The 144179-nt window shown below is 45.8% G+C and overlaps 3 protein-coding genes across 5 annotated transcripts; 2 read left to right on the top strand and 1 right to left on the bottom strand.

The window, feature by feature from the left end:
• Positions 1-36843: 36843 nt before the first annotated feature.
• GK5 (glycerol kinase 5) lies at positions 36844-74812 on the bottom strand. The gene is made up of 16 exons (XM_066598141.1): positions 74541-74812; positions 70659-70752; positions 69073-69148; positions 68040-68133; positions 61525-61656; positions 60454-60529; positions 57536-57597; positions 56181-56254; positions 56035-56095; positions 55831-55957; positions 55615-55719; positions 55356-55450; positions 49103-49206; positions 47371-47430; positions 47156-47289; positions 36844-39485 (listed from the first exon to the last, which is right to left on the bottom strand). Exons 1-16 carry the CDS (start codon positions 74661-74663, stop codon positions 39337-39339), a joined length of 1566 nt encoding a protein of 521 aa, XP_066454238.1. The 5' UTR covers positions 74664-74812; the 3' UTR covers positions 36844-39336.
• On the top strand, positions 74773-85099 carry RNF168 (ring finger protein 168). 3 transcript variants are annotated; one of them, XM_066598139.1, is made up of 7 exons: positions 74773-74795; positions 77325-77662; positions 77769-77845; positions 79594-79767; positions 80133-80257; positions 81324-81393; positions 83002-85099. In XM_066598139.1, the coding sequence occupies exons 2-7, from the start codon at positions 77350-77352 to the stop codon at positions 83869-83871; spliced, it is 1629 nt and encodes a 542-aa protein (XP_066454236.1). In that variant the 5' UTR covers positions 74773-74795; positions 77325-77349; the 3' UTR covers positions 83872-85099. The 3 variants fall into 3 exon arrangements, with proteins under 3 accessions (XP_066454236.1, XP_066454237.1, XP_066454235.1); XM_066598140.1 differs by lacking the exon at positions 74773-74795 and adding an exon at positions 74907-75043 and having other exon boundaries at positions 83005-85099; XM_066598138.1 differs by lacking the exon at positions 74773-74795 and adding an exon at positions 74908-75043.
• Positions 85100-112630: 27531 nt separating this feature from the next.
• Positions 112631-142678, top strand: UBXN7 (UBX domain protein 7). The gene is made up of 11 exons (XM_066598136.1): positions 112631-112869; positions 117911-118058; positions 121224-121288; positions 123490-123555; positions 125587-125699; positions 130005-130151; positions 132460-132550; positions 132658-132785; positions 133025-133454; positions 139444-139523; positions 141710-142678. The coding sequence occupies exons 1-11, from the start codon at positions 112812-112814 to the stop codon at positions 141869-141871; spliced, it is 1488 nt and encodes a 495-aa protein (XP_066454233.1). The 5' UTR covers positions 112631-112811; the 3' UTR covers positions 141872-142678.
• Positions 142679-144179: the final 1501 nt, after the last annotated feature.

The raw sequence follows: 144179 nt of genomic DNA, 5'->3' as shown, positions 1-144179 counted from the left end.
ACTGAGGGGTCACAATACACAGCACAGCCCTAGATGAATTCATTAAGGGGTCTGGTTTTCAAAATGGGATCAATTGTGGGGTACTCTATTTGCGCAATCGGGGCCTAAAAAACCTTCAAGCAAAATTTTAGTTTTCATTTTGGGACCCAGTGTGCATCCAGACATAAGATTAGGGCCACAATGGGTACGTTACTGAACACAGGACAAACGGGGTATCCATTTTAGGGTGTAAGTCTTGTGCACTATAGAAAAAAACGTGTTTAAAGTGACATATTTGCAAATATATGAAATTTTATTTTTTCTCCTCTAAATTGCATTAACTGCTGAAAAAACAAATTGTGTGGTCAAAATACTCCTGACCCCCCTTAGGGAATACACTAAGGGGTGTTTTTTTTAATGGGGTCATTTGTGGGGGTATCTATCATTCTCAGCCTTTGCAATCTTGGCTTGGTGTAGGAAAAGAAAATGTTCCTCAAGATTTTAACAACTAATGTTAAATTTGAACGTCTCCCAAATGGTTATAAAAAAAACCTAAAAAGTTTTCCAAATGTGCGTCCAGAATAAAGTAAACAGATGGAAATATTTATCTCATTAAAGATGTGTACAGTGTGTTTGCACATGTTTGACATATTGCAGTTGAAAATGTGAAAAAGACAATTTTTTCATAAATTTTCTCAATTTTGGCGCTTTTAATAAATATACACATTTTATCAGTCTATTTTTACCAAGTACAATATGTGGCAAAAAAATATCAGAAGTACTTGCATATGCAAAACCTTTACGGAGTTATCTTAAAATGACAGATGTTAAATTTCCAGAATTCGGCCTGGTCATTAAGGCACAAACAGGTCACTACGGGGTTAAGGAACACTTAAAGGCACCATAACAAGAAAAACATTTCAGCAATTAATAACTTCATAATTACAATGCCTGCAGCATGAACACCTTGGTTTTCTGCAAATGCTAAGCTTGCTACTATGCTTTTCAGCCTGTATACAGTGACCGACCATGGCATGTAGAATGTAGGGGATCCATCATGGTATTACCATGTCAAATACAATAACTTACACAGTCCTATGACCAGACTGGGAACACACTGCGTTATGACTGAGTAATGCAGCTGTTTTGTTTTTTACTACACCTACAAGACATTATCCTCCTAAAGGAAGATAAAACAGCCAATGCACGAAAACTAATACATCTCCCAGCAAATTCTTCCTACATTATTCCTTTTCTTTGATCATATTGTCTCATTTTACAATGAAAATGGAGAAAGTGAGTCCGCTTTCCTGCTCCATTTGGGGACAGTAAAGGGGAGCCCCTACGGCCGAATGGCTCTGTCTGTGGACGTAACCGAACAGCGCCAGGTGGACTCCATTGACTATATTTGGGTCTGCCTGCTTTCCGCCCAGTTTTGGGAAGCAAGAAAAAGCTCTACATGCAGCTCTTTTACTTCCAGTATTTTCAGCCACTTCTGTGATTGAACCTCCGGACGCAGATGTGAAACCACCCGAACATGCAGAAGATTGTGCAGATTGACAAACAGTTGTGGTAAAATTATATCCCGTTTCCATTTACCAGTCATTTCAAGATATATTTTTCCTTTAAGACCAAGATCTTGCCAATCACATCAACACGCATACATTACTATAATGGTAAAAGGTAAAGTCCCCTGGTGCAAGCACTGAGTCGTGACCGACGTTTTCTTGGCAGACTATTGTTGGGGGGTTGGGGGGTGGTCGCCATTGCCTTCCCCAGTCATCTCTTACCCCTCAGCAAGCTGTGTACTCATTTTACCTACCTCGGAGGAATGAAAGGCTGAGTCAGCCTTGAGCTGGCTACCTGAACCATGCGGTTACCTGAACCATTACTATAATAGCAGCATTGAAAGTTTATGAAAGGTGCGCTCTACCAATCCAGTTATAAATAATATTCTTACATATGGGCAAAACATACAAATGAGAAACAAGACTAAACATAGATAAGTTCACATTCTTTTCCTCATTCAGGTAGGCGAACCCACTGTGTCGGCCATATCCCTCGCAATACTGTAGTCTCCTTCTAGGGCCACTGCTAAAATCCCCCTACTTTCATAGTATTGTGCCATCGCTCTTATGTCCTCCAGCCATACAAGTTATGGCTGATTGCTTTGCTAAGAGTCATTGTACCAGTTGGAGCATCGCAGTAGTGCCAGTTCCCAACTAGACATGGAGGGTTCGTAATCTTTGAGCTTGCACTGCGGTTCATACAAGACTTCTGGATGTCTAAGCTTCTTCAGCTCCTCTTTGGTGGACCAGACACCTATATAGAAATGGAAGAATTACATCAAATAATGCAAATAACTTGATATGGATATTATCTTGACTAATATGGCTACATTTAGTGGTATATTTTGCAAGAATGATCAGTTTCTGCATTAACCCCTTCAGTGGCAGTCCCGTACATTTTCTGGGACGAGCTCCACTGCCCATAATGATATAGCCCGGAAGATTTCCCGGCTATGTTTCACTATGGGACCGTTCAGAACACAATACCATAAGCTGTGGCATTGTGTTCTGCACACAAACTGCATGCACAGTCCCACGGAGAACCAGTGCAGGACTTTAAAAAAAGTGGGAAGACATAACCGATCTGCCTGCAACTTCCGCCTTCTTTTTTTTAACTCCTTCACTGTTTACACATTGCCATGAAGACCATCGGCTTGTCAGAAGTCGGATGAAGGTCCCCGTGGCAGGGAGAGCTGGTGATCGGCTATCAGATGATAGCCGGGCACTAGCTCTTACAATGGACAACGGAGAAAATCTCAGATCTCCACTGTTTAACCCTTTACATGCCGCGGTCTGTGCGACAGCAGCATGTAAAGGGCTGACAGAGGGAGGGGGCTCCCTCTGTCATCATCGGACCCCACGCAATTAGATGAGGGGGTCCTGATGGGTCTCTGTGGCACCCAGAGGCTTGAATATAGCCTCAGGGTCTGCCAGCTAAATTAGGCTATGATGCTCAGACACTGTCTAATAGCCTGTCTATTACCCTGCAGCCATGAATCCTGTGACCAGGAAGTGTTGTTCTGTCAGCGGCCGAGGAGTGCCGGACGCACAGTAGAGCTACGGAACTTAGCAGACCAGCGGGAGGGACCCGGAACGCGGCTGCTAAAGGCCCTTCACAGAATAGACATAAAATAAAAGATACATTTTAATTTAATTTAATATTTAATAATTAAAAAATGAACTACAGACGTACAAAAACATTAAATGTCTGAGAGGACCCTAATAATGTATAATGAGTACCTCTCAGCTAGGAGGATCAAAAAAAAGAGAAGTGCAACAAGAACACTGTCCTCATATATAGCTGACAGCTAATGGTGATACACTCTTGAGTCTGATTGGTGACACACAAAAATTGATATCTTTATGACTTGTATGTGTATTGGGTTCACCAACAGACCACAATCCTCATAATAGATGTGTTAAATTGCTTCAATCAAAATCCAGCCACACAATCAAGGTGACTTAATATTGTCCCTTAGCATGTCAGACTATATATTCATAGGACGCTTTACAGCAGCACAGTACCAAGCTATGACTACTAAATAAACGACAACATCAAAGAGTAACCGAAATCATTTTATTTTCAGTTACAAATATATATTGTGACCAATATTGGAGGCATATATGTTCGAAATACATGAAACACATGAGCTCCTGATGAACTGTCCATAATAGGGCTGGGAAACGCGTTGAGCTACCATTCAGTTCTAAAGAGCTATTATCCAGTTCTGAAATTAATAGAAGAGTAATCTATAAATTCAGAAAAATCTATGAACAAACAAAATCCTTTATTTCACACTAAGAACATTTCTGTTGCTCTGATAATAACGAGTCTTGATATATAAAAAATAGAGATGAGCGAGCATACTCGCTAAGGACAATTACTTGAGCGAGTATTGTCCTTAGCGAGTACCTGCCCGCTCGGAAGAAAAGATTCGGGTGCCGGCGCGGGTGAGCAGTGAGTTGCGGCAGTGAGCAGGGGGTAGCGAGGGCAGGGGAGAGGGAGAGAGAGATCTCCCCTCCGTTCCTCCCTGCTCTCCCCGTCCGCTACCCGCCCCCCGCCGGCACCCAAAACTTTTCTTCCGAGCACGCAGGTACTCGCTAATGACAATGCTCGCTCGAGTAATTATCCTTAGCGAGTATGCTCGCTCATCTCTAATAAAAAACCTTCAGTGATCTCGTTATGTTAAATGAGAATTTCTTCGGAAATTTCTCTTAATCGGGGAAATAATTGCACTCTGAAATATTGGCATGCCGATGCAAGGGGGCATGAGAGTATTATAGAGACCTCACTTAATGGCCGTATGATTTCCATCTCGCTATAGATAAATATCTTTTAGACTACTATAAGGTGCGCATATATCTGATTTGATTACTATTTATCGAAGGCGTGATGTCATCTCATTGTATATACTTGGGATATGAGCAATTGATGGTCCCTCTTATCTTATAGACCGTGAGCTCAGCACTGTCTATTAATCTCTTCTTGTCGTCATTTATGTTTGTTGGTTTGTTACTCCAGGATTTTAATATATAATTAAGTATTTAGTTTTAGTCTATACCTGTGAAGGGCTAGTTTGTTAGTTGCATAGACTTCTCCTACCACTGTGAATTATATAGTCATGGGACGATTCCATACAAGAGGACATTGTCACACATACAAGGTGACTTAATTCTGTCCTTCAGGATATTAGACAAATGTTTACCATAAGGCAGCTCAATTCTGTCCTTGAAGGAATTGGAAAAGTTTACTATGTATCATAGAGCGGCTCGACGCGTTTCCCTGATCAGTATCGAGTAATTCATCAGAAACCAATGTTCTATATTAGTCAATGTAGGACAACATTCAGACAGCATTTGTTAAGATAGCTTCTGCATTCTTTGATGAATTATGTATTTTTATGAACGGTTAGAGACTGAAGATTTGTTGGATCTATGCCTATTTATCCAACCAACTCTGTAGTAAATAAGGCTCTAAATTGGAGCCTGGCAAAATAATAGAGACATTAAGGGCCTAATAGTGCAATGTACACTCTGCGAATTCCTCCTCGGAATTCCGCAGCATGAAATTACCTGCGGCATGTCCCATTTGCCGTGGGAATACATGCGGACAGGTTCCAATGTGACATGTGTCATGAGACAACGCCGGCGTGTCATGTGACACCGGCCTCCGTCATGCGCTGTACTGTGCATGCGCGCCGGCAGTGTCATGTGGGAGCTACGCAGCAGGTCTGGAGGTGATTATGGGGTCTTTGGGGGGACGCCGTGATGGACTCTGCTGCGGTATTCCGCTTGCGGAGCCCGCTACGGCCGTGGGCATGAGGCCTTATACTCTAGCTCCCAGTCTGATGCTTCAGACTCTCAATAGCATTTAGCTAAGGAGACTAAGGGCTAATACTCACGGCCAGAATTCAGCTGCAGTTCACATGGCGGAAATACGCAGCGGAATTCCGCATCTATTAGATTCAATACTTTTCTAGCTTCCAATGCCCACATGCGGTATTTCGTCGCGGGAAATAAACCACGGCATGTTCTGTTCTTTCGCGGATCCGCTGCGGGAGAGCACCATTGACTTCACTTGAAGCGTTTTTAAATGCTGTACAAACGCACTACGCAGCGTATGTAAAGGCGTTTGTAGGCGTGATATTGCTTGTGTTGCCAGGACAACCAGGAAGGGGGCGTGGAGGAAGAACTGGCGATCATCTAGTCGTTGTCGCAGACTCAAGAGATGTCTAAAGAAAGAAGAAATGGAAGATGTAGGTCAGCTGGTTGTCCTAATGGAGGACTACCCTGCAATCTGGGACACCAACACAGATGAATACAGCGACAAGACACTGAGGGAGCGGCAATGGGAGGAACTAGCCCTCCAAGTATATGGACCAGTGTGAACATCTGCTGAACCAACTGAGAAGCCTGGTCTAGGTGAGTATTGTGGTCCCAAGGCTGTAATACTGAAAAGTTTTTCTGAATATTCTTTTTTTTTTTAAATTCCAGTGGAGAATATTAAAACAAAGTGGCGCAGCGCAAGGGACCAGTTCCGCAAATAATTTCATGGGGTTCTACGGAGCGAAATTTCTGGGAAGAGAAAGCGAAGATACGTGCATTACGAAAAAATTTTATATCTAAGCCGCACAATGGGAACACGTGCGTAAGTATAATTATGTTGTAACAATTTACTTGTTTTTTTTTAGTTAGTCGTTGTAACGTACTTTTCAGAAGTGATTTGACTGTGTATTTTTTTGATCCGTTAGTACAGCTCTGCAATTCCAAAGTCATGGACGCAATAGTGTTGACTGCGTCATGTCTTGGGAATAGCAGAGCTGTATTCGCAAGCGATGTCCAGACAGAAAAAAGACTTGCTGATACACCTGTGCTATTCCTAGAGTCAGGGATGCTTATCAGTTATGTCCAAAGGCCCATTTAGACACAACGATAGTTGCTCAAAAGATGTCGCTCTAGCGACTTTGGAGTGATCATCGTTCTGTCATTTACAGAGCAAGATGATTGCTCAAGATGAGCGATCACCTTGCGCTGCCAGCAGAGGATGCAGAAGACAAGCCGGGTGTCCCTGCTTGTCTTCTGCATCCAGCTGTTTCCCCGCTCCGAGCGCCTGGCTGTTATACAGCCGAGCGCTAGGAGCGGAGCATGCAGAAGACAAGCGGGGTGTCTTGGGAATAGCAAAGCTCTATTCAAATGGGGGGTGTAGCTGGAAAAGCAGACTCGGCTGGCTTGCTGATAAACCTCTGCTATTCCTAAGTCATGGACGCAGCAGAGCTGACTGCGTCATGTCTTGGGAATAGGAGAGCCATATTCACAAGGGGCTACTACAATGAACATTTTTTTTCTTTCCCTGTTGTCTTTTGCCTTGTTTTTCCACCTCCCCCCCCCCCCCCCGAACATATGTTAAATGGTACTACTCAGCTTTTCTTATCTGACCCTCTCGTAGGTTTCAGAATCTTTAAAAATATGTCTTAGTTTTGGATTTTTTGCATAGTTTCTGTTATACTTACCTTTTTGAACAGTATCTGTACATTTACATCTTTATTTATGTTTTTCTTTTAAAAAAATGTTATTTTCCAATTGCGACAAAAGTTTGTAATATGTTTTATTATTGCAATAACATTTTCAATTTTTGGATCTAACTTTTGTCTTTTACTCACTGTCAGGAGATAACGCACACACGTATTATCCTCATTACTGTTTACGGCGAACACCCACTTGTGTTCTCCAACAGCCTCCTCCTGTATCCTGCCTGGATTCCCAGAAGAATATGGGAAGAGGATGTTGCAGAACACTTGCAGAAGACGGCGTGATCTTCCCATACGGTTAGCTCTTCCTATTCCCCTATCCCAGTTGGATTCCAAAAAGGATAGCTGGACAGGCAGTGGTAACCGCTGTGGCTGTTCACAACCGTGACCCCTAGTGTTCTCCAACAGACTCCTCCTGTATCTTGCCCGGATACCCAGAAGGATACGGGAAGAGAGTGTTGCAGAACACTTCCGGAAGACGGCCTGATCATCCCATACGGTTAGCTCTTCCTATTTCCTTATCCTACTTGAATTCCAAGAAGGATAACGGGACAGGCAGTGGTAACCGCTGTGGCTATTCACGACTGTAACCCCTAGTGTTCTTCAACAGCCTCCTCCCGTATCCCGCCTGGATCCCAAGAAGGATAACGGGACAGGCAGTGGTAACCGCTGTGGCTATTCACGACTGTAACCTCTAGTGTTCTTCAACAGCCTCCCCCCCCCCCCCCCGTATCCCGCCTGGATTCCAAGAAGGATAACGGGACAGGCAGTGGTAACCGCTGTGGTTGTTCACGACCAGCTTGCTCTTCCTATTCCCTTATCCCACTTTCCTAACTGATACAGAGAAGGTAGAGTCTCCCTGTTAGTAAATATGCAGATGCTGAAGTATCAAAATAAAATAACTACATAAACGCTGAGGTATTCCCTGAGGAAGCTAGGGGCGACACACGTGTGGGGGTGCAGGTGTTAAGGTGGGCTCTATACACTATGTAATAACTGTTCTATATATGATAAGATGCAGTCATTAGTATGCTTGATGTGTCATTTTATACAATAGCATTGTTGATATATATTGTTGCATATATACATATAGAGCATACGGATATTTCTATGGATTTGGTATGTTGAATGCCTTCCTTTCGCCTGTCTGCTGTACATTGGAGACTCATCTCTGTTGTATTGGAGTATCAGTTTAATTGTAATTAATAAATATAGTAAAGTTGGTTTATATAAGCTTTGCGTGCTGACCCATTTTTGTAATAGATTTTTTCGAGTCCACAGTATTGATCATATTTCTCCATTGCAGTTTCTGCAGTCGTGTCGCTCCGCTTGGGACATTGGGATGACGAATAATATGGCAACAATTACAGCTTCCAGGGAGATTGTCGACAAGCATTCCTGGACTCATCAGTGGCAAATCTGACTAGTTCTACAATGTGAGGGTGCTTTCACAGGAGACAAACAAACCTGCACCAAACTCCGCATGCCCATAGAATCACTGCGGATTGTGGCGTGAGCAAATGCACAGGAATTCTGTGGCAAAATCTGCTTGTAAAACATTACTGACATTTATGAAAACCGTCTGAAAGAACGAGCAGATTTCAGTTTTCAGTAGCAGAATATGCAGTGAAAGCTGCATTGTGATTGGTTGCTATGGGCAACAAAGACAAGTGTTCTTTTAAAACGTGTCATAAGTCTCCCCTTGTCACAATGGATAAGCCCCGCCTCCTGCGTGTTCTACTAGCCGTTAAGATTCCGTGACACATCATTTCCATCTGCCACCCGAGGAGAACAGATCGCCCGCCAGTCATCTGTTGCCGTAAAGTATGAAGATGAAGAACGAACTCCCGCCAAGATGAAGGTGCAGTGAAGGTCATACTTACATGTGGTTGTAGTCAGGACTCCTGTCACCAAGGGCAAAGATTTAATTCCCTGCCCCATCTCAGGTGTAAATACCCCGGCCGGGGTCTGTTGGTGCCCCTCCTGGCATCCAATACTGGGGGCACTCTGTACATCCATGGAAGCCCCCTGCTACACCCATTCTAAAGGGTACACAGAAATCTTTGTCGCCCCCTAGCAACCAATCATAGTGCAGCTTTCATTTAACCTCAGCAATATAAGGTATAAGAGCTGAGCTGTGATTGGTTAGTACGAGCAACAAGGGCAGATTTGATAAATTAGGACACTAAAGTAAATGGGCAGCCATACCCAACCCCAAAATGTTCTCTATCCAGAGGGACAGTTAGAGAGCCAGTATGGGCCTTGTTACCACGGTTGCCATGGTAGCAGCAGCCATTTTGGTATAGTCAGTTAGAGGCAGAGAGCATGGAGACCTGAATGTAAACAGAGAGCCAATAAGTCAGAAGGTGGAAAAAGACGGAACATAAAAAATAACATGATAACTGGAGGGTGAGGAGATTTATTATTATAAGCCCCGCCCCTGGGTGTTAGATTAACTGTTATATCCCATGATACATCATATTCAACTGCCAACCATGGAAAACAACAGATCAATCGCCATTTATCTGCCACGGTAAAATATTAAGAGACCCGTGACGGCCAGCAAATACAAAGTCTTCATTGCATGAATATATTGGTACCCAATATTAGGGACACATACTATGCAGGCCCACCTACTACACCCATTCCCTGGGGGACACAAAGTCACTGTCAGTCATACCACCAAATGTGTTACATCCATAGCGAAAGTCAGAGAGCAAGTATGGGAGTTGTTAGTGCTGTTGCCATGGTAGCAGCAGCCATGTTGGTAAACGGGCACGCAGCTACTGGGCCTAAATGTAGACAGAGAGCGGATAACAAAGTAACATGGAAAATGATAGAACATAAAGAGAAACAACAACCTGAGAGGACGGAGAGAAGTGTTTTATAAGTCGTCACATGATTAGTACAAATCCCATAAACCAGCGGGATCAGAAGAGACATATGAGGCGACAATATAATTACTGTTAGTCTGAAGTTATAAAGCGCCAACATACTACACAGTGCTGTACAAGAGGCCAATACAGGAGTACCAAGAGAACCCTGCCCAGAAGAGCTTACACTCTATGGCCTGCAGCGGCTATAAAGGGTCACCCCCATACAGGCGGCTCGTATGTCGTACTTCATAGATCAGGCATCTGAATTCTCTAACAGCATATTTGTATTAGGGTATTTTCTCATAACTTTTCTTCATTTCTTCTTAGGGGGTCTTCCATTTGCTACAGATACAACACCGGGAAGCAACAACGCATCAGACGACAAATGGAGCTCGATGCGAAGATGAAGATGTAATCCTGCCACTACTTCCTGCTGGATAAGGCATTAGTACTTAGGGTTACCAGCTTTGTCCCTAAAAGCAATAGTTCACCTCCAAAATAGCTCCAATAGCCATAGTGCGCCCCCTTAATGGCCCCAATAGCAATAGTGCGCCCATTTAATGGCCCCAATAGCAATAGTGCGCTCCCTTAATGGCCCCAATAGCAATAGTCCGCCCATTTAATGGCCCCAATAGCAATAGAGCAGCCCCCTTAATGGCCCCAAAAGCAATAGTGCACCTCCTAAATAGCCCCAATAGCAATAGTGCACCCCCTAAAAGGCCCCAATGGATAGTGTTCCTCCTAAATAATAATCTTTATTTGTATAGCGCCAACATATTCCGCAGTGCTAATAGCCCCAATAGCAATACTACACACCCTTAAAGGCCCCAATAGCAAAAGTGCACCTACTAAATAGCCCCAAAACCAATAACGCACCTTCTAAATAGCCCCAATAGCAGTAGTGCACCCCCTTAATGGCCCCAAAAGCAATAGTTCACCTCCTAAATAGCCCCAATAGCAATAGTGCGCCCACTTAATGGCCACACTAGCAATAGTGCACCCCCTTAATGGCCCCAAAGCAATAGTGCGCCCCCTTAATGGCCCCAATAGCAATAGTGCGCCCCCTTAATGGCCCCAATAGCAATAATGCGCCCATTTAATGGCCCCAATAGCAATAGAGCAGCCCCCTTAATGGCCCCAAAAGCAATAGTGCACCTTCTAAATAGCCCCAATAGCAGTAGTGCACCCCCTTAATGGCCCCAATAGCAATAGTGCACCCCCTTAATGGCCCCAAAGCAATAGTGCACCCCCTTAATGGCCCCAAAGCAATAGTGCACCCCCTTAATGGCCCCAAAGCAATAGTGCACCCCCTTAATGGCCCCAATAGCAATAATGCGCCCATTTAATGGCCCCAATAGCAATAGAGCAGCCCCCTTAATGGCCCCAAAAGCAATAGTGCACCACCTAAAAGGCCCCAATGGCAATAGTGCTCCTGCTAAATAATAATAATCTTTATTTGTATAGCGCCAACATATTCCGCAGTGCTAATAGCCTCAATAGCAATAGTACACACCCTTAATGGCCCCAATAGCAATAGTGCACTCCTTAATGGCCCCAATAGCAATAGAGCAGCCGCCCTAATGGCCCCAAAAACAATAGTACGCCCACTTAATAGCCCCAATAGCAATAGTGCACCCACGTAATGGTCCCAATAGCAATAGTGCACCTCCTAAATAGCCCCAATAGCAATAGTGCACCCCCTTAAAGGCCCCAATGGCAATAGTGCACCTCCTAAATAATATTAATCTTTATTTGTATAGCGCCAACATATTCCGCAGTGCTAATAGCCCCAATAGCAACACCCTTAAAGGCCCCAATAGCAAAAGTGCACCTACTAAATAGCCCCAAAACCAGTATCGCACCTTCTAAATGGCCCCAATAGCAATAGTGCACCCCCTTAATGGCCCCAATAGCAATAGTGCACCCCCTTAATGGCCCCAATAGCAATAGTGCACCCCCTTAATAGCCCCAATAGCAATAGTGCGCCCATTTAATGGCCCAAATAGCAATAGTGCGCCCATTTAATGGCCCCAATAGCGCGCCCATTTAATGGCCCCAATAGCAATAGAGCAGCCCCCTTAATGGCCCCAAAAGCAATAGTGCACCTCCTAAATAGCCCCAATAGCAATAGTGCACCCTCTAAAAGGCCCCAATGGATAGTGCTCCTCCTAAATAAAAAATCTTTATTTGTCTAGCGCCAACATATTCCGCAGTGCTAATAGCCCCAATAGCAATAGTACACACCCTTAAAGGCCCCAATAGCAAAAGTGCACCTACTAAATAGCCCCAAAACCAATAACGCACCTTCTAAATAGCCCCAATAGTAGTAGTGCACCCCCTTAATGGCCCCAAAAGCAATAGTTCACCTCCTAAATAGCCCCAATAGCAATAGTGCACCCACTTAATGGCCACACTAGCAATAGTGCACCCCCTTAATGGCCCCAAAGCAATAGTGCGCCCCCTTAATGGCCCCAATAGCAATAGTGCGCCCCCTTAATGGCCCCAATAGCAATAATGCGCCCATTTAATGGCCCCAATAGCAATAGAGCAGCCCCCTTAATGGCCCCAAAAGCAATAGTGCACCACCTAAAAGGCCCCAATGGCAATAGTGCTCCTGCTAAATAATAATAATCTTTATTTGTATAGCGCCAACATATTCCGCAGTGCTAATAGCCTCAATAGCAATAGTACACACCCTTAATGGCCCCAATAGCAATAGTGCACTCCTTAATGGCCCCAATAGCAATAGAGCAGCCGCCCTAATGGCCCCAAAAACAATAGTACGCCCACTTAATAGCCCCAATAGCAATAGTGCACCCACGTAATGGTCCCAATAGCAATAGTGCACCTCCTAAATAGCCCCAATAGCAATAGTGCACCCCCTTAAAGGCCCCAATGGCAATAGTGCACCTCCTAAATAATATTAATCTTTATTTGTATAGCGCCAACATATTCCGCAGTGCTAATAGCCCCAATAGCAACACCCTTAAAGGCCCCAATAGCAAAAGTGCACCTACTAAATAGCCCCAAAACCAGTATCGCACCTTCTAAATGGCCCCAATAGCAATAGTGCACCCCCTTAATGGCCCCAATAGCAATAGTGCACCCCCTTAATAGCCCCAATAGCAATAGTGCGCCCATTTAATGGCCCAAATAGCAATAGTGCGCCCATTTAATGGCCCCAATAGCGCGCCCATTTAATGGCCCCAATAGCAATAGAGCAGCCCCCTTAATGGCCCCAAAAGCAATAGTGCACCTCCTAAATAGCCCCAATAGCAATAGTGCACCCTCTAAAAGGCCCCAATGGATAGTGCTCCTCCTAAATAAAAAATCTTTATTTGTCTAGCGCCAACATATTCCGCAGTGCTAATAGCCCCAATAGCAATAGTACACACCCTTAAAGGCCCCAATAGCAAAAGTGCACCTACTAAATAGCCCCAAAACCAATAACGCACCTTCTAAATAGCCCCAATAGTAGTAGTGCACCCCCTTAATGGCCCCAAAAGCAATAGTTCACCTCCTAAATAGCCCCAATAGCAATAGTGCACCCACTTAATGGCCACACTAGCAATAGTGCACCCCCTTAATGGCCCCAAAGCAATAGTGCGCCCCCTTAATGGCCCCAATAGCAATAGTGCGCCCCCTTAATGGCCCCAATAGCAATAATGCGCCCATTTAATGGCCCCAATAGCAATAGAGAAGCCCCCTTAATGGCCCCAAAAGCAATAGTGCACCTTCTAAATAGCCCCAATAGCAGTTGTGCACCCCCTTAATGGCCCCAATAGCAATAGTGCACCCCCTTAATGGCCCCAAAGCAATAGTGCGCCCCCTTAATGGCCCCAATAGCAATAATGCGCCCATTTAATGGTCCCAATAGCAATAGAGCAGCCCCCTTAATGGCCCCAAAAGCAATAGTGCACCATCTAAAAGGCCCCAATGGCAATAGTGCTCCTGCTAAATAATAATAATCTTTATTTGTATAGCGCCAACATATTCCGCAGTGCTAATAGCCTCAATAGCTATAGTACACACCCTTAATGGCCCCAATAGCAATAGTGCACTCCTTAATGGCCCCAATAGCAATAGTGCACTCCTTAATGGCCCCAATAGCAATAGTGCGCCCATTTAATGGCCCCAATAGCAATAGTGCGCCCATTTAATGGCCCCAATAGCAATAGTGCGCTCCCTTAATGGCCCCAATAGCAATAGTGCGCCCATTTAATGGCCCCAATAGCAATAGTGCGCCCATTTAATGGCCCCAATAGCAATAGTGCGCCCATTTAATGGCCCCAATAGCAATAGTGCGCCCATTTAATGGCCCCAATAGCAATAGAGCAGCCCCCTTAATGGCCCCAAAAGCAATAGTGCACCTCCTAAATAGCCCCAATAGCAATAGTGCACCCCCTAAAAGGCCCCAATGGATAGTGCTCCTCCTAAATAATAATCTTTATTTGTATAGCGCCAACATATTCCGCAGTGCTAATAGCCCCAATAGCAATAGTACACACCCTTAAAGGCCCCAATAGCAAAAGTGCACCTACTAAATAGCCCCAAAACCAATAACGCACCTTCTAAATAGCCCCAATAGCAGTAGTGCACCCCCTTAATGGCCCCAAAAGCAATAGTTCACCTCCTAAATAGCCCCAATAGCAATAGTGCACCCACTTAATGGCCACACTAGCAATAGTGCGCCCCCTTAATGGCCCCAAAGCAATAGTGCGCCCCCTTAATGGCCCCAATAGCAATAGTGCGCCCCCTTAATGGCCCCAATAGCAATAATGCGCCCATTTAATGGCCCCAATAGCAATAGAGCAGCCCCCTTAATGGCCCCAAAAGCAATAGTGCACCTTCTAAATAGCCCCAATAGCAGTAGTGCACCCCCTTAATGGCCCCAATAGCAATAGTGCACCCCCTTAATGGCCCCAAAGCAATAGTGCACCCCCTTAATGGCCCCAAAGCAATAGTGCACCCCCTTAATGGCCCCAATAGCAATAATGCGCCCATTTAATGGCCCCAATAGCAATAGAGCAGCCCCCTTAATGGCCCCAAAAGCAATAGTGCACCACCTAAAAGGCCCCAATGGCAATAGTGCTCCTGCTAAATAATAATAATCTTTATTTGTATAGCGCCAACATATTCCGCAGTGCTAATAGCCTCAATAGCAATAGTACACACCCTTAATGGCCCCAATAGCAATAGTGCACTCCTTAATGGCCCCAATAGCAATAGAGCAGCCGCCCTAATGGCCCCAAAAACAATAGTACGCCCACTTAATAGCCCCAATAGCAATAGTGCACCCACTTAATGGTCCCAATAGCAATAGTGCACCTCCTAAATAGCCCCAATAGCAATAGTGCACCCCCTTAAAGGCCCCAATGGCAATAGTGCATCTCCTAAATAATATTAATCTTTATTTGTATAGCGCCAACATATTCCGCAGTGCTAATAGCCCCAATAGCAACACCCTTAAAGGCCCCAATAGCAAAAGTGCACCTACTAAATAGCCCCAAAACCAATATCGCACCTTCTAAATGGCCCCAATAGCAATAGTGCACCCCCTTAATGGCCCCAATAGCAATAGTGCACCCCCTTAATAGCCCCAATAGCAATAGTGTGCCCATTTAATGGCCCCAATAGCAATAGTGCGCCCATTTAATGGCCCCAATAGCAATAGTGCGCCCATTTAATGGCCCCAATAGCAATAGTGCGCCCATTTAATGGCCCCAATAGCAATAGAGCAGCCCCCTTAATGGCCCCAAAAGCAATAGTGCACCTCCTAAATAGCCCCAATAGCAATAGTGCACCCCCTAAAAGGCCCCAATGGATAGTGCTCCTCCTAAATAATAATCTTTATTTGTCTAGCGCCAACATATTCCGCAGTGCTAATAGCCCCAATAGCAATAGTACACACCCTTAAAGGCCCCAATAGCAAAAGTGCACCTACTAAATAGCCCCAAAACCAATAACGCACCTTCTAAATAGCCCCAATAGTAGTAGTGCACCCCCTTAATGGCCCCAAAAGCAATAGTTCACCTCCTAAATAGCCCCAATAGCAATAGTGCACCCACTTAATGGCCACACTAGCAATAGTGCACCCCCTTAATGGCCCCAAAGCAATAGTGCGCCCCCTTAATGGCCCCAATAGCAATAGTGCGCCCCCTTAATGGCTCCAATAGCAATAATGCGCCCATTTAATGGCCCCAATAGCAATAGAGCAGCCCCCTTAATGGCCCCAAAAGCAATAGTGCACCTTCTAAATAGCCCCAATAGCAGTTGTGCACCCCCTTAATGGCCCCAATAGCAATAGTGCACCCCCTTAATGGCCCCAAAGCAATAGTGCGCCCCCTTAATGGCCCCAATAGCAATAATGCGCCCATTTAATGGTCCCAATAGCAATAGAGCAGCCCCCTTAATGGCCCCAAAAGCAATAGTGCACCATCTAAAAGGCCCCAATGGCAATAGTGCTCCTGCTAAATAATAATAATCTTTATTTGTATAGCGCCAACATATTCCGCAGTGCTAATAGCCTCAATAGCTATAGTACACACCCTTAATGGCCCCAATAGCAATAGTGCACTCCTTAATGGCCCCAATAGCAATAGTGCACTCCTTAATGGCCCCAATAGCAATAGTGCGCTCATTTAATGGCCCCAATAGCAATAGAGCAGCCGCCCCAATGGCCCCAAAAACAATAGTACGCCCACTTAATAGCCCCAATAGCAATAGTGCACCCACTTAATGGTCCCAATAGCAATAGTGCGCCCATTTAATGGCCCCAATAGCAATAGTGCGCCCATTTAATGGCCCCAATAGCAATAGTGCGCCCATTTAATGGCCCCAATAGCAATAGAGCAGCCCCCTTAATGGCCCCAAAAGCAATAGTGCACCTACTAAATAGCCCCAAAACCAATATCGCACCTTCTAAAAAGCCCCAATAGCAATAGTGCACCCCCTTAATGGCCCCAATAGCAATAGTGCACCCCCTTAATAGCCCCAATAGCAATAGTGCGCCCATTTAATGGCCCCAATAGCAATAGTGCGCCCATTTAATGGCCCCAATAGCAATAGTGCGCCCATTTAATGGCCCCAATAGCAATAGTGCGCCCATTTAATGGCCCCAATAGCAATAGTGCGCCCATTTAATGGCCCCAATAGCGCGCCCATTTAATGGCCCCAATAGCGCGCCCATTTAATGGCCCCAATAGCAATAGAGCAGCCCCTTAATGGCCCCAAAAGCAATAGTGCACCTCCTAAGTAGCCCCAATAGCAATAGTGCACCCCCTAAAAGGCCCCAATGGATAGTGCTCCTCCTAAATAATAATCTTTATTTGTCTAGCGCCAACATATTCCGCAGTGCTAATAGCCCCAATAGCAATAGTACACACCCTTAAAGGCCCCAATAGCAAAAGTGCACCTACTAAATAGCCCCAAAACCAATAACGCACCTTCTAAATAGCCCCAATAGTAGTAGTGCACCCCCTTAATGGCCCCAAAAGCAATAGTTCACCTCCTAAATAGCTCCAATAGCAATAGTGCACCCCCTTAATGGCCCCAAAGCAATAGTGCGCCCCCTTAATGGCCCCAATAGCAATAGTGCGCCCCCTTAATGGCCCCAATAGCAATAATGCGCCCCCTTAATGGCCCCAATAGCAATAGAGCAGCCCCCTTAATGGCCCCAAAAGCAATAGTGCACCTTCTAAATAGCCCCAATAGCAGTTGTGCACCCCCTTAATGGCCCCAATAGCAATAGTGCACCCCCTTAATGGCCCCAAAGCAATAGTGCGCCCCCTTAATGGCCCCAATAGCAATAATGCGCCCCCTTAATGGCCCCAAAAGCAATAGTGCACCATCTAAAAGGCCCCAATGGCAATAGTGCTCCTGCTAAATAATAATAATCTTTATTTGTATAGCGCCAACATATTCCGCAGTGCTAATAGCCTCAATAGCTATAGTACACACCCTTAATGGCCCCAATAGCAATAGTGCACTCCTTAATGGCCCCAATAGCAATAGTGCACTCCTTAATGGCCCCAATAGCAATAGTGCGCTCATTTAATGGCCCCAATAGCAATAGAGCAGCCGCCCTAATGGCCCCAAAAACAATAGTACGCCCACTTAATAGCCCCAATAGCAATAGTGCACCCACTTAATGGTCCCAATAGCAATAGTGCGCCCATTTAATGGCCCCAATAGCAATAGTGCGCCCATTTAATGGCCCCAATAGCAATAGTGCGCTCCCTTAATGGCCCCAATAGCAATAGTGCGCCCATTTAATGGCCCCAATAGCAATAGTGCGCCCATTTAATGGCCCCAATTGCAATAGAGCAGCCCCCTTAATGGCCCCAAAAGCAATAGTGCACCTCCTAAATAGCCCCAATAGCAATAGTGCACCCCCTAAAAGGCCCCAATGGATAGTGCTCCTCCTAAATAATAATCTTTATTTGTATAGCGCCAACATATTCCGCAGTGCTAATAGCCCCAATAGCAATAGTACACACCCTTAAAGGCCCCAATAGCAAAAGTGCACCTACTAAATAGCCCCAAAACCAATAACGTACCTTCTAAATAGCCCCAATAGCAGTAGTGCACCCCCTTAATGGCCCCAAAAGCAATAGTTCACCTCCTAAATAGCCCCAATAGCAATAGTGCACCCACTTAATGGCCACACTAGCAATAGTGCGCCCCCTTAATGGCCCCAAAGCAATAGTGCGCCCCCTTAATGGCCCCAATAGCAATAGTGCGCCCCCTTAATGGCCCCAATAGCAATAATGCGCCCATTTAATGGCCCCAATAGCAATAGAGCAGCCCCCTTAATGGCCCCAAAAGCAATAGTGCACCTTCTAAATAGCCCCAATAGCAGTAGTGCACCCCCTTAATGGCCTCAATAGCAATAGTGCACCCCCTTAATGGCCCCAAAGCAATAGTGCACCCCCTTAATGGCCCCAAAGCAATAGTGCACCCCCTTAATGGCCCCAATAGCAATAATGCGCCCATTTAATGGCCCCAATAGCAATAGAGCAGCCCCCTTAATGGCCCCAAAAGCAATAGTGCACCACCTAAAAGGCCCCAATGGCAATAGTGCTCCTGCTAAATAATAATAATCTTTATTTGTATAGCGCCAACATATTCCGCAGTGCTAATAGCCTCAATAGCAATAGTACACACCCTTAATGGCCCCAATAGCAATAGTGCACTCCTTAATGGCCCCAATAGCAATAGAGCAGCCGCCCTAATGGCCCCAAAAACAATAGTACGCCCACTTAATAGCCCCAATAGCAATAGTGCACCCACTTAATGGTCCCAATAGCAATAGTGCACCTCCTAAATAGCCCCAATAGCAATAGTGCACCCCTTTAAAGGCCCCAATGGCAATAGTGCATCTCCTAAATAATATTAATCTTTATTTGTATAGCGCCAACATATTCCGCAGTGCTAATAGCCCCAATAGCAACACCCTTAAAGGCCCCAATAGCAAAAGTGCACCTACTAAATAGCCCCAAAACCAATATCGCACCTTCTAAATGGCCCCAATAGCAATAGTGCACCCCCTTAATGGCCCCAATAGCAATAGTGCACCCCCTTAATAGCCCCAATAGCAATAGTGCGCCCATTTAATGGCCCCAATAGCAATAGTGCGCCCATTTAATGGCCCCAATAGCAATAGTGCGCCCATTTAATGGCCCCAATAGCAATAGTGCGCCCATTTAATGGCCCCAATAGCAATAGAGCAGCCCCCTTAATGGCCCCAAAAGCAATAGTGCACCTCCTAAATAGCCCCAATAGCAATAGTGCACCCCCTAAAAGGCCCCAATGGATAGTGCTCCTCCTAAATAATAATCTTTATTTGTCTAGCGCCAACATATTCCGCAGTGCTAATAGCCCCAATAGCAATAGTACACACCCTTAAAGGCCCCAATAGCAAAAGTGCACCTACTAAATAGCCCCAAAACCAATAACGCACCTTCTAAATAGCCCCAATAGTAGTAGTGCACCCCCTTAATGGCCCCAAAAGCAATAGTTCACCTCCTAAATAGCCCCAATAGCAATAGTGCACCCACTTAATGGCCACACTAGCAATAGTGCACCCCCTTAATGGCCCCAAAGCAATAGTGCGCCCCCTTAATGGCCCCAATAGCAATAGTGCGCCCCCTTAATGGCTCCAATAGCAATAATGCGCCCATTTAATGGCCCCAATAGCAATAGAGCAGCCCCCTTAATGGCCCCAAAAGCAATAGTGCACCTTCTAAATAGCCCCAATAGCAGTTGTGCACCCCCTTAATGGCCCCAATAGCAATAGTGCACCCCCTTAATGGCCCCAAAGCAATAGTGCGCCCCCTTAATGGCCCCAATAGCAATAATGCGCCCATTTAATGGTCCCAATAGCAATAGAGCAGCCCCCTTAATGGCCCCAAAAGCAATAGTGCACCATCTAAAAGGCCCCAATGGCAATAGTGCTCCTGCTAAATAATAATAATCTTTATTTGTATAGCGCCAACATATTCCGCAGTGCTAATAGCCTCAATAGCTAAAGTACACACCCTTAATGGCCCCAATAGCAATAGTGCACTCCTTAATGGCCCCAATAGCAATAGTGCACTCCTTAATGGCCCCAATAGCAATAGTGCGCTCATTTAATGGCCCCAATAGCAATAGAGCAGCCGCCCCAATGGCCCCAAAAACAATAGTACGCCCACTTAATAGCCCCAATAGCAATAGTGCACCCACTTAATGGTCCCAATAGCAATAGTGCGCCCATTTAATGGCCCCAATAGCAATAGTGCGCCCATTTAATGGCCCCAATAGCAATAGTGCGCTCCCTTAATGGCCCCAATAGCAATAGTGCGCCCATTTAATGGCCCCAATAGCAATAGAGCGGCCATTTAATGGCCCCAATAGCAATAGAGCAGCCCCCTTAATGGCCCCAAAAGCAATAGTGCACCTCCTAAATAGCCCGAATAGCAATAGTGCACCCCCTAAAAGGCCCCAATGGATAGTGCTCCTCCTAAATAATAATCTTTATTTGTATAGCGCCAACATATTCCGCAGTGCTAATAGCCCCAATAGCAATAGTACACACCCTTAAATAGCAAAAGTGCACCTACTAAATAGCCCCAAAACCAATAACGCACCTTCTAAATAGCCCCAATAGCAGTAGTGCACCCCCTTAATGGCCCCAAAAGCAATAGTTCACCTCCTAAATAGCCCCAATAGCAATAGTGCGCCCCCTTAATGGCCCCAAAGCAATAGTGCGCCCCCTTAATGGCCCCAATAGCAATAGTGTGCCCCCTTAATGGCCCCAATAGCAATAATGCGCCCATTTAATGGCCCCAATAGCAATAGAGCAGCCCCCTTAATGGCCCCAAAAGCAATAGTGCACCTTCTAAATAGCCCCAATAGCAGTAGTGCACCCCCTTAATGGCCCCAATAGCAATAGTGCACCCCCTTAATGGCCCCAAAGCAATAGTGCACCCCCTTAATGGCCCCAAAGCAATAGTGCACCCCCTTAATGGCCCCAATAGCAATAATGCGCCCATTTAATGGCCCCAATAGCAATAGAGCAGCCCCCTTAATGGCCCCAAAAGCAATAGTGCACCACCTAAAAGGCCCCAATGGCAATAGTGCTCCTGCTAAATAATAATAATCTTTATTTGTATAGCGCCAACATATTCCGCAGTGCTAATAGCCTCAATAGCAATAGTACACACCCTTAATGGCCCCAATAGCAATAGTGCACTCCTTAATGGCCCCAATAGCAATAGAGCAGCCGCCCTAATGGCCCCAAAAACAATAGTACGCCCACTTAATAGCCCCAATAGCAATAGTGCACCCACTTAATGGTCCCAATAGCAATAGTGCACCTCCTAAAAAGCCCCAATAGCAATAGTGCACCCCCTTAAAGGCCCCAATGGCAATAGTGCACCTCCTACATAATATTAATCTTTATTTGTATAGCGCCAACATATTCCGCAGTGCTAATAGCCCCAATAGCAACACCCTTAAAGGCCCCAATAGCAAAAGTGCACCTACTAAATAGCCCCAAAACCAATATCGCACCTTCTAAATGGCCCCAATAGCAATAGTGCACCCCCTTAATGGCCCCAATAGCAATAGTGCACCCCATTAATAGCCCCAATAGCAATAGTGCGCCCATTTAATGGCCCCAATAGCAATAGTGCGCCCATTTAATGGCCCCAATAGCAATAGTGCGCCCATTTAATGGCCCAAATAGCAATAGTGCGCCCATTTAATGGCCCCAATAGCGCGCCCATTTAATGGCCCCAATAGCGCGCCCATTTAATGGCCCCAATAGCGCGCCCATTTAATGGCCCCAATAGCAATAGAGCAGCCCCCTTAATGGCCCCAAAAGCAATAGTGCACCTCCTAAGTAGCCCCAATAGCAATAGTGCACCCCCTAAAAGGCCCCAATGGATAGTGCTCCTCCTAAATAATAATCTTTATTTGTCTAGCGCCAACATATTCCGCAGTGCTAATAGCCCCAATAGCAATAGTACACACCCTTAAAGGCCCCAATAGCAAAAGTGCACCTACTAAATAGCCCCAAAACTAATAACGCACCTTCTAAATAGCCCCAATAGTAGTAGTGCACCCCCTTAATGGCCCCAAAAGCAATAGTTCACCTCCTAAATAGCCCCAATAGCAATAGTGCACCCACTTAATGGCCACACTAGCAATAGTGCGCCCCCTTAATGGCCCCAAAGCAATAGTGCGCCCCCTTAATGGCCCCAATAGCAATAGTGCGCCCCCTTAATGGCCCCAATAGCAATAATGCGCCCATTTAATGGCCCCAATAGCAATAGAGCAGCCCCCTTAATGGCCCCAAAAGCAATAGTGCACCTTCTAAATAGCCCCAATAGCAGTAGTGCACCCCCTTAATGGCCCCAATAGCAATAGTGCACCCCCTTAATGGCCCCAAAGCAATAGTGCCCCCCCTTAATGGCCCCAAAGCAATAGTGCGCCCCCTTAATGGCCCCAATAGCAATAATGCGCCCATTTAATGGTCCCAATAGCAATAGAGCAGCCCCCTTAATGGCCCCAAAAGCAATAGTGCACCATCTAAAAGGCCCCAATGGCAATAGTGCTCCTGCTAAATAATAATAATCTTTATTTGTATAGCGCCAACATATTCCGCAGTGCTAATAGCCTCAATAGCTATAGTACACACCCTTAATGGCCCCAATAGCAATAGTGCACTCCTTAATGGCCCCAATAGCAATAGTGCACTCCTTAATGGCCCCAATAGCAATAGTGCGCTCATTTAATGGCCCCAATAGCAATAGAGCAGCCGCCCTAATGGCCCCAAAAACAATAGTACGCCCACTTAATAGCCCCAATAGCAATAGTGCACCCACTTAATGGTCCCAATAGCAATAGTGCGCCCATTTAATGGCCCCAATAGCAATAGTGCGCCCATTTAATGGCCCCAATAGCAATAGAGCAGCCCCCTTAATGGCCCCAAAAGCAATAGTGCACCTCCTAAATAGCCCCAATAGCAATAGTGCACCCCCTAAAAGGCCCCAATGGATAGTGCTCCTCCTAAATAATAATCTTTATTTGTATAGCGCCAACATATTCCGCAGTGCTAATAGCCTCAATAGCTATAGTACACACCCTTAATGGCCCCAATAGCAATAGTGCACTCCTTAATGGCCCCAATAGCAATAGTGCGCTCATTTAATGGCCCCAATAGCAATAGAGCAGCCGCCCTAATGGCCCCAAAAACAATAGTACGCCCACTTAATAGCCCCAATAGCAATAGTGCACCCACTTAATGGTCCCAATAGCAATAGTGCGCCCATTTAATGGCCCCAATAGCAATAGTGCGCCCATTTAATGGCCCCAATAGCAATAGAGCAGCCCCCTTAATGGCCCCAAAAGCAATAGTGCACCTACTAAATAGCCCCAAAACCAATATCGCACCTTCTAAAAAGCCCCAATAGCAATAGTGCACCCCCTTAATGGCCCCAATAGCAATAGTGCACCCCCTTAATAGCCCCAATAGCAATAGTGCGCCCATTTAATGGCCCCAATAGCAATAGTGCGCCCATTTAATGGCCCCAATAGCAATAGTGCGCCCATTTAATGGCCCCAATAGCAATAGTGCGCCCATTTAATGGCCCCAATAGCAATAGTGCGCCCATTTAATGGCCCCAATAGCGCGCCCATTTAATGGCCCCAATAGCGCGCCCATTTAATGGCCCCAATAGCGCGCCCATTTAATGGCCCCAATAGCAATAGAGCAGCCCCCTTAATGGCCCCAAAAGCAATAGTGCACCTCCTAAGTAGCCCCAATAGCAATAGTGCACCCCCTAAAAGGCCCCAATGGATAGTGCTCCTCCTAAATAATAATCTTTATTTGTCTAGCGCCAACATATTCCGCAGTGCTAATAGCCCCAATAGCAATAGTACACACCCTTAAAGGCCCCAATAGCAAAAGTGCACCTACTAAATAGCCCCAAAACCAATAACGCACCTTCTAAATAGCCCCAATAGTAGTAGTGCACCCCCTTAATGGCCCCAAAAGCAATAGTTCACCTCCTAAATAGCTCCAATAGCAATAGTGCACCCCCTTAATGGCCCCAAAGCAATAGTGCGCCCCCTTAATGGCCCCAATAGCAATAGTGCACCCCCTTAATGGCCCCAATAGCAATAATGCGCCCCCTTAATGGCCCCAAAAGCAATAGTGCACCTTCTAAATAGCCCCAATAGCAGTTGTGCACCCCCTTAATGGCCCCAATAGCAATAGTGCACCCCCTTAATGGCCCCAAAGCAATAGTGCGCCCCCTTAATGGCCCCAATAGCAATAATGCGCCCATTTAATGGTCCCAATAGCAATAGAGCAGCCCCCTTAATGGCCCCAAAAGCAATAGTGCACCATCTAAAAGGCCCCAATGGCAATAGTGCTCCTGCTAAATAATAATAATCTTTATTTGTATAGCGCCAACATATTCCGCAGTGCTAATAGCCTCAATAGCTATAGTACACACCCTTAATGGCCCCAATAGCAATAGTGCACTCCTTAATGGCCCCAATAGCAATAGTGCACTCCTTAATGGCCCCAATAGCAATAGTGCGCTCATTTAATGGCCCCAATAGCAATAGAGCAGCCGCCCTAATGGCCCCAAAAACAATAGTACGCCCACTTAATAGCCCCAATAGCAATAGTGCACCCACTTAATGGTCCCAATAGCAATAGTGCGCCCATTTAATGGCCCCAATAGCAATAGTGCGCCCATTTAATGGCCCCAATAGCAATAGTGCGCTCCCTTAATGGCCCCAATAGCAATAGTGCGCCCATTTAATGGCCCCAATAGCAATAGTGCGCCCATTTAATGGCCCCAATTGCAATAGAGCAGCCCCCTTAATGGCCCCAAAAGCAATAGTGCACCTCCTAAATAGCCCCAATAGCAATAGTGCACCCCCTAAAAGGCCCCAATGGATAGTGCTCCTCCTAAATAATAATCTTTATTTGTATAGCGCCAACATATTCCGCAGTGCTAATAGCCCCAATAGCAATAGTACACACCCTTAAAGGCCCCAATAGCAAAAGTGCACCTACTAAATAGCCCCAAAACCAATAACGCACCTTCTAAATAGCCCCAATAGCAGTAGTGCACCCCCTTAATGGCCCCAAAAGCAATAGTTCACCTCCTAAATAGCCCCAATAGCAATAGTGCACCCACTTAATGGCCACACTAGCAATAGTGCGCCCCCTTAATGGCCCCAAAGCAATAGTGCGCCCCCTTAATGGCCCCAATAGCAATAGTGCGCCCCCTTAATGGCCCCAATAGCAATAATGCGCCCATTTAATGGCCCCAATAGCAATAGAGCAGCCCCCTTAATGGCCCCAAAAGCAATAGTGCACCTTCTAAATAGCCCCAATAGCAGTAGTGCACCCCCTTAATGGCCTCAATAGCAATAGTGCACCCCCTTAATGGCCCCAAAGCAATAGTGCACCCCCTTAATGGCCCCAAAGCAATAGTGCACCCCCTTAATGGCCCCAATAGCAATAATGCGCCCATTTAATGGCCCCAATAGCAATAGAGCAGCCCCCTTAATGGCCCCAAAAGCAATAGTGCACCACCTAAAAGGCCCCAATGGCAATAGTGCTCCTGCTAAATAATAATAATCTTTATTTGTATAGCGCCAACATATTCCGCAGTGCTAATAGCCTCAATAGCAATAGTACACACCCTTAATGGCCCCAATAGCAATAGTGCACTCCTTAATGGCCCCAATAGCAATAGAGCAGCCGCCCTAATGGCCCCAAAAACAATAGTACGCCCACTTAATAGCCCCAATAGCAATAGTGCACCCACTTAATGGTCCCAATAGCAATAGTGCACCTCCTAAATAGCCCCAATAGCAATAGTGCACCCCTTTAAAGGCCCCAATGGCAATAGTGCATCTCCTAAATAATATTAATCTTTATTTGTATAGCGCCAACATATTCCGCAGTGCTAATAGCCCCAATAGCAACACCCTTAAAGGCCCCAATAGCAAAAGTGCACCTACTAAATAGCCCCAAAACCAATATCGCACCTTCTAAATGGCCCCAATAGCAATAGTGCACCCCCTTAATGGCCCCAATAGCAATAGTGCACCCCCTTAATAGCCCCAATAGCAATAGTGCGCCCATTTAATGGCCCCAATAGCAATAGTGCGCCCATTTAATGGCCCCAATAGCAATAGTGCGCCCATTTAATGGCCCCAATAGCAATAGTGCGCCCATTTAATGGCCCCAATAGCAATAGTGCGCCCATTTAATGGCCCCAATAGCAATAGAGCAGCCCCCTTAATGGCCCCAAAAGCAATAGTGCACCTCCTAAATAGCCCCAATAGCAATAGTGCACCCCCTAAAAGGCCCCAATGGATAGTGCTCCTCCTAAATAATAATCTTTATTTGTCTAGCGCCAACATATTCCGCAGTGCTAATAGCCCCAATAGCAATAGTACACACCCTTAAAGGCCCCAATAGCAAAAGTGCACCTACTAAATAGCCCCAAAACCAATAACGCACCTTCTAAATAGCCCCAATAGTAGTAGTGCACCCCCTTAATGGCCCCAAAAGCAATAGTTCACCTCCTAAATAGCCCCAATAGCAATAGTGCACCCACTTAATGGCCACACTAGCAATAGTGCACCCCCTTAATGGCCCCAAAGCAATAGTGCGCCCCCTTAATGGCCCCAATAGCAATAGTGCGCCCCCTTAATGGCTCCAATAGCAATAATGCGCCCATTTAATGGCCCCAATAGCAATAGAGCAGCCCCCTTAATAGCCCCAAAAGCAATAGTGCACCTTCTAAATAGCCCCAATAGCAGTTGTGCACCCCCTTAATGGCCCCAATAGCAATAGTGCACCCCCTTAATGGCCCCAAAGCAATAGTGCGCCCCCTTAATGGCCCCAATAGCAATAATGCGCCCATTTAATGGTCCCAATAGCAATAGAGCAGCCCCCTTAATGGCCCCAAAAGCAATAGTGCACCATCTAAAAGGCCCCAATGGCAATAGTGCTCCTGCTAAATAATAATAATCTTTATTTGTATAGCGCCAACATATTCCGCAGTGCTAATAGCCTCAATAGCTATAGTACACACCCTTAATGGCCCCAATAGCAATAGTGCACTCCTTAATGGCCCCAATAGCAATAGTGCACTCCTTAATGGCCCCAATAGCAATAGTGCGCTCATTTAATGGCCCCAATAGCAATAGAGCAGCCGCCCTAATGGCCCCAAAAACAATAGTACGCCCACTTAATAGCCCCAATAGCAATAGTGCACCCACTTAATGGTCCCAATAGCAATAGTGCGCCCATTTAATGGCCCCAATAGCAATAGGGCACCCATTTAATGGCCCCAATAGCAATAGTGCGCTCCCTTAATGGCCCCAATAGCAATAGTGCGCCCATTTAATGGCCCCAATAGCAATAGTGCACCACCTAAAAGGCCCCAATGGCAATAGTGCTCCTGCTAAATAATAATAATCTTTATTTGTATAGCGCCAACATATTCCGCAGTGCGAATAGCCTCAATAGCAATAGTACACACCCTTAATGGCCCCAATAGCAATAGTGCACTCCTTAATGGCCCCAATAGCAATAGAGCAGCCGCCCTAATGGCCCCAAAAACAATAGTACGCCCACTTAATAGCCCCAATAGCAATAGTGCACCCACTTAATGGTCCCAATAGCAATAGTGCACCTCCTAAATAGCCCCAATAGCAATAGTGCACCCCCTTAAAGGCCCCAATGGCAATAGTGCACCTCCTAAATAATATTAATCTTTATTTGTATAGCGCCAACATATTCCGCAGTGCTAATAGCCCCAATAGCAACACCCTTAAAGGCCCCAATAGCAAAAGTGCACCTACTAAATAGCCCCAAAACCAATATCGCACCTTCTAAATGGCCCCAATAGCAATAGTGCACCCCCTTAATGGCCCCAATAGCAATAGTGCACCCCCTTAATAGCCCCAATAGCAATAGTGCGCCCATTTAATGGCCCCAATAGCAATAGTGCGCCCATTTAATGGCCCCAATAGCAATAGTGCGCCCATTTAATGGCCCCAATAGCAATAGTGCGCCCATTTAATGGCCCCAATAGCGCGCCCATTTAATGGCCCCAATAGCAATAGAGCAGCCCCCTTAATGGCCCCAAAAGCAATAGTGCACCTCCTAAATAGCCCCAATAGCAATAGTGCACCCTCTAAAAGGCCCCAATGGATAGTGCTCCTCCTAAATAATAATCTTTATTTGTCTAGCGCCAACATATTCCGCAGTGCTAATAGCCGCAATAGTACACACCCTTAAAGGCCCCAATAGCAAAAGTGCACCTACTAAATAGCCCCAAAACCAATAACGCACCTTCTAAATAGCCCCAATAGTAGTAGTGCACCCCCTTAATGGCCCCAAAAGCAATAGTTCACCTCCTAAATAGCCCCAATAGCAATAGTGCACCCACTTAATGGCCACACTAGCAATAGTGCACCCCCTTAATGGCCCCAAAGCGATAGTGCGCCCCCTTAATGGCCCCAATAGCAATAGTGCGCCCCCTTAATGGCCCCAATAGCAATAATGCGCCCATTTAATGGCCCCAATAGCAATAGAGCAGCCCCCTTAATGGCCCCAAAAGCAATAGTGCACCTTCTAAATAGCCCCAATAGCAGTTGTGCACCCCCTTAATGGCCCCAATAGCAATAGTGCACCCCCTTAATGGCCCCAAAGCAATAGTGTGCCCCCTTAATGGCCCCAATAGCAATAATGCGCCCATTTAATGGTCCCAATAGCAATAGAGCAGCCCCCTTAATGGCCCCAAAAGCAATAGTGCACCATCTAAAAGACCCCAATGGCAATAGTGCTCCTGCTAAATAATAATAATCTTTATTTGTATAGCGCCAACATATTCCGCAGTGCTAATAGCCTCAATAGCTATAGTACACACCCTTAATGGCCCCAATAGCAATAGTGCACTCCTTAATGGCCCCAATAGCAATAGTGCGCTCATTTAATGGCCCCAATAGCAATAGAGCAGCCGCCCTAATGGCCCCAAAAACAATAGTACGCCCACTTAATAGCCCCAATAGCAATAGTGCACCCACTTAATGGTCCCAATAGCAATAGTGCGCCCATTTACTGGCCCCAATAGCAATAGTGCGCCCATTTAATGGCCCCAATAGCAATAGTGCGCTCCCTTAATGGCCCCAATAGCAATAGTGCGCCCATTTAATGGCCCCAATAGCAATAGTGCGCCCATTTAATGGCCCCAATAGCAATAGAGCAGCCCCCTTAATGGCCCCAAAAGCAATAGTGCACCTCCTAAATAGCCCGAATAGCAATAGTGCACCCCCTAAAAGGCCCCAATGGATAGTGCTCCTCCTAAATAATAATCTTTATTTGTATAGCGCCAACATATTCCGCAGTGCTAATACCCCCAATAGCAATAGTACACACCCTTAAAGGCCCCAATAGCAAAAGTGCACCTACTAAACAGCCCCAAAACCAATAACGCACCTTCTAAATAGCCCCAATAGCAGTAGTGCACCCCCTTAATGGCCCCAAAAGCAATAGTTCACCTCCTAAATAGCCCCAATAGCAATAGTGCACCCACTTAATGGCCACACTAGCAATAGTGCGCCCCCTTAATGGCCCCAAAGCAATAGTGCGCCCCCTTAATGGCCCCAATAGCAATAGTGCGCCCCCTTAATGGCCCCAATAGCAATAATGCGCCCATTTAATGGCCCCAATAGCAATAGAGCAGCCCCCTTAATGGCCCCAAAAGCAATAGTGCACCTTCTAAATAGCACCAATAGCAGTAGTGCACCCCCTTAATGGCCCCAGTAGCAATAGTGCACCCCCTTAATGGCCCCAATAGCAATAATGCGCCCATTTAATGGTCCCAATAGCAATAGAGCAGCCCCCTTAATGGCCCCAAAAGCAATAGTGCACCATCTAAAAGGCCCCAATGGCAATAGTGCTCCTGCTAAATAATAATAATCTTTATTTGTATAGCGCCAACATATTCCGCAGTGCTAATAGCCTCAATAGCTATAGTACACACCCTTAATGGCCCCAATAGCAATAGTGCACTCCTTAATGGCCCCAATAGCAATAGCGCGCTCATTTAATGGCCCCAATAGCAATAGAGCAGCCGCCCTAATGGCCCCAAAAACAATAGTACGCCCACTTAATAGCCCCAATAGCAATAGTGCACCCACTTAATGGTTCCAATAGCAATAGTGCACCTCCTAAATAGCCCCAATGGCAATAGTGCACCTCCTAAATAATATTAATCTTTATTTGTATAGCGCCAACATATTCCGCAGTGCTAATAGCCCCAATAGCAACACCCTTAAAGGCCCCAATAGCAAAAGTGCACCTACTAAATAGCCCCAAAACGAATATCGCACCTTCTAAATGGCCCCAATAGCAATAGTGCACCACCTTAATGGCCCCAATAGCAATAGTGTACCCCCTTAATAGCCCCAATAGCAACAGTGCACCCACTTAATGGCCACACTAGCAATAGTGCACCTCATTTTTTCCATGGAAACACTATTGATGAGCTATCCTCAGGATAGGTCCTCAATAGCTGATCAGTTGGGGTCCATGCTTGGAACCCCGACCGATTAGTTGTGCGGGCTCAAGCTGTCAGCATCGCAATGAAAGAGGTCGGAGCCGAAGCCTCATTGAAATCAATGAGAGCCGTTCCTGCAGTTACAAGCACCCGCCAATACATGGGGCTCGGCGTGGAGACTTCTGCTCCAACCTCTGTTCTTGCGGCACTGACAACCTACACCCACGTACGTGATCGGTTGGGGTCCCAATAGCAATAGTGCGACCCCTTATTGGCCCCAAAAGCAATAGTGCGTTCCCTTATTGGCCCCAAAAGCAATAGTGCGTCCCCTTATTGGCCCCAAAAGCAATAGTGCGTCCCCTTATTGGCCCCAAAAGCAATAGTGCGTCCCCTTATTGCCCCCAATTGCAATAGTGCGCCCCCTTAATGGCCCCAATAGCAATAGTGCGCCCCCTTAATGCCCCCAATAGCAGTAGTTTCCCCCCTTAATGGCTCCAATTGCAATATTGCGCCCCCTTCATGGCCCCAATAGCAATAATGTGCCCCCTTCATGGCCCCAATAGCAATAATGTGCCCCCTTAATGGTCCCAATAGCAACAGTGCGCCCTCTTGTTGGCCCCAATAGCAATAGTGTGCCTCCTTAATGGCCCCAATAGCAACAGTGCACCCCCTTAATGGCCCCAAAAGCATTAGTGCAACCACCTTAAATGGTCCCAATAGCAATAGTTTGTCTCCTTAATGCCCCCAATAGCAATAGTTTTCCCCCTTAATGGCTCAAATTGCAAGTGCGCCCCCCTAATCACCCCAATAGCAAGTGTCCCCCAAATTGCTCTAATAGCAATAGTGCGCCCCCTTAATGGCCCTAACAGCAGTAGTGCCCCCAATATTGGCCCCAATGGTTATAATGTCTCCAAAAAACGCAGTGCACCAACAATAGTGGCCCCAATAATAATGGTACACTCCCTTAGTCACCTCAATAATAGTGTGTCCCCAATAGTAATAGTGCTCCCCCTTAGCGACCTTCAGCAACAATCATTGCAAGTAGTTTTACTCACGGAACCCGATTCTCTGTTAAATCTGATTTGGCCTGATGGTTATCTATACTGATTACCCAGTACTGACTCCACAGCTTGTTGTTTTCTTTTGTTGCCTGTTTGCGCCACCAGTCAGCGACTACTCTGGAGATGCAACCTAGGGATTCGTAGCAGCGAAGTCCAGATCCCTGTATAGGGGTTAAAGGGTGAAAACCTGCAGTCCCTAGCCTCTGCTACCCAGAGTAGCCAGCGCCAAGTCTGGCTGTGGTAGTGCAGTTGCTGAACAGGCAATTCAGAACACAACAATCTTACAGGAATTTAGCATTATAGGAAATGTGGTATTAAAGAATTAGAAGTTAAGTTTGAGAGGGTATATGGGGGGGAGGGGTGGGGATTGTAGGATATGGAGGGAGATGGTGGGTTGTGGGATATGAAGGGGGGTGGTGAAGGTTTGTAGGATAGGGAGGGAGGTGGTTGTGGTTTATGGCATAGGGAGGGGGACAACTTGTTGGATTCCTTTCATGTTTTTAGCTAGAATACCTATTAAAATCATTAAACATTTACTTGAATAAAAATCATTTTTTCTAAAACCAGCCATGTCTACAGCTTATTCTTATGAAACCGTTCAGTGTTCTCACCATTAATGGCTCTCTGCTTCCAAACTGTTCGTTCCTAAAACAGTTTAAAAAAACTTGCGCAGCCGGAGTCTGATTGGGACGTGTGTGGGGTTTATTTATACGCTTTTCTCCAATTCATGGAATATGGGCTGTTGTCACCCAAGTAGAACAAGAAGATGTTTCAAGACAAGACCAGTAGGCGGCCAGCCCAGTTCTTGATGGGATTGTCACCTACGAAAAGCAGCTAGTTTTCCTCTTTTAGTCCAGATGCACTTTGTGGATTTACTGTAAATTTCTACACCAGAATGTCTAATTTCCTGCAGTCTTCCTCCATATTTATTCTGCATGCATCACTCCAAATAGTGAAATGTTAGTCCGGTGAAGAAACCCTCTGGAAGCCCCGGCTGACAAACTAAATGTGGTTAGAATATTCTGGTGGAATGCTTCTCAAGGGACAATACAAAGCAAACCTGCAGAGATGTGAGGATGAAGAAAGGTGCAGATAGCAGCGAATTACGTATAGTTGGTTACTGATCTGGAAATTTCTTCACTGTAACCTGTAAATGGAGAGCAGAGCAGAACATGCAGCATGTGTAACTGCACAGGGGTCCAGTAGGTAAGGGGTTCCACTGCCACCTTAGGCCAAATGTCAACCGGTGGATTTAATTTGCGGACGCACTCCAGATTTGAAGGTTACAATCAATTAAGGAGTTGAGGTTTGCAGTGCATCTGCGTACATCCACACGGAAAAAAATACATTTGCGATCTCCTGCAAATGGCTTCTGCAAGTCTCCCGCTATGGAAATCCGCATGTGGAATCCGATCCGCCCATGGACGTGAGGCCTTAAAGTGGATTTCTTCTTCGGACAACCCTTGTTTAGAAGGATCCCTTGCTAATAAAACAACAGTGTTATTTCTGCTGGAATCCCCAGCCATCAGCTGTCATATGTGGCAGTAAGGGCTTGTTCGCAGGGGCTTTTTACAGTCAGATCAACCTAGGAAAAAAATGTTCTGACATAGAACTAACAATTTATTTCACGGCAAAACTTAGAGTCCAGCTGTGGATTTTCATGTGGATCCGCACGTGGCTTTAGCCCAAGGACATATCCTCATATGACCACCTGACATGGTTTCCGGTACAGAAACTGACGCGTCAACTATTTTTTTTTTCTACAATGTGGATTTCAAAATCCATATGCTGAAAATTACTCGCTGTGTGAACTCTACTGCGGATTTCCACAGCATGCTATAACGGTGCAGATTTTACAGAATATGTGTCATCAACATGGAGTCTTCTCCATAGATTCCACCTCTAAAACCAATGCAGAAATCTGTGGCTAAGCTTCATACGTCATGTTACTTCGTAACGGCGATCCTTGCAGAATTGCATCAGAAGTTCTGCATGCAGATTATGTCCATTGACCGGGCTAAAACAATGTGTGGATCTGTGGCAACGTCCGCAGCAGAACAGCCATGGATTTCTATGGACGTTTTAGAGGCGGAATTCCCAATCATTAACCCTTTCCAATCCACTGTCTGACCTCTGAAGACATGATTTAAGGCTGTACAGCTCCGATGTTGGAAGACATCCGTCGGAATTCTCTTACCGTATATTGCCAGCCTCTCTGCTGTCGGAGCCTATCCAACATGTCACCTCATGCAGGACTGGCTCTAGCCAGCATATAGCGCTGTTGTTTAAACAGCAGAAAAAGAGTAAGCCCCCTAGGAAAACCAGGATAGAAATTGGATTGGAAAGGGTTAAGACTTGTTATAAAGTCACTGCCATCCAATAGGTGCCGCTGCAGAGGTATTTTTCCATCTCAATTATTTATTACTTGTTAGTTGTTCCCACACCCCTTTTGGGTGCTCTCCTTGGGGAGAGACTAGACCATCCCCTGACTCACTCGCCCCCAAGGTGTCTCCACACATTTTTTTGGTGCTCTCCTGAGAGGCAGAATCTGCACAGAAAATTCAGTGTCGTATTCCATTGCGTGAACGAACCCTAGGTTTTTAAGTTCCTTACAGAATCATCATGGGAGAAATTAAACATTATGCAGTGAGTCACGCTCAACCATAGACTTGGAACAAAGCGGCACGGCTCATGCTTGACAGTGGGTCAATTTAAACTTTAGCTGGAGTCACATGGTTGGGGAAGGGGAACAAGGACTGGAGTTCTCTCTTCCCAATGGTTGGACCCTCACCTATCCAGCAGATAGGTGATAAATGCTTCAGACTGGAATACCCCTTGCATATAGCTTGCATCTTTAAGTCCCTCTGTTAGCCGGACACCAATCATCTATATCTGGGTAAAACCTAATGCACATAGGAGCCTTATAGCAATCCTCCCCTATGTAAGCCCTCAAATACCATATATTCATGTTAACTGCTCAACAGGTATTAGCGGAGCACAACGTCCTGCTGCACACTGAATTAACTGTTCTGGTAACCAGTAAAATAAAAACAATGCATCTCAGTAGCTTTCATTAACTAAGGGTCGGATGGTCTTGATATGCAATTTAAATTTCATTACATCAATCGAAAATGTTATTGCTGTTTCTTCCAAACAACAAATTCCTGGCTTAATGCTCATTTACACACAAAGACAATCTTTCAAACAATTGAAAGATTGACAGTTTTAGCGATCGCTTTGCATGAAGTGCTAATGGACGCTAATGTCTATTAGCACTTTATAATCTTCATTTGTGTGTAAATGAGCCTCCAGGAGCTGTTTGCAGAGCATGTGTTCTCACTGAATACAATGTAATTTCCAACTCCTGTGCAGAACACAGCATGTGTTCTGTGTTTGCTCTCTGCGGCTGAACTATGAATTTTAAGCACTTTTAGCTGAAAAGTAAACGATGTTAGCGTTTACACGCAACAATTATTCCTCATATGCAATCGTATGAATGAATTTTGAGCGATAATCATTGCACCACAGCAAGTTTCCGAAGCCTCACAGAGCACCACTTTTTACAACCCATCCCTGCCACTGAGGTCAAGAAATATCCTCCAAGAAATTGTCGGGTTTGCAGTAAGCATGGGAGGAGGAGGGATACCCTGTTTTATTGCCCCATGTGCCCATCCCAACCACACCTCTGTAATTACCCCAGTTTTGAGACATACCACACACAGTTTTACATTATTACTTTTATCTAAAATTTAGGGAATGACAAGAAGAGGGGTTGGGGTGTAAATTTTTCTCCTATACTAGTAATGGGGCCAGGAATTTATTCAGTTGTGCCCTGTAAGCCAAACGGTGTTCTCGCCACCACAGGCCTAGCCATGTGTCCAGTAAGTAGATTAGGGTTACAATGGGTATGCTTCTGAACACAGGACAAACAGGGAGATCCATTTTGGGGTGAAAGTCTTCATTCATTGTGTGCTGTACAAAAAAAACCTGTTTTTAAAATGACAATTGCCAAGGAAATAAAAATCGTATGTTTTTTCCTTCTGCTTTGCTTAGATTCATTCAAAAACTGAGGGGTCACAATACGCAGCACAGCCCTAGATGAATTCATTAAGGGGTCTGGTTTTCAAAATGGGATCAATTGTGGGGTACTCTATTTGCGCAATCGGGGCCTAAAAAACCTTCAAGCAAAATTTTAGTTTTCATTTTGGGCCCCAGTGTGCATCCAGACATAAGATTAGGGCCACAATGGGTATGTTACTGAACACAGGACAAACGGGGTATCCATTTTAGGGTGTAAGTCTTGTGACCTATAGAAAAAAACGTGTTTAAAATGACATATTTGCAAATATATGAAATTTTATTTTTTCTCCTCTATATTGCATTAAACTGCTGAAAAAACAAATTGTGTGGTCAAAATACTCCTGACCCCCCTTAGGGAATACACTAAGGGGTGTTTTTTTTAATGGGGTCATTTGTGGGGGTATCTATCATTCTCAGCCTTTGCAATCTTGGCTTGGTGTAGGAAAAGAAAATGTTCCTCAAGATTTTAACAACTAATGTTAAATTTGAACGTCTCCCAAATGGTTATAAAAAAAACCTAAAAAGTTTTCCAAATGTGCGTCCAGAATAAAGTAAACAGATGGAAATATTTATCTCATTAAAGATGTGTACAGTGTGTTTGCACGTTTGACATATTGCAGTTGAAAATGTGAAAAAGACAATTTTTTCATAAATTTTCTCAATTTTGGCGCTTTTAATAAATATACACATTTTATCAGTCTATTTTTACCAAGTACAATATGTGGCAAAAAAATATCAGAATTACTTGCATATGCAAAACCTTTACGGAGTTATCTTAAAATGACAGATGTTAAATTTTCAGAATTCGGCCTGGTCATTAAGGCGCAAATAGGTCACTACGGGGTTAAGGAACACTTAAAGGCACCATAACAAGAAAAACATTTCAGCAATTAATAACTTCATAATTACAATGTCTGCAGCATGAACACCTTGGTTTTCTGCAAATGCTAAGCTTGCTACTATGCTTTTCAGCCTGTATGCAGTGACCGACCATGGCATGTGGAATGTAGGGGATCCATCATGGTATTACCATGTCAAATACAATAACTTACACAGTCCTATGACCAGACTGGGAACACACTGCGTTATGACTGAGTAATGCAGCTATTTTGTTTTTTACTACACTTACAAGACATTATCCTCCTAAAGGAAGATGAAACAGCCAATGCACGAAAACTAATACATCTCCCAGCAACATCTTCCTACATTACTCCTTTTCTTTGATCATATTGTCTCATTTTACAATGAAAATGGAGAAATCTATAAAGCCATCTTATTGTGTTTTCCAGGAGCTCAGTCATTTCCATGCTCCTCCTCCTCCTCACTGTCAGCCAACTGGCTGCAGCAGGAGCCCCCCCCCCCCCTCTGCTCTGTCAGCAGTAGGACAAACATGACTAAACCTCGCCCCTTTACTAAGCCTCCCCCCTTAGTCTCCAGCCAAAGACAAACTGTGCATGATTTTGTAAGATTAACCAATCTAAATTGTTGTAAGCACATTATTCCTTATGATTATTACAATTTTGCCTAGACTTGTGAAATCAGACGAAAAGAGGAACAACCTCTAAACTGAACTGAATTTGACCGGTCTGAGCCTAGTTGCTGAACAAAAAGAAAAATCTAGGGGTTAAGGCATAACTATGTATGATTCTAGATATTTTCTCACTTGTAAGATTAATAAACTCATACATCATATATTAACCTCTAAAATGATTCGCTGACACAAAAATGTTCTACATGTTGTCCATCAGTGATAGGATAGTTATCAGGCGTTGTCAGAAGCTGATTGGTTATTGTTGTTTCTACATGTTGTCCATCAGTGATAGGATCGTTATCGGGCGTTGTCAGAAGCTGATTGGTTATTGTTGTTTCTACATGTTGTCCATCAGTGATAGGATAGTTATCGGGCGTTGTCAGAAGCTGATTGGTTATTGTTGTTTCTACATGTTGTCCATCAGTGATAGGAGAATTATCGGGCGTTGTCAGAAGCTGATTGGTTATTGTTGTTTTTACATGTTGTCCATCAGTGATAGGATAGTTATTGGGCGTTGCCAGAAGCTGATTGGTTATTGTTGTTTCTACATGTTGTCCATCAGTGATAGGAGAATTATCGGGCGTTGTCAGAAGCTGATTGGTTATTGTTGTTTTTACATGTTGTCCATCAGTGATAGGATAGTTATTGGGCGTTGCCAGAAGCTGATTGGTTATTGTTGTTTTTACATGTTGTCCATCAGTGGTAGGATAGTTATCGGGCGTTGTCAGAAGCTGATTGGTTATTGTTGTTTCTCATTTGTCCATAAGTAATAAAAAGGGAGGTTCTTTTTAGAAGAGCTTCGAGCTCCAACTCATCCACTTCTACGTTGTGTCCAAGTTCTTCACCAGTGCACTGTTCTGATAATTAGGCATATCTGATTGATAAGGCTACAATACCCTTTGAGTATTATCCAAATTGAACTGAATAAGCTAATAATTTCTACCAGACCGTTTCAGGAAGGCTTGGTCATATCTGCATTAGTGATTCCACTTTCCTGCTTCGTTCGGGAACAGTAAAGCGGAGTCCCCACTGGCGAAGGTCTGTCTGTGGATGGAACCGAACAGCGCCAGATGGACTCCATGGACTATATGGGATCCGCCCTCTTTCCGCCCAGCTGCCTAGTTTTGGGATGAAAGAGAGCTGCATGCAGCTCTTTTACTTCCACTATTTTCTGCCGCTTCTGTGATGGAACCTCCGGATGCAGATGTTAAATCACCCGAACATACAGAAGATTCTGCAAATTGACAAATAATTGTGGCAAAATTTTATCCTATTTCCATTTACCAGTCATTTCTAGGTTTATTTTCCCTTAAAGGCCAATCACATCAACACACATACATTATTATAATAGCAGCATTGAAAGTTTATAAAAGGTGCGTTCTACCAATCCAGTTATAAATAATATTCTTACATATGGGCAAAACATACAAATGAGAAACAAGACTAAACATAGATAAGTTCACATTCTTTTCCTTGTTCAGGCAGCCTAACCCACTGTGTCGGCCATATCCCTCACAATACTATAGTCTCCTTTGAAGGCCACTGCTAAAATCCCCCTGCTTTTATAGTATTGTGCCATCGCTCTAATGTCCTCCAGCCATACAAGTTATGGCTGATTGCTTTGCTAAGAGTCATTGTACCAGTTGGAGCATCGCAGTAGTGCCAGTTCCCAACTAGACATGGAGGGCTCGTAATCTTTGAGCTTGCACTGCGGTTCATACAAGACTTCTGGATGCCTAAGCTTCTTCAGCTCCTCTTTGGTGGACCAGACACCTATACAGAGATGAAAGAATTACATCAAATAATGCAAAAAGCTCGATATGGATATTACCTTCACTGATACGGCTACAACTAGTGCTGTATTTTACAAGAATGATCAGTTTCTGGATTAAATATGTGAAGGGAACAAGTCAGGTCCATAATGGTGCCCGGGCTGCGAGGTCTACAATATACTGATAGGCCCTTATTCACATGGGCGTATGCAAATCTGGTCTGTGAAAAACGCACCATTTTCACTGCTTGTATATTTTCGGTTTTCGGTGCGTATGTGTAATTTTTACGCTCTTGTTGCATCGGTGAGATATGTTTTTCCTTGATGCAAAAAAGAAAACGCAACTGATGTCACTTTTTCAGCTGTCACCACAAACGCCAGGCCCGCATCGGGGGTGCAGCGCTGGATCCTAGCAGCGGAGGGGTAAGTAATGATCGGTTAATTATTTTGCTACATCCAACCCTATTAAAGGGATGATGTCTGGTTACCAGGCAACCTATTTTAAAGGGGTTACCCCATAATCAGCCATTGTTACAAAAAGCCAGTATCACCCAACTCCTAAATCCATATTGTTCAATGCCCAAAGACTAGGGGTTTCTTTCTCACTGCTTTTGGGCTCTGGTGCCTTCTTTCCATTATTTGGGCTCGCTGTCTTCACTGGGCGGTCCTTTAGAGCGACACATGCGATTGCCATTTTAGTGTTAAAAACTTAAATTCCCATCACACTCAGGGCTCCATGCTCTCTCTTGTGTGTCTCTGCTGTGTGACTGAGCATACACGATTTCACTGCACAGGGCGAGCATGGGCAGTCACACGGCTCACAGAGGGAAGGTGCTCCGTAATAATGAACAGCCATCCTGTACTGTATATGACGTAACTAAGGGCAACCAGTGACTAACAACAGGTTGCAAGGGGCTCTTTCGAAGGAAGATTACTTTATAAACATTTACCAAAAATCTACTTTTCCAAAACTGCAAGTATTTCTTAGAGTGCTCTCAGATCTGCGATGCGCACTCCAAGTTCCTGCTCCGTTCGGGAAGCAGGAAAGAGGAATCTCCAGGGCTGAACGTTTCGTCTCTGGACTGAACCAAACAGCGCAGGACGGACCTGATTGACTATAATGGCGTTCGCCTGCTTTCTGTCCAGCTTTGGATGGAATAAAAAGCGCTGCATGCAGCACTTTTTCTAACAGTATGTTCAGCCGGTTTCTGTGACGGAGCCTTTTGGCTGGAGGTTCCGACACAGATGTGAACGAATCTTACTTTACAATTGCTGTACAGTGAACTAGGATTGTAGAAATACCCCTTTAAGCTATAGACATACGTCCAGATCATACTACGAGTTCAAATCCATAACACCAAGAAACTGTCAAAAAGTTTTAAATACAAGTGTAACCTCTCCAAAACAGATATTTTTGGTATAAAACTTACCGTAAAATCTCTTTCTCGTCACGTTCATTGGGGGCCACAGCCTAAACCATGGGATATAGCTACTGCCCTAGGAGGCGACACTAAGCAAAAAAGTGTTAGCTCCTCCCCCCTGGCTATATCCCCCCTGCAGGCATTCAGCTAATCAGTCTGTCTGCAAACTGTAGGAACGCCAGTGGGAGTACGATTATGCATATTATATTTTATACATACCAAATTACAATGTTTTGGCCTAATTTTCTGCCAAACAATGACCAAACAGAAAGTACCAGGAACCACCTTAATAAACAAGGGGTGGGTGCTGTGGCCACCAATGAACGTGACGAGAGAGATTTTACGGTAAGTTATACCAAAAATATCTGTTTCTCGTCCGTATCATTGGGGGCCATAGCCTAAACCATGGGACGTCCACAAGCAGTCCCGAACAAAATATACATTGGGTGGGCTATTTACAGGTTTGACGGTGAGGTCAATGGACCGCCGCCTGCAAACTCTTCCGGCCGAGAGCGGCGTCCACCGATATGTGGACCTTATAGAATTTTGACAGCGTGTGTAAGAAGATCCAGGTGGCAGCCTTACATACCTGACGCGCTGAAGCTCCGTGACGGACCGCCCAGGAGGCCCCTACTGCCCGTGCGGAGTGGGCCGTAACCCGAAATGGTGGCGCGCGTCCTGAGGTACGATACGCCTCTGTTATCAAGGACCTTATCCACTTAGATATGGTGACCTTCGTGTGTACTGGCGTTGGACAGAAGGAAGGCAGGACAATATCTTCATTGATGTGGAAATCCGAAACTACTTTCGGTAAAAATTCTGGTGATGGTCTCGGTACCACTTTATCTTGGTGGAAAGTCCTATAGGGGGTCTGTATAGACAAGGCCGCCAGTTCCGGGACCCTACGAATAGAGGTAATAGCGACCAGGCATACTACCTTCCAGGTCAGTAGCCGCATAGGAATCTCTTTCAGCGGTTCAAACGGTTGGTCTGTCATAGCCTCCGATACGCTATTAAGATCCCACGCTTGAACCGGTGGTTTCAACGGGGGTGTCGTATGGGCAACTCCCTGCAGGAATGTTCGCACAGCCATTCTGCTTGCGATTGGTCTCTGAAACAGCACCGTCAGTGCTGGTACCTGCCCCCTCAGAGAGCCTACCCTTAATCCTATTTCGAGACCCGATTGTAGGAATGCCAGTATTCTGGCCACTGAACGTTGCATCGGCTGCACTCGCCGCTTCTCGCACAAGGTGAAGAAATGCTTCCAGACTCTGTAATAAATAGCCGAGGACGCTGGTTTCCTGGCCCGTATCATTGTTTGAATCACCTTCTCCGAGTCACCTTTTCTTCTTAACACCTCGGTCTCAACGGCCAGGCCATCAAAATGTAGCGACCTGAAATCCGGGTGTAGCAAAGGCCCTTGGAATAGCAAAATCTCTTCGATCCGGTAGGTGCCATGGTGCTTCGGTCAACATTTCTATTATGCTCGCGTACCAGCTTCTTCTTGGCCAATCTGGCGCTATTAATATCGCTGGTCGCCCTTCCTGTTTGATTTTCCCTAAGATTCTTGGTATGAGAGAGATTGGTGGAAATACGTACAGGAGTTTGTATCCCCCCACGGGATGGTCAGTGCGTCTGTTGCCGCTGCTTGCAGATCCCATGCTCGGGCCACAAATGGAAGAATTTTGTAATTCAGTCTGGACGCCATGAGGTCCACGTCTGGCGTGCCCCCTTTCTGACATATCGTCCAGAATACCTCTGGGTGTAACCCCCATTCGCCAGGATCCACCGTTTCCCGACTTAGGTAATCTGCCACCCAGTTGTCTACTCCGGGAATGTAGACTGCTGAGATTGAGTCCAGATGACTCTCCGCCCACGTCAGTATGCGAGTTACCTGGCTCATTACCGACGTGTCCCGTGTGTCCCCTTGATGGTTGACATAGGCCACAGCTGTGGTGTTGTCAGTCTGGATGCGCACATCCTTCTTCTTGAGACTGGACCCGAAGAGTCAGGTAAATGGCCCGGAATTCTAGGATACTGATGTGTAACATTATTTCTCTCTGAGGCCAAACTCCCTGAACAGACTAGCCCTCCAGTGTTCCGCCCCAGCCTGAGCGGCTGTCGTCTGTCGTCAATATTATCCATTGTTCTGGGCCCAAAGACCGTCCTACCTGAAGCCTCCCAGATTTCAAACACCCCTTCAACGCATCCTGGACTTGAGGGGTTATCCGGATTCGTTGCTCCAGGGTCCACGTGGACCTGTTCCAGTGGGACAATATCAGATGTTGAAGCATCCTTGAGCAGAACTGGGCAAAGGGGACCGCCTCGAAGGCTGCTACCATCTGGCCCAGAATACTCATACAGTGCCTGATGGTCAACGTTCTCTTCTGCATTAGAGACCGAACACCGTGTAGACGTTTGTCTACTTTTGTTTGAGGTAGTAGAACGCGGAGCTGGCTGGTGTCGAATATCATGCCTAAGAACTCCAGACGTTGTGCTGGTATTGGGCACGATTTGTCACGGTTTATTATCCAGCCAAATTCTTCAAAAGTTTCCCTCGTGACGCGTAGACTCCCGATGTTGCCGTCCCGTGACGGTGCTTTTAACTAGCACATCGTCCAGGTATGGTATGGCCGCTATACCCTTTGCATGGAGTATTGCCATCACTGCTGGTAGTATTTTCATAAATACCCTTGGGGAAGTTGAAAGGCCGAATAGCAGAGCCGTGAATTGAAAATGCCTTCCCTGCGTCTCGAAACTAAGGAATTTTTGGTGTGCTTCCCGAATCGGAGTACGGCGGTATGCGTCCCTGATGTCTATTGAGGACAAAAATCCCCCCGGCTGCATGGAGGCTATCACGGATTTGATCGACTCCATCAGGAAATGCTTTGTTTTGATGCCGTCTTTTTTGGGCACTAGAGAAAGATTTGATTAGAACCCTTGCTTCTCTTGCGTTCCTGGCACTGGTTTTACAACCCCTTGTGCCAGAAGATTTTCTACTGCCAATTGTAGATTGGCTACTCCTCCCGGGGTGGCAGGTAGTCTGGACCTGCAAAATGAATCCTGCGGTAGAGTCGCGAATTAGATCGCGTACCCGGAAGCCACGATCTCCTGCACCCACTTGTCGCTCACGTGACTCCACCATGTCTCCCGAAATTGGGAGAGTCTGCCTCCCACCCTGGTGACACTGGGTGGGGGCGGAGACTCATGCCGCTTTCTTTGATCCCGCCGCCTTAGATGTTCCTGGTCGGGATCGCCATGGTTGTCTCGTCTTGGAGGTTGGACCTTTCCCGGCGTCTGTCGGGGCTCTCCTAGATGAGGACCACTGCCCTGTCCCAGGACGGTACGAAAAACGCCGAAATGACCTAAAAAACTGTTTCCTCTTCAATGGAACCTTTTCCCTTTCTTGTTGGTATTTGCGGCAATGACGTGCTTTTGCCACCTGTGGTGTCCTTTATTAAGTCATCTAACTTGGGCCCAAAGAGCCTATTTCCCTCAAAGGGTAACTTTGTTAGGACCATTTTGGACGCTGAATCGGCTGACCAGCTCTTTAGCCAGAGGGTTCGCCTTGCCGCGATAGAAGCGGCGGATGCTCGAGCCACGAACTTAGCTGCATCTCTCTGCTGCGCATACGAATTTGTTCGCTTGTATGATATTGCCTGTTGCTTCAAGTAGTTCACTAGATGGAGCGCCTGCCAGAATGTCTTTCTGCAGCTGTTTGGCCCAGGCTATCTAGGCTTTACTGACCATGCGGCCACGAAGATCGGCTGTAGGGCAGTGCCCGTAGCCTGAAATACTGATTTCGTCAATGTATCCAGTTTTCTGTCTTGAGGATTAGCCAGAGTTGCCCCTTCGGCTGTTGGCAACGCCGTGCCTCTGGATAGCTATGTCACCAGCAGATCGACCCTGGGGGTACTGCCCAACCCTTTTTCAGATTCCCTGGGAATGGGTATGTAACTTCCCAAGTTTTCCCGGGTTGCCTAAATTTTTTGTCAGGATTCTGGCATTCTTTATCAAGGATGTCCGTAAAGTCCTGATGGTCTGGAACGACCTGTCGCGGTCTCCTCTTACATCTAAACGACACCGTGGATGGAATTGCCTCTGCTGGTTCCTCCTTACTTGGAGGGTTTCTCTTACAGCTATTACTAGACTGTCCATTAGGCTCGCCAATCGCGAAACCTGTTCGTCGTCTAGATCAGAAGCAGACGAGCCCGCAGAGCGTTCGTCGTCTTCCGATTCACTGCTCTCGCCCGCTGTTTGGGCGTATCCTGCGAAGCCCGGGAGCATGATGCCCGGGAGGAGTCATGGCGGGCTCGGGCCAGTCTTGTAAAGTAGCGGGACCGCGAAGAATGCCTTGATCTGTGATAAGTCCGGACGAACTCCCTGGACCCATGAGAGTCCCTGGACCGCCTGGACTTGGAGGGTCTAGGCGACGCTCTAGCATGGCGAGACTTACGGGAGGTGACCCGCTACTGCGGGACCTCCTTCTTTTGCATGCCCTCCCGCGCGCATATTCCGAAGAGGCAACTTCCGAGCTGGATTCTAACCGGCGTAAAATTGCCGCAGAAGATGTGGCCAGGCCGGGAACGGCAGCGACCAAGGACCTAGCCCATTGGGATTCGGCCCTTGGCTCCACAGGGGCGGTGGGGGGCATCGGGGTCCCTGGAACTGCACGTGCCGTGGTACACTTAGCGTAGCGGGGGTCGGTTTGACTGCAGGCAAACTTAACGCTGCAAGATGTGCAAGCGTAATGCTTCACGCTCCCCTTGGCCGGCTGGAACCCACTGATGCAGGGTCAGACATGGCAACAGAAAACCTTAGGTGAGAGGGAATGCTACGTACTGCACAGGAGTACCTGCAGGGGGAAAAGGGGAGGGGGGACACCGCGAAGTGCTGCCTTGGCAGGCTTACCCGGTCTAGCAGCAGTTTAAGCGGTTCCCCTGATCCAGCTGGAGCCTCTGGTCCTGAAGCTTGAAGGCCGTCAGGTGTCGACGTGGGTCCACCATACGGAAATAGTAGCGTTGGTGACCTGGCAGGTGTGTGGCAGGTACTGCTGCGGGTGCTGGTACAGCTGCTGGTGCCATTACAGAAGGTGCTGCTGCTGTCCGGGTGCTCACTCTGTGGTAATAAGTCTGCAGGCCGTGTCAGCGCTGGATGCTGCATGCTGAGAACTGCGCACAGTGCTGGGCTCAGTCACTAGTCAAAGGGGCCGTCTTGCTGCTGGGAGCGGCCATTCTTCTGCCTGGATGCTTCTTCCAAGTTTGCCACGGCCAGAGGGGGCGTGGCTTGCCCCGGAAGTCCGTCCCGCGACCAAGAAATGACGTTTTAAAAAAAAAAATTATTTTTCCTTTGGCCCAGCGTCGGCGCCCCGCCCCCCGGAGCGCCGCGGCCGGAAGTGATCTGCCCAGCCAGCGCCCTGGCGTCCTGCTGGTATGAAGTGCCCATACACCTGTTGCTGGGAGAGCCGCTGCTGCCTGCTACCATCGTACTTGCTTCATTGTTAGGATGCCCGCTCCTAAGGTACCTTGCGTCCGTCAGGGGAGCCACAGCCTGGCCACACGTCGACCTGTCTCCAGCAGTGCTTCCCCCTATGCGTCACTGGTCAGAAAGTGCGCCACTCCAGGGAGGGGGAGCCCTATGGCTGGCGGGTAACCGACGCCAATGCGCATTGCAGGGTCGGGCCCCTTTTTCTTCTCTGGGTGAGACGCCGCAGAAGTGGTGGAGACACCCCCTGCCTGCGTCTCCCCCGGGAGGCCAGTAGAGCCAGGGAAAAGCCCTGACTCCCCGGATTCCTGTGTATAGCCACGTCTGCCTCCTAGCAGACACTAAGCTAAAGACTGATTAGCTGAATGCCTGCAGGGGGGATATAGCCAGGGGGGAGGAGCTAACACTTTTTTGCTTAGTGTCGCCTCCTAGGGCAGTAGCTATATCCAATGGTTTAGGCTGTGGCCCCCAATGATACGGACGAGAAAGACCACCTTTTTGATAATCCGCCCACTTATTCAGACCAGATTTCTTCTACCAAATTTTCAGATCTACTATATATTAAATATAGTGGCCATCTTCTTTGAGTAGACCACCCCTAGAACACTTTCAATGCAATTTTGGGTGGTCAAAGAGGTTTTACTGTACATACAAAGGGGGGAACATATAAGGCACACATGCTTGATGTGAATAGCTCCATAGTTCAACCATATGGTATGTGTTGGTTTTATACACAGCAGGTAGATCTCCTATACACAAGGACTCACCTACAGCTAAGCCAGCTAGAAAAGCAGCTCCCAGAGAGGACATGTCGGTGTGCTTTGGTTTATCAATGGTTTGGCCGAATAAATCCGCTGTCATCTGCATCACGAAGCTGTTGTTACTGACGCCTCCGTCAGCCCTGCAGTGTTCAAATCAGAATATCCCATCAGACCGGCGGAAACAAGTATCAGGTTGGGTTTATACACAGGATAATACGTACCTGATTTTGGAGATCTTAATAGAGGTTTCTCTCTGCATGGTGTCATAGAGCTGCCTATTCCTTAGACAATTAAAGAAAAACCTACATCAGATGTGATTAGCTGAGAGGTCATACTACTGAATACACAGAATCCTAAATTAAAGGGAGTGTCTAGAGAGGTGAAATACTTCCCCTTTCTAGCCGTGTTGGAACCTCCACTTCAGGCCCGATTCTGACACTGAGACGCAAGGATGGCCCCTTGAAGCGGTTTGGCTTATTTCAATAACTAAGCCAATCAGTCCTATCACAGCCAGTACACAGATACAAAAGGGGATTGACTTATTTACTGAAATGAGTCGAACACTGACGGACCGGGTAAGTATTTTGCCTCTCTGGACAACCCTATTAAATTTATGGATATACAGGTGATTTGGTACTTAAAGGAATGCAGCTCCGACCCCTACAAAGATATGTTATGAAATGACTAAGAACAGAACTGGGGACCTCAAAAATAGATAGTTTTCAAAGTTGTCAGGTACACGTTAATGGTAAGCACCGCCTGTTTCAGGAGAGATCTTATCCATGGCCACTCTTTATGTGTAAATAGCTACTACATTTTGGGTTGCATGTTGTAATGTACCTGACCCCTGAAAATAATGGCCATTTTTGTTTTTAAGATTTTGGTTCGCTCTCCCCACTTAAAAAAATAAAATAAAATAAATAACTTATTTTACAATCAATGTAGCTGTATGGGGGCCTTTTTTGCCAGACAAGTGGTATTTTTCAGTGCAACTATATAATATTCCATATAATGTACTGAAACTTTTTTTTTAAATTTCTAAGTGGAGTAAAATTGAAAAAAGTACAGTAGCACCAATTTTTGTCAGTCTTGTTTCACGGTGTACAAACTGACAGAATTGAAGCGATAACTATTCTGTGGGTCAGTATGCTCACAGTGATACCAAATTAGTGATTTTTTTATTTAAAAAAATAACATCTTTAAAACATAATTATTTTCTGTCGCCATCTTTTGACCGCCATAACTTGATTCTCTCGTGGATGCAGCTGTGTGAAGACCTATTTTTGCAAGACAACCTTGTTGCTTCTATTGGTACTGTTTTGGGGTACATAGAATATAATAAAAAGCAACTAGGGATGAGCGAGTATTACTCGCTCGAGTAATGTGCCTTAGCCGAGTATCTCCCCGCTCGTCCCGAAAGATTCAGAGGCCGGCGCGGGGAGCTGCGGGGGAGAGCGGGGAGGAACGGAGGGGAGATCTCTCTCCCCCGCCCGCTCTTCCCCGCCGCAACTCACCTGTCAGCTGCGGCTGCCCCCGAATCTTTCGGGACGAGCAGGGAGATACTCGGCTAAGGCACATTACTCGGACGAGTAGTGCCTTAGCGAGTATACTCGCTCATCCCTAAAAGCAACCCAAAAGTTATTTTTTGGAGGCAGGGTGACCAAAAAAAAAGGGCAGTTCTGGCATTTTTAATAGATTGGACTTTTACAGATGTGACGATACCAAATGTTTTTACAAGACAAAATAATTAGTTTGGGAGTGATGTCTTCTATTACACTTCTGGCTCTGACCACTGATGCGGACATCTGGCCCTGCTGCAGTGACAGCGAGTCGAAGGATCAGCTCATTAGTGATGGGCCTCCGCCGTTCAACTATTGATGACCCAGCCTGAAGATAGGTAATCGATAGTAAATGCCTGGATTACGATTTTATGTATTTAAAAAAAATCCTTACCTAAAAGCCACTGACTCCAGTATGGCTCGTACAAGGTGGCACTTTGTGGAAGAAGGCTTCAGTCCCATGAAGGAGGCACATGCATAAGGATCATTCACTGGAGCCTAAATACAAAGAAGTACTTTAGCAAAAAGAAGCCGCTTCCGCCACTGCCTTCCATAATATAGTAATAGAGAGACACTTACATACATGTACCGGCAGCAGGGAGGGAGAAAACAGACACGTTACAAGCAGACAATACAGACTCTATATGCATTATCTCTGTCTCTGGAGACGTATATGCATATAATACACGGATCATGTACACAGAGCTGCAACATCATGGAGAGACTGACCGGAACCTCAAGAAACTGCACACCACACTAAATGGGGCTGTCACACTGATGACATCTATCCCCTTACCCACAGGATAGGGGATAAGTGTCTGATCTCTGAAGGTGCGACCTCTGGGAACCCTAGCGATCCCAATATCTGCAAACCCCAAGTTCTCCATGTGAATAGTGCGATGATGCCCATGCGTGACCATCCACTTACACAGGGCAGAGAAAGACTGCCAACTGCATAGACGTGAATGGAGTGGTGGTCACATATCACACCATCCCTCTATTCATATGGGAACCCGTGTATATAGGGGAATAAAATGTAATTAGTGGGAAAACCCATTCAACCCCTTAGTGACGAAGCCTGTTTGAGCCTTGAAAATCAATTAATTTTGCCGTTTTTTCATCGTCGCATTCCTAGAGCCATAACTTTTACATTTTTCTGTTGACATAACTGTATGGGGCTTGTTTTTACGGGACAAGTTATATTTTAATTATATCATCTTGGGGTACATCTAATGTCTTGTATAACTTTTATAAACACTTTTTAGGGGAATTGGGGAAAAAAAACACTGCCATTTGTTTTTTGGATTTCATTTTTTACAGAGTCCAGCATGCAAAATAAAGAATGTGATAACATTAGTCTCTGGGTCCATACAATTCTAGCGATACCAAGTTTATACAGTTTTTTTAGGTTTTGCTTTCTTTGAACACACAAAATACTTTTTTTCCACACTTTAAGAGTTGCTTTTGTGTTGCCGCATTCCAAGAGCCGCAGTGATGAGCTCTATGAGGGCTTGTTTTTGGGGGATGAACTGTAGTTTTCATTGATCCCATTTTTGGGAACGTATAACATTTTGATTGCTTATTCCATTTTCTAGAGGCAAGATTACCAAAATCTGCAATTCTGGCATGTTTTATTTCTATATTTAAACGTTGTTCACCGTGCAGTATAAATAGGATGGTAAATTAATTCTGCAGGACGTATGATTGTGTCAATACCAAATTATTATTATTTTTTTTTTAATCGCTAGAATTCAAAGATCCGTAAGATTTTTCTTTTTCCCAATGGTGCTGTATGAGGTTTTTGTGTTTTTATTTTTTGCAGAGGGAGTTGTAATTCTTAATAGTATAAATTGTTGATTCGTACGATGTTTTGATAGCTTTCTATTCAGTTTTTGTAAGGCGAGATTGGTAACAATTGCTAATTTTACCATGTTTCTTGTACTTTTTTCATGGTGTGCATTGAGCAGGTTAAATGTACTAACTTTTTTCTTTGGGTTATTACGAATGCAGCAATACCAGACTTGTGATTTTTTTTTGTACATAGTATTGGGGGAAAGGTGGGGTTTTGCCGTTTAAAAAAAATAAAATAAATAAATAAAAATTTTATACTATTTTATTATACTTGAACTTATTTTTGCCCCATTAGGGGACTTGAATATCACCATCTTTTATTATTCTCATAACACACTGCAATACTTCCGTATAGCAGTGTATTATAAGAGCCAAAAGTCGAGCTTCATAGGCCACCGCAGCTGGCAGACGTGGAGGTCATATTCAAGCCTCCAGGTGACAAAATAACCTATTGGGACCCAGCAACCATTTTGCAGAGGTCTGATGGGTGACACGAGTGAGCTCCCTCACTCTGTCAGTCTTTTACATGCCACGGTCACATTGACTACAGTATTCGAAGGGTTAAATAGAAGGGATCGGAGGTTTCCCCACTGTTTGAGCAAGTGCCAGGCTACTATCCAATAGCCAAGCACCTGCTCCCCCTGGTACGAGAGACCCATGCCAGGCTTCTGATGCAACGCCCCTTAATAGCCACCATTAAAAGGTGTATGGGTGATCATTAAAGGGTTAAGGAATAGAGATGAGCGAACATGTCCGTTACGGACACATCCGCACCCGGACACCGGCTTCGCCGAACACTGCAGTGTTCGCGCGTAAGTGTCCGGGTGCCGCCGGGGGGCGGGGAGATGCGCGGCGGCGCGGGCGGCAGTAGCGGGGAACAGGGGGGAGCCCTCTCTCTCTCCCTCTCCCCCCCACTCCCCGCCGCACCCCCCCGCGCTGCCACGGCGGCCCCCGAACTTTTTCGCCCGAACACTGAAGTGTTCGCAAAGTTCGGTGTTCGGGCGAAAAAGGGGCGGGGCCGAACGTGTTCGCTCATCTCTATTAAGGAAGCAATATAGGCAAGCCTGATTTCAAAACTTTAAGTTGAATTATACAAAATGTAGGTACTATATATTTGTACAATTGACTAGATTAAAGAGGCTTTCCAAGTTATGGGCTCTGATTACTTGGCTGCAGCACTGATGTTCCATACATACACATGACCACTGCATGCAGTCACTGACCTCCGTGGTATACAGCTCAGGACTGGGTGTAGTAGTCACGTGTGTAGATGAACACATCACTTCTGTAGTTTTTTAACAAAGACTGTCAGCAAAGACGTGAACAGAGCGCTAAAACGTGGTTAAAAATAAAAAACTATTTCCTGCCATCTCCAGTTTTATTAGAACTTGGAAAACTCCTTTAATGCATCTCAAAGTCCTGACATTAATCTATACACAGAAAACAAAAAGAGAGAAAAAATGAATGAGCAAACAAGCATCTGAAGCCGCATTTGAAATAGTTCTATACAAATAAATATCTGTAATCTAACAGAGCAAACGCAGTTTTAACAAAGGTTACTATAATCACTGCTAGAACCAGCTCCTCGGCCATTGTATACACAGCTGCCCATGGGCACAGGAACATCCACAGGGATCTAAGTATGGATCCTAGGTGCCCAATCCTCCTGCTGCTGTGGTGACTGAATTAGAACAGCGTGTATATTAACAAATGTGACACTTACACAAGGTCTGCCAGTTTGCCTATAGTTATTAAGGCATGTCTGTGAAAGACAGACCGTTGTTTCTTATAAATAAGTACTTTATAGTGACAGAGTCTGTTCCACTGGATTGGCGTATAGCCAATGTGGTGCCGATATTCAAAAAGGAGTCCAGTGAACCTGGAAACTACAGGCCGGTAAGTCTTACTTCTATTGTGGGTAAAATGTATGAGAGATTTCTAAGAGATGCTATTCTGGAGTACCTCAAAGAGAATGGCTGTATAACTCCGTATCAGCATGCGTTTATGAGGGGTCGCTCCTATCAAACCAACCTGATCAGCTTCTACGAGGAGGTAAGTTCTAGACTGGATCGGGGAGTCACTGGATCTTGTGTATCTGGACTTTTCCAAAGTGTTTGATACCGTGCCGCATAAAAGGTTGGTGTATAAAATGAGAATGTTTGGTCTGTGCAAGAATGTGCGTAAGTGGGTAAGTAACTGGTCAGTGATAGAAAGCAGAGGGTGGTTATAAATGGTACTCCGATTGGGTCACTGTTACTAGTGGGGTACCACAGGGGTCGGTTTTGGGCCGTATTATTTTTAATATACTTATTAATGACCTGGTAGAAGGATTGTGCAGTAAAATATCACTATTTACAGATGACACAAAACTATGTAAACTATGTAAAGAAATTAACAGTAGAGAGAACACAAGGAGATTGCAAGTGGACCTACATAAGTTGGGGTTTGGGGCAGAAAAGTGGAAAATGAGGTTAAACACTGATAAATGTATGGTTCTGCACATGGGCAGAGGAAATACATGTCACCATTACGCACTAAATTGCAAACACTGACATGGAAAAGGACTTGGGGATTTTAGTTAACTGTAAGCTTGACTGGAGCAACCAGAGTCAGGCAGCTGCTGCCAAGGCAAATAGGATCATGGGGTGCATCAAAAGAGGTCTGGGGCTCATGATGAGAACATTGCCAGATTGGAGATGGGAAGGATTTTCCCCCCCCCCTAAATTAGGAAATTAGCTTTTACCTCATTTCAGCCTAACATACGATGTATAAAAAACTTCTTTATGATAATAAATAGTGTAGAAATCTTGTAATTCAATTTAAAATTGCACCCATCACCAGAAACTCAAAAGGGCCTTCGTTATTAAAAACGTCTAAAAGAAGGGGAAAAAAAGTCTTTACTGTTCACAGCAACCAATCACAGGACAGCTTTCATTTTGAAAAAAAAATTAAAGAAATGAAAGCTTAGCTCTGATTGGTTGCTGTGCGTAACCTAGACAATTTTTGTTTCAGTTTTTTATAAATGAGGCCCATGAAGTGTGTCTTAAAGTCTCAATAGTCCCTCCAAAAGAAACATTTTACTAAAGAACAGATTAAAAAATAAAATAAAACGAGCTTCCAGCTAATGTCCTCCAGACATCAGCCACGTCCTTACAGCGTCTCTGTGGCCCTCTCCAATCTCAGACAGTGAGCTCTTCGAGTCATTGTGGAAATTGTGTCTTTTAACCAGAAAGCAAGATCTCGCGATAACAAGTGAGCGCTCACATTCTGAGAATGTAGATGGCTGGCGGGGACATAAAGCAGAAGTCTGTGCCTGACTCCTGTGGAGAGTTGGTCAATGTACAAGTAGGTAATTGAGGGTTTATTCATTTTTTTTAACTGGTTGTATTTAGCAAAACATTTTTCTTGGAGGGATAATTGTAAAGGGGTAGGAGTTCACACGGAGTGGAATTGCCACAAGAACCGTCCAAATGGAAATTCTGCTGCATTTACAGTAGCAGTAAAGTGGACAAGATTTTGAAAATCTCGTCCACAAGCTGCGGAAATAAACCGCACAAAGCCCATGCGGAAAGTGACTTGCGGCGCGGAATTCAAATTCATGGCATGTCAATTTTATGGCCGTCTCCACTGTGGAATTCACCCCCTTTCAATGTAAAAGGTGAATTCTGCACAGGAATTCACAATGAAACCCATAGTTTTGGAGGCAGGCACTCCGCGGCTGATCTGCAGTGGAATTCCCGCTGCAGACATTCCGCTTGAAATCAGCTCCATGTGAAGCCAGCCTTAGGGTTTTTAACCCTTTCCAATCCATTTACTTTTTATCATCCATTCTCCACAGCTCCAAATAAATTGGAGCTGGGGAGAATGGATGAGAAAAAATAAATTCTTCCTTCACCCTCCTGATCTGAAAGAGTTTAGGAGGGTGCCGATGGTCACAACACCGTCGGCCTCCCGGCTCGGTGATCACGTGACAGCTGGGGTCAGGTGGCACCCAGCCATCACATGATCGCCGGGTGGAATGCGGAAGTAGTACTTCTGCATTCTCGCGGCCTGGCGATCATGTGACAGCTGGGGTCAGGTGACAACCGGCGGTGACATGATCGCCGGGCAGAATCTCCGTGCATTACATAGCGCTAATTGAGCGCTATGTAATGTGTAAAGGAGAAGGCAGAAAGGTTTAAAAACTCTTTCTGCCTTCTCCTCAGGTGTCCTCGATGAGGACCAGTGCAGGAGTGTATCTGCACCCAATGTGTCTGATGATCGGGTGCAGATGCACTCCTGCACTGCAGTGTCGGGCCTGTCCCGACATCGGAGCTGTGGAGGGAAATGATGATGTCGGGGCAGGCCCGACATTGATTGGAAAGGGTTAAGTAAAACATCCATCATCTTTCTGATGACAGGTGCACTATGATTAGCGGCAGAGTAGTTAGTTGTGATAGGATGTCCACTGATATTTAAGGCCATGTTTACACGGCACAAGTTTTTCATAGGCAAATCATCCGTGGACTTTTAATATTAGTTTATCCACAGCAGATATTCGCATTTGGAATTCAGATTCTGTTGCGGACTAGTCAGCAGAAGAATAGTCCCATTGTATCAACAGAGCTGATCTGTGTCAATAATAAACATGCTGTGGATTTCATAATTTGCAGCGTATTTACCATTTTCATTATTGCACCTGAATCATTACTCTGTGTGTGAATGGGGCAATAACACATAGCATGCACATACTAGCCAATGCCCACAGCCGTATACTCCAGTGGTCTAATGCTAGTCTTTCCATTGCCTCCACTTACCTGCAGGCCGGTAAAGGATGGTACAAAGTAAAGCCCCTCACAGTCTGGGATATTTCTGGCCATTAACTCTGTGTCAGCAAAATCTGTGAAAAGATCTTCAGAATGGAGAATGTTACTTATTATCAAGGAGTAAAATCCATATCCCTGTGACTTCCACCACCATCTAGACTATTTCATAATGACTTTCTATAATGTCAAGTGATCTACGTCTGTAAATCCTTTGGTTTATAACTATTCTGAAGAGTTTCTTAGCACTTACTCAGCTCTTGTGCCCACTTGATGGCGGTCCCTGTATCGGAGGCATTACCCTCTGCTAAACACACCAGCTCACTGCCAATCTTCCAACCAACTAGAGGGTAGAGACCTTACAGAAAAATATACAATGTATACATTTTCATATAAGAGGACTAGAACTGTTATGCTAGATTGTAGAATTTGATTCAGATCTGTCTTCCAAGCATCCTTGCTCCCATACCTGCTATAGAAGTGTGCAGATTGATCCCAGTATTGATGGTCATGAATGTTCCACTTCCCATGGTTAATTTAACGTCCCCCACATCGAAACAGCACTGGCCAAACACCGCAGCCTGTTGGTCTGCGACCTGTGAAAATGTAACACTAGCCACAGGACTCAGTTGGGACTTCTCTTCTTTATAGCATGAAGTAGGACTCTACTCACCAAGGCCCGAATAGCTATTGGAACTCCAAATATGCTAGGATCCACTTCTCCAAAGTTGTGACTAAAGAGGTGGGGAAAAACAATCTCAGGTTAGATATCATCCACAGATAAGAAGTTGACGAAAGAAACCTGAATAATGTTGTTACCTAGTGTCCTCCACGGGAGGAAATATAGAGAGAGGAATGGACAGCAATGAGGAGAGGAAGGAGCTCCAGGTCATCTAGAACAGAAGGTGACGGATCAGTTACGTGAAATGATACCGCGGCACCTTATCAATCTAATGAATAAGGCTACATGGGAGCTCTGCTATATTGCATCTTACAAGGGTACCAGTATTACATCCCTGTCCACAGAATAGGGGATAACTTGCTGAGACCCCCACCGATCACAAAAAAGTGGGTATTGTGTCCCCCTCTTCTCACCACTGTGGATATACTTCTCCCACCCACAGTGACATCACAATGAATAGAGTGCTGGCCGAGCATGCACGGTCGGCGTTCCATTAATTTAAATGGGCATTGGTGCAAGTACCCCAGCACTTGCCGCTTAGCTATCTCTGCAGTGTTATTGAAAATGAATAGAGCAACAACTGTTCATTCTCCTCCTCCTCACTGTGATGGCACAGTGGGGTGGACGGGGGACACGGGACCCTCATTCTTAGCATTCAAAAAGAGGAGATCCCAACGATCAACAAGGTATCCTCTATCCTGTTGTAATTCTGGTACAACCCCTTTAATGTTAGTGAATGCGATCACATTACTAGCTCGCACGCTTCTACGACCCGACAACCGCTGGAAATTCAAACCAGATGGATTTCTTGCAAACATGGACTGCACAACCCTGTGGATGGGGAACAGCTTGTGATCCTGGTACAACCCCTTCATTATACTAATATTATATTTTGGGTAAAAATTCTCTAATTATTTTTAACTGTATTCTATAGAACTGAACGCATACAAATTATTGTTGTGGTCAACAGCAAACGTTTTTTTGCATACACTGGGGGAGATGTATCAAAACTGGTGCAAAGAAAAACATGAAGTAGTTGCCCACGAAAACCAGATTCTTGCTCTCATTTTTCAGAGATCCTTCGGAAAAGGACAGCAGCAACCAGACTGGTCGCCATGTGAACTCTGCCACCTTTCCGTTATGTGAAGGTATTGGAGATCAGTTAGCTCACATCCAGAAGTCCAAGCAAGGTAAGAACGCCTGGACTTCTAGAAGTCCCATTACCTTCACACACTCCACTGGTCAGCAGAGCGGACGGCAGCCGGCAGCCATAGTTAATCCTTCTATTCAGCGCTGACATTGCTGAATACCCAGCCTTCCCAGGTCCGCTGCAGCAATACCAAATGACCTTTATATATTGCAAGCAGGTACACACAATGTGTGCTTTTTATTGCAGATCTTTCCTTTACACCAATTTTGATATCTCCTTCTGATTAGGTTTCATAACAATTGCAATATTCAATCTTCTCATTCATGTGTTGTAGCCACTTACCAAGTAAGGGTCGAAAATTGCAGTACTACTTGCATTCGAATAGTCTGTTGCATACACAGAGCCTGAAATGGGAGAGAAAATAGGATTTTTGTTACTTAACAGAAAATTGCTTTCTCCTCATGTTCATCGGGAGTGACAGCTAGACCTTGGGTATACTGCTGCCACTAGGAGGCGACACTAAGCAAAGAAAGAGTGAGCCCCTCCTACCAGCTATACCCCTCCTGCAGGCACGGAGCTAAATCAGTTTGTACATAAGCAGTAGGCAAAAACAACTTAACACAAGAAGTCAATCAATGCAGACCACAACCATAAAAAAATAGTTCTAAGTAAAAACCAGGCCATATTGAGGATCCCTTTTTAAGGGAACACCATCAATGCTAGCAAGAAATAAACTACTAGGTGGGTGCTGTGCTCCCCAATTAACATGACGGGAAAGAGATTTTACGGTAAGTAACAAAAATCCTGTTTCTCGTCGGTGTTAGTGGGGGACACAGCAAGACCTTGGGACGTTCTAGAGCCGTACCCAAGGGGTGAAAAAAAAAGAAGAGGTGGCGTGATCAGCCAGTGCCGCAGGTAAGCGTAAGGTCTACCGGTAGCCGATTGTCAAGATCGCGTCTGCAAATTTAGTAGTTTGGTACAAATTAGGGAGTGTGAAACCCTTGCCCGTTAACAGGTACGCCCTACTGAAAACAGAATGGAACGATTGTAACTACTGCCAGGTAGTCTAAGTCATGCTTACTGAGGACAACTGATTTCTGTAGGAGCTGAGAGTAGAGACAGACTCAATCCTCAAAGGGGGAGAAGAACAGGAGAGAAAGGCAAAAGAGGAAATGAAAAAAAGATTCCATCTTGACCTTCTCCAGAATAGTAGGACCCATGCTCTGCACCGCTTTGTTCTCCACAGTGGATGCTGGCCCACCGGCCGCCTGCTCTTGGATGTAGAAGGTCAGGAGAGCCGTGTTCATGCCGACTCCTTGGTTGTCCGTAATTGGATGTAAAAAGTCAGGAGAGCTGTAATGTGGGATTTTCTTTGCAAAAGTATGGCAACTCCTGCGTACCCGGCCAGGGTCTTCCACAGTACTCACTGTGGAAGTGCCGCGGGACGAACGGCTTCCGTTAACTTTAATGGAAGTCGTCTGTGCGTAGCCCGCACAGAATCGCAGCATGCTGCGATTTCTTCTCTGGAAGTGGAAAATTGCAATCGATTACCGCTCGTGGAGATGAAATCGTGATTTGTCATAGCATGTCCTAGCCCACTGCGGACTCCACAATGCAAATCCGCCCATGTGCAGGAGGCCTTAAGGACACAGTGATACCAAATATGTATTTTTGTTTTATTATTTCGATTTTTTTTTTTTTTTTATAAATATGGCAAAAGGCTTTTTTTAAAAACTTTTATTACCTTTTAAAAAAAGAGAAAAAAAAAATGGCAAAACTTTATTGATCTTATTTATTTTTCTTAATCCCCAGAGGGGATCACAACTAGCGACGCTTTGATCGTTCCTTCAGTATGATGTAATGCCATAGCATTACATCATGCTGCTTTCGGGCAGGTATTCTTTCAGAAGGCCCCGGGCTGCCATGACACCCACTTGGCTCCCTGCGATCTCATTGCGGGGGGACGTACGGGGGGATTTAAATACCACTGTCAGAATTGATGGCGGCATTTAAAGGGTTAACAGCTTCGATCAGCTACACCGCCAGCGTTGCATGACAAGAGATCACCGTGCGATCTTCCTTCATACATACCCCAATGCTGCAGGATGTAAATGTACGGGTTAAAGAAAATGATTAGAAAATGACCTACGGTTTTCTATCAAGCGTTAATGCTAAACATTCTTTGTGAAGTATTTTGCCAAATTTTCTATCTCATCATCTATAAATGGAGTAATCATGAAATACTGGAGTTATCACACTAGGCACAAAGCCTGAAAATATGGCTTGGTTCACAAAACAATGTGGGGAGCTACGTTCACAGATTCTATCATATTGGATGAAAACAAATTGTGAAGCAAGCTGTGCTATTATTGCTGGCTAGACAATTAAAACATTAGAACCTGACGGACCCCATCATGTGACGTATCCCTCGCAGCTTTAAAGGGGATGTCAGAATATAAAAATATTTTTTAAATGGCCAGGCATGTGATAAAAAAAAAAAATAAAAAAAATAAAAAAAAATAATGGTACTTACCTCTCCTCTTCCCCAAAGGAACATCGCAGCAGCACTGGGTAAAGAGTCCGCCGTCAACGCAGGGTGGAAGTCAGGTGACTGCTGTAGCCAATCAGAGGCTGCAGCATCATTTCCTGTTCTCCTGTCATCAGCACTCACATCCTGGGCACCATGATGCCAGGAGTTCATAATGGGACGCTTCGCCACAGATTGGCAGCATTGGTCACCTGACTTCCAGCCTGCCCTGACAGCAGGTTCTTTACCACAGCTGCTCCACTCTTTCCCAGGGGCAGAGGAGAAGTACATACTGATTTTTTATTTTATCAAATGTCTAACCATTTAAAAAAATAATTTTTTTTTACTTGGGACGACCCCTTTAATTGCATTTTTTGTTCCTATGACAGGATAGAAGAATGGAATTCACAATGCAGTGTGGACACATCCTAAGCGGACCCTTTTCATCACAGGCAGGATTCCAATGAAAGCCATCGCCTGTACCATATAAAGACTGAACAGATAACACAGATCCACTACTGACAATATGCGAGGGACAAAGCTCACCCCTTCTGTAGAATTTTAAAGTTGGACCAAAATATGGTGTAAATCTTATTACAGCTGGTAGACTTAAATGTAAGTACTGCAAGTAATCAATGAGAAGCATCTGATAAGATTCCTAGTGTAGAGACTATTTGAGGTTATGGCATCTACAGCTAAAATTCTGCATACTTTACACTTAGGCAGCACTTACCATTTGTAAGCTTATACAGCAGCCATGTGTCAATGGTACCAAAACAGCAATTACCCTCTTCAGCCGCTTGGGCTACCTGAAGAAGGGTTGAAGAGGACATAACTCAATCAAGACAATGCCAATCAGTGGAACAGAAAGTCTTCAAAATTGCAGCATGTTGTAGTTATTGCATCCCTGAGGGGGTTTCTCTCTACTAATGTGATATAAAATTACCACTAGGGGGCGCTCACTGCATAGAGATCCATACAGTTCCCATTAAACTCCACAAATATAAATTAAGATCATTAGTGGGCTTGTCCGTTTTCCATATGGTTATTTAATGAGAGCTGCGCAGAAGTTAGGTCATTTTTAACGATAGATTGCATACAAAGGAGAACATCTCAGAATTACAGTAATTCAAGGGTAACTAAACATTTTAAAACCTTCTGACAGAAGTACTGATAGGAGAGAGTCCTGCTGCCGAGATCCCCCCATATAGATTGCTTCTTTCAGGGAGCAGGAAAGGGCTGAACGGCTCTGTCTTAGGATTGAACCGAACGGACCCAATTGACTATAATGTGGTCAGTTCGGTTTCCGCTCAGCTACCCAGCATTTTACTGGAAGGAAAAGCGCTGCATGCAATACTTCTTCTTCCGGTATTCTGTGCCGGGTCTGTGATGGAACCTCTGACCGGAAGTTCCAACATCTCTCTCACCAAAAATTATGGACTTTGCTAAATAACTGCAAAAACCTGTGAACAATGTTGGCTCTCAGTCCTGAGGTTGTGACTGTATTAAGCTTCGTTCACACTGCGTTTTAGTACATACCCAGCCGGTTGGTCCCATCTACGCTAATCTGTCCTACAAGAGGAACAGAAACCATGTCAAACAAAGACCTGGTTTAAGTAAAGCCTATGTTCCCTTCCAGGGTTCTATCTGCATGCCATGTGGAATCATGAGGCTGATAAGGCCGGGTGCACACTATAATGCAGGCTTATGCGGCCATTATACCAAATAGTCCTGCAGGTTATTTGCAGGTTTCATGAGGCTATGCTGCATTAGTCTAAACAATTCCTTTCTTATTCTTCTTTACCTCCGGAATGTTTTGTAGGACCCAGGCCAGTCGCATGGACACGTGCTGAGTGGTGAAATTGATCAGGCTCGCGGCTAAGAAGCGTTTTCTTCTTGTGAAGAAGTGGAGGAATTTACAGGAACCATGAATTGCCTTAAAAATAAAAGCAAAGAGAAGAGTCTGAGCGACCTGTAGTGGAGTACATAGAGGATAGAAGAGATACAAAGCACATTTTCAAGTTAGGGTTATAAAAATCGATGTGTTCATACGTACGGTGGCTCAGTGATTAGCGCTGTTGCCTTATAGCATTAGGTTCTTGGGTCTGAATCTAACCAAGGACAACTTCTGCATGGAGTTTGTATGTTCTCCCCCCAACCTTGTTCCTGTTCACCGGTTTCCCCTGCACAATAGCACACTCCAGGCCCCCACAGCGGTGCAGGGAGATGCAGCATGACCCCTTTCAAGTGCCATGCTGCAATTACCTGTACAGCCAGGTGTGCAGGGAAAACCCAGACAGAGACACCGTGCTAAACTAACTCTGTAGCGCCTTCACTCTGGGGATCTTTGGGGGCCCAGTCAGTTTAGACCCCCACTGCTGATAATAAGTGAGGTCCAAATCTTTGTGATATCTCATTCCTTTATAACACAGGAACACCCCTTAACTACTTTCTACAGCAATCTCAACTTATGGGTTTTAGAACAGTTCGCAGAAAAATTCAAGACAAGGTGTTATTTCCCCAAAGTTTGCTAAAAATAAAAAGTGTAAAAAAATAGCAAGAAAAGTGCGGTTTTCTTGTGCAACAATGTTGAGAGTATAGCAAGAACGACGTGATTGAGGAAAAACATCCTACGGATGTAAACAGCTCATTCCAAAAGGGGTCAGAGAAGGAGGTCAAGAATCATTGTGAAGAACAGGCGGTACACAATCAGTCGGCACATGTATCCAATCTGTGGCAACTGCAAGACGCTTCCTGTCCGCATGGGCCAGTATTCCTGTAGAAAGATTTCATCACTTCGTGGCATCTATGGTTCAATGAGCACTGAAGGCCAAAGGAGGTCCAACGCACATTAGATGGGGCCTCTAGTAGAGTGGTCATTCAGTGTACGTTATTCGGCTTCTGTGATGGGATTTTAGTTGTCAGCCAGGTTTCCTATACTCCAGATGAAAAACCATTCTTACTTATGTTGTAATATTTGACCAGGGAATCAAACTTGGGCTAATTACCTGTCCCTAGACAAGAGAGAGGACTTTGACAAGAACTGACACAATGCCAGGAAGCAATCAACTTGGAAATCTGCACCCTGAACATCCAGCTATACAACTGCTGGCAGCTGGAGCAGAAAGACTCAGGGCTACTGAGGTCATAATACTATCCCACGGATGGAAAATCACTGCAAGTGGCCATATACTTACTGATATACTGATACAAGAGTACTTCCCCCTGATAACATGCTTTCTGTCCTTCTTACTGCAACCCCTGCTAGCTGCCATCAACCCCTGCAGTCATACTGATTCAGCCACTATACAGCCTGACCGTTGTCTATGTGTATAGCATCCCTCACTCTCCACCCCCCCATACCGTGCACATCTCCAGCCCCTTTACCTTCTGTATCACCCCATTATTTGTAGTATGTAAGCTCGTTGGAGCAGGCCCCTCACCCCTACTGTCTCCATCAATGGATTACTACTTGTAACCGTGGTTTTGTTTCTGTTCCCCCTGTCTTTTAAGCGCTGCGGAATATGTTGGCGCTTGATAAATACAGATTATTATTATATATCAATTAGGCTGTCTGCATGTGGTGCTTCTACCTGCCCACATGTATTAGTACATTGGCAAGTACATGGCCGCTGTGATGTTTTTGTATGCGAAAAGGTGCATTTACACATCCCTACATGTTTGGGATGTGGTGTTTTTACCTGCCCTCTTATACCAGTAAAGCCGCCTGCAGACCGCCAGGTCGGATCCGGCTGCGAAAACTCACCCGCTCCCGCAGCTTCGGCTCTTTCATGTGCCGGCCCGCACAGAAATAGAACATGCCACGGTTTGTTTGCTCCGCGGATTTCCCGCAGACAAACCGCGGCCATCTGCATAGAATTGCGTGCTGTAATGCAATCCTATGCAGGCATCCAGGGGCGGAAATTCTGCGGGAAATCCCGCCGCAGAATTTCTGCCCATTTGCAGGAGGCCTAAGTATATGGCTGGTTTCTGTGATTTATTTCCCCTTTCAGTGATTTGTATCCTACAGATAACACGTCTCTACCTCACCGTTGTCTATTATTGTGTTCCCTGTACCCTTCTGATTTATTTTTATCCATTTCTTTAATATAAAATTTATACAAGTTAACAAATACATCAGAGTACATAACTACAAATACCCCATAACAACACTGGGCATCACTGGGTGTTAGCCATTTAAAAGGCACTGTTGGATGAGATTGTGGGGGCCATCTCGGTGTCATGGGAACCTTCTGAAGACATGTCGTGTCAGTATAATACAATATTAGGATCATAAATTCAAGTCCTCCATGTAGGTTTTAAAAAAAGGAGAAAGTAGAATAAAGATTTTTAATTATAAAAAATATTAAAAAAAGGAAAATAACAAACAAAAAAAAAAAAAAAAACCTTTTCCCAGTGATTGCATTAATAAAAAAAAATGGTATCGCTAGTCTATAGTGATGCGCGAGTATACTCGCTAAGGCACATTACTCGAGCGAGTAGTGCCTTAGCTGAGTATCTCCCCGTTCGTCTGTAAAGATTCGGGGCCGGCGCTGGTGACAGGCGAGTTGTGGCGGGGAGCAGGGGGGAGCGGGGGGGGGGAAGAGAGATCTCCCCCGTTCTCCCCTGCCGCTCTCCGCCCCCCGCCGGCCCCCGAATCTCTAGAGATGAGTGGGGAGATACTCGGCTAAGGCACTACTCGCTCGAGTACCGTAATGTGCCTTAGCGAGTATACTCGCTCATCTCTACTAGTCTGTAAAAATCCAGTTTACTAAAATATCATATTACCAAACCCACATGGTAAATACCATCAGAAAAAAAAAACATTGCCAGAATCGCACTTTTATTGGTTATCGGGTCTCCAAGTAAAAAAATTGAAAAGAAAAAAAAAAGGGATCAAGAACTTCTAAACTTGTATGTACCTCAAAATGGTAACAATAAAAACTACAGGTTGACCCGCAAAAAACAAGCCCTCACACAGCTCTATCAATGAAAAAATAAGATAATTATGAGGGTCAGAACATGGTGACCCAAGCAATTTAAAAAAAAAAAAAAAAAGGTACTTTATTTTTATTTAGGCAGCTCTACATAAAACTATATAGGTTTTGTATTGCCGTAATCCTACTGATGCACAAAATAAAAACAACACATTTTTACTGCATTGTGAACGTTGTAAAAACTCCTTTCCAAAAATAAATTGCGCAATTGCTTTCTCTTTCCATTTCGCTCCACTTAGAAATTTGTAAACATTTTCCAATACACTATATGGTACATTAAATGGTACTACTAAGAAATACAAGCCCTCATGTAGTTATGTCACTGAAAAAATAAGAATTGTTGAAAGTGGGGATGGAAAAATTATAAAAAAGAAAAAGTTCTGCAGAAAGGAGGAGTTAAAAAGCGTAAGAGGAGGAGAAGAGCACCGCGCTCCCTGCAGAAGTTTATTCTGACACGCTCTCCTCTCATACAATTGAGGATCGTTAATCAAGTGTTTCCATTTGAGTGAGCGGATCAAGTCCACCGAACCGCTACTGCCTTCATGGGCCATAAGGAACATTTTCTCCTAGTGTGACCAGACCTCCTCATCAAGGACACCTAACAAGACCTGTATGACCAAGTCCAGTATAAATAAATATAAGAACAGTGCCATGCCCGTCTGGTCGGGCACCAATGACACTGTGCGGATTGGGATCTATCCATATGAAGCAATCTGAGCAAAGTTAGGTAACATTGATGTAATATGTAAAATGGAATCAATGTATTCTTCATAGTAGATGACCTCCCATCATCTCCCTCCGGGCATCAGAGTTTGGAGTGGGAAATCAACTCTATTTACTTAGCTAGTACAGGGAAGTCAGCTTTCGGAGTTTGCCTTGAGCATGGATGTATATATATATTCTAGATAATAGTCCATCAGGACCCAAGGACACCAATGAAAGGGCACGTAAACAGGGTTTGCCGTAGAACCTGGGCAGCAAAGGGTGTTTTAAATGAAAACCCTGTATGGAAGCTCATTGTGGAATTTGATATCTGGTCTTTATATCATCTACCGAGGGAATGGAGCCACCAGGATTAAGCACAGGTGAAATCACCTGACCATACTGGTTTATCCAGAATGGAGGCTCTTCAAAACTAAACAGCTTAAGGAGCGCAGGTTTGGGTCACACAGAAGCTTCACTGATTAAAGCTTTATTCCCACGAGCCGTTTTCACGGCCAGCTAATATACGCTGTGATCTGATGCATTGGATTCCAATGTATCAGATCACATGGCCATATTCCTGAGACGTAAAAGTGCCCGGCCAGTCCAATATAGCACCAGGGGTGTCCTGAAAATATGTTTTGGGCCGGAATATGTCGGCCGCTGCATGGGCTCCTATGGGAGCCCATGACAGTGTCAGGAGGTGGGAGGGAGTTTAGCAGCATGGCTGCTAAACTCCCCCCCTCTGCTCTCCTCCCCACTTGCAGACTTACTTCTGCTCTCCTCCCCGCTCGTTCTTTGCAATGGGAGGGGGCAGGAAAAGGGCGACACTAGGCTCCACCCCCTGTCCACAGCCAGCAATGAGAGGAAGCGGGATGTAGCTAAGCGACGCCCCCTCCCGTTGCAAAGAACGAGCGGGGAGGACAGCAGAGGTGAGCCTGCGAGGGAAAGGGGCGATAGCATGGTGACCTTGGCACCAGGGTCCATGCCGTGTGAACGGGCGCACAAACAGTAGATTTGTGCGCCCGTTAACAAGCTTTAATAGCAAAGGTGGCAGCGTATATATCGGCCGACCGTGAAAACGGTGGTCGATATACGCTCGTGGGAAAGAACTCTAAAGTCAGTAAACCCAAAAACCACCTTTATGGATCCCCACATACGCCTAACCAATCTGAGAATGGGAAGCAAAGGGCGCAGGGCCATTCCCTGGGACCGAGTGGTTAGATTTCAGACAGGCACTAAATGTTATTCTGAATTTGGCAGTGGGGAGTCCGCTAGCCAACTAGAGGTAAGCCATAGCTGCCCTGCCCGATAATATAAATTGAAGTCCGGCAGAGATGCTCCAGCACTCTCTTTAGCTTTCTGTAGAGAGCGTAATCGAAATTTGGGTCCACCAGCACCCCATATAAACGGGGACATTCATTAGGTTAACAAACAAGCTCTTAGGGAGCTGGACGTTCTACATGCTCCAACTGATACAGTAGTTTAGGTAAGATGATCATTCCCCACGTCATATATTTCTCTTAGGCCTCCCTCACACAGGCGTTTTCGTACAGCGCTAAGCGCTGCCTTTCCAGCACTGCACTAAATGCTGTACAACGCTCCAATTAATTTCAATGGGGTTGCTCACACCAGCGTCAAAACGCAGCGTCTTCAACAGCAAAGCATGTTCTATCTTTGTCCGTTTTCACCTGTGCGTCGCCCATTAAAATAAATGGGCAGAGGTTACAGCACTGCTAAAAACGTTGCACAACTTGGCACCACATTTTTGACAGCGCTAATCACAAGCGCTAGCTACACTACCTAAAAAAAAAATCAATACTCACCTAGCAGAGGTCTAGGCAGGCTTCCGGGCACTTGTTATTGCCGACAGAGCATCTTTTGCTAGGGACGGAGTTGGAAGACCCCGCCTCCAGCAAGAGATTGCTCTGACTGGCTGAGCCAGCACTCGAGGAACCAATCACAGCCATTCAATGGTGCATCCAGCGCTGGCTGTGATTGGCTGAGCCCCTGCGCTCAGCCAGTCAGAGCAATCTCTTGCTGGATTTGTTTCTGAATAATTTGTCCCTTGACAAAATTACAACAAAACACACATTGTAGCTACATCCAGGGTCTGCATGGTTGTGAGATCTGGATTTTGTATATATTTATGATTTGTGTGTTCAGAGGTATTTATTGAATGGCCTGTCATTTTTTAATGCTTCGTCTGAACATATCTTTAGCTCATACAATATTTATTACCCTATGCTGAGCCAATGTTGAAGTTTTTGCGCCACTGCTCTTATATTGTTGAACTTGATAAAGAATGTTTACATCTTGATTCTGGGGGTATGTTGCTCTATAGGAGACACACATACATATATTAGGCTAATACTTTACCATTGTACAGATTTCCTAATTTAAGGTGAGATTGATTAGAATAATTATTAAAAAAAGCAATTTCTGAGGAGCTTTATACTTCACGATTTGCAAAACAAATTGCCTCCAGTTGCCCCGATTGGACGGGGTGGGGTTCTGTATGGATACCTCCTCCACTTGATATAAGATTATGGTTTGCTGTGCCTCTTTTAGTACACGTCTGATTTCCTACCAGCCTATACACAGTGATTCTTTGTAATACCTTTAACAGAAGAGAGCTATTCCAGGAACTGACCAGATCGGCCGCCCGCAGATCCTGCCAGCTGATGAAGTTGTGAAAGGGCTCTCCGGTCTTCCTGAAAACACACCACAAATATATACATTATAACTAAAAGTTTTAGAAAATATCTACCTTTTGACACAGAAGAACTAATTCATTGGAGCAGAAGTGGTAGGGATGCATTAGTCGGCGTGGTGACCAAAACACCAGTGGGCTACATTATTTCCATAGTAATACCATTTAATGGCAACACCTGTGGCACAGCACTTGGCAATCTCTGGCAGCCCCATAGAGTTGCAATGTCCATTATCGACCACTGCTACATCATTTAGGGTGTACGGGAACCCTGTTTTTATGAATGCCGGGCATCTCAGCGGTCACGCACTTACTTATCTGCTACCTTGTGGATAGGGTATTAGTTTTAAACTTGGCACAACCCCTTTAAGATGACTGGAATAAACTAAGGGGCCTTTTTACACAGAGCAATTAGTCGTTGAAACAAACAATCAAGATGTTTGCTTTCAAACGCCATTCATTTAGGCCGCATGTGGGAGCCCACAGCGGAATCAGACCCTCTGCCCGGCTGGCATCCGTGCGTACTGGTCATTTGTCTTTATAATCTGTACTGCGGATGGTCCGCACAGCTCGCCACCGGACATGCGCAGTAGAGGTTTTTTTTTTAAACTTCTGCTTCTCCCGTGGAATCTGCAGCCCGTCTGCAATATCACTTAGCTTTAATGGAAGCCGTCCGTGTGGAATCCGCAGGAAAATGGAGCATGCTGCGATTTTTCCTCTGTGAGCAGAAATCGCAATTGATTTCGGCTCATGTGTAGGAAGCAGCTGACCTACATAGGAAGTAATGGGTGGCATTTGCTGCGGATTCGCAGTGCGGACGCCGACCGCGGATTCCGCAGCAAATATTTGCCCGTTTGCATTCACCTTTACATGCGCAAATGATAGTTTAGTTGAAACAATCATTCCGTGTAAAAAGACCGTAACCCCTCATCCTGCTTACTTGTTCCAGGTAATGAATGTCGCCCTTTGGGTGGAGATTCCAAGACCGGCGACTTGACTGAGGTGGATACCGGAATCTGTGGAGATACAAGAAATGTTGTGTGAAAGGTGAACAGCGACACCACATTAACGGAGCAGAGTACAGGTGGTCAAGTAGGTTAATGCTTGTACAACCCTGGAATGAACGGTTGTTTGGTGCACAGTAGTTTTGTAAACGCAGCCATGTACTTTATATTTTAGTCCCATTCTGACAGCAAAGTCATTCAAACATGCCATACATCTTCAATACACAGTAGGGTTAGGAAATCTCTGGCACCAACTAAGGTGAAGAAGATACAAACTGCAGGATCGGACCCACCGGGGATGTGATGCTTTGTCATAAGAGATCCTTAAACAACAATTGTTTCAGGTATCCAAAAGGTAAAGCGATATAGGCAAGTCCCCAATTCACGAACTAACAAGTGTGAACAGCCTCTTCAAACATCTGCCCAACAAAGGGAGACTAGTAATTAATAGGAAATTATCTAGTACCAGTGTTTCTGGTGGCGCAATGTGCCACACAGCTCTGCTACATGCACGTCACACACACAGCTCTGCTACTGTACGTCACACACACAGCTCTGCTACTGTACGTCACACACACAGCTCTGCTACATGCACGTCACACACACAGCTCTGCTACATGCACGTCACACACACAGCTCTGCTACTGTACGTCACACACACAGCTCTGCTACTGTACGTCACACACACAGCTCTGCTACTGTATGTCACACACACAGCTCTGCTACTGTACGTCACATACAGCTCTGCTACATACACTCTTCATATGACTGGGATGAAAAACTGCAGAGCAGAGTCCTGCACACACTGATCACCCCCTGGTGCTGTGACCCCAGACAGCTTCCACACAGCTGACTGAACACATGACGGTGACATCATCACAGGTCCTGTAAGCAGACGGCTGCTGTAGGTGTTCATTTGTATTCCATCCCCTACAAACCCCTGCTGTCTCAGTTGCTATGGAATACTAACGAACACCTAAGTGGACAGCAGCCATGTGCTTACAGGACATGTGATGACATCACCGTCATGTGACTGGGGGTGGATCATGTAACTCACTTGAGATGAAGAACCTTTGATGACATCACCATCATGTGATCAGGGACAGAGAATGCAACTCACTCACGGACAAGTGGTCATTAGTACTTTGATAAAACAAATGAGAGAAAACGTAACAGAACTGGTGCTCAGGACAGATCAATGTAGCACGAGATGGGGAAATCTAGTCAATACATCTGGAAAGTGTTGAACGGGTTTATTTGGACAAAGGACCACTCATTTGGATCCATCTAGCCTACTTTGGCGTGCTGCAGAGCCATCAGTTCCATTACTAGCTTTGACCTGCTTAAACCATTACCTTCTATATTCTGTCTGTCATCAGTTGGCTAAAACGATTGCTCGTTGTTACATTGCACATGACAAACGAGCATTTGGGTTGAAATGGTCATTTTCACTCATTTTAGCCTAATATGTATGGGCATGCTAAGTAGCAGTAGAGATAAAACCACCACATGAACAGATCACCTTTCACCGCCTCCTTCACCACAGTCACAAACTGCTCCCATAGATCCTCGGGGTGGATCTCCACATGTCCTCGCTGCGGGTACAAAACTTTTACCTGTCAAGAGAGGAAGAGAAAACATATAGGAACCATCCTGTATTGGATTTCAGCCCGATCTAAGGGTATTCCCACTACAGGTGATCAACCTCTATTACAAGTAGATCATGTTATTCAGGTCTCATGGATTTTCCTCTTGAAGTCACATACTTTGGGGCACATTTACTACTACTGTCTGAAAGTCAGGCAGTGCAAACTAGGACAGCCAATCTCAAAACGCGCCAGATTCTGGTTAGATCTATAATTTGGGGGCTGTCTCTGTCTTATTAGACTTTAGTCTTGTGTTTGGAAATTGGTTTTGTTATTGGTTAAGTTTTGCTAAAACTTTTGAAAAGTTCTTAATAAAGAAATAAATTATTAAAAAAAAAAATATTAACTAAAATGTGGCAAAGTCATCAGAGCTGGATGGTAAATCTGTCAAGTTTGTAGTCTGTCTAGTCTGAGTTTGCACCATCTATTAGTTGGATTAGATTAAGCCAAAAAATGGCATCAAAATTTTGGTGCAATTTTACGTCGTTTGGTACAATGTAGGCCGTGCCCTTTTTTTTTAGACGCGTCGAAAAAAGGGTCTGCAAGTGTCTAAAAACGCACACTACACGTGGTGCATGCGTGTAAGACAGTCGAACGAAAGGGAATGACAACCGTTCAGTCTAAACGCGAGCCGACGACTGAATGAGGAACAAGACTCATTCAACTTCTCGCTCGTCTTTCAGCTTCTGCAAGCATAAAAATCACCGATCGTTCGGTGTTTCACGCAGCGAATGTTAAAAACGCTTAACGAGAAGTATACGATTCTCGTTAAATGAGTAAACGATTAATCTGCCCCTCTAAACAGGCTGACAGAGAGTGAATGAGCTGGTGCCAACGACAATCGTGCCATCTGAAAGGGACCTATTCTCCAACTATGGCTGCGGAGAATATAAGGTAGGAGAATAGTCCATCTGCACTAATTATTCCTTGGACCATGGGGTAACAAATAGAGGGGTACGCTTTTGGGAAAGCCTTTTATAATTACACTAGGCCTAATAAAGACCTCACACGGGAATGCACAAACCTCATCTGAGGACAGAACCAGCAACCTGTGTGCCAGTGCTCACACCCTCCTTTAAGGGATGTTTTGGAAGATCGTATGTCATTGTATAACACACTTAGAAAAATAAGCTGCTTATTGTAATCCGTAGCAGACATTTAACCAGTGCTGGACAAGAATAAGTTATCAGTAGTTGATCAGTGGGGTCTACCGCTCTGGATCGGCAGGCTTGCTGGCAGGGCTGAAAGCAGATAATGCTGTCCCTATTGCAGTGGCCTGAATTGGTACTGCAGGCACATCTCCCATTGAATTTGCTGGTAGCTGTGTCTGTAGTACCAAAGCAGGCTGCTACACTGTTGACAGCACTCTCTCCTTCCAGCACTGTCCGCACTTAGTGGGACCGCCGATCAGCGTGATCCTGAGGGGTGTTAGAAATATTATTTCCTACAAAATAGCAAAACGTTAAAGTGTCCTTCATACAAGGTGATGCGGTCTATCTTCTGGAGTAAAGATGGGATACCGCTTGTGGACGACCTTCCAAAAGGGCCTAGTATCATGGCTGTGTGTTTCACAATACTTCTGGATAAACTGAAGGAGGCATTGAAGTCTTAGGCCTCATATCCACGGGCACGCGCCAATTCTGAGTGTGGAATCCACCCGTTCCCGCTGCTATGAGGCCTAAAAAGACATTTTCTCCCCAGTCCGAACACGGTGCGGGTCTCCTCCGTCGTGGCGGGATCTTCTTTCTTGTGCATGGTGGATGCGCTTCATTTTTTTTTAGTCGCCTGCTTTCCCACAGATTCGCAGCACGTCCGCAGTGTCACCTGTGGACGGGCCGCGGATCGGACGGCTTCCACTGACTTCGATGGAAGCAGCCTCTGCGGGATCTACAAAAAAATGGAGCACGCTGCATTTTTTCCCCCTGCATCCGCACACTGGGATAAACTGACATCTGCAGGTATTTAATTAGTTGGAGATGCCCAATGATTGTCTATGGGGATATTGAACTGCGGATCATCCGTGCAGGTGAGACCCGCAGATTCCGCAATTCAATTATGCCCGTGGACATGAGGCCTGAGTCCCAATGCCCACGGCACGCCTGGATTCTGAGTGCGGAATCCCAGACAGAATCCGAGTGTGCACGCAGCCATGGGACATTTTCTCACCTCTCCGGATCCAGCGCAGATCTTCTTTTTTCAGCACGGCGGATGTGTCTGGGTGCGCTGGCCAACGCGCCCGCTGCATAAGCAGTGCTGGGTTTTTTGTATATCTCCTGCTTCCCCACCGTATTTGCGGCACATCTGCAGTGTCTCCCATTATGCTGCCAGGTTTTACCAACCATGACAGTAGGGCACAGCGTTTTATCTCTATCCGATGCCCATTAAAATGCCACTTGGATAAATACTCCACCTCCTTGTTTACTAATAATGCTGTTCCTCTTTGGAGGGAGGTCCTGCATAGGATCTTGGTATCTAGAAGTAAAAAAACAAAGTGTATTCACAGTTGGGGCCCCGAAGGACCCTGTAGCAGTCGCATGGTCTGCCTCTATGGTGCTTACACCCTTGCCTCTGTGTATTCCAGTTACTTCTGTGCAGTGCAGCCTCCTGTATGATACCTATCAGGCACCAGCATATTGGTGAGAATTTTGCTTCCGCTTTCAAGTCAGCACAGCATTAAGAGAGGCTAATTTTTACCCGCTAAGGAAGGGGGCAGATTAATCATCATTACATTCTATATTCACCTAAATAAGCTAAAGACCAGAAGCATACAGTTAGGAGGATGAGCTGTGATCTCCTCGAATATAACTGTGTGACAGGAGCTGTGTGATAATCGTCAGTAACAGGAGAATCTGCGTCCCCCTATAGGCTGTTCCAGTGGTAGATCCTTGCAACAGCATCACAAAGATTAAGAAACTGACTAGAAAATGAACATACAACCCCAGGTAGATCTGAGCCGGTCAGAGTGGAGATCACATGACCATCTGAGGAATTAAAGGGGTTGTCCCGAGGCAGCAAGTGGGTCTATACACTTCTGTATGGCCATAATAATGCACTTTGTAATATACATTGTGCATTAATTATGAGCCATACAGAAGTTATAAAAAGTTTTTTACTTACCTGCTCCGTTGCTAGCGTCCTCGTCTCCATGGTGCCGACTAATTTTTGGCCTCCGATGGCCAAATTAGCCGCGCTTGCGCAGTCCGGGTCTTCAGCAGTCTTCTATGGAGCCGCTCGTGCCAGAGAGCGGCTCCGTGTAGCTCCGCCCCGTCACGTGCCGATTCCAGCCAATCAGGAGGCTGGAATCGGCAGTGGACCGCACAGAAGAGCTGCGGTCCACGAAGACAGAGGATCCCGGCGGCCATCTTCAGCAGGTGAGTATGAAGACGCCGGACCGCCGGGATTCAGGTAAGCGCTGTGCGGGTGGTTTTTTTAACCCCTGCATCGGGGTTGTCTCGCGCCGAACGGGGGGGGGGGGTTTAAAAAAAAAAAAACCCGTTTCGGCGCGGGACATCTCCTTTAATTACTTAAAAATTAAAAAATCCCCCAAGTGGCCCTTTAAGGAAGTGAGTTCTGGAATCGCTCTGTACTGGGATATTCCCCTTCCTGGGCATTCTGAACCTTGTAGTTCATCAAGTAGCCAAATGCTGCCATAATAATGCAAGTTCTGTACACATTACACTTCAGTCAAGGTGCAGCTGTGACAGGAGGGCACTGCCAGCCTCTGCCCCCCTGGCACTGTCATTCTTCCCCGTGCATACCTTGTCCTCCGCGCTCCCACACGTCTCTGCGGCCGCGTTATACACGTGACACCGTAGTACTGTGCTCCCAACGTCCACGGCCAGTATCAGCCGCTCCCGGTATCCGTTCCTGACAGACCCCATCGTCGGGACGACCGCTAGCCATTCAGCAGAGTTCTCCTAGGCGGGGCAAACACAGGTGGAACCATGTTTACAGGGGCGGGGCCTGCTGGCTGGGTGACTGCCGACGGCGGCGGCCATGTTTGTTAGTGGCAGGTACTGCAGACTAGTAACGAGGAGGGGATACAAATATTTAGAGTTGTATTATAGTGGGCTCGTATCACTAGCAGACTACAGTAGTAAAAACAGCTCAGTCAGAGGAAGGGGCGCCGTCCGCGGACAGTATACTGCCCGGCGCTGCCAGTGGTCTACGGGAAAATGGCGCCTTGTGGTGGAGTTTGGCCTCTAGCGGAAGGTTAAGTGCCGCAGATTTGGCGGGTGTGCGGTGAGGAGATGACCGCCAGGTTGGTGGGCGCGGGATCTTCTCGGGTGTTCTGAGCGGGACAGCCTCGGGAGTCAGTATAGGGGCGGCCGGTGTTATCCTCCCAGTAGCCGGGCTTGTCTAGACATGTCTCAGAGTCCGCCATGGCGGTTCATCAGTGGGACATACGGGAGGTGACAGTGCTGTGGGGGTTATCACTGGGTGTTATGTGGGGGGCTGTTGCACTGAGGTATGGGGGCTTTATGGCAATCAGTAGGAGCCGGCATTGTGTAATTGGGGGTCATTCCCCTGGAGTAAGATTAGCTGATTACTGTTACCATCCACTGACATCTGGGTTCGCCTCACTCGGTGACGGTGCCCGAAAAACACAGATTCATAAAATCTGTACGGTGCATGACCGACGGCGGGCTTTATGCGGCATCTGCTCGTGTGCCGCCGGGCTCATCCGTCCGTGTGTGTGGTGCAGCAGTAACGTACTGCGCCTGACCGCGTATCTCACGCTCTAATGTGCGCGGTCCACCTGTTCTCATATATTTCGTGCTGTCCCTCCGCAGCGGCATGTATACAACTCTCCATTCACACAGTTGTGTGAGGGATTGTTTCTTTGTGGGGCGACCTGTAGTTTCTATTGGTACGATTTTGGGGTGCCTATGACTTTGATCGCTTTTTATTACATTTTTCATGGAGACGGGGTGAACAAAAAAGCGCCTTATTTTTTTCTGACTACGTTCACTGTGGGGGGCAAATAATGCGTTACTTTAATAGGGTGGACTTTTACGGACGCAGGGATACCAGATGGTTTTTTTTTTGTTTTTGTTTCATTATTTAGATCCTTTTATTATTAATGTGGCAAAAGGGTTTGTCTCAACTTTTTATTACGTTTTTTTTTTTTCTTTTTTTTAAATCTTTTTAACTAACTTTCTTTAAGTCCCCATAGGGGACAAGAACTTGCAGTTTTTTATCGCTCCTGCAGTATGATGTAATGCCATAACATTACATTATACCACGATCTGACAATCTATTGAGCCATGCCACAGGAAAGACCCCCCGGCTGCTATGGCAACCCGCAATTGTATCATGGGGAAGGGGGGCGGTGTGGGACCCTCAAACATCAGTTGGGACACTAAACAGCTCCGATGAGCAGCATGGCTTATCAGAGCTGTTGTGGAAAGGTGTCGGCTGTAAGAAACAGCTGGCACCTGAGTAGTATGAAGCGGGATCGACCTGCGATTCCACCCCCCTCCCCATCCATACATACTCGGAACCTGCAGGACGTAACTGTACATCCTGTAGTATTAAAGGAGATGTCCCGCGCCGAAACGGGTTTTTTTTTTTTTAACACCCCCCCCCCCCCGTTCGGCGCGAGACAACCCCGATGCAGGGGTTAAAAAAACCACCCGCACAGCGCTTACCTGAATCCCGGCGGTCCGGCGTCTTCATACTCACCTGCTGAAGATGGCCGCCGGGATCCTCTGTCTTCATGGACCGCAGGGCTTCTGTGCGGTCCATTGCCGATTCCAGCCTCCTGATTGGCTGGAATCGGCACGTGACGGGGCGGAGCTACACGGAGCCCCATAGAGAACAGGAGAAGACCCGGACTGCGCAAGCGCGGCTAATTTGGCCATCGGAGGGCGAAAATTAGTCGGCACCATGGAGACGAGGACGCCAGCAACGGAGCAGGTAAGTATAAAACTTTTTATAACTTCTGTATGGCTCATAATTAATGCACAATGTACATTACAAAGTGCATTATTATGGCCATACAGAAGTGTATAGACCCACTTGCTGCCTCGGGACAACCCCTTTAAGGGATCAACAGCAAACTAGTACACGTAGGCCTCATGTCCACGGGCGGGTCGGAATCCTGCCGTGGCCGGTGAGCCCTGTCTACCTGCATTCTCTGGCGGCGGCAGCGCGGATGTGTACCCTTCCGGGTTCGCTGTACTGCACAGGGTCCTCTAACTTGCTGTCGGACATGTGCAGTACTGTGTGTTTTTTTTAAATCTGCTTTCCCGCGGGATCCGTGGCACGTCTGCAGTGTCAGCTGCTGGTGTGCTGCAGATCGGACGGCTTCCCTGTGGGATCCGCACAAAAATGGAGCATGTTGCGATTTGTTTTCCGGACTGAAAGGTCCGCAAAACAAATCTGCGTGCTTGAATGAATTTGCGGACGCCCATGCTTCCCTATGGGCGGCTTGATTTTCAGATCTGCGCAAGGTTCGGCAAATGAATCCCGTACATGGACATGAGGCTTTATTGGTAGGTTGTTTGCATTTCCTGATTCTTGTCCTCCTTGGTTTGCAGATGATGATTGCATCTTAAGTCCAGTATGTCGAAGAAAAGAAAATATCCCCTGCAGCGTTCTGAAAGCGTCTGTGGTATCTGTTGGGAGATACTCGTGGAACCGGTGACGCTGCCATGCAGTCATACCCTGTGCCACCCGTGCTTCCAGTCAACTGTAGAAAAAGCTAACTTGTGCTGCCCTTACTGTAGGCAGCGGGTTTCCAACTGGGCACGTAAAAATACCCGCGCCGGAACTCTGATTGATGAGGAGCTGTGGGCAATCATCCAGCGGCAATACCCGGAGGAGTGTGACCGCCGCGCCCGGGGACAAGACACTGTCCAGGATGACTTTGAAGATGGTAAGAGTAAAAATCGAAGTGTCTAACTCCATACAATAACCCGTCCGGCTCTCTGTTGGCTTTATCACACTTCTGCGTTTATTCCACACTTGTTTTTATACTTTAGGTTTAGCCTCAGAACCGACACGTCTTATATGCAAACCTGGAGAAATTCGTCAAGAATATGAGGCTGAAATCAATAAGGTAAGAACTTCTAATTTCAGTGGCAGATTAGAGAGCTAGTCTGCCGCCAACATGTAGTTTTAGCTGTTCTTGAAGTAATCATTACATAGTCATACAACCCCACTCTGAGTGGTCAGGACCTTCGCTGCCCCTCTCCAGCCTTTAGACGGGTTCTAGTAGCTGAGGAAAACTCCTTTGGAGCTGCAACCTTTTTATGTCCTCAATATACAGGATCGTTGACCCTTTAGACCAGAGTTTCCCAACTGTTGTGTGTGGTTAAAAATTAACTTTTTACAATCGGGTCAAAATGATCTTAAGCAACAAAATAGTATTTACCCGTCCTCAGCCATCCAGCACTGCAGCCCTGCAATACTCCTAGGCTAGTGATGGCGAACCTTTTAGAGACAGAGTGCCCAAACTGCAACCCAAAACCCACATATTTATGACAAAGTGCCAACATGTCAGGGCCCTTACAGGACGGAGCTTATCACGATGTATGATTTTACCCCTGTCGTTCTAAAAGGACAGGGCCGCTTCAAAATAGACCGCGTGGAGATTTTGACTGCTTTTTGGATGCAGAAATGCTGCAGAACGTCCTCAGTGGAAATTTCTGTGGCAAATTCTGCAGCATTTTCGCATCCAAAAAGCAGTCAAAATCTGCACCCGGTCTATTTTGAAACAGCCTTGCCCATTTCTGCCAGATGTAAACATACCCCAGCGGTAAGTGACCCCACCCCCACAGCGGCCCCCAGTAGTAATAGCCCCCCTTAACAGCGGCCCCCAGTAGTAATAGCGACACCCCACAGCGGCCCCCAGTAGTAATAGTGACACCCCACTTCACCGAGACCCATATACTTATCCCCTCCTCCTCGTGGAAGCTCCGCTCCTTCTCTGCACGGCGTTGCTGCTGGCACTGATCCCGGTGCACAGTGATGTCAGTGTGCTGCCGGATGTCTCCTCCCCCTGCTCTTGCCGAACCAAGTAGTAGGAGACGTCGGGGGAAAGGGAGGAGGATCCCAGCTCCACACTGACGTCACAGTATGCGCCAGGATCAGCACTGCTAGCAGCGCAGCTGAATGAATGCCGGCAGCGGAGCCGCGGCCCCTGCCGCTATTCACAAGTGGTGAGTGGCCAATGGCGGTGCGTGCCAGTAGGGAGGACCCTGCGTGCCACAGGTTCACCACCACTGTCCTAGGCTGTGTTGACAGAAGTCGGGTAACCACTGCCAGCCAATCAGAGGCTTCAGTGTCACCACTCTTTTTCCTGCCATCAGTGCTCACATGCTAGGCGCCATGATGGCAGGAGTTCGGAACTGTGACACTGCACTGAATACTTGTTTTAATTGCTGTCAGTTGTCACCCTGCAGCCTTATTGCAGTTTGACCGCAGCAGCTACAAGGTTGTATGCTACAGTTGGCACCCACCACGCATGGCATAGGCGTGGCCTCCAAGTTCACTTTATACTGTCTCTGCACAATCCAGTTAGTGTTAGGTCGTACAAAGAGGTTAATGCATAATAAATAAATAAATATATATGTATATAATTTATTTTTTTTTCTCCAAGAGGTCAGGCTGATTGTCAAAAGCATTATAGGCTGTTTGTTCCATACCGATACAATGCTATGAATCTAATGGATTGTTCAGAAACGAAGTGTGTAACCAAACCATGGCCAAGACAGCCATCCTATCAGCATTTATAGCATAGTCTATGGATGTGCTTAAGAGTATTTGGTTAGAATAGCCCTTCAGCTGTATATCTTGTCTCCTTAGATTGAAGCTGAGCGACTTAGCAGAGAAGAGGAAGAACGTAAGGCAAGTGAAGAGTATATTCGGAAACTGTTAGCTGAGGAGCAGGAGGAACAACAGTTGGAAGATGTGCAGAGACAATCGGAAGAGCAGCTGAAGCGCGATGAAGAGTTGGCTTGGATGCTAAACAGCGATTTGGTAAGTTAAATGAAAACTCTACTTTCGACTCGGTGACTCTGATATTCTATTGGCTGAGTTTGCTGCTGAAATATTTAATCGGGTGATGTAGCATCAAACATGAAGGTCCAGTTTCTGAGGCCAGTATATAATGGTATAACCCACTCCCACAGAGATCCTTGTTAGTTTTAAGTAGTTCTTCCTCTTAGAATTGCGTCCTCTGATGGGGCACGTCTTATTTGAGTTTAGTCTGTGAAGTTCAGCTTCTAACTAAAATGCAGAGCTGAGGATAACGAGGGCTGTTGGTAGCTGTAGTGTTTTAGAGCCAGTAAGGAAATGGGGAACACTGCTGATGAGTTGTGCTTTTTCTTTTCTTCATCTTGTAGAATGAGTCCATTACATCTGACCAGTCATCCATTATTGAGGTACCTGTAGTAGCCAAGAAAACTCCCACCTCAAAAGTGAAGAAGGATGTGAAGGCTAAAGCTAAACAGTCTGGAAACATTGAAAGGTGAGAAACACCAATTGTTTGTGGTTTGTTAATGTAAGTTGGCTGACCCCAAAGGGGTTGTCTCGTGGCGAAAGCGGAAAACATTTTTTTCCACTTACCCCCGCATTCTGCCCTGTTAAAAAGAAAGCATAGGTTAGTTTTTAAAAAGCACATTGCGCTTACCTGCATCAGCGTCCTGCAGCTTCTTCTATTCTTCTTTTAAAGATGGCGCCGCTGGTCTTCTCCCACGGTGCACCGCGGGTCTTCTCCCATGGTGCACCGTGGATTTTCTTCTTCCTTGCGTTCCATTGCCGATTCCAGCCTCCTGATTGGCTGGAATCGGCATACGTGACGGGGCGGAGCTACGATGACGACGCGGTGAGCAGCTCTCCGGCACGAGCGGCCCCATTCACCAGGCAGAAGATCGCACAGCGCAAGCGTGTCTAAAAAAGCAAGAAGCCAGCGAAATTAGACGGAGACGGGGACGCCAGCAACGGAGCAGGTAAGTGAATAACTTCTGTATGGCTCATATTTAATGTACATTACAAAGTACATTACTATGGCCATACAGAAGTGCATAACCCCACTTGCTGCCGCGAGACAACCCCTTTAACCTTCCTACTGACTTTACCCCGAGCTCTGTTCTCTCTACAAGAAACTAAAAATACAGTTTGTAATTGAAACAAATGTATTTTGTAATGCCACAATCGTAACAGTCCAGTCTTTTAAAACGATGCAATATTTATCCCGCACAGTGCCTGCCATCATTTTTTTTCTTGTCTCCAAGAAAAATGTAAAAAAATAAATAAAAAGTCTCATGTACCCCGAAAACTTACGGTGGTCAGAGGATGATGACAATTTTTTTTTTTATTTATATTTTTTAAAAGATGTTTTATTTAGTACAGCAAAAGAAATCTCGATTAATTTGGTATTGCCCCAAGAATGAATATAAATTACTACTCAATAAGTACCCATTAAATCAGTTCATGTATTCCTTGTGAAGACCTTTAACTTTAATGCATCAACTGTGCTTGCATTCGGCAGTGCCCTGTTTAATCCCTTGTTGTATTGCCTTGAATCCATACAGGTTTCTGTCCCCAAAAGCTAATCAACGCGTTCATATTAGTTCTGCTCAAATCAGGAGTGAAGATCTCAAGGTAAGTGTATCTTATTTGCGGTAATGCCATTCATGCCTGCTGCACAATACACGTGTTTCTCACTGTTGGACCCCTTTTGCTATTACTGCTGTAATAGAACTTCATGGTTTTCTGCTTGCTGTTGTGCAGTAGAAACCTGCATGGTTTTACATCCAGTAGATAAATATCTGTCATGGCCGTGTTATCAGATACATGGCTCCTTACACATCGCCTCTGATAACTACTCAAAGAACGTTCTATGGAGCAACAACAGACACAGATCTTGTGCGGAATTCAGATGACCATGTTAAAATGCTTCTACTCTTGTTATGTAGAATTAACCCAGGTCCTTATTGTGTATGAATACTGACCTAAAGTTAGCGCCCTCTTACACGGAAAAAGTGTTTTAAAAAAATCATTGGATTGTGCGCAAACTTGGGCGATAATCGCTCAACGTTAACGCTGTGAATGAATGGTCTCGTTGGTCTTTCATTTTATGCAGGCATAAAAATAACTATTCGCTCGTCTGTGTGTGTGAACAGAGATTGTTTAGTTGTTCACGTCCACTGTACCAGTGAATCTGAATGAAATTGCGAACAATATATCTGCCTGTATAAACAGGCTGTACCAGTCAACTCGTGCGAGCAATTTATTGCTCTGTATTTTCTTGTCACCACCAGGAAGCTAGGGGTTTGACAAGAGTTGCATGGAGGAACGCCCCTGTCACACCCCTAGCTCCTCATTGGGTGACTAAACTAAGGTCCTCACAGCAGTGTGTGTATAGATTGTTGCCTGGCCTGGACAATTGGGGTCAGAGGTTAGTGTTCATGTTAGGGTTACATTATTCACGCTAAATACTTGCATGTTTCAGGGGTGACATGCAAGCATTTACAGTGAATATTCTAAGCCTAACATGAACACGAACCCCCTAACCGTCCAAGGCTTGCAACAATCTCTACACACGCTGCTGCTGCTGCTAGGAATTAACCTGGAGCAGCCGTCCTCCTTGCATGTCCCGCCCCCCCTTCCCATAACTCATGTCTCCACCACTACTTCCTGGTGGTGACAAGATACAATAATACCTTATCGCTCTTTGTAAAAGAAGACATAGGCAGCAGAAAATGGAGAAAAAATTGTTGCAGCAATCGCATGCTGCTCATGTGCAGAAGCCCGCTGAGGTCAGTGATTCGCTAATAAACGGCAGCTATATTAGACCATTATCAGCAGTCTGGGTTGTTTGTTTTTTATTTGTTTTTTTGGGGGGTTTTTTGTTTTGGGACGGAAAAATAGCGCAGAGTGTCTTATCCTTACAAAAAGAGATATAGCATGCTCTCTGTACTGCTTACATTTCTTTTAGAGACCTAAAAACAAAGCAACTTGTTGCATTACTTTACAAGCATCTAAAAACTGTGAATAAAAAGTGTGTGAAGAAGGCCTAAGAGGACTACTTGGACACTCACACAGTCATTCACTACCGGCTATTGATCACATATTTTTAAAGACCCTCTTCTTTGACTCCATCTGCTATAGAGTCAAAACTGTTTGTTCTGTGTTCTAAATTACTGTCGTTTTTTTTATCAAGTTTGTACATTTGCGCTCCCCTAGTCATGCATTTTCCTGTCTTTTCAGAAGATTAATTCCAGCTTGGGAAGTAATGGATGTGTTTTGGACTCGGATGAAGACTCGATGCCATCGCTATCTCCTCAGTTCTATTTTCCTGCTAAGGGCAGAGAAATACAGGATTCTGATACAGAGCTGCCCATACCTTGTCTATCGAAATACTCACCTGTCGATGCAGCTCAAAGGGACTTGCAAGTAGCCAGTTCTTCTGGGCGTTTAGATGCCGAAACTTCAGAAAGAAAGAAGGCCCCATCAAACATGGCTGCTATGGACTTAACTTCACCAAAGTCTTTTAGGGGTCAAGGTGACTGTAGGCAGCAGCGCTCTCTCGAATCCATGACCAGTACCCCAGAGCAGTGGGTTAAACCCACTAAACGAGCCTTAGAATCCCCTATTGATGGAGATGGTCAAGCAAATGAAAAGCGTCAAAAGGTTTCATGCTTGGAGAACAACCCGGGTGTAGATTTACTTACAGAGAGACTAATGCAACAGGAAGAGACTCTCATTCAGAGGAAAATGCAGGAAGAACAGGACCGGCTGCTGGCAATGAAGCTGCAGAAGCTTTTGGATAAAGAACAGACCACAGTAGTCCGACACAAGGGATCCCCAGATGAATACAAGCTGCGGCCTAAGAGAACCTCTCTGGAACAAGAAACATTGGACGTTACACCTCTGAATATCTCAGAGAGTTCGGAAAGCGGGGACTCATCTGATGAAAATAAGAAACCTGCCACCAGAAAATGTATCCAACAACCTCGCGATAGATTAAGGCACTCATCATCATCAAGAACCCAACCATCTGAAGGCGTCGGAGTCTTGAGACCAAGTAATAAACAGCGGACCATATTGGACATGTTTCAGAGGTCGTCTGAAAAGTAAAACCAAAAGTGCCTGTTCTACCAGTTTAGTGAATGCTGCTGATTTCTATGTTTGCTCTCAGGTTGCTGCGTTCAGGTTGTTGTCTTTTTCGTTATACCTTTTTAAAGATTCAGTGTTCTTGACACCATGCAATGAGTCGTAATGTTACAAACCCATGGTGATCAGAGTGGCTTTGTGGAAGGAATGGAGGTTATGATATACTGGACTGATGGAAGAAATAACTCCTGCAACTGCAATAATTATCTAATTATTGAAATTGCTGTCCCTGGGGCAATCAGCTGGATAGCCTAATGTCCCATTTAGATGGAGCCAGAGTCGTCTAAACAACTGCAGGAACGCTGACGTTACCGCTAAGGTAGTTAGCGTTTGTGCAGAGTGTTTGGACAGGCATTGTTCACCGCTACATTGCGGGCTTCTCATTTAGCTCTTCATCTTCTTGGGGAGTGCTTACACTGAATGAGATGCCCATGATGTTTTCTATGCTGACTGAAAGTCAGTGATAATGAGAAGTGAACGAACGGTAAACCATATATTTTTTTGCACTTACACGAGGCGATTATAGCTCAATTTAATTCATTTGAATGAGTTTTGAGCGCTAATCGTCCCATTTAAATGGCCCTTAAGTCCTGCTCCTGGCAACCAACTGACATAACTGTTGAAAACCCGTGGCTAGCAGTAGCTGCAGGGATAAATGTAATATTACACGGTGGCCACTTATAAATGGCTGTCGATTTGTAATACAAGGACAGCTCAAGTTAAGCCTGCCTAAATGAGAGCCGCTCCCAAGAGGAAAACCCTCTTTTTCTTTTTTTGGTAATGTCAATATTCCGTAATCTGTTATTTTGACAGGCATCAAGACCCCTTTATGACAGATAATGCATGCTGCTTGGAGCCTTCATGATTACTCCTTTTTTTTGTTTTTGTGTGTGTATTGTTAGGTTTCGGTTTCCATTAAAGTGGTGAGCGCTATCTGCTAACTACTCAGTCTTAGAGTCTGTTTACACAGGTGATTTTTCATGTTCAATTCCTATACATTGCGAGATGTACAGAAATCGCACATGAAAAAAACGCATTATTATAAATGGGTTAATTTGTATGGGTGATTTTTCTCTCTGACCAAAACTCGAGATAAAATCGCAAGGTTTCCTATTTTTGTTTTATTGTGTTCAGGAATTGCCCATTAGTTCCTATGGGAGAAAAAAATAAATTGCATTGCGTTCTGTGTAAATGCGAGTACAATGCGTATTTTTTTTTTCCCCCCTATTTTTACTATTAAAATGTGATTTTTATTTTTTAAAATGTATTGCAATTGAGTGTAAAATTGCAGGTTTTATAGTGCTATATCTGAGTGATATTGCCTTTGCCAACGTACCTACATCCTCAGTAGTAGTACATGTTAGGGATGTGTTGCTTAATAATTTGTTCAAAGATCTTTCCGATGTTAAACAGTATGTATGCAAGTAGTTGGATGAGAATGGAGTAGAGATGAGCGAGTATACTCACTAAGGCTAACTACTCGAGCGAGTAGTGCCTTAGCCGAGTATCTGCCAACTCGTCTCTAAAGATTCGGCTGCCGGCAGGGGGCTGGGAGAGCGGGGAGGAACAGAGGGGGAGATCTCTCTCTCCTCCCTGCTCACCGCCGCAACTCGCCTGTCACCTGCGCCGGCAGCCGAATCCTTAGAGATGAGCGGGCAGATACTCGACTAAGGCAATACTCGCTCGAGTATGCTCGCTCATCTCTAGAATGGAGTAATTAACCAGAGCCAGCATGGATTTGTAACAAACAAGGCATGCCAGACGAATCTAATTTCCTTCTATGACAGAATCACCGACTGGGTTGATCAGGAAAATACAGTTGATATAGGATATCATGACTTTAGTAAAGCAGTTGACAAAGTATCTCATACCATACTTACTGAAAAAATGGCCAAATATGGGATTGTCAAGGCAACTGTTAGGTGGATTCAGAACTGGCTGAGTGATCGTACTCAAAGAGTGGTCATAAATGGCTGCACGGTAGAGATGAGCAAGTATACTCGCTAAGGACAATTACTCGATCCAGTATTGTCCTTAGCGAGTATCTCCCCACGCGGAAGAAAAGGTTCGGCTGCCGGCCCGGGTGAGAGGTGAGTGGCGACAGTGACTCTCCCCGCCGGCAGCTGAATCTTTTCTTCTGAGCGAGCAGCTACTCGCTAAGGGCAATGCTCGATCGAGTAATTGCCCTTAGCAAGTATGCTCGCTCATCTCTACTGCACATCCAAGTGGAATAAAGTATCAAGTGGGGTACCACAAGGCTCTGTCCTGGGCCCGGTGGTGTTCAACATTTTAATAAATGATCTGGAGGAGGGAATTGAGGGAAACTGATCCAATTTGCTGACGACACAAAGCTAGCAGGGATAGCTAACAGTAGGGAAGAGAGAGAGCGGATTCAAAACGATCTAGAAAAGCTCTAACAGTGGGCGGTGACTAACAGAATGGCATTTAACAAGGAAAAATGTAAAATCCTACATCTGGGCAAGAATAGTTTAAAAAAAGAAAAACGTACACAATGGGAGGAATTGAGCCAAGAAGCAGCACATGTGAAAAAGATCTGGGTATACTAATAGATCATAGACTGAACATGAGTCAACAATGTGATGCAGCAGCCAAAAAGGTAAACACAATTCTGGGATGTATTAAGAGAAGCATAGAGTCTAGATCACATGAGGTAATTATCTACCTGTACTCCTTGGTCAGACCTCATCTGGAATACTGTGTCCCGTTCTGGGCACCCCCCATTAAAAAAGATATAGACAAACTTGAGCAAGTTCAGAGAAGAGTTATCAAAATGGTGAGCGGTCTGCAAAGCATGTCCTGTGAGGGACGTTTAAAGGATCTTGGAATGTTTAGCTTGCAGAAAAGGAGGCTGCTGCCTCTGGCTCCATTGAACACAATGGGGCTGCGATGTGAGATCTTGCAGCAAGATAGAACATGCTGTGATGTGTTTCTTACATAGCATCGCTCATGTGTATGACCCCATTCAAAAGACTGGGGTTCAAATTTGCGTGTTGCACAGTGCACGAATCTTGTGTGCTTATAACACCTGTATGAAGCCGGCCTAAGCCTCATGTTACACTGGCAAGCGCGATGCCTGATAGTGTGCTTCCCACCATGTGAATTTCTGGGGATGTGGGGCGGTTTTATGTCAAAATAGCCTTGCGTCACTTTGAGGATGTAGCAGTGTTTTCAATGGGAGATCTTGCATCGGGTGCACCTAGCATGTGGTGGGATGCTGCGATGCTAGAGCACGCAGCAAGATAGGTCCTGCTGCGATTTGTTTTGTGCCATGCAGGAAAGCATAGCTCATGTGTATGAGTGCATTCAAAAGAATGGGGTCATATTTGTGTGTTTCGCAAAACACAAAATCTTGCGTGATTTTCTCGCTCCTCCCCACTGGCGCTATCACTGTGGGGTTTTTTTTACGCAAATGTCAGTTGGACTGTCTAATGTTAAAAACGCATCGCACAAAAATCGCAAAGCACAAACTTGCGATTTTTGTGCAATGCGGTTTAACATTAAAAGTCCTATTGACGTTCATGTAAAAAAATAAAAAAATAAAAAAAAAAATGCAGCGATCGCTTAGGGTGTTTTTGGGACAGATTTTCCCAAACTGTCTAAGTAAAACTAACTGTTCCTCATAGCAACCAAGCATAGCTTTCATTTTATCAGAGCAATTTTACAAAAGCTGCTCTAGTATGAAACCATATAATAACACAATACAGATGTGGCAGAGCTCCTGCCGATGTCTGTAAAGGAGACTAACCTATAGAGAGAGTAAGGCTAATGTCATACAGGTGAGTGTGGTATCGGGCCAATATTGCTTGCGCCAACATGCAATGTTCCTGCGGATGAGAGGTGCTTTTGATTTAAATATGCCTTGCATTACTTCACGGAAGTAGAGATCTGCCACAGCGGATCATTGCACAGTGTTTCTCATTGTTTTCAGTGGGTAAACATCGCATTGCACCTCTCATGCCCCGCCGGCTCCTTTAAAAACAATGGCAACACAAGGCGTGCTGAGGGAATGCCTACAGTTAGAACATGCTGCGTTTTATTTTTTTTCTCATTCCTCTGGCCTAATTACTAAACTGGCACCAATTGCTTTTAAAGAGTAGCTGCAGTTTCAACATGTGGTGGTCCACTGCTCCCCCTTGGATTGCTAGAAGGAGGGGGGGGGGGGGGGGGGGTTGTACAGCTGTTCCAATTTGCTGCTTTTTTGGCTCCTCATGGTAGCTGAAGAAGGCCCCCATTGCGTTCTATAGAAAGTACTATATGCAATCCTCAGCTGCCAGGAGAAGCTAAAAAAAAGTAGTGAATATAGTTGAGAGGGAAAAGATAATTTGTTATAAGGCAGTAAATAGCTCTATATTGCTATTACACATTCATAAAACAAGCTATTCATCTCTAATGATGGATTCTGTGGCACGCCCTCCCGAGGCATTCTATAAATGCATGCAATGGGCATATCATACGTATATTACACTATGCATAAGAGAGCTCTAACATCGCAGCTCCCTTCTGCATCGTGTGAGAGGTGTGTTGGTTCTTGCCTGCCATGGGAGCTATGCAGGGAAATATCAATGTCGGATGAGGTATGACACTGGATTGCAGAGGGTTAAGAACTCCAACTTCAAACACTAAACCAAAATCCAGCTCACTAGATGGTTCCATACAATTCTTCGTTATTGAAAAATCTTCCTGGGCTGCCTTCACACTGGTGCGAAAATCACGCAAGTTTGTGCGTTGCGAGACACACAAATATGAAACCCATTCTTTTGAATAGGTTCATACACATTAGCGATATTTTCCTGCATGGCATCGCAGCATGTCCTATTTTCCTCCGAAATCACCCATTGATTTCAATAGTGCCAGCGGCAGCATAGCCGGCTCCATTGAAAGCAATGGGAGAAACTCCACCCTTGTCTGCAGCAGCTGTGGTGGCTGCAGTGTGGGATTCCCTTCATCCCGGTAGTGATGCATCCACAGGGCTTTCACACGTTGATAAGCTTGATATCGGGTCGTGATTCACAGCCTAATATTGCAGTCGCCAGTGCAAAGGAGCCCTAAAGCCATGACAAGTTTCACATGGACACAAGTCAGCCAAAGTATTTTAAATGCACTAGAAATGAAATGTCACATGATCACTGATCGTTCATGGGTGAAACCTGCACTGGTATAACTGGATAAGTGGCCGGGAATAACAGCATATTATAAATGCTCATAATATATGAAAACGCATAAAATTATAATTACACTCATCGCTAATTGGATTTTTCCAAAGCCCATGATGACACCAGGATACAGAGGATCTACGCCCAAGGACAAGAAACCTGCAGCTAAAAAGGTGGAGCCTTTCCATTGCAACAGTGGTTTACAAAGCAGGAAAGGTCACTTAATTTGGTGTGTGTGTGTCTATACACACATACATACTTTTGTCCATATTGTATTTGGAAACTGCATGTTTTTCAGAAAAAGTGCTTTATTTTATTTAGTAACGTGTTGGCCCTCCTTTTGCTTGTATTACAGCCGCAACATACCGAGGCATACTTTCCACAAGTTCTCTGTAAGTCTGGGCAGGAATAGCTGCAAGGCTGTGAGAAGAGATTGTTGTGAGGATGGGCGTGGGCGGCAGTGTTGCTCCAGTTCGGCCCACAAGTGCTTGATTGGATGAAAGAAACGCTATTAAAAAATTAGCAGCTTTTTGTTTAACCCATGCCCTTCTCAGCATACAGTTCGGCAAACTCAGTATTTGCTGATTTTCTGCAGTGTCGAAATCCTTTCCCCATATAGTGTGTGTAATTTTCTAAAAAAAAAAATGTGTGTGTGTGTGTGTGTGTGTGTGTGTAACACCACATGATCACCAAAGCCAAGCAAAAAGATAAAACTGAGGGAACTAGGAGGGGGTGTTAGTGTATCTTGACGCCACCAGGAAGCTAGGGTTTTGACAGGGCTTGGATGCAGCAACGCCCCTGTCACACCCCTAGCTCCCCATTGGCTGTCTTGTATAAGGTCCTAGCAGCAGCATGTGTAGTGCTTTTTGCCTGCCGTGGACGTTTACAGTCACATAATCTCTTGTTGCGCTTATATGATTACTAGTAAATAGTTTCATGTTACACCTGTAACATGGAAGCATTAAGAGTTAGTAATGTAAGCCTAACAGGACAGTTATCCTTAACCCTAAGCGTTCACAGCTGGCAAAAAGCACTATACAGCATTCAGCCATGTGTTTGGCACTAGCAGGTAGGCCCCTTCCATCTCCCTTGGCCAAGCGGTCAGTCTGGACAGAAGGCACAGGGCCAGCGGCTAGGAGCAGCGGGGAAGGGCCACTGGATGACCATACACGGCATGTGTTGCTGCCGCTGGGGAGAAAAGCGACAGCGGCGATGAGCAGGACCACACAAGGGGACAGAAGCGACACCGACAACGGTGATCAGCAACGTTGACAGCGGTATCAGCGTAGAAGGCGAGAAAAAGGAGACGGCCGTGGAACAGAGAACTGCAGTGCGGGGAGCCTGGGTGAGTTACTGCAGAAGCGGTGAGGACCGCAGCAGGAAGTCTGGGATATTAATACTTACTGCAGCAGCGGGGTGGACAGCAGCAGGAAGCTGGGGATATTAATACTTACTGCAGCAGTGGGGAGGACAGCAGCAGGCGCCTGGGTAAATTCATACTGAGCTTCCAGGACCTGCAGGGCACCCATCTTGGGAGCCAATCAGGTTCAGGGGGTGTCTCCGGCCTGTCGCTGCTCTCTCCAGCTCTACTAGATGGTGGCGTAAAGATACACTAATACCCTAGTAGGGTGCCGTCAAGGAGCTGGAAAATCAAATTACCAGTGAGTGTAATTATTCTTTTTTTTCCCCTTCACACATAACCACACCAGTAGAAAGAGCAATGTTACATTTGAATGGGAAAACAGTCAGTGCTAAAGTCACTGCCAGGTTGTTTGCGATCGCGTAGAGCGTTCAGGCAAGCTGCTCACCGCTGGCTTCTCGCTCAGCACTTCACATTCTATATGCGATCAAAAAGTCATATATATTCCAAAATGGTACCAACGCAAACTACAGGACGTCCTACAAAAAATGAGCTCTCTCAACTAGACCAGCGAAAAAATTAAAAAGTGCGCAAAAAATGAAATATCTTTGTAAAAAAATAAAAGTAGCACAACAACAAAAAAAAACAAAAATTTATAAGTTTGGTATCGTAGTAATCGCACTGACCCATAGAATAAAGTCATCATGTCGTTTTTCCTTCACAGATATAGATATAAAACTTAATTTTATTAGGTAAATATTAAAATTCGTGGGCTAACATATAACACTCACAAACATAGGACTAACAAAAACATTTTTTAAAATGAAGAACCGACCCTGGTAGGTTGATCGTAAAGAATAGCTGATCCCCTGTAAACTTCAGGGAAGCTACATCAATAGATTGTTTTCACTTTAAGGTATTCTTAGAATGTTTTAGTTATTAGAGTACGAAACTTAGAGGTACCGCTGTTAAGGATAGGAGATGAAGAATCTTGGGTGATAGTTGAACCTTGATCAGGTCCGATATTATCAAGATATTCACCCAATCCTTATTCTGGGATTGTGGGTGCTGGTATTTAAGTAATTGTGCGGTACAATAGATCATGTAAGAGTACTCGATCATATAAGGGTGCTTGCTCGATCGTGTAAGAGTGCTCCGACGCGTTTCTCTGTCCTGGTTGGGGACAGTTCCTCAGGAGCAGGGGTGATGATCACCACAAAGGGTGTATTATAGTCGTACTACTAAACGCCAGTCACCAGGGTTAGTGACTAGAAAGGTAATCAATAGTCCCTACTTCTTTTACGGTGGGGCCCAATAACGGGTAATACCACCGTGAAAATGGCGGCCGATATATGCCTGTAGGAATAAAGCTTAACACTGAGAAATGCAAGGTTATAAACATGGGCAAGGAAAATACATGTCACCATTACACACTAAATGGGAAACCACTGAGTAAAAGGACTGGGCAAAAGGACTTGGAACTTCTAGTTAACTGCAAACTTAAAGGGGTTGTCCCGCGAAACAAAGTGGGGGTATACACTTCTGTATGGCCATATTAATGCACTTTGTAATGTACATTGTGCATTAATTATGAGCCAAACAGAAGTTATTCACTTACCTGTTCCGTTGCTAGCGTCCTCGTCTCCATGGTGCCGTCTAATTTTCAGCGTCTAATCGGCGCTTGCGCAGTCCGGTCTTCTTTTCTGAATGGGGCCACTCGTGCCGGAGAGCGGCTCCTTGTAGCTCCGCCACGTCACGTGCCGATTCCAGCCAATCAGGAGGCTGGAATCGGCAATGGACCGCACAGAAGACCTGCGGTCCACCGAGGGAGAAGATCCCCACGGCCATCTTCACAAGGTAAGTAAGAAGTCACCGGAGCGCAGGGATTCAGGTAAGCACTATCCGTTTTTCTTTTTTAACCCCTGCATCGGGTTTGTCTCGCGCCGAACGGGGGGGCTATTGAAAAAAAATAAAAAACGTTTTGGCGCGGGACAACCCCTTTAACTGGAGCAAACATTGCCAGGCAGCTGCTGCCAAGGCAAATAGGATCATGGGGTGCATCAAAAGATGTCCAGGGGCACATGATGAGAACATTGTTCTTCCTCTTTACAAGTCACTGCTCAGACCACACATGGAATACTGTGTACAGGTTTGGGCACCGGTACTCAAGAGGGACATATTAGAGCTTGAGCGGGTACAAACGCAGGCAACTAAAGCAATAAATGGAATAGGCGGACTACAATACCTAGAGAGGTTATCAACATGTGGGTTATTTACTTTAAAAAAAAGACTGCTGAGGGGTGACCTAATAACTATGTATTAAAATGTCGGGTCAATACAGAGTTCTGTCTGACGATCTATTTATCAAGAGGCCATCCTCTATGTCTAGAGGGAAGAAGGCTTCTACACTAACATAGAAGGGGGTTCTTTACTGTAAGGGCAGTGAGACTGTGGAACTCTGCATGAGAATGTGGTGATGGCGAACTAACTAAGAGTTCAAGAGGGGAATGGACACCTTTCTTGAGTGTAACAATATTGCATGTTATAGTCAATGTTGTAGTCGTTGATTAATTCAAAAAGGTTGTTGATCCCAGGGAGTTATTCTGATTATTGGAGTTAGAGTCGGAAAGGAAGTTTTTTCCCTAAAATGAGGAAAATTTGGCTTCTGCCTCATTGAGGTTTTTTGCCTTCCTCTGGATAAATGTTGGGGGGAGTAATAGACTGAAATGAATGGGCACAAGCCTTATTTCAGCCTAAAATACTATGTTACAATCCATCCTACGTTCTCCAGAACAGATAGAGAACATGGAGAACAGACCTAATGCAATGATCCTCAGTCTTCCCCATTATCAAAAAATTGTCCAGATAAGGTAGGAAAAGAATATTTTCTTCTCCTATGTGCTCCATCTCCGATACTATTTTCGTGAAAACTCAAGGCGCTGTGAGAAACAGGAGTTTTACGGTGGATTGTTTTGTCTATTTTCGAATTTTTATTTTTACTTTTCAATAGTGATTCAGACTTCTCAGATGGAAGTTCTGAAAGAACGATTCGACTTTCTTATGAGGAACACAGGAGTGTAGAAATGCATACCTACCTTGTCTGGGCTTGCATAGACTAACCCGTTTGCAAATCAAACCTAATGTTTCATTCTCTGATGCCCGGATCCCACAAAAGGTTTTGTAACAATATATCTTTCTGGGGCAGGAAATCAAAATTCCAGCCCCAAACATTCTGCCATAGTGTCTTTTACCCATGTATGAGCTCAAATTTCTGACCAGGCAAGAAGAAACTATGTCAGTCTTTCCCCCACCTGATCCTTGGCATTATTGTTGCCACTTTCCTTCCTTGCCTCTGATCAGTCGATCTTGTTTCTACCTTCTAAAGGGGGGAAAGGGTTTAGTCAAAGCATAGAAAGATCGTAGTCCGAAATTCTTTTTTCTATCAGAGGCTTTATCTAATATGCATACAAAACAGGGCTAAACAGATATTCTCCTTGACAGGAAATAGTACACAGTTGTTTTTTGGATGAAAGCTCTTCCAACCAATTCTTGAGCCATAATGCTCTTACGGGCTGACTTTGTCAGGGATGACGTTCTGGCCAATAGCCTTACTATGTCTGCAGAAGCATCAGCCAGGAACCAAGCTAATAGGCAAACAGGAGAGTAACTGCTTCCTTGGAGTTCTTCCAATTGCTGCCACCAAATAAAGTTCTTGCAATACAAGTAGCAGCTATGTTTGGCTTTATAGAGGCTGCTGATGGCTCTCAGGCCCTCTTAATAACTCTCTCTGCCTTACTATACAAAGGGTCTTTAAGTAATGTCATGTCATCCAAAGGTAAAGCTGACCTCCTTAAGATGTCTACGGCCATTTTGGGGGACTTATCCCAATGAATAGAACCTACTCCTTAAAAGGACATTTCCTCTTTACCTCTTTTTGCATAAAATATGCACGTGTCATGCAGAGGAATCCCGCTCATGCCAAGCCACTAATGGGACCATGGACCTCTAGTCCTCAAATGTCATCCAGAAAGTCAAATATAGTGGCAGCATCAATGGTGGATTTAAAATAAAATTAACTTTTATTGCTCCATAATAAAAATACAGCCAATGTTTTGATTATAGAAAGTAACTACAACACTATTTATATAGCAAAAAGGACACACAAGGGCGGGAAATAACTGCCCCCCAACAATTAGACAACATTCCCAACACCTGACAAAACACACATGCTGTAAAGACTCACATAATATAAAAACATATGGTGCAATCCCCTGTCCATACGTCAGCTCCACGCCACCACCTTGTCTGTTTTTGTGACAGCGCATGCGCGCATTGCATAAAGACGTGAGCGCGACGTCAGATTCAAGAGCGCATGCGTGAGCGCCGCTCGTGCCAGCCAGATCTCCGGATGCTCACAATCCTTGCAACAACCACAAGATGACCCCGGCCAGCCAACCATGTGTACACGCAAAAATGTGTGCAGAGCGGTGGCCAACCACGAAATGGTGCCTAACCTGGCGCTGCAAGTACATCAATATAGCTTAAAGCAACATAAAAAAATCAATATTAACTAAAACAAATAAGGTTTCAAATAAATTCTAAACAAAAAAGGGGTACAACAGGAAAAAAAGGGGAGTAGACAATGCTAACACAGCAAAACAACGATAGTGGAAAATGTTGACCGATCTATAATAATATCCAGTCAACACATATAATAGTCAACAAAATACAGCAATGCAGCCATACATTTTTTTGTAGTATAAACAGCTGAAAAATTCTCAAAAAAACCAAATGTGATAATTAGAGATGAGCGAACGTACTCGTCCGAGCTTGATACTCGTTCGAGTATTAGCGTGTTCGAGATGCTCGTTACTAGAGGCGAGCACCACGCGATGTTCGAGTTACTTTCCCTTTTATCTCTGAGACGTTAGCGCGCTTTTCTGGCCAATAGAAAGACAGGGAAGGCATTACAACTTCCCCCTGCGACGTTCAAGCCCTATAACACCCCCCTGCAGTGAGTGGCTGGCGAGATTAGGTGTCACCCGAGTATATAAATCGGCCCCTCCCGCGGCTCGCCACAGATGCATTCTGACATAGATCAGGGAAAGTGCTGCTGGTGCCAGAGCTGCTATAGGGAGAGCGTTAGGAGTGATTTTAGGCTTCAAGAACCCCAACGGTCCTTCTTAGGGCCACATCTGACCGTGTGCAGTACTGTTGAGGCTGCTTTTTGCAGTGTTGCACATTTTTTTTTTTTGTATATCGGCCGTGCAGAACATTGCGTCCAGAGCATTGCGTCCTGCAGTAATTTTACATAGTCCACGGCCAGTAGTGCTGGTGAGGCAGGGACAGTGAAAGACATATCCAGTCTATATACGCAGTGGGCTTTTCCAAAAAAAATTTGGGAAAAAAAATCTATTTGGGCTGCATGTGACCGTCCTGACAGTACTGCCTCTCTGCTGGGGGTAGTTGTCCTAATTCATACGCAGCCAGCTAAGTGTTACAGCAGGCTTGCACAAAATTCTTTCCTGCCTCTGCGTTGCCTCTTACACCACCGCTGTCATCCTGTCCAGAGTGAAATAGTCTGCAGTAATTTTACATAGTCCACGGCCAGTAGTGCTGGTGAGGCAGGGACAGTGAAAGACATATCCAGTCTATATAGGCAGTGGGCTTTTCAAAAAAAATTTGGGAAAAAAAATCTATTTGGGCTGCCTGTGACCGTCCTGACTGTACTGCGTCTCTGCTGGGGGTAGTTGTCCTAATTCACACGCAGCCAGCTAAGTGTTACAGCAGGCTTGCGCAAAATTCTTTCCTGCCTCTGCTGTGCGTTCCATAAGCGAAGTGAGCCTCCAACCACAGCCCAATAAGCGGCACATTTAATTACAGCGTTCTGTTTCTGCACTACTGGTAATACAGCATGCTGAGGGGTAGGGGTACGCCTAGAGTACGTGGACGCGGGCGAGGACGCGGAGGCCCAAGTCAGGGTGTGGGCACAGGCCGAGCTCCTTATCCAGGTGTATCGCAGCCGGCTGCTGCGGGATTAGGAGAGAGGCACGTTTCTGGCGTCCCCACATTCATCTCACAATTAATGGGTCCACGCGGTAGACCTTTATTAGAAAATGAGCAGTGTAAGCAGGTCCTGTCGTGGTTGGCAGAAAGTGCATCAGGAGCGCACAGAAGATTCGGAGGAAGAGTAGCAGGATGATGAGGTGACTGACCCCACCTGGTTTGCTACGCCTACTGAGGACAGGTCTTGAGAGGGGGAGGCAAGTGCAGCAGCAGGGCAGGTTGGAAGAGGCAGTGCGGTGGCCAGGGGTAGAGGCAGGGCCAGACCGAATAATCCACCAACTGTTTCCCAAAGCGCCCCTTCGCGCCATGCCACCCTGCAGAGGCCGAGGTGCTCAAAGGTCTGGCAGTTTTTCACTGAGAGTGCAGACGACCGACGAACAGTGGTGTGCAACCTTTGTCGCGCCAAGATCAGCCGGGGAGCCACCACCACCAGCATGCGCAGACATATGATGGCCAAGTACCCCACAAGGTGGGACAAAGGCCGTTCACCGCCTCCGGTTTGCACCGCTGCCTCTCCCCCTGTGCCCCAACCTGCCACTGAGATCCAACCCCCCTCTCAGGACACAGGCACTACCGTCTCCTGGCCTGCACCCATACCCTCAACTCTGCTGACCTCGGCCCCATCCACCAATGTCTCTCAGCGCACCGTCCAGCCGTCGCTAGCGCAAGTGTTGGAGCGCAAGCGCAAGTACGCCGCCACGCACCCGCACGCTCAAGCGTTAAACGTGCACATAGCCAAATTTATCAGCCTGGAGATGCTGCCGTATAGGCTTGTGGAAACGGAGGCTTTCAAAAGCATGATGGCAGCGGCGGCCCCGCGCTACTCAGTTCCCAGTCGCCACTACTTTTCCCGATGTGCCGTCCCAGCCCTGCACGACCACATCTCCTGCAACATTGTACGCGCCCTCACCAACGCGGTTACTGTCAAGGTCCACTTAACAACGGACACATGGACAAGCACAGGCGGGCAGGGCCACTATATCTCCCTGACGGCACATTGGGTGAATTTAGTGGAGGCTGGGACAGAGTCAGAGCCTGGGACCGCTCACGTCCTACCCACCCCCAGAATTGCGGGCCCCAGCTCGGTGGTGGTATCTGCTTCCTCCACTAAACCACCCTCCTCCTCCTACGCAACCTCTCTCTCGCAATCAAGATGTGTCAGCAGCAGCATGTCGCCAGCAGTCGGTGTCACGCGGCGTGGCAGCACAGCGGTGGGCAAGCATCAGCAGATCGTGCTGAAACTACTCAGCTTAGGAGAGAAGAGGCACACGGCCCACGAACTGCTGCAGGGTCTGACTGAGCAGACCGACCGCTGGCTTGCGCCGCTAAGCCTCCAACCGGGCATGGTCGTGTGTGACAACGGCCGTAACCTGGTGGCGGCTCTGCAGCTCGGCTGCCTCACGCACGTGCCATGCCTGGCCCACATCTTTAATTTGGTGGTTCAGCGCTTTCTGAAAAGCTACCCACGCTTGTCAGACCTGCTCGGAAAGGTGCGCCGGCTCTGCGCACATTTCCGCAAGTCCCACACGGGCGCTGCCACCCTGCGCACCCTGCAACATCGGTTTCATCTGCCAGTGCACCGACTGCTGTGCGACGTGCCCACCCGGTGGAACTCTACGCTCCACATGTTGGCCAGGCTCTATCAGCAGCGTAGAGCTATAGTGGAATACCAACTACAACATGGGCGGCGCAGTGGGAGTCAGCCTCCTCAATTCTTTACAGAAGAGTGGGCCTGGTTGGCAGACATCTGCCAGGTCCTTGGAAACTCTGAGGAGTCTACCCAGATGGTGAGCGGCGATGCTGCAATCATTAGCGTCACCATTCCTCTGCTATGCCTCTTGAGAAGTTCCCTGCAAAGCATAAAGGCAGACGCTTTGCGCTCGGAAACAGAGGCGGGGGAAGACAGTATGTCGCTGGATAGTCAGAGCACCCTTCTGTCTATATCTCAGCGCGTTGAGGAGGAGGAGGAGGGGGAGGAGGATGAGGAGGAGGGGGAAGAGACAGCTTGGCCCACTGCTGAGGGTACCCATGCTGCTTGCCTGTCATCCTTTCAGCGTGTATAGCCTGAGGAGGAGGAGGAGGATCCTGAAAGTGATCTTCCTAGTGAGGATAGCCATGTGTTGCGTACAGGTACCCTGGCACACATGGCTGACTTCATGTTAGGATGCCTTCCTCGTGACCCTCGCGTTACACGCATTCTGGCCACTACGGATTACTGGGTGTACACACTGCTCGACCCACGGTATAAGGAGAACCTTTCCACTCTCATACCCGAAGAGGAAAGGGGTTCGAGAGTGATGCTATACCACAGGACCCTGGTGGACAAACTGATGGTAAAATTCCCATCCGACAGCGCTAGTGGCCGAAGGCGCATTTCCGAGGGCCAGGTAGCAGGGGAGGCGCGGAGATCAGGCAGCATGTACAGCACAGGCAGGGGAACACTCTCTAAGGCCTTTGACAGCTTTCTGGCTCCCCAGCAAGACTGTGTCACCGCTCCCCAGTCAAGGCTGAGTCGGCGGGAGCACTGTAAAAGGATGGTGAGGGAGTACGTAGCCGATCGCACGACCATCCTCCGTGACGCCTCTGCCCCCTACAACTACTGGGTGTCGAAGCTGGACACGTGGCCTGAACTCGCGCTCTATGCCCTGGAGGTGCTTGCTTGTCCTGCGGCTAGCATCTTGTCAGAGAGGGTGTTTAGTGCGGCTGGGGGAATCATCAAGATGAAGAAAGCCTGGATTTCCCCAGACTTCTCTTCTCCACCAGCGGACAGCAGCGATACCTAAACAATACATAGGCTGCACCCACGGATGGAAGCATTGTTCTCTATCACCATCAAAAACGTGGACCTTTTAGCTTCATCAATCTGTGTATTATATTCATCCTCCTCCTCCTGCTCCTCCTCCTGAAACCTCACGTAATCACGCCGAACAGGCAATTTTTCTTAGGCCCACAAGGCTCAGTCATATAATTTTTGTAAACAATTTTTATACGTTTCAATGCTCATTAAAGCGTTGAAACTTGCACCTGAACCAATTTTTATTTTAACTGGGCTGCCTCCAGGCCTAGTTACAAATTAAGCCACATTAACCAAAGCGATTAATGGGTTTATCCTGCCCTCTTGGTTGGGCATGGGCAATTTTTCTGACGTACATTAGTACTGTTGGTACACCAATTTTTGGGGGCCCTCGCCTACAGTGTAATCCAATTAATTTTTTGCCCACCTGCATTAAAGCTGACGTTACATCAGCTGTGATGGGCACTGCAATGGGATACATTTATGTACCGCCGGTGGGTTCCAGGGAGCCACCCATGCTGTCGGTCCACACGGAGTTGTAACTGCATGTGTTCACTTCTAAAGAACCCCAGTCTGAGTAACGAGCACCCGAGCATTTTGGTGCTCGCTCATCTCTAGTGATAATACAACTGAACAAAAAAGGGGAGCAGAAAACCACGAAAAGGGTTTCGATAGTATACAAAGTGCGCCTGGACAACGTTAGTGGCATGGAGCGGGTAGACGGAAGACAGGAGAGAGACCTAAAATAAAACAAACCCAATTAGTAAAAAGAAAATCAATCTAGAAAAGGCAATGAAATAACAACCAAACGAAGAGAAAAGGTTAAATAAATAGTGTAAAATTGTATTCCATTAGAGATGAGCGAGCACCAAAATGCTCGGGTGCTCGTTACTTGGGACGAAATTGTCGCGATGCTCGAGGGTTCGTTTCGAATAACGAACCCCATTGAAGTCAATGGGCGACCCGAGCATTTTTGTATATCGCGGATGCTCGCTAAGGTTTCCATTTGTGAAAATCTGGGCAATTCAAGAAAGTGATGGGAACGACACAGCAACGGATAGGGCAGGCGAGGGGCTACATGTTGGGCTGCATCTCAAGTTCCCAGGTCCCACTATTAAGCCACAATAGCGGCAAGAGTGGGCCACCCCCCTCCCAACAATTTTTACTTCTGAAAAGCCCTCATTAGCAATGCATACCTTAGCTAAGCACCACACTACCTCCAACAAAGCACAATCACTGCCTGCATGACACTCCGCTGCCACTTCTCCTGGGTTACATGCTGCCCAACCCCCCCCCCCCGCACGACCCAGTGTCCACAGTGCACACCAAAGTGTCCCTGCGCAGCCTTCAGCTGCCCTCATGCCACACCACCCTCATGTCTATTTATAAGTGCGTCTGCCATGAGGAGGAACCGCAGGCACACACTGCAGAGGGTTGGCACGGCTAGGCAGCGACCATCTTTAAAAGGGGTGGGGCGATAGCCCACAATGCTGTACAGAAGCAATGAGAAATCCAATCCTGTGCCACCTCCATCTGGAGCTGCACACGTGGGCATAGCAATGGGGAACCTATGTGCCACACACTATTCATTCTGTCAAGGTGTCTGCATGCCCCAGTCAGACCGCGGTTTTTTATAAATAGTCACAGGCAGGTACAACTCCGCAATGGGAATTCCGTGTGCACCCACAGCATGGGTGGCTCCCTGGAACCCACCGGCTGTACATAAATGTATCTCATTGCAGTGCCCTGGACAGCAGAACTAACGTCAGATTAAATGCAGGTGGGCTTCGGCCCACACTGCATGCCCCAACCTGACCGGGGTTTTTAATTCATAGACACAGGCAGGTCCAACTCCCTATTGTGAAGTCCCTGTGGACCCACAGCATGGGTGGCTCCCTGGAACCCACCGGCGGTACATAAATATATCCCATTGCATTGCCCAGCACAGTTCAGGTAATGTCATGTTAAATGCAGGTGGGCTTCGGCCCACACTGCATGCCCCAGTCAGACTGGGGTTCTTTAGAAGTGGACACATGCAGTTACAACTCCGTGTGGACCGACAGCATGGGTGGGTGCCAGGAAGCCACCGGCGGTACATAAATATATCCCATTGCATTGCCCAGCACAGCTGAGGTAATGTCATCTTAAATGCAGGTGGGCTTCGGCCCACACTGCATGCCCCAGTCAGACTGGGGTTCTTTAGAAGTGGACACATGCAGTTACAACTCCGTGTGGACCGACAGCATGGGTGGGTGCCAGGAAGCCACCGGCGGTACATAAATATATCCCATTGCATTGCCCATCACAGCTGAGGTAATGTCATCTTAAATGCAGGTGGGCTTCGGCCCACACTGCATGCCCCAGTCAGACTGGGGTTCTTTAGAAGTGGACACATGCAGTTACAACTCCGTGTGGACCGATAGCATGGGTGGGTGCCAGGAAGCCACCGGCGGTACATAAATATATCCCATTGCATTGCCCATCACAGCTGAGGTAATATCATGTTAAATGCAGGTGGGCTTCGGCCCACACTGCATGCCCCAGTCAGACTGGGCTTCTTTAGAAGTGGACACATGCAGTTACAACTCCGTGTGGACCGACAGCATGGGTGGGTGCCAGGAAGCCACCGGCGGTACATAAATATATCCCATTGCAGTGCCCAGCACAGCTGATGTAACGTCAGCTTTAATGCAGGTGGGCAAAAAATTAATTGGATTACACTGTAGGCGAGGGCCCCCAAAAATTGGTGTACCAACAGTACTAATGTACCTCAAAAAAATTGCCCATGCCCAACCAAGAGGGCAGGTGAAACCCATTAATCGCTTTGGTTAATGTGGCTTAATTTGTAACTAGGCCTGGAGGCAGCCCAGTTAAAATAAAAATTGGTTCAGGTGCAAGTTTCAATGCTTTAATGAGCATTGAAACGTATAAAAATTGTTTACAAAAATTATATGACTGAGCCTTGTGGGCCTAAGAAAAATTGCCCGTTTGGCGTCATTACGTGAGGTTTCAGGAGGAGGAGCAGGAGGAGGAGGATGAATATAATACACAGATTGATGAAGCTAAAAGGTCCCCGTTTTTAATGGTGATAGAGAACGATGCTTCCATCCGCGGGTGCAGCCTACGTATTGTTTAGGTATCGCTGCTGTCCGCTGGTGGAGAAGAAAAGTCTGGGGAAATCCAGGCTTTGTTCATCTTTATGAGTGCAAGCCTGTCGGCACTGTCGGTTGACAGGCGGGTACGCTTATCTGTGATGATTCCCCCAGCCGTACTAAACACCCTCTCTGACAAGACGCTAGCCGCAGGACAAGCAAGCACCTCCAGGGCATAGAGCACGAGTTCAGGCCACGTGTCCAGCTTTGACACCCAGTAGTTGTAGGGGGCAGAGGCGTCACGGAGGACGGTCGTGCGATCGGCTACGTACTCCCTCACCATCCTTTTACAGTGCTCCCGCCGACTCAGCCTTGACTGGGGAGCGGTGACACAGTCTTGCTGGGGAGCCATAAAGCTGTCAAAGGCCTTAGAGAGTGTTCCCCTGCCTGTGCTGTACATGCTGCCTGATCTCCGCGCCTCCCCTGCTACCTGGCCCTCGGAACTGCGCCTTCTGCCACTAGCGCTGTCGGATGGGAATTTTACCATCAGCTTGTCCGCCAGGGTCCTGTGGTATAGCATCACTCTCGAACCCCTTTCCTCTTCGGGTATGAGAGTGGAAAGGTTCTCCTTATACTGTGGGTCGAGCAGTGTGTACACCCAGTAATCCGTAGTGGCCAGAATGCATGTAACACGAGGGTTACGAGAAAGGCATCCTAATATGAATTCAGCCATGTGTGCCAGGGTACCTGTACGCAACACATGGCTGTCCTCACTAGGAAGATCACTTTCAGGATCCTCCTCCTCAGGCCATACACGCTGAAAGGATGACAGGCAAGCAGCATGGGTACCCTCAGCAGTGGGCCAAGCTGTCTGTTCCCCCTCCTCCTCATGCTCCTCCACCTCCTCCTCCTCCTCAACGCGCTGAGATATAGACAGAAGGGTGCTCTGACTATCTAGCGACATACTGTCTTCCCCCGCCTCCGTTTCCGAGCGCAAAGCGTCTGCCTTTATGCTTTGCAGGGAACTTCTCAAGAGGCATAGCAGAGGAATGGTGACGCTAATGATTGCAGCATCGCCGCTCACCATCTGGGTAGACTCCTCAAAGTTTCCAAGGACCTGTCAGATGTCTGCCAACCAGGCCCACTCTTCTGTAAAGAATTAAGGAGGCTGACTCCCACTGCGCCGCCCATGTTGGAGTTGGTATTCCACTATAGCTCTACGCTGCTCATAGAGCCTGGCCAACATGTGGAGCGTAGAGTTCCACCGTGTGGGCACGTCGCACAGCAGTCGGTGCACTGGCAGATTAAACCGATGTTGCAGGGTGTGCAGGGTGGCAGCGTCCGTGTGGGACTTGCGGAAATGTGCGCAGAGCCGGCGCACCTTTCCGAGCAGGTCTGACAAGCGAGGTTAGCTTTTCAGAAAGTGCTGAACCACCAAATTAAAGACGTGGGCCAGGCATGGCACGTGCGTGAGGCAGCCGAGCTGCAGAGCCGCCACCAGGTTACGGCCGTTGTCACACACGACCATGCCCGGTTGGAGGCTCAGCGGCGCAAGCCAGCGGTCGGTCTGCTCAGTCAGACCCTGCAGCAGTTCGTCGGCCGTGTGCCTCTTCTCTCCTAAGCTGAGTAGTTTCAGCACAGCCTGCTGACGCTTGCCCACCGCTGTGCTGCCACGCCACGCGACACCGACTGCTGGCGACGTGCTGCTCCTGACACATCTTGATTGCGAGACAGAGGTTGCGTAGGAGGAGGAGGGTGGTTTAGTGGAGGAAGCATACACCGCCGCAGATACCACCACCGAGCTGGGGCCCGCAATTCTGGGGGTGGGTAGGACGTCAGCTGTCCCAGGCTCTTACTCTGTCCCAGCCTCCACTAAATTCACCCAATGTGCCGTCAGGGAGATATAGTGGCCCTGCCCGCCTGTGCTTGTCTACGTGTCCGTTGTTAAGTGGACGTTGGCAGTAACCGCGTTGGTGAGGGCACGTACAATGTTGCGGGAGACGTGGTCGTGCAGGGCTGGGACGGCACATCGGGAAAAGTAGTGCGACAGGGAACCGAGTAGCGCGGGGCCGCCGCCGCCATCATGCTTTTGAAAGCCTCCGTTTCCACAAGCCTATACGGCAGCATCTCCAGGCTGATCAATTTGGCTATGTGCACGTTTAACGCTTGAGCGTGCGCTCCAACACTTGCGCTAGCGACGGCTGGACGGTGCGCTGAGAGACATTGGTGGATGGGGCCGAGGACAGCGAAGGTGAGGGTGTGGGTGCAGGCCAGGAGACGGTAGTGCCTGTGTCCTGAGAGGGGGGTTGGATCTCAGTGGCAGGTTGGGGCACAGGGGGAGAGGCAGTGGTGCAAACCTGAGGCGGTGAACGGCCTTCGTCCGACCTTGTGGGGTGCTTGGCCATCATATGTCTGCGCATGCTGGTGGTGGTGAGGCTGGTGGTGGTGGCTCCCCGGCTGATCTTGGCGCGACAAAGGTTGCACACCACTGTTTGTCGGTCGTCTGCACTCTCAGTGAAAAACTGACAGACCTTTGAGCACCTTGGCCTCTGCAGGGTGGCATGGCGCGAGGGGGCGCTTTGGGAAACAGTTGGTGGATTATTCGGTCTGGCCCTGCCTCTACCCCTGGCCACCGCACTGCCTCTTCCAACCTGCCCTGCTGCTGCACTTGCCTCCCCCTCTGAAGACCTGTCCTCAGTAGGCTTAGCAAACCAGGTGGGGTCAGTCACCTCATCGTCCTGCTGCTCTTCCTCAGAATTCTCTGTGCTCTCCTCCCTCGGACTTACTCCAATTACTACTACCTGAGTGATAGACAACTGTGTCTCATCGTCATCGTCCTCCTCACCCACTGAAAGCTCTTGAGACAGTTGCCGGAAGTCCCCAGCCTCATCCCCCGGACCCCGGGAACTTTCTAAAGGTTGGGCATCGGTCACGACAAACTCCTCCGGTGGGAGAGGAACCATTGCTGCCCATTCTGGGCAGGGGCCCGAGAACAGTTCCTGGGAGTCTGCCTGCTCCTCAGAATGTGTCATTGTAATGGAGTGAGGAGGCTGGAAGGAAGGAGGAGCAGCAGCCAGAGGATTCAGAGTTGCAGCAGTGGACGGCGCTGAACTCTGGGTGGTCGATAGATTGCTGGATGCACTTTCTGCCATCCACGACAGGACCTGCTCACACTGCTCATTTTCTAATAAAGGTCTACCGCGTGGACCCATTAATTGTGAGATTAATCTTGGGACGCCAGAAACGTGCCTCTCTCCTAATCCCGCAGCAGTCGGCTGCGATACACCTGGATCAGGAGCTCGGCCTGTGCCCACACCCTGACTTGGGCCTCCGTGTCCTCGCCTGCGTCCACGTCCTCTAGGCCTACCCCTACCCCTCAGCATGGTGTATTACCAGTAGTGCAGAAACAGAACGCTGTAATTAAATGTGCCGCTTATTGGCCTGTGGTTGGAGGCTGACTTCGCTTACGGAATGCACAGCAGAGGCAGGAAAGAATTTTGCGCAAGCCTGCTGTAACACTTAGCTGGCTGCGTATTAATTAGGACTACTACCCCCAGCAGAGACGCAGTACAGTCAGGACGGTCACAGGCAGCCCAAATAGATTTTTTTGTCCCAAATTTTTTTGGAAAAGCCCACTGCGTATATAGGCAGTATATGTCTTTCACGTTTTTCACTGTTCCTGCCTCAGCACTACTGGCCCTATACTATGTAAAATTACTGCAGACTGTTTCCCTCTGGACAGGATGACAGCGTTGATGTAACGGGCAACGCAGAGCCAGGAAAGAATTTTGCGCAAGGCTGCTGTAACACTTAGCTGGCTGCGTATTAATTAGGACTACTACCCCCAGTAGAGACGCAGTACACTCAGGACGGTCACGGGCAGCCCAAATAGATTTTTTTGTCCCAAATTTTTTGGGAAAAGCCCACTGCCTATATAGACAGTATATGTCTTTCACCTTTTTCACTGTCCCTGCCTCAGCACTACTGGCCCTATACTATGTAAAATTACTGCAGACTGTTTCCCTCTGGACAGGATGACAGCGGTGATGTAACGGGCAACGCAGAGCCAGGAGAGAATTTTGCGCAAGCCTGCTGTAACACTTAGCTGGCTGCGTATTAATTAGGACTACTACCCCCAGCAGAGACGCAGTACACTCAGGACGGTCACAGGCAGCCCAAATAGATTTTTTTGTCCCAAATTTTTTTGGAAAAGCCCACTGCCTATATAGACAGCATATGTCTTTCACCTTTTTCACTGTCCCTGCCTCAGCACTACTGGCCCTATACTATGTAAAATTACTGCAGACTGAGGACGCAATGCTCTGCACGGCCGATATACAAAAAAAAATAAAAAATGTGCAACACTGCAAAAAGTAGCCTCAACAGCACTGCACACGGTCAGATGTGGCCCTAAGAAGGACCGTTGGGGTTCTTGAAGCCTAAAATAACTCCTAACGCTTTCCCTATAGCAGCTCCAGCATCAGCAGCACTTTCCCTGAGCTATGTCAGAATGCATCTGTAGCGAGCCGTGGGAGGGGCCGATTTATATACTCGGGTGACACCTGATCTCGCCAGCCACTCACTGCAGGGGGGTGGTATAGGGCTGGAACATCACAGGAGGAAGTTGTAATGCCTTCCCTGTCTTTCTATTGGCCAGAAAAGCGCGCTAACGTCTCAGAGATGAAAGTGAAAGTAACTTGAACACCGCGTGGCGCTCGCCTCTAGTAACGAGCATCTCGAACACGCTAATACTCGAACGAGTATCAAGCTCGGACGAGTACGTTCGCTCATCTCTATATTCCATATTTAAGCCGAACCGATGCATGGTATTTAAGGTATGTATCTAGTGAAGTTCTTTCTTTTTAAGCAGGGACTCCCTGTCACCTCCTCATATCAATGGCAGAACGTCATCAATGATCCTAAACCTAAATTGACTGATGCTATATTTCATGTCATGACAATGTTTAGGAATAGGTAGATCAAGGCACTTCGTGCGGATGTCGCTTTTGTGTTTGATAATGTGGGTTCTTGCCTCCAATGTTGTTCCCCCTATGTAACCTAGCCCACAGGGGCAGGTTACCAGGTACACGACATACGAGGAGGTACAGGTGTAACGTTTGCAGATTTTGTATTTCTTCCCTGTATAAGGGTGATGGAAACTATCCCCTTTAACTAGATTCCCTCAACAGACACAATCCAAGCAGGAAAAATTCCCTTGCTTCAATGCGGCCAAAAGTCGTTGTGTATGGTATTCAGTCGGTAAGCATGACCTAACTAGTTTGTCTCGTATATTAGGGGGCCTCCTGTAGGTCATCATAGGTCTCTCTGTAAATTCTGGAACACCACTCAGGCCCCTAGTAAGTAGAAGCCAATGTCTATTTGTAATGGAGGAAACTTTACCACTATGTCGACCATACGTGGAAATAAACGGTATCCTCTTTGTTGTTACAGGCTTGATATTAGGGGTTAATAATGTGTCCCGATCAATAGTATTGACACCTTCCACTGCCTTCCTTACTAGAAGCAGTGGATAACCCCTCTGAAGGAACTTCTGCGCCATCTGTTCTTATCTGGTATCGACAAAGGAGTCCTCAGTGATTCTCCTCACCCGTGGCTCTAAAAGCCTTCAGAAGCTTATCTGTATCTTCAGGAGGAAAGCAAGAAAGGCCTTCCTTAGAACCATCTGAGGAGCAGGATGTGAAAACCTCATCATCTTAGGGAATTTCACCAGGTTCAATAAATATTTCTTCCTCAGAGTCTGAAATAGGTGCCAGGGCCCTCCAAAACATTTTCTATCCATCAGAGTGCTTTTAATCTTAGACTTAATTATTTAATATCTTTAAACAAAGAGGGTAATTCTTGTGAAACAGTCTGCTGTATACATTGTTACACAACTTCATACAAAATAGCCACAACATATAATCAGATATTAGAATAGAGCCATAGACCCTGTTAGATATACTGTGGGTGTCATGTGACGGACACCTCATTGTAAGTTAGCTCACATGTATATATTAATGTGGTGTACATGTTACTTTTATGCTTGAAAAAGGCACTTTTTTGTTGTGCCGGAACACGTGGCAGTTTCTATTTGAAATTCACAGAATGAAAACCTAAGCATGGGTTTCTGAATGCACTCCATAAATGGAACATATCTTGGTCCGCCAGCACCGCCAGCTTCTCTTCATCATCACAATTCAGCGGCACAGAACAACCAACGGTCCAAGTAGCAAGCCAACTTTAGAGAGAGGTTCAAATAAGTGTGGTAGGTAGAGATTCTCCTGGCTTGTCACCTGTTTTCACATCACGTGTTAGGACATGCCCTCTGTTCTGCACCCCAGTTCCTATGTTTTTGTGCATAGTCGAGTCACTTGGCCTTGTTTCTATGTTAATGGCATGGTTTTTTTTGTCCACAATTCTCCAATGAAGACCACATCTAGGCAGACTTCTCCAAACAGTAGATGGGTGTGCCTGCCTCCCACTAGATTCTGACAGTTCTTAGCTGATAGAACTGCTGAATATTTTCCAATTTTGAATGGAAATAAGCATGATGTGCCTTTCATATGCTGCACTGTTTCCTTGGCTGACTACTGCGTTTGCGATCCTCAAAACATTGCCTGTTTCGTTGTGCTTTCTCAAAAGAGCTTGAACGACACATCTTGAAACCTCAGTCTGCTGTGAAATTTTTGCCTGGGAGAGACCTTGCTGATCCGTGTAATTACCTTGTGTCTTGTTGATATGCTCAGTCTTGTCATGGTGTATGTCCTGTGACATAAAACTGTCTTCCACAACCTCACCTTTGTAGCAGAGTTTTTGACTGTTCCTCACCCAGTTTTAAACCTCCTACAAAGCTGTTTGTTTCAGTTGATGACTGTATTTCAACTAACATATGAAAATGATGATTATTATCACCTGTTTGGTATAATTGATTAATCATACACCTGACTATAATCCCACAATATCCCTGACTTTGTATAAGTGTGCCTGGAAGAACTGATGCTGTTTTGAAGACAATGGGCGGTCACAATAAATATAGATTTGATTTAGATTTCTCTTTTGTTCATTTACTTCGCATTTTGTTCATTCTCTTTCTTATGGGCGTATTTGCACGCGCAATATGCAAAGGATAGAACCCATTGATTTCAATGGGTTCGTTCACATTTCTGTATTTTGCGTGTGCATTTCGGCTGTGCAAAAAACAACACAGCATGCTCTACTTTTCTGTGCATTTGTGTACCAAAGTTCCACATAGAAGTGAATGGGAGGGTGCGAATATTTGCATAATATGCAAGGGGAAGTATAATACGCTGTGCAATTTTGGCGGAAAAAGATCACATCTGGATGTAATTAGCCATTTCAAACGGTGCGTCTTATTTGCCCTGAATATGCCCCGGTCGGAAATAGTACAGTATAGTATGGTGATACGCGTGCAAAAGAGCGAAGTTCGTTCCGCAAAAATGCAGTGATGAGGCACACGGTAATACACATATGGCCCTTAAGACACTTTCACATGACTGAGAAAATCGTGCAAGATTTGTGCGTTCCAAGATGCACAAATCTCACAGGAATATGGCTCCAATTTCTTTGACACAAAAACGCCTCACATCCGCAGGGACTCTGCACATTCTGGCTGTGATATCTGGCCGAGTCTCATGTCCTGAAATTGTACTCGCCTGTGTGAAATTAGCCGTGTGTGATTGTTCTCAGTAAGGGAAACCAAGTAATCTTGTAGATATGATACCTTTTAATGGCTAACAAATATACAAGATGTTATAGTGAGCTTTCGAACCTACTCAGGGCTCTTCTTCAGGCATAATGAAATAAATCCAAAGAGGCATGAATATATATGTGTATACTTACATACTTATGACAAGGCACAGACATGGATGTGATTAATTTGCACTTTAAAAAAACCAAGAACAGGATGACTAGAGAAATAAATACTTAAATAGTCCACTGATAAAGATGTGAAGATTTGTATGGTCCCTGAATTAGTGTTAGGGGATCGCCAGTCCTGCGTGTTATCTCTGCTACAGATTTCTCATACCTCCCAGTCATCCATGAATCCTCCTAAAAAATGTAGGCCTCTGTTGAAAGTGTCAAAAGTTGTTATAAACTTGTACTCCCAAATCTTCTATGGCTTTGTCATTTGAAGTTGCCTTTTAATATAGTAACTTTCATGTGTTCTATGTTGTGTCCGTGACTAGAATGTGTGTGGCAATGAGACCTCACCCTGGCTTTCAGTTTTTGTCCTCTTTCCCCGACACAAAGCCCCCAAACAGGACAATTACTGCACTCGATCAGGTACACAACACCGGACGTGGAACATGTGAATGTCTCCGGGATCTTATAGTCCTGCTGTGTGTTGGGGATTTGTATCCTGTCTGTAGTCAGTACATGTGAGCAGGTCTTGCAGCTCCTTACATGGCAGGGATAAGTAACTTTTTGTGTGTCAGAGGGCAAAGCACTCCTGATTTTAAAAGGGGTTGCCTGTAGCATTGGAGGGGAGGGTCCAGGATTATGGTTTTCAGACGCTCATCTTTGTGTAGGGTGTGATGGAGTTTCTTTGCAGTCTTCCTTAGTACCTCTAGTTGCGGATTGTAGGTCACTACTAGAGGAACACGATTGTTTCCTTCCTTCTCTGTGTATTGGAGTAGTTGATTCCTGTGTATCCTGGTGACTCTGGTGATTTGGTCATCAGCTGAGGTGGGATGGTGGAGATTTAAAAATGGCCTTTTAAGATGGTATAGATGTTCCTCTCTCTGTCTGTTGGGTTGGAGCAGATCCGGTTGTATCTCATGGTCTGGCTGTAGACAATGGACTTTTTGATATGTTTAGGATGGGAACTGTCCCATCTGTGGTGTGTGGGCCGATCAATCGGTTTTCAGTATAGGGATGTCTGTACTAAGTTGTTTGAATTTTTTATGGAGGTGTCCAAAAAATTTTTTTCTGTATACGAGTAGTTTAATGTCAGGTTTATGGTGGTGGTGGTGGTGGTGGGGGGGGGGGGGGGGAATGCATTATATCTCTCATGGAACTGTATTAGTTCTTGTTCAGAGGTGGTCCAGATGATTATGAGATCATCGATGTAGCGAAAGTAGGCCAATGGTTTGCTGGGGCAGGAGACCAGAAAGTCACTCTTTAGTTTAGCCATGAAAAGGCTGGCATATTGTGGTGCCATTTTACTGCCCATGGCAGTTCCAGTAAGTTGCAGAAATATTGTATTGCCAAATGAGAAATAATTGTGTGTGAAGATGAATCTTGTGAGTTGTAACACAAATTCAGAGGCAACCCCATTCACCTCAAGGTGCGCCTGGCAGGTGGTCAGTCCATCTTCGTGTGAGATGTTGGAGTATAAGGATTCCACATCCATTGTGGCCTGGATGGCGCCATCGGGGAGTAGGCCTATGGTTGACAGTTTGTTCAGTAGGTCCGTGGTGTCCTGCAAGTAGCTAGTTGTGTTCCTGACCAGTGGTTTAAGGACACCTTCCACCCACCCTGAGATTTTTTCAGTGAGTGTTCCCGCACCTGAGATAATCGGCCTCCCTGGGTTGCCAGCTTTGTGTAGTTTTGGAAGCATATAGAATACTGCAACCCTGGGGTTCTCCGGTATTGGTTCCAGAAGTCTTGTGGAGCTCACAGACAAGCTTCTGATGACCCTTCCCAATTCCCTGACAATTAGCCTTAGACACGTTTCATACATCTGCCCTCTAGTGTTCAAATTCTGCATTGCTATTTTAAGGTTCTGGTTATGCCCCTTCTGAGAAAGAGACACTTTCCAACAATATATTTTTTTAATTATCAGATAATCATCTTATTATGGTCGTCAACCTAAATTTTTCTTTTTCTCTGGACAATTTATCTAAAAATCATGGGCAGCCTACATTTTCTACGGATACACTGATTTGACACACATCACATATATATATATATATATATATATATATATATATATATATATATATATATGCATACAATATGTGTAAGTTTAATAAAGGGGACAGTACTCAGACGCCACCAAAGAACCTGTTCAGTGCACGACAACCAATAAAGCTTGTTTGAACGCTCTACGCATGCGCAGTCCTTCAACCCGTTGACATGAAATCCTAGAGGGAAACCTTCTGTAGAGACAGGCGTTGTGAGCTCCACAAACATGGCGCCGGCTAGGACTAATAGCCTGACGTTCTCCTCCCGCCGGCCCGCGGCGCTCCGGGGCTGTTAGTTACTGCCCGTCAGCAGATAGGCCGTGCTTTGCGGCTCTCCCCGGAGTCTCCGGGTGGCTGGGAACTGTTGTATGACGCCCAGCAGGGGGCATGCAGCGCGGGGTATATGAGCCTCTAGTGGACGGAGGTGAACGCACCAGGCGGGGACGGCTCCGGCAGTGACGTCGGCGGTTGTTGTTGTTTGGCGCGGAGAAGATGGAGGCGGATGGCGGGGTCGCTGCCCAGTTGTTGAGGGAGTTCATCTCCATTACTGGTGAGGAGGAGGGTGGCGGGTATACGGTGTGTGGGGGGACATGTCTGCCGGGCTCCTCGGAGGTCCTGCAGGCCACCTGTGTGGGGATGACTGGGCAGGACCCTGATGCCCTCTCCCTGCGGCTGGCAGCATGTAGGGCGCAGCCCCCTCTACACTCACCTGTGCGGTGAGCAAAAGTTGTTGCCATGGCGCCTGTGGTTGGTAAAGCGTGCGTCTCTGCAGCGGCTGCACCGCAGATTCGCACCGAGCGCAATTTCTGCTGCAAATTCCACCTCATTTCCACATTAGAAAAAATGTAAAAATCGAGATCTCCAGCTACAGCGCCCCCTCTCACCTGGTGGTCCATCGCAGCACCTGCAGTGAGCGCTGAGCCACTGGTCAGGTGACTTAGAAGTGGCATCACCTGAGCGGGTGCTCGCTGCAGGTGCCATGTGACAAGAGGGGGCGCTGTAGCTGCTGAGTCAGCTGTGGGTCAGAAATGGCATCTGGGGACGGATTTTGATACTTTTTTTTTTTTATTTAATGCGGAATTTGCTGTGGAAATTTTACACAATTTCAGCTACATGTGATCGTCCCGGGGGGGCGCTTACTACCGGCTATGTAGCAGGTGGATCAGCGTTCATTAATGAGGATGGCTGATCATCACCAGTATGGAGAGGAGGGCTTAAGGGCTCCTTCACACGGATATATTTGTGCACGCGATATGCAGAGAATACGGCCGACTGGCTTATAGTGTCATTCGCAGCGTGCTCTATACTTGGGCGCCGGAGGCCTCGTAGACGTCTGTGGGAGGTGTGCAGTGCGCTGCGCAATTCCACAGGGTGAAGAACACATCTGGACCTCGTTAGGCTAAATGACCTGTCAAACCATGGAAGCGCATGTCTCGTGTCACCTGGCCGTGCGAGAAAAATACCGGTTCGTGCAAGTTAACCTCTTTCATAGCGCGAATACATTTCACTTAGGTGGCCGTGTCTGCACGTGCGCTCATCTGACGCCGCTCTTATACGTCAGTCGGACCCCACCCAGGTTGTATGTGCCCGCAGCACATCGCTCTGTTTACGTGGGGGGGCGCACTGCTGACAAGCGAGCGTCTATTCTGTCTACGGTCACCATGTTTGTTTGTACACGTCAGTGATTGGGTAACGGAACGTTCATTCCCGATCATTGGCATATAAGAGGGTCTTGGTGCGGTCTGCCTGTACCCGCTGCGGATCCGTGGTAACAGCATGTATGTCACAGCTAATTGCTGGGCGGCACCTAGACTTGCTAACAAATCCAGCCGCTGCCCAGTGATGCCCACAAAGGAGACCTGTCATCATGTATGAGCTCTGTAAACTACATTATAGGGCTCAAAGGCTAGGGAATGGGGAGCGGGGTTCCAAGCGCACTGGGTGCCCCTTTCCAGCACTGTGTCCCCACAAAGTTGGGCATGTCAACAACTTGACTATTTCTGGATCCACATCTCCCATTCAGCTCTTTAAGGACACAGTGCTGGACTAGGGCACCCAGTGGGTATGATACTCGGCTCCCCATTCCCTCGCCTTTGCCCTTACCCCCGTTACGTAGTTTATAGCGTTCATACATGATGACGGGTTCTTTTAAAAGGAACCCATCCATCATTTTGCCCACCAAACCCGTTCTACATGTTGGACTTGACTGCTGACTGTGTTATGAGGATCCCTGTAGCGCTGCCCTCCTGGACCTTCCATAAGACTCGGGGAATGAGAGGCAGTGGGGGAAAACCTCTCCGATCTTGTGAGAGGGTATCCAGGCCTGCTGAGTTGTCCCCCGGATCAAGCTAAATAAATTTGTGGTATTTCTCCTGGTTGCAAAAATAAATGAGGCCCCCATTGTTGTAGGACAAACTGAAGACTTGAGAGGTTAGTGACCGCTCTCCTTGTTCTAGCCTCTGCCAGCTCCAGAAGTCCGCTGCTATGTTCTGGAAGCCCCTTAGATATACCGCTGAAGGGGACGTCACCCTCGTTCCCTCCTGGGAGAAGATTCCACACACTTCTGAAGTTGAGGAGGTCTGGTGCCACCCTGATGAATATTAGATGCCATTATATCATTGGAACAGATTCTAACATGTCTTTCCCCTTCCTAGTTCCTCTGCCTGTGTAAGGGGCTCCCATGGTCTTCATTCTTTAAAATTTGAGGATTGGGATCTGACATGAACCAACCAAGAGCCCTGAATTACCTGGTCTGCAACCTGCAACGGGACTGTAGATACATGGTTTATCATAGAATTTAAAAAAAAAAAAAAATTAAATGAGTGTTTTCAAATTCATGATAGTTCTGTAGGACCAAATGTAGAAGAGTAGGCTGACCCCTATTCGTCCTTGAACTGGTATACCCGCACCCATGGCCTTATAGGTTTTGGAGACCTTATTCTAATCTTTTCTGAAGGGGAGATGGAGATGGTGGTTGAAACCATCTGGGGGAAGAAGTACTGCAAATTTTCTTATATCCAGCAGGTCTTGTTAGTTAAACCCAAGGGTTCTTGGTTACCTTTCTCCAGTAATCCTGGAATTGGGATAGTCACTGGCCCCAGGTCATTGCCTGGACTCCGGCTGCCTTGGATTGAGAAAGATCTTGCCCCTTCCTCCTTTTGAGCAGGACCATTTCCCTGATTTACCTTTGCCTCTGCTCTTTGGGCAGAAATCTATGCTTATGTAAAGATCTCTTGGTAAGACCTTCCTGTCAGCTGCTTTCTCTGAGCAAAGTGTTGTTCTCAGAGGCCGTGTCCCCAGAGACCATGACTCCAGCCGTAACGCTCTTCTTGCTGAGTTGCCTAATGCGGTGTACTTGGCTTCAAATCGTACGGTCTCGGTAGAGGCGTCTGCTAGAGAAAGAAAAAAAACATGGCCAATTGAGCAATCCATTATATCTTCTCTAGATGTCTCAGATGGTTATCTAATTGAGTGAGCCATATTTACATAGAACGTGCAATCGAGAGGCAGTGATGTTTGTCTCTAGGCTACAGAGTGTATTTGTTTTTCTCTCCATTGGATCCCTTAATTGTGAGGAATCCTCCAATGGCACTTGTTCATCAATCTTAGTGATCTCCTCCCGTAGTTGAAGATCCTCAGGTAAGAAAAGAGTCTGTCCTTCAATTCTCTAGGGACAATCTTTTCTAGGTTTCATCCCACTCATCTATAATTAAGGTCAGTTTCACATCTGTGTTGGAACCTTCACATAACGAGGTTTCTGTTATAGCCCCAGCTCAAAATACTGGAAGTAAAAGTTGGCGAACCCCATTATAGTCAATGGAGTCCACCCGGCGCTGTTTGGTTCCGTCCAGAGACTTGGCTGGGGGAATTCGCCTTTCCTGGTCCTCTAACAAAGTAGGAAAGTGGAATCCCCAACACAGATGTGAAAGCATCCTTACTGTTTCTGTGGGTCATTAACCTGGAAGACCATCCTACGGCAGGATCTTAAGTCCCCCAAACATCTCGTCTTGTGGATGGTGGTACTTATCCTCGTCTATAACCAAAGGCCCTTTCTTCTCCACCAGCTCCCCGTCCAATAAATCCTGAATAGACGCTTCAGAATCTAAACTACAGAAGTCCAAAACACGAGGTTTAGAAGAAGATTGAGGGGCAGGAGAATGCTAAGTTCTAGCGGTTTGAACCTCGTCTCTAACCAGACATTTCTTATAATTTAAGAAAGTCGGATTATCTCTGACTATCGTAGCTGGATGGTGCAAGCATGTTGGTTGTTATAACTTCCAGTCTTCTTTTTAATATAAAGCACATTCATCAGCCACCTTAACGTTAGGCCTAGGTCTCTTCAGTTTTTTTTTTTTTGTCACCCTGTGAATGACAAACTGTTGTAATGCTATACAAACAACGTTTAATAGATGTGGAAACCCAGCAAACTGTGAGGGGGCAACATCACCTTCACAGCCGTCAATGGCGCTGCTGAGGCGAGCCAAACCTTTTCACCAGTTGCAGACTAAATAGTCCCTGTCATTCAGGAATTGAAAATTGGCGCTATAGTGGGCGGATAAATCTACTTCCAAAGAGGCGTGCTTAAGTCATATCCCCGCTTCTTCCATACATTGTGACTTCTTGCGCCGCAGAGCACTCACACTGGGCATTGGTATGCAGTGATAAACGCCACCACAAACGCAGCATCAAGCGATCTTGCACCTGAATCTGCTTACCTTTGATTTCCTCAATCCCTAGCTGTTCGACCACGAGTGGGAGAAGGCTAATGGCCCACGCAGCAGGTTTTAGCCATGTATTCTGCGGAGGGAGGAGAACCGCAGCCCCCAATCAAGCCTACACAAGGAACTCTCCTGCCTGTGACCACTGTAGGAACAGGAAGACACCGGAAGTGCGTGGGGGGGCTTTAAACTTCCCTTCTTCCTGTCTCTACATGGTTCAGAGGGCAACTTCCAGTTGTACTGTCACGACTTGAAAAAGTACGTAAAAGTTTCCCAGCATTTACTCCCCTAATCTCCTCCTATTGTTTAATATTACAATTAAAACTGAGAAGTATATGAAGATCAGCCATGTTCCCTCCTACGTCTGCCAGAAGGAGATGAACTGTTCGTGGAGCAGCAGCACTCGAAGTAAAAAGTGCAGGTACTAGAATCCTAGCATGGTAGAGTTGGAAGGGACCTCCAGGGTCATCAGGTCCAACCCTCTGCTCAGTGCAGGATCACTAAATCATCCCCGACAGATATTTGTCCAGCCTTTGTTTGAAGACTTCCATTGAAGAACTCACCACCTCCTGTGGTAACCTGTTCCACTCATTCATCACCCTCACTGTCAGAAAGCCTTGCCCGCTTGGCTAACCTTCTACTGCTCACCTGCTGACAGTGGAGATCGGCAGACAGCCCCCAGTGTAACAAGACTCCCTGTTGCAGGGTCATTCACAGAATGCTGCCTTCTGATAAATCATCTCCTGTATTTGCACTCCTTTCTAGGGTTAGTGTGAGATAAGACAACAAAAGTAATTGCCTTCTAAATCTTCAACCTTTGCTGTCAAACCCTGGCGACAGATATTAAGGACTATAACATGTTTTCTCTTTTAGGGGCCAATGAGAGCATTGGGAAGCACATGCTGGAAGCATGCGGGCAGAACTTAGAAATGGCAGTCACAATGTTCCTGGATGGTGGCGGTATTGCAGAGGAGCCTAGCACAAGTTCTGCAGGGGCATCCACAGCGCGAGCTGCTGTAGAGTGAGTAAACCAAATTCTTTTTTTGGGGGGGCGGGGGGCTGAATTTTTAGCTTGGCACTTGGAAATATGTCTTCTCATTGCTTCATGCACGATAATTAAGGCCTCCTGCCCATCCGCACCGCAGATCCACAGCAAATACTTCCCATAGCATGTTATGAGAAATTGATTCTTCCTGCACACTTGTGGAAAGCAATTGCGGTTTCCGCAACCACAGGAAAGATTGCAGCATCCTCCATTTTTCCACGGATTCTGTGTGGACGGCTTCCTTTTGAAGTCAAAGGAAACCGTCCAATGAACACTGCGGATTCCATGTCGTCACTTAGCGACAGCGCGGGAAATAAAATCCGTACTAATGTGTGACGGCGAGCCGCCGGGTCCATCTGCAGTAGCGAAAAGACTGCGACGGAGCAGTTGAGCGTGGGCGCCGCTGCTGCCAGTGTGCAGGAGGCTAAAAGTAATGCTTCTGCTGTAATGAATACTGTGTTCTATATAAGTTGATGTTGGGGCATCTTGTCTTAGAAGTGTGTCGCTCTTTACTGCTGCCATTCCTTCTGGAAATGTAACAAATTGACAGCTAGGTGCTAACATTTCCCTTGGCAATAGGGTGTGTCCTTGCAGTCTCACATTGTGAGCGGACAGTGTTTGTCCCTGTAGGGGCACGGGTAATTGGTAGTGGCAAGTTGTTGGCTCCATATATTTTCAGGAAGAAGAATGGCACAACATACTCACGTGGCGTGCAGTTATTTACTAAATTTGACATGAGAAGAAGATTGAGGTCCTCATTAAAGAGCTTGTCCAGGGCTAGAGAAACATGGCTGCTTTCTTCCAAGCACAGGAATGTATTATGAAATTGCCCTAGGAATACTCCGGGTCATACAAGCACAATTCTTATTGCCAAAGGCAAAAATACCCCATAGGTAATGTCCCCTAAAAATATTTAAAATAATGGGGCAAATAGTGGTAGCATATGAGATGTGACCAGCAGTCATCAGTTAGTATCGTGTGTAATTGTGCATATACACACTAAACCTCTTCTTTTTTTTTTTTTTGTCTCCAGGAAAAAACAAAAAGCATAGTTTATGATAAGCAGTCAGTGTTTAATCAGTGTGAGTAAACATAAAGCACAGGAGTCCTGGTAATCTGGTGCCGTTGCTGTGCCTGCTCTTCAGGGTCTTACATGCGCCAAGTGATTTGTGACCTGATGTCATTACACATATATAATTGTACCTGCTCGACTTCTACTTGCCGGTATATCTCTATCCCTTATCCAAATACTTACTAAAATAATTTTAGGAATGGCATCTAGTTGTTGAACGTCTTAGTTTAATTTATAGAATTGAAGGGTTATCGGGCCACCTATCATTACGGACCAAGCCAGTGCATGGGCTGGTACTGATAGGGGATAACATTATGATTGGTCGGGTCTCGCCACTGAGATCCTCACCTATCCTGAGAGCAGGGGTCCTGGTTCCTCTATTCATTACTCAAGCTCACTGCAACTCTGCGGTAGGGAGGAAATTGAATGGCTCTCCATTCATTTTCAGTGGGACTGCTTGAAACGAATGGTGCGGCAGTAACGCATGCGCAACTGTTACTCCTTTCAATCTACTCACTGCAGGCTGTGCAGAACTTGACTGTGGAGATGAGGGGGACACGGGACCCCCATTCTCGAGATTAGTGGATAGACACCACCATAGGTAATAACTTTAGATTTTGGTATAACCCCTTTAAGTTAGTGGGAGCTGCACTTTCACAGTGCGCTACAGACAACACAAGCTGCTTCTGGTTTTGTCCGTAATGACAGTTGGCCTGGTCGGCGGGGAACCTGAGCGTCCTACTCCTGCCAATCAATAATTGATGACCTATACTGAGAAGTCGTCAGCAGTAGTAATGTCCTATACAATGGCTTAAAAGGGATGCTAATAAGGGAAGTATTTTAACCCCTTCTTGGAATGCGTCCTACATATACAGCACACGCCTGGTGTCTGTCTGAAGTGGGATTGGTAGCTGAACCTGCTACATATGTTGTAGGTATCAGCCGTCTTTGACAGCTGACACCCGCCAGCAACAGTCGCGATTAGTGTTTGTGGCTGTTAACCTTTTTATATGCCTGCCTCAAGTTGTGTGAGGGTGATGAATGAGTGGAGCAGGTAGCCAAGGGAGGTGGTGAGTTCTCCTTCAATGGAAGTGTTCAAACAAAGGCTGGACAGACATCTGTCTGGGATGATTTAGTGATCCTGCACTGAGCAGGGGGTTGGACCCGATGACCCTGGAGGTCCCTTCCAACTCTACAAGTCTGATTCAATTCTGCCAGCGACATTTAAGCACCTTGATCGGCTTCTGAATGCTCCCATGTAATGATGCTGTTTCGGTCCATAATGGGGATCAAGATAGGACATGCTGAATTTTTTATTTTTATTTTTTCCTTACATGCATAAATAAGTTTAAATGCCCCAATGCAAATCAATGGGGAGTCAGTGCTCTGTACTACGTGCATAAAAAATACATACATGATATGGAGCGTATATACACTCGTGAATGAGCCCCTAGTCTGTGATGTGTGATCATACTCTTAGGGCTCACCCACATAGGTATATTTGTCATTCATGTTAGGCGCATATTTAAATGCACATAATACGGACAATATAAACTTGGTAGACTTTCATTGGGGGTATGCAAACATCCGCTCTTTCACTCGTACGCTTAACGTGTGTGAGAAAAATAGCATGTCTTATTTTGGAGTTATTTTGCAGTTGCTTGAGCGCATCAAAAAGATGCATGTGTATTCACTGCGTATTTATACAAGAAGGCACGAGAATTTCCTTCATGCTTCTCGCTGTTTTTTATTGTCCAGCTGTTTTGGCCCATGACACATTGCCCTCAGAAGCGGCACCGTTTTTCTGATTTGCAGGTTACTTCTCACTCTTTCTTTTGATAATTCTCACTGGAAATTTTATTGTTTTCACCTTCTCTCTTCTACTGTTAATGGGACTGTCACGTGACGCCCTGTTTTGTATCCACGTTGCTCATGGAACGTGTGGTCTGTAGGCATGTCGTCCTTACACTGATTGAGAGCCACAATATAACCATGTTCTTACCAGTAATACCGCCCTATACTGTTGTATATTTCTGTACTGACCCGTGATGTGCTGACTTTTGTTTCAGAGATGATGTTCGAGCCCCTATACCACAGAAACAAGAAATCCTCGTGGAGCCAGAAATGTTTGGCGGTAAGAGGTTTGAGTATTTGCGGTTATCTGGTTGGTGTCTTTTGGGGTTGTCACAGACTTGTTTACTCGGCTCATATATGTGCATGTATGAGGAGTCTTCTTATGGGATCTGTTTATAGAACGTCCGAGCTTTCCGCTGAAGTATGCCAATGTATAAGCCTACGGTCTTCTATAGACTCCAGTGATAAAGGGCTTTCCCCACTGCAGACCTTTTAGCACCTCTCCAGTGATAAGTGTTTAATCAGCGGGGCTTCAAATGATGGCAAAAATGGCACACTCATAGAATGGTAGAGTTGGAAGGGACCTCCAGGGTCATCGGGTCCAACCCCCTGCTCAGTGCAGGATCACTAAATCATCACAGAAAGTTATTTGTCCAGCCTCTCTGTTTGAAGACTTGCATTGAAGGAGAACTCACCACCTCCCGTGGTAACCTGTTCCATTCATTCATCACCCTCACTGTCTAATATCTAATCTTCGCCTCCCCACTTTGTTTCATTCCATTGCTTCTAGGCTTTCTTTGTACAAATGAGAATAGGGCTGATCCCTCTGCACTGTGACAGCCCTTCAGATATTTGTAGACAGCTATTAAAGGGGTTGTCCCGCGAAAGCAAGTGGAGTTATACACTTCTGTATGGCCATATTAATGCACTTTGTAATGTACATTGTGCATTAATTATGAGCCATACAGAAGTTATTCACTTACCTGCTCTGTTGCTAGCGTCCTCGTCTCCATGGTGCCGTCTAATTTCAGCGTCTAATCGCCCGATTAGACGCGCTTGCGCAGTCCGGTCTTCTCCCTTCTGAATGGGGCCGCTCGTGCCGGAGAGCTGGTCCTCGTAGCTCCGCCCCGTCACGTGTGCCGATTCCAGCCAATCAGGAGGCTGGAATCGGCAATGGACCGCACAGAGCCCACGGTGCACCATGGGAGAAGACCCGCGGTGCATCGTGGGTGAAGATCCCGGCGGCCATCTTGCTAAGGTAAGGAAGAAGTCGCCGCAGCGCGGGGATTTGGGTAAGTACTAAACTTTTTTTTTTTTAACACATGCATTGGGTTTGTCTCGCGCCGAACGGGGGGCCTATTGAAAAAAAAAAAACCCGTTTCGGCGCGTGACAACCCCTTTAAGTCTCCTCTCTGCCTTGTTGTTTGCAAGCTAAACATTCCCAGATCCTCTAACCCTCCTCATAAGACATGAGTTGCACACTGCCCACCATCCTGGTGGCTCCTTCTTGAACTTTCTCCGATTTGTCGGTGTTTTGTTTTCTATTTGGGGTGCTTAGCGCTGGACACAGTATTCCAGATGAGGTCTGACTAAAGAAGATTAGAGGGGAATAATAACCTCACGTGATCTAGACTCAATACATCCCAGAATTGTATACCTATTTTTGCTGCTGCGTCATGCTGTTGGCTCATGTTCAGTCTGTGATCTATTAGTATACCCAAGTCTTTTTCACATGTGCTGCTAATTAGCCCAATTCCTCCCATTCAGTCTGTGCTATTTTTTTCACTTTTCTTGCCCAGATGTAGGACTTTGCATTTCTCCTTGTTAAATACCATTCTGTTAGTCGCCGCCCACTGTTTAAGCTTTTCTTGATCTTTTTAAATCCTTTCTCTCTTCCCTAGTGTTAGCTATCCCTCCTAGCTTTGTGTCATCAGCAAATTTGATCAGTTTCCCCTCAATTCCCTCTTTTACATTTATAAAATGTTGAACAACACTGGGCCTAGGACAGAGCTTTGTGGTACCCCACTTGAGACATTCTTTCACTTGAATGTGCAGCCATTTATGACTACTCTGAGTATGATCCACAGTTGTCTTGTCAATCCCATATTTGTTTTTTTATTAAGTATGGTATGAGATACTTTGTCAAATCAACCCAGACTGTGATTCTGTCATAGAAGGAAATTAGATTAGTCTGGCATGACTTGTTTGTTACAAATCCATTCTGGCTCTGGTTAATTACTGCATTTTCATCCGAGTACTTGCATACATGCTGTTTAATTGTTCAAAGGTATAGAAGTCAGGCTCACAGGTCTGCAGTTTCCTGGGTCCAGTCTATTCCCCCTTTTTTTTTTTTTTTTTTTTTTTTTTTGTCGATAGGTGCCCTCAGATACAGCCATATAAATGTAGTCTTGTACATATTATTTTCTTAATCCGTTGAGCTGTACAGTGCAGTGAGTATATTTTAATTATTTTGTATTCTAGCTCCCAAAAGGCGAAGGCCAGCTCGATCAATATTTGATGGATTCCGGGATTTTCAGACTGAAACCAGTAAGTGTCGGTGTGTTCCTAAAATGTTTGGGACTGTATTTGCAAGATGTAAGCGGCAATTCCATAGTGTATATCATTGTTTAAACTATTTTCTTAGTGGCAGCAGTTTGACGGCAGAGGGAAGCTGAACTGCCTGTCATCTCTCATTGAGCTCTTTGCTAAAAGTGTAGTTGTTAGACATTGGCCCATAGCTACCAATCTTTGCACAAGTTTTAATTTTTGCTGCTCTTAAAATGAAAGCTGCATTGTGATTGGTTGCTATGTGCAACAAAGACTTTGTCTCTTAAGGCCTATTTACACGCAAAGAATCTTTCAAACGATTGAAAGATTGACAGTTTTAGCGATCGTTTTGCATAAAGTGTTAATGGACACTAATGTCCATTAACACTTTATCAGCTTCATTTTCATGAAAAGGGGCCTCCGGGAGCTGTTTGCAGAGTACAGCATGTGGTCTGAGCTGTGCACACAGCTCCGTTGTTCTCGCATTGGCTGTCGGCAGAATACAATGTAATCTCTTGACTCCTGTGCAGAACACCGCGTACGGTCCCTGTTATCTCTCTCTCCGGCTAAACAATAGATTTTGAGCTGACCTTAAAATCATTGTTCAGACAAGTGAACAATGGCAGCGTTCACATGCAACAATTATTGCTCATATGCCAGTGTTTGAATGAATTTTGAGTAATTGTTGCGTGTAAATAGGCCTTTAGTCAGTTTAGGCTTCTGTATAGGACTTGAAAAGCTGCATGTTTAAAAATGTTGCAAGAAACCCCTTCCACTGCAAAAATATAACAATTGCTTAAAGTGATTGTTTAAAAACTCTGTTAAAGGGTGGTGGGTGCGGACATCTGAGAAGCATTGCTTACATGTTGTTCCTGGGCCCCTCCAGTCCTACTGCTTTGGTCCACAATGCTGTTGTTTGTTTCCATGACTGCAGATGTGAATTGTCTGGCTGTAGCAGTCACATTGGCCTAAAATCGTTGGCTACAGTGGTATACAGCATGAGACCGCTGAGGCCAGTGACTGGCTGCAGGTGTCGTATGGATATGCGGACACTTTACTGCAGCCATGTGAACCGGTAAGGAGAACTGGAGCGATGGAGCTGGAGCAGCTCAGGATTAAAGAGCTAAGTGAGGCTTCGTTTATTTTCTCACATTCTTTCCCACCTTATTGTCTTTTAAGCAGAGTTTTAGAACAACTTAGAAAACCCCTTTAATAACGCAGAAATATTTGTGTGCGCCCATGTGGTATGGGGAATTGCTCTGAACATAGACTTTCATGCCACTTTTAAAATATTTGCTGCTGCTGTTACATTGTGGCCTCTGGACAATCTTTGCAGTTAAAGGGGTTGTCCCGCGCCGAAACGGGTTTTTTTTTTTTTTTCAATAGCCCCCCCGTTCGGCGCGAGACAAACCCGATGCAGGGGTTTAAAAAAAAAAAAACGGATAGTACTTACCCGAATCCCCGTGCTCCGGTGACTTCTTACTTACCTTGCGAAGATGGCCGCCGGGATCTTCACCCACGGTGGACCGCAGGTCTTCTCCCATGGTGCACCGTGGGCTCTGTGCGTTCCATTGCCGATTCCAGCCTCCTGATTGGCTGGAATCGGCACACGTGACGGGGCGGAGCTACGAGGACCAGCTCTCCGGCACGAGCGGCCCCATTCAGAAGGGAGAAGACCGGACTGCGCAAGCGCGTCTAATCGGGCGATTAGACGCTGAAATTAGACGGCTCCATGGAGACGAGGACGCTAGCAACGGAACAGGTAAGTGAATAACTTCTGTATGGCTCATAATTAATGCACGATGTACATTACAAAGTGCATTAATATGGCCATACAGAAGTGCTGAACCCCACTTGCTTTCGCGGGACAACCCCTTTAAACTTTTCTATGTATTACATTTTGATGATGTGCATCATATCAGAAATATGCTTTGTCTGCAGTAGATCTTGCTGTTACATGCTTATGTATAAAATCAGAATGGAGCTTTGTCAACTTTCACATTTCTAATTTTTCCTAAATCTCGTTTACAGTCCGACAAGAACAGGAATTGCGTAACGGAGGAGCAGTCGATAAGAAATTAACTACCTTGGCTGATCTATTCCGACCACCTATTGACCTCATGCATAAAGGCAGTTTTGAGACAGTAAGTGTTTGCCTATTTACTCTGGAATTCCAAAGTGGTCTGAAATTGGTGCTGTGTAATGCTGATTTCTGTACACTGTTAATGAGCCACTAATATTTTACTTGAAATATAAGCCTTACCTCGAAAATAGGCCATAGCTGAAGAAAAAAAATAAGAAGTAAAGTGCTGTCCGTGGCTCCGCTACAGTTTCTCCCTGGGTCCCTGGCACTTGTCGTCGTCTTCTCTTCTGGCCTGGTATTGAAAAATCCCCGCCTCCTGGAAGTGCTAGCTGTGATTGGCTGATGCTTAGCCAATCACAGCCGTTCATAGAGTGACTCTGGCCAAGTGTCAGCCAATCGGAGGCAGTGCTTCCAGGAGGCAGGGGTTTTTTAATCCTGTGCCAGAAAAGAAGACTACAACAGTTTCGGGGAATACAATGCGACCGGGCTTACAGCGCTTCTTGGGTGATGTGTTTTTTATTTTGTTCTTTTTCCCCCCGCAGTTAGGGCTCAGATTAGGGCTTTGGCAGTAGGATTTCCATCTGCATAGATCAGATTGCAGCTGTAGCCCATAGCAGTCTGTAGGAGGAGAAAGATCTCACTGTCATTCTGCCTATATTTTGAGCAATCCTCTTTGCGTGTAAATGGGGCTTAAGATTTAAACCGCTCAATACTGCTGTGCAATGTCCTCCATGCTGCAGCTGTGTTTGTGTCTGTCTCCCTATCTTTCTCCTTCCTTCTCAGCTGTAATCTGATCTGTCTGTGTCTGCAGGCATTTTTCTCTAAGATGCATTACAAAGTTTCTAATTGTTTTTACTATTGATTTATGGGGGAAAAAAATTTACAGCTTTAGTTATTCTTTAAACTTTCTTAGTACATATAGTTTTCCATACCTCTGTCTTGGTTTATCCCATTGACTTGTCTCTAAGCTAGATCAGCGAGTGCTTCTACAAATGCAGAGTTATTACTCTATTTTTGTAGAGGGGTGTAACTATGAGAAAGTAAGATGCCAGTCTGTAGGGAAACTTTTAAGGAGTGCTGAAATAGAATAAAAACATGATAATAGCATAGGCAGTTCTGCTATTACACATGTTATTTTTCTGATTTCAGAACACCTTAAAAGGAGAAGTAATGTAGTAAAAGAAGAGATCCAGAGAGGACCCTTTAACGTCTGTGTCGGAGTGCACCCCGTAACCATAAATTGTGAGTCGGGCTCCTCATCTCTAACTTTATGCACATTTCTATTTAGCTGATGTAGATTGCAAATTAATGTTTTGGAGGGCATCGCTTAGGAGGATGTTCTCAAATGACGTTTCTACTCAACGTTTAGTGTGTACAATAGCGGTCCATTATCAGATGGAGACCAAAATTGTTCTTTTCGTCTCCGTATTGCTGTTTTCCATTGGTAATTTTATGTTTGTTTCGTTTTTGTTTTTTTTTTTTCTTTCCATTTTTATTTTTTACAGAATAAAATAGTATAGTAGACTACGCTGCTCCAGCCTGTAGTCTGGTAAATTGATCTAACGAAGGCCGTTATGGTCAATGGCATACATCACTAGCCTCCGTTAAACGCATATCTTGGGTAGCTACTGTGATATTACTGCCCATATATGGACAGTTATGAGCACACGGAATGCCTTATGGCCACTTCTCCTGGATGATGATGCAAACTTTACAGCTTGCTAGAGCTACCATTTGTGGGGCCAGAAAGTACATAAATCTGCATATCAGCTAGTTACTGTACTGACTTCGCTGATATGCAGGGGCTCTTTTCCCAGACTGTTCTGCGTGCACGCACAGCGACATAGGTATTTTTCACACCGTTCCTGCAGCATCTGTCTATTTCTGAGTCTGCAGCTTGGTGAGGAAAAGGGTTAAGCTTGGGCAACTGAATTCCATTTAAGGGAATAAGGTCTGAGGCAGATCTCTCTCAGGTCATGTAACTTATCTGTCTGCAATGCGGCATCCCTGGGAATGCGAGCCAGCTGTGGCGTAGACCAATGGCATAAACAAGATGGCAGTCACGGGTGGCTCTGTGATCTTTCTCTCCACAAAATGGCTGCTACAGAGGCCACTGGATTTGGAGTTTAGCTCGACTAATGCCAAGGGGTTTTGTCACGGGTGACGCCAGCACCTTTAGGTGGTAAACTCTTAACAGATGAGACGAAATAATGGAGACGAGTCCATGGCCTTTTGTTGCAAACCGAAGGTACACAGTTTACGAAAGTCTCTTTTAAGAGCAAATGTTGTGAGGCAAAGCAAATACAGATTTTCTTGTCTTTTTACATACTAAAAGTTCAGCGTTTTGTCCTATTTTCAAAGAACTGTTAACAGTTCTCTTCAAAGCACGCTCTCTGCTTAGAATTCTTTGTGAACCGGATCCCCGTTAGTCCCAGTTATCTGCGGGTTGTACTCAATAGAATACCATGAGGTCTGTGTCTGTAATGAAGGCTGGGGTGAGGCTGTGCGTTCCCTGCTCTTTATTTCAGTGTAACGGGCTCGTAACGCACACTGTTTGTGGCAGCATCCCAACCTATTCTCCTCCACACTGCACTGGTATTTAGACGCGTCGGGAGCTGCTTGCCTTCCAGCTACGTCTCTCCTTCTCCTCACTCTCCCTCTGACTGACTTCCCGCTCAAACTGCTCCGACTGAAAAACTGTAACTCTTCCCCATATCCCGACTTGCACTGCGCTCTTTTCCTGGGCTTGGTCTCCTAAGGAGTACATAAATGGGAATTTTTAAGTACCAGTGACTGTGTGACATCCTGTGGGACCTTCGGGGCCACTACAGAGGCGTCCTATGAAGTACTGGGAGGGGGAATTGGATGTAGTGATTGGTAGGTCTCTTCTGTCTATAGCTGAGAGCTTGTGCTGTATTGAGGGGTGGGGTATGGGTAACTTATTCCACTGTATGCCTGTATAGTGGGATATGTCATAACCTTCTGTTAGAGGTTTACATTAGGAGGGGTCATGATGTATAATTGTGACATAAGACTTAAAGGGGTTGTCCCGCGCCGAAACGGGTTTTTTTTTTTTTTTTTTAACACCCCCCCCCCCCCCCCCCCCACCGTTCGGCGCGAGACAACCCTGATGCAGGGGTTAAAAAAACACACCGGGTAGTACTTACCCGAATCCCGGCGGTCCGGCGTCTTCATACTCACCTGCTGAAGATGGCCGCCGGGATCCTGTCTCTCTGTGGACCGCAGGGCTTCTGTGCGGTCCATTGCCGATTCCAGCCTCCTGATTGGCTGGAATCGGCACGTGACGGGGCGGAGCTACACGGAGCCGGCATTCTGCACGAGCGGCCCTATTGAAGACAGCAGAAGACCCGGACTGCGCAAGCGCGGCTAATTTGGCCATTAGAGGCCGAAAATTAGTCGGCACCATGGAGACGAGGACGCCAGCAACGGAGCAGGTAAGTATAAAACTTTTTATAACTTCTGTATGGCTCATAATTAATGCACAATGTACATTACAAAGTGCATTAATATGGCCATACAGAAGTGTATAGACCCACTTGCTGCCGCGGGACAACCCCTTTAACTCGTGGTATGAACGAAGCCTTAGACCCCCTTCATACGGGCATATTTGAGCAATATGCAGTGAATAAAACCCATTGATTTCAATGGGTTTATTAACCTGCACGTATTTTTCCTGTTCATTTTGGTCGTGCAAAAAGAAAATGCAGTGTGCTCTAATTTCCTGCACGTTTGCACTCCCAAAGTCCCCGTAGAAGTCAATGGGGATGTTTGATACGCTAGGAGATGCTTGGAAAAACACATCTGGAACAAATTAGCCATTTCAGTCGGTGTGTCTTGTTTGCAGGACGCAAATGAACATGCCTTGGGGGGGGGGGAAGTACAGTAAAATGCACTTCTTCGCATGCAAAACATCACAGCAGCCATTTACTTACCAATGTACTAATACAAGAGGGCAGGTAAAAGCACCACATGCCTCAACATGCAGACAGCCAAGCTGCTAATCCAATTATAGGCAATCATTGGCTTAAAGGGGCTTTACAAGATTTTACAAAGTGTATATGACAAAGTATCAGTCCGTAAAGTAGAAGAATGGAACAGTTGCTTAATAGTTACGCTTTCTCACTGCGACCCTTTTGGGGTTAAACGTTAATTACTACACTTCACCCCATTTCCAGGTTACCCAACTGCAAATACGACGTTTATCGACTATAGTGTCACGAGCTATAGTACAACCAGGAAACTGACTTTCTATCACTATATTTTCGTCTCAATACGTTCTCTGTCAGTTTATCAGTTGTAATGTGTCGTTTCCACCCCCCCCCCCTCCCTTTTTTTTTTGTTCCAGGCGAAGGAGTGCGGGCAGCTGAAGAACAAGTGGCTCATGATCAATATCCAGAATGTGCAGGATTTTGCTTGTCAGTGCTTAAATCGGGACATTTGGAGTAATGATTCTGTGAAGTCGCTAATACGGGACCATTTTATATTTTGGCAGGTAAGTTCCCTCCACTAGGCCGTGAGTGGCTTAAAGGGGTTGTCTCGTGAAATCAAGTGGGGTTCAGCACTTCTGTATGGCCATATTAATGCACTTTGTAATATACATCGTGCATTAATTATGAGCCATACAGAAGTTATTCACTTACCTGCTCCGTTGCTAGCGTCCCCGTCGCCATGGATCCGTCTAAATTCGCTGTCTTCTGGCGTTTTTAGACGCGCTTGCGCAGTCCGGTCTTCTCCCTGGTGAATGGGGCCGCTCGTGCCGGAGAGCTGGTCCTCGTAGCTCCGGCCCGTCACGTGTGCCGATTCCAGCCAATCAGGAGGCTGGAATCGGCAATGGACCGCACAGAGCCCACGGTGCACCATGGGAGAAGACCCGCGGTGCATCGTGGGTGAAGATCCCAGCGGCCATCTTGCTAAGGTAAGGAAGAAGTCGCCGCAGCGCGGGGATTCGGGTAAGTACTAAACGGGGTTTTTTTTTTTTTTAACCCATCCCTTGGGTTTGTCTCGCGCCGAACGGGGGGCCTATTGAATAAAATGAAAACCCGTTTCGGCGTGAGACAACCCCTTTAATGCATAAAGGGGGTGTTAGCCAAATCCAGAAGTGAAGAGAAGTAGAAGTCTGCCCTTTTTATATTTCCTGAAATCGCCTCAGCGAACGATCACACTATGTCACGGTTTGCTCGGGCGTTCATTTTAAACACAGATAAATTGTGTTTGTTTGTTTGTTTATTTATTTTTTTAAACTCGTTTTAGTGAGAATATAAAGCATATTAAATACTCAGTGACAAACCTGAGTGTAACACAGTTCAAAATTACAAAACTGTTGCAATTACTTAACACAGTATATATTGTGTAACATAACAAATTTCAAAAACTACTTTGTAAAATTCTGGATATGATCACCATTCCCATGAAGGGCTAAATGGCACATGGATGGGCTGAAGATCCCATTTGGTCCACCAATTGCTGAAATGCGTTTTGCGTGTGGGTTGTGGTTGATGAGCCGCACCAAATTGGGAATTTATAAAAATTTATCTGGGCACTTTCTATTTTATGTCCTTTTTTTTTCATATGGGAGACTAGAATTGACTAGGTTACGCCATTGGGGAAGCATCGGGGGTCTCCTATCTATCCAGCGCAATGCTACAGCCTTCCGCACCAAAAACAGCACTTTGTTTGAAAAATGCGGGTATGGAATTGCCACTCTTCATACAGTATACCTAGCAGACATACAGCGGGGTTTGGTGGAAGCGTTACCCCCAATAGTTGTCCCAGGAATTCTGTAACCTCCGTCTAGGAGGAGTATGCCCTCGGACAGCTCCACATCAGGTGGTTAAAGTTAGCGTTGGGTGTCTGACAGCGATGACATTGTATGTTGGGGTGTTTTGTCTTTTTTAACAGGATTAATCAGTTGTTCAATTTACTGTAGCAGTAAATGTGAACAATCACTATTTATACCAGATGATTAGCAAATAAGCATGAAAATCATCATTAGTTTGCAAAAAATGAACGATTAGAACTAATTATGGTTCGTTTGTTGGCCATGTTTACACTGTATGACTATCTGTCAAACTTCAATAATTTAGCATTTTTGGGGAGGAAGGGGGTGGGTTTGACCAATAATAATTCCATGTAAAAACACCTTTTATACGTAACGTGTATGTAAGCTTATAGAGATGTAGAAACAAAAAAAAAACCTAATCTATTATTTTATTACTATTAATGGCTGTGGTTTACGTCTCAAGATTTTATTAAAGGGGTTCTGAGTCCTTTTTTTCTAAATGTAGTATAGTTTTTATAAACCCAAATTAAACAGTTTTTAATCCTCTATAGTCCAGCAGTGTTGCTCAGGATCTTCCCATTGGGGTTTGACTACTTCTGGAGTCTTTCCTGATGGATGCCACTTTACAGGCATTCAGCAGGATCAATTGCCCAAAGGCTCCCATATTTTTAAATGTTCCATACATCAGCAAAAACATATAGAAGCCCAACGCGGACATATGGATACATTATGTGCTGGGAGCTTTCCCAGTGCAAATGCACATTGTAGACTGCAGTGTGAAAGCCTTAGATGTGCCTGAATACACAGACGTACAGCATTGATTTACAGGGAAGCTCCAGAAAGACTAATGTTTAGTCTTTCTGGAGCTTCCCTGTAAAATGTTTTGGATAACGCTGGGAGTTGTGTGCCTGACTACTTGGTGTCCTCCTCTGTGTAGAAAGCTGATGATGGGACCTTCATGCAATCCAATCTGTCCGCTCTAATACTAACATGTCCTTATTTCAACATTATGTGTTCACAGGTTTATCACGACAGTGAAGAGGGACAGCGATACATTCAGTTTTACAAGTTATCAGATTTCCCATATGTCTCCATATTAGATCCTCGTACAGGTGACTGCACAGATGTTAATCTTGTTCGTTGTTGTTTTTTTGTTTTTTTAACTCTTTCCTTTACATTCTTTGACTCTCCTTATTCTCTTTTTTTTCCCCCAAAAAAGGCCAGAAGATGGTTGAATGGCAAAAATTAGATGTTAACTCCTTTTTGGAGCAAGTTACAGGATTTTTAGCAGAGCATGGCCAGCTTGATGGACTTTCCAGCAGCCCACCCAAAAAGCGATTGCGATCTGTAAGTACTTCATGAAGCTCAAGTATTTAGGCATATAGTTATATAGTATAGGGGAGTCTCTGTAACAGAGAATGAAGAGTGACTTTCATAAACCCAGCCCATCATTGCATCACATGAACGGCCATTTATTTAATGTAATGGTACAAATGGGTTTACTAAAAAAGGGGTTCTCTTTATTTTGTGTATGGACTTTTAATGCTACTCCTTCAATTCACATTAATGCTCTTGCTGTCCTCCAGGAAAGCCTCATCGATGCAAGTGAGGACAGTCAGTTGGAAGCAGCAATACGTGCCTCCTTGCAAGAAACCCATTTTGACTCTTCAACCAGTAAACAAGCCACTCGATATGAGGAGGAGTCGGACACCGAGCTATATTCTGGCAGTGAAGAGTTTATCTCCGTCTGTGGCTCGGATCGCGAGGAAGAAGAGGAGGAAAGGCCGCCGGAGTCGTTACCAGAGCAGGAGATTCCCAGCAGTAGATCTAGGAAGGCAACATCTAAAACCGTCAGTCACAGGAAAGATGATTTAAGTCGAGCAGAGCCAGTTGTGGAAGTAGAAGACTCCTCAAACCACCAGTTGCTACCTGAAAAAACTCATACAGATTCTCAAGATATAAAAGACAGTTTAGGGAATGATGAATCCTCAGAAGACTGTCCAGATACTAGTAACGGTTCGTACTGCACCATATTCTGTGTCTGCATTTATCATCTGTTACCAACCCATTTTTATACTAGTTCTCATTTCTGAAATCAAGGAGCATGGCTTTCTTATACAATTAAACTCGTCAAACTTTAAAGTTTCTAAAGGAAGAGATTTGGGTCTCTTAAAAAAATGTTTAAAAATGCTGAGTTACCAGTAGCGTTACACCCAGCACCCCCTAAGGCCTCATGCAGACGGCCGAGTCGGATCCCGCTGCGAGAATTCTCGCAGCAGGATGCAACCTGTGCCCCGCCATTCACCTTATACTCGTCCGGCGTCTTCTCTCTCTGCACTGCGATGTGCCGGCTGGCGCACAGCCGCACATGCGCAGTACAGAGCTGGCACGTCGGCCGTGACGTTTCTGTGCGGGCCTCTGAAGTGTCCCGAGTTTTCACGCGGTCAAATCGCGCCTGTCTGCATAGGTTTGCATTATCTAATGCAGTCCTATGGCAGCGTGCATGAACGGAAATTCTGCAGGAAATCCCACCGTGGAATTTCCACCTATGTATATTTACCCTAAGGCTGGCTGGGTTTACACGCTGCGGAATTTCCATGCGGACCCCCCCGCACGTAAATTTCGTTGCATTTTTAAAACTGATACTAAGCAGCAAAGTGCACGAGATTTGCAAAAATTTTGTTTACACGCTGCTGACAAGCCGCGCGGAATTCAAATCTATGACATGTCAATTTTGGTGCCGTTTCCACTGCGGGCTCTCTTCTCTCTATGGGGAGATATTTCCTGCGGAATTTCCGTGCAGTCCCACTGTGGACAATCCGCGAGATTTCCATCTTGTGTAAACCCAGCCTAACAATTGCTTTGCAGCCCTAGTTGAAGTGGAAAGTATATTGCTAATTAAGTACTAAACAGTATAGGTGCCTTCACATGGAACGATTATCGCTCAGACTCCTGCCATCCAGCGCTTTCACTTCTCGTTCGTCGTTCAATTTCTACATGCAGAAACTGAACGATGTAGTATTCTGTGTAAGAAGTCAGTCATTCACTTAAGAATGACTGTCTGCTCTGCCTCCATTCACTACTGCGCCTCCAATAAGTCAGCGATGTGCGTTCCTGTGTAGAAGCACAAGAGTGATTATCGCTGGCATTAGCTGTCTGGCATCTGTTGGCTAACAGATCGTCCCGTGTAAAAGCACTCTATACCTGGACCCTCAGTAGTCCTTTCTGACCTTTTTTGAGGGCAGACTACAGCACCAGTTAGCTGCACCTAATTTATTGAGAGACATGTGACTAAATCTGACTAGACTTGCACTATAATTTACGCCTGTTTCTGGTGTAAATTACAGCAAATGTGAAGTCAAATGACCTCACGCTGAGCCCCTCCTCTTTCTCAGAAAACTGGCAGAAGGGATGTGAAACTTCAAAAAAGTTGCAGTTTTTGCACAAAAACAGAAATTTGTAACACTTTCATATTACTATTAACTAGAATGTAAAACTGCAGAACTGGGCTCTTGTTTTTTCTTTTTGTCTTAAATTAAAAAGAAAAGGAAAAACCCTCCAAAAACTATATATAGCTATAGATGGATGGATATATAAATGTAGAATATAGATCTAGAATTTCTTCTGTGTGCCCCAAGAAATTGGTCAGGTTACCCCTTATTCTCAAAAACCTGTGTTTGGCTGTTAGAAAGTCAGTTGCACATCAATCCTCGCCCCACTGGCCTACAGTGGGGTGAGGCATCAGGGGGCAATCGGACAGAAATTAGCTCCCGTCACAGCACTGTAATTAGTTTGTTTCAAATCCCTGCAGACTGACCGGTGGGACAAGTGTTTTTTTCTTTCTTTTTCTTTTTCTTCACCTGTTCACCTTGGCACTGCTTTCTAAGTTTTGGGATGTGTTCACATGTGGCATATTTTTTGCAGTCGCAAATCTGCACTAAATGGTTCATATTTTGGTGCAGATTTCACCTTTTCAAATGCAGGGGTCAAATCCATGTCAAAATTTTACTTCCAACAGTAGATTTTGGTGCAGATTTGCAGCATATTTCCACTGGGGATATGCAATACGTGTGAATGTAGCCTAAGGCCTCTTTCACAGGGACGACGGCTATAAAATCACGTCCGTCTATCTGTCTGGGTCCTGCTGCTCTCTGGAGCTCCGCCTGGCATCCTGCAGTTCTCGTTTGCCCACAGAAGATCACTTCCTGGTTGTGGGATTAAAAAACTCTGCCTCCAGGAACCAAAGTGAGGAATGTGATTGGTTCATCCAGCTCTGCATTGATTGGCTGAGCTATGTTTAAAGAACCAAACACTTTGTGGAAGCTGGATTTATTAAATGACCAATCCATGCTGTGGCTCAATTTATAAGTCCCGCCTCCACAACGTGATTGGCTGAGCAGAGTTTGAAGAACCAATTAATGCAGAGCTGGATGAACTAATCCACACCCCTCACATTGGTGCTACTCAGCCACTCTGAGCCATCGCTTACTGGAGGCAGGATTTTGGAATCCCGCAACCAGGAAGTGATCATTTGTGGGTGAACGAGGACTGCAGGACACCTGGCGGAGCTTCAGGAAGCGTCAGGAGAACCCGGACCGAGCCGGCTAGTAAGTATCCCAGTTTTTTTTTTTTTCTTTTCAGGGAATGCAGCTAGGGCTTATTTTAAGGGTAGGGAAAATGCATCGCATGAAAATCGCTAGTTTTGTGAGATGCAATAAACAAGGAGGCTACGTAGGGAAATGTGGGCTACAAAAAAATCACAAATCCCTCAAATATTGAGCATGCCATTTTTATTTTTTTTTCGCAACATGGCATCAGATAAAACATTGCGAATGTGAAGGAACCAATTGGAAAGCATGGGCTTCACAAATATGCGAATTGTAGCACTGTCGCATCACGAGAAAATCGCACGATTTTGTTTGCTCGTACAAAAGCTGTTGAAGTACTTAGCACATAGCAGAAATGGTGCGGATTTGCAGCAGACTTCACCCTTTCGGTTTTAAAGAGTGAAATCTGCTGTGGATCCGCTTTAAAAATTGTGTCAAAATTCACACCAAATGGTGTGACTCCGCACCACAAAATATGCTGTGGATTTTGGTGCTGATCGCCACCAAAATTCGCTACGTGTGAACATTCCCTTAGTGACTCTTTTAATTTGCGTTTGATTTGAAGAAGCAGGCATTTCCTATAGAATATGTAATAGACTTCACCTAGGGGCGTCTATGTAATCTCTTTAATTGGTTGGCCACTTCATAGTGATGAGGGGGGGGGGGGGAGCTTTCACTCAAAGGTTTCATTTTACTTTTAAGATGACTGTTCCAATAGGTAAGCAGCCCTGGCCTGGATCCCTCTCTGCATAAAGTAGTCAGGTGTATAATGCTGTATATGACATCGGCCTTATCCGGTTCAGGCACTTCTATGTCATGGACAAGTAAAATGTAAGATTCTTTCACACGGACCAATGACCGGGAACAAAAGTTTGTTAGAATACTAATTTTCTGGGTCGTTGCTCCATTCATTTCAATGAGGCTGATAGTCAGCTGTATCCATCAGCCCCATTGAAATGAATGGAGCAGCACCACCTATGTTAGGTGATTAAGTCTATTGTGATACATCCCTCTTTAACCATGAGCTGACTTTTAGATTAAGACTGTGTGTCCCAGCTATACAAGGTTAATCTTGCTCCTACTTAATTCTATAGACTGGGCACGTTTTTACTGTATACAGGGTATGATCCCATGTGACCACTGCTAGGACTGTAGCAAGGAAAGCTTACTCTAAGTGGCCTGCTTCTGCCTTAATAGTAGCACATCTTCCAGAAAATAATCAACTGTAGTCCCAAGGAGATTCGAGTATCGATTTGTGTTCAGTCCCTTGAATGAACGAAATAGGTCCATGCATGTATCACGACAGGAGGCGGCCACTTCAAGTATGCTTTCCTGACTTAAGTCACAGCAGTGGTCTCACAAAACCTGGAGAGACGTTCAGCTTCTTACATGCTACTCTTCATCTTTGCTCTGTCTTACAGGGGCCACAACACAAAATTGAAATCCATGTCCTGGGACCCTTTAGGGCCTATGTGCCATACCATAGTGTAGTGCATGCATGCCATCCTATTAAACTATGCTATTGTTACATCAGTATAGGACACCAGTCTTGAGTATAGCATTGAATCAGTATATTTAACTACACCCTGTATAGAAGTTTTTACCATTCCGGATTTTTCTCTCCCCTAAATCGTGAACCTAAACCATGAGGATGGCATAAGAAGCGATGGAGGTGGCTGAAATTGTATTTTGGGCAGAAGCACACAGTCCAGCCATCAAGTACACTCCGTAGAGTGGGCACTGCACAAAGTCTTTACGGACATATGCACCAGATGTGGATCTGATGGCGTCCAGACTCAACAGTCAGCTCCCAATGTTTGTGTCACAGATTCGAGACCCTTAAGCCAAAGCGGTGGACTCCCTAGCGATACTGTGGAATCGGTTCTCCTTGTATGGCTTTCCGCCAACTACCCTAAATTCACAGCTCCTCATGAAGGCAAAAATGGAGGGTATTCCAAATGATCTTCCTAGCGCCGGACTGGCCACGTCGACCTTGATATGTTGATCTGGGGTGTTTCCTGGTCGACGCACCCTGGCTTCTTCCGCTCGGACAGGATCTGCTGTGGCTGGGCCCAGCATTTCATCCACATTTACATGCACTACATTTGATGGCATGGCTGTTGAATCCACAGTCCTAAAGACCCATTTAGACAGTACGAACATCGAGCAAATGATGCCCGACACTCGTCCCTGCATACACTCCCTCTCGTGCTGTTACACGGGAGCTAGTATCGGTGGCTCGCTCGGAGCGGCCAGCAGGGGGTTGGAGAGGCTACAGGAGATTTCACTCCTTGCGCTCCCCCGCCCCTCTCCATTGACTTAACATATCGACCATTCAGTGTAAATGGCAGCCGTTCAGTATTGAACGGCCGCTATGTTAAGTTAATGGAGAGGGACAGCAGAGCGCGAGGAGTGAAATCTCTTCCAGCCTCCCCGCTGTGAGGCAGCGATACTAGCTCCTGTGCAGCAGCACAAAAGTGAGTATGTGTGGGGACGAGTGTCTGGCATCATTTGCCGAACATTCGTCCCATCGAAATGGGGCTTAACTCTGCAGCTGTTTGTTGACCCCCATTGTTTAGACTATGCTTAAAGGGGTTGTCCCGAGGCAGCAAGTGGGTCTGTACACTTCTGCATGGCCATAATAATGCACTTTGTAATATACATTGTGCATTAATTATGAGCCATGCAGAAGTTATAAAAAGTTTTATACTTACCTGTTCCGTTGCTGGCGTCCTCGTCTCCATGGTGCCGACTAATTTTCGCCCTCCGATGGCCAAATTAGCCGCGCTTGCGCAGTCCGGGTCTTCTGCAGTCTTCTATGGGGCTCCGTGTAGCTCCGTGTAGCTCCGCCCCGTCACGTGCCGATTCCAGCCAATCAGGAGGCTGGAATCGGCAATGGACCGCACAGAAGAGCTGCGGTCCACGGAGGAAGAGGCCATCTTCAGCGGTGAGTAGAGAAGTCACCGGAGCGCGGGGATTCAGGTAAGCGCTCCGGTGAGCTTTCTTTACCTCCCTGCATCGGGGTTGTCTCGCGCCGAACGGGGGGGGGGTTGAAAAAAAAAAAAACCCGTTTCGGCGCGGGACAACCCCTTTAAGGCCAAGAAACTCTCCCTCTCGAATCTACAGTAGGACATGGAGATCCTTTTTCAGATGGTGTTGGCAACATCCTCTCTGCCCCATGCATTTTCCCATACCCAGAATTTTTCTTCTTCCAAGAAGGTGTAGATATGGGATTGAGCCTTAGCTGCTTTAGAAGGTGGTAACATGCAGCTAAAATACACTTGTGTGAGTGAGCCCTAACATTGAGGGCTTTGACTGGGCTGATTACCAGGTATCTTTGTCCTCCAACTGGAAATCTTGTCTTATAATTTATTTCCTGTGTTTTGTTTTTTTTCCAGGTCCCAAAGCAAAGCTCATGTTGCGATACCCAGATGGCAAAAGGGAACAGATTTCATTACCAGAAAAGGCCAAATTAATGGTACGTATATTAGATAAGGTGTGGTTTAAGGAGTTATTGAAGGGAATGGGACAAGTCTGTAGTACTCGCTATAATTACGGTGTTTAAGTATAAATCGGTGGTTCTTCAGTTGTAGACATTGAAGAGGCTGCTCTCACCAGCGCCACAGCTGCAATCGGCTGATTAGTGGGATTACTAGTGACAGACCCCCACTCATCAGATATAATGGCCCATTATGAGGTGAACCCTCAATTTTAAAAGGCTGTAAAACCCCTTTAACTACATGATGTAAAAATGCATCAGAATGAATCAAGCTGTTTAGATATAGCTGATTTTTCTTTAAAAAAAGTAATGGCAGTTACTCCTAGTATCAAGATATTTTGTACATATTGTGCAAAATCATACAAGTTGTGATGCTCTTAACCCCTTAGGCCTCATGTCCACGGGGAAAATCAGATCCGCTGCAGATTCTCAATGGAGAATCTGCAGCGGGTCCCTCCTGCCCCGCGGACATGAGCGCCGAAAATAGCAATTTAAAAGCATTTACCTATCCGTAGCGGGCGGGGACGCTCTGCTCTTCCTCACGGCCGGATCTTCATTTTCGGCCGGCGGATGAATTCCTGACGCCGGCGGCACGTCGCCGGCACGTCGTCGACGTGCCGCGCGCATGCGCCGGGCACATCCGCCGAGCCGAAGCAAGGGAGATGCGGCCGTGAGGAAGAGAAGAGCTTCCCGGACCGCTGCGGGTGAGTAAATGCTTTAAATTCCTATTTTAGGTCTCCCGCGGATCCGGACGGCTTCCATAGGCTTCAATAGAAGCCCGTGGGAGCCGTCCCCGCGGGAGCCCCGCATGAAAATGGAGCATGGTCCAGATTTTTTCATGCTCCATTTTTTTTAAAATCACTTTTATTGACGATCCGCGGGTATTTATGTACCCGCGGGTGGTCAATGCATCCCTATGGGGTGCGGATCCGCGTGCAGGTAATCCGCTGCGGATCCTAAATCATATTTTCCCCGTGGACATGAGCCCTTAGAGCTACAGGACATACAGTTACATCCTGAAGCTGCAGGATATGTATGAAGGGGTTGATCTCGCTCCATGCATCGTGGCAGCTGGCTGTTTCTTGCAGCCGTCCGCAACAGCTCTGAGCTGTTAACCCTTTAAATGCCTCAGTCAATTCTGACAGTGGCATTTAAATCCCCTGACCGATGTTCGGGGGTCCTGTATGGCCTAAAATAAAAAGATATATATTTAAAAAGTTTTACTAACTATGTAAAATAAAGTAATATGTTTAAAAAAAAAAAAAACTATTGCCCTACAAAAGTACATACTTGGTATTGCTGCATCTGTAAAAGTTTGATCTATAAAAGTAACGCATTATTTACCCCGCACGGTGAACGTTGTCAGAAAGAAAAAGAACGCCAGAAATGCGTTTTTCTGGTCACCCTGTCTCCAAAAAGAAAAATGCAATAAAAAGCGATCAAAAAGTTGTATGTCTTCTAAAATGGTTCCAACGCAAACCACAGGACATCCTGCGGAAAAATAAAAAAGCTGTTGCACACAGAAGATGGCGGCAGAAAATAATTTTTAAATTGAATCTCCTTGAAAAAAAAATACGAGTTGTACAGCACAAAAAATGTTTGATACTGTAGTAATCGTGCGGACCCATAGAATAGTTATATCTGTTTTGTTGCAGTATGTGAGTTGTAGAAACTAACCGAAGAACCAAAAGATGTTGTAATTTTCATTTTTTCCCCCATTTCTCTCCACTTAGAATTTTTTAAAAGTTTTTCAGTACATTATATGGTTTGTTAAATAGTACTATTGAAAAATACAACAGGTCCGGCAAAAAGCAAACCCTCATACAGTGACGTAGATGGATAAATGATTTACCTTTTTTTTAAAAAGGGAGGGGGACCAAAATGGAAAAACTAAAAAAGCTTGAACCCTAAGGGGTTAATTGGATTCTCCAGTTTTGAGGCACATGAGGTCATATGTCAATCATTTAATTCAAAATTTATTTTGCATTTCAAAAAGGGGCCACGGACTGGAGCCAAAGGTCCCTGAGGGTCTTGGGCATTTGGTAAATAACCCAAGACTATAGCCTTGTTCCGCCTTCTTGGGTGATGGGGCTATACGGGTTATGTAGGTAAAGGTTTGACCAATCCAATGTGTTTTCAGTTACTGTGTTCTCCTCTTGTCTCAGGCTCTGGTTAAGCATGTGCAGCAGAAAGGATATCCAAATGAGAGGTTTGAGCTGCTAACAAACTTTCCACGACGGAAGTTATCACACTTGGACTATGATATCACGTTACAAGAAGCCGGATTATGTCCTCAAGAGACTGTGTTTGTGCAAGAAAGAAATTGACCAACCTTCCATCCGGTTCACCTCCCTGTGACTTTGCCACTCCTAATAAGAAATTTATTTTTTCTTCTGTTTTTTTAATTTTTGTTTCATCCTTTAATGCAAATTACTTGGGAATGGCAAGTGTTCGTGACCTACGGTGGTTGGCCTCATTTGAGAGATTTTAGTGCTGTGGTGATTAAAGGAACCATAAGGGCAGTTTTCACTTTTTGCAATATTTTTTTTTTTTTCTCCAACATACTGGAAAAAGCAGCCTCTTCCTCCTGATGCCATTAACTCCCATCTATTTTAGGAAGGTCACAGACAAGTTGGTGTTTTTTTTTTTTGTTTTTTTTTTTATTTCTTCAACGTTCCATTGCTCATGTTCATTTGGAACTTTCAGGGGTAGTTCCATCAGTGACTCTTATTTATTGCTTTTTTTTTTTTTCTTTTCAATTTTTATATATTATTTTTTTTGTTTGTTTGTTTTCAGAAATGACAAAGCATGTTCTGTTTCATTTAAGACCCCTGTCTTCACACATTTGACATGATGATTCTGAAACCGACCAATTGTAACTTATTTGTCTTTGAACATAATAGAACATACCAGTGATACTGGAGGCAGCCATGTCTACAATTCCTGAGATTGCACCAACTGCCTCACCCATATCGCTAGTTTTGAGAGTTTTTACGGGTTTTATCGGGAAGACACCAAAAATGGGTGTCTAGTTAAGATTTACCATGTCATAATTTTTTTTTTTTCTTCCATATGCAATATTACTTTTCAGAAAATGTCACGCCATAATCGAATAAATTTTTACAGTAAAAATCCTTATAATGTGGCATTTATGGAACTCGGCTATTCCTATTTCATGTTTTGAAGTTCTGGGTGGTTATAGAAATGTCTTTTTATATGTAAACTTCACAGTCAAGAAATCCATGAAAAACCAGAATAAAATGGCATATTCTACTATTAGGCTATAGCTATGGTGTAGCCTAAGGCCTTAGTCACATGGGCGTTTTTTCACGCGATTTGCGCATCGCATGACGGATGCGCATGCGCAAATCGCGTGACCGGCGCCCAAAAATCGGCCCAAAAATCGCCCGAAAATCTGCTCCTAGCCGCGTTTCATTAGAAACGGGCCAGCGCTGTCCAGCGCATTGCATTCAATGGAGACGGCAATACAGCGGCTCCATTGAATGCAAGCGCTGCGGGCGAGTGTGGGATGAATTGTCGGGAAGGGGTTAAATATATAACCCCTTTCCTGCAATGCATCCTGAAAAGTGAAAAAATAAAAAAAATGTATGTACTTACCTGCTCCCGGCAGCTGGAGATCCCGGCGGCCGGCCTGCAGTGGGTGTGAAGGGGGTGTGACTCAGGCTTGCCCCTGATTGGCTCAGCGCTGAGCCAATCAGAAGCAAGTCTCAGTCACACCCATTCATGAATTCATGGATTGGCTGAGGCTGATTGGCTCAGGCTGATGAATTCAATGGGCAAACATCGTTCTTCTCTGCCACAGCTGTTCCAGCTGTGGCAGAGAAGAATGATTTATCTTCTATATGTTCTCATTGGGGTCGGCGCTGCTGCCGCCGGCCCCATTGAGCGCATATAGAGAAGAGAACAGGAATCGCAGATAGGTGCGATCTGCGATTTCTGTTCTCTAATTTATCGGACGAGCGCATAAAAAGCGCTCATGTGTCCGATACCATTGCAAAGCAATGGTTTTAAAAAATCGCCGGACGCATGCGCATGCGCAAATCGCGGCAATAAACGCCCGTGTGACTGAGCCCTAATAGTAGAATATGCTATGATATATAGTGATAATATAATTTTTTTTTTTTACATTTTTATCACTCCCCCATCCAAAATTTCAGAATTTATTTTACTGTTGAATGCGCCTTAATTTCACAAATCCATACACTATTTCTATACAAGTAGTGTACAGTCTACCCTGATTGTCTCCAAAGCCGCTGGCTCCCCCACCCACCCACCATAGGCTGAGGAGCAGGCACCAGTGCAGGAGCTAGCACAGCTGCCAAACAGGCATAATGTCTTGAACCCTAACTGTGGGTCTGATGGCTGATCGTTGTCAGGATACACTCCAAATAGAGAGTGCACAGAATCGCCCATAAGAGTAGCAGGTGCATAGAAGTAGAAAAATTTTAAAATTCCAGTGCACTAATTAAAAAAAATAAATAAATAAAAAAAAAAAAAAATCTATTTCATTACACCCTTGATATCAAAAAGATAGAAAACTGCTTACATGGTTTAAATCATATAGGTTGTTTCCTTATAGCATGTAATTTAACAAAACTGAAAGCTTGATGTACT

The sequence above is a fragment of the Eleutherodactylus coqui genome, chromosome 1 (assembly GCF_035609145.1).
Source record: "Eleutherodactylus coqui strain aEleCoq1 chromosome 1, aEleCoq1.hap1, whole genome shotgun sequence".
In the NCBI taxonomy this organism is placed as follows: Eukaryota; Metazoa; Chordata; class Amphibia; order Anura; family Eleutherodactylidae; genus Eleutherodactylus; species Eleutherodactylus coqui.
Note: the sequence above shows the minus strand (reverse complement) of the source record. Positions and strands in the feature narration are given on the sequence as shown.

Excerpts from the sequence above, each read along its gene's own strand:
- GK5 (XM_066598141.1), bottom strand. The coding sequence starts at position 74,663 with ATGGGGTCTGTCAGGAACGGATACCGGGAGCGGCTGATACTGGCCGTG. Across the intron at positions 68,134-69,072 it reads ACATTCATTACCTGGAACAA|GAAGACCGGAGAGCCCTTTC; the intron begins GTAAGCAGGATG and ends GTGTGTTTTCAG. Across the intron at positions 61,657-68,039 it reads ATAGCTCTCTTCTGTTAAAG|GCAATTCATGGTTCCTGTAA; the intron begins GTATTACAAAGA and ends TTTATTTTTAAG.
- RNF168 (XM_066598139.1), top strand. The coding sequence starts at position 77,350 with ATGTCGAAGAAAAGAAAATATCCCCTGCAGCGTTCTGAAAGCGTCTGT. Across the intron at positions 77,663-77,768 it reads CCAGGATGACTTTGAAGATG|GTTTAGCCTCAGAACCGACA; the intron begins GTAAGAGTAAAA and ends TTTATACTTTAG. Across the intron at positions 80,258-81,323 it reads CAGTCTGGAAACATTGAAAG|GTTTCTGTCCCCAAAAGCTA; the intron begins GTGAGAAACACC and ends GAATCCATACAG.
- UBXN7 (XM_066598136.1), top strand. The coding sequence starts at position 112,812 with ATGGAGGCGGATGGCGGGGTCGCTGCCCAGTTGTTGAGGGAGTTCATC. Across the intron at positions 123,556-125,586 it reads GGATTTTCAGACTGAAACCA|TCCGACAAGAACAGGAATTG; the intron begins GTAAGTGTCGGT and ends TCTCGTTTACAG. Across the intron at positions 132,551-132,657 it reads CATATTAGATCCTCGTACAG|GCCAGAAGATGGTTGAATGG; the intron begins GTGACTGCACAG and ends CCCCCAAAAAAG.